The 140,945-nt window shown below is 39.3% G+C and overlaps 2 protein-coding genes across 5 annotated transcripts in view; both read right to left on the bottom strand.

Annotated features, from left to right (window-relative positions):
• Positions 1 to 52,671: 52,671 nt before the first annotated feature.
• slc8a2.L (solute carrier family 8 member A2 L homeolog) lies at positions 52,672 to 125,319 on the bottom strand. Of its 2 annotated transcripts, XM_041572952.1 has the most exons (9): positions 124,979 to 125,319; positions 123,734 to 123,794; positions 116,175 to 117,990; positions 72,427 to 72,530; positions 70,250 to 70,267; positions 69,232 to 69,356; positions 58,780 to 58,879; positions 55,867 to 56,142; positions 52,672 to 53,798 (listed from the first exon to the last, which is right to left on the bottom strand). In XM_041572952.1, the coding sequence occupies exons 3-9, from the start codon at positions 117,917 to 117,919 to the stop codon at positions 53,422 to 53,424; spliced, it is 2,745 nt and encodes a 914-aa protein (XP_041428886.1). In that variant the 5' UTR covers positions 117,920 to 117,990; positions 123,734 to 123,794; positions 124,979 to 125,319; the 3' UTR covers positions 52,672 to 53,421. The 2 variants fall into 2 exon arrangements, with proteins under 2 accessions (XP_041428886.1, XP_018085763.1); XM_018230274.2 differs by lacking the exon at positions 123,734 to 123,794 and having other exon boundaries at positions 124,979 to 125,318.
• Positions 125,320 to 133,369: 8,050 nt separating this feature from the next.
• kptn.L (kaptin (actin binding protein) L homeolog) overlaps positions 133,370 to 140,945 on the bottom strand; it is a 13,037-nt gene continuing 5,461 nt past the window's right edge. The window contains exons 7-13 of one of the 3 annotated variants that reach the window (XR_005963403.1): positions 140,391 to 140,500; positions 139,825 to 139,893; positions 139,658 to 139,736; positions 138,675 to 138,810; positions 137,876 to 138,043; positions 137,274 to 137,693; positions 133,370 to 135,400 (exon numbers count right to left, since the gene is read on the bottom strand). Coding sequence is in view for 1 of the 3 variants with exons in the window: in XM_041572951.1 (XP_041428885.1) it covers positions 137,550 to 137,693; positions 137,876 to 138,043; positions 138,675 to 138,810; positions 139,658 to 139,736; positions 139,825 to 139,893; positions 140,391 to 140,500 (706 nt within the window). In the remaining 2 variants the exon portion in view is untranslated. Of the gene's footprint in view, positions 135,401 to 136,988; positions 137,694 to 137,875; positions 138,044 to 138,618; positions 138,811 to 139,657; positions 139,737 to 139,824; positions 139,894 to 140,390; positions 140,501 to 140,945 lie in introns of those variants that run through there. The other 2 variants (XM_041572951.1, XR_005963404.1) reach the window with 2 other exon arrangements.

The following is a 140,945-nucleotide window of genomic DNA, read 5'->3' as shown; positions in this document are numbered from 1 at the left end:
CAGTCCTGTTCCCCATGGGCAACAGGTGACATATTTAAATTGAGTAATAACACGAAAATATGCACAAAGGCATTTTTACATGATTAAGTAATTTGAGTGTTTTACCTGCACCCACAATAGCAAGAGTTTGGCCTATGCACTCATATGTTCACTGGAAAAGTATTTCTGACCCCAATTCTGTAAACACACCATCACCACATTACTAAAATCCCCCAGACCAGGCAGTCTACTAGTCTAGTGAATCGTAGGTCCCTGCCACAATTGAGCAGCCAAAGTTTCAACCTGCCGCAAAAGTGCCACAAGATTGTGCCCAAAGCTAGAACTAATATGTCATACAGGTTCTTGAAAAATCAAAGATCATAAAATTCTCACATGATATTGAAAAAATGGGTTTTTCTTGCTTTAGCTCATTGCATGATATTTAATGATACCTCGGAAGTGTTATCCATGTTTAGATATCCATTAGCCTTCTTTGTGGATGATTTCATGGCCTCGATGCTTCTTCTGTTCTACATATACATATTTCTGCCTAGCATTGACCTCTTGCCAGGCATTGTGGTTGGTTCAGTTGAGCCATACTGTATACTTTTTACTAAAATGGCAGAGGAACAAATAGTTTTTTTGCCCACAAGGCAATTATAAGTACCTACTGGGAATAGGGTCAAGCCTTTGTTATCCTATATATATATATATACCACTAGCACCTTCCTGTCTTTGTATTTACTGGCCAAATGCCCCATTTTGTAAATGATAGTAATGCAGCCCTGGTGGTGTGCAGTGAGTGTTGCCTTTGCTCAAGCAGTGATTAGTTCTGCCTTTGGCCAAATAAATACAGTGTTTTGGTTACAGTGCTGATGTGGGGTGGCAGTTTTTTTTTTTTTTAATTTTTGAGTTTGTTTTATTAACAGTAACTCAAAAATCTCAAATATGGGTTTCTTTATGAAAATGAATCTTGAAAATTCAAATTGGAAAATAGCCTGACTTTTGGAAATACAACTTCCATTACGTTTTTTTGTGCTTAATCAATTGTGAAAATTCCAGTTTCAAAAGCTCAAACTAGCATTAGATATTTCTGCTGCAAAAAACTTGAATCACAGTAAAAACTCATACTTGAATTTTGATAAATCTGCCCCACAGTGTAGTTGTTTGTAGTAATGTAGTAATTTGCAAAATGCTTAAATACACTTCCATAATGCAAACTTCCATGAATACATAATACATGTTCCCTATATTCTTCCCTCATTTCCTACCTCTATCTCCATCTCTCTTTCCTATCTCCCTTAATTCACTTTTTCCCCTCTTCGTCCACTGATCTGTCAGCACCTCTCCCTCACTATCAGCTCTCCCTCCTGTCCTCCTATCTTCTGTCCCTGCTCTGTACAATCTCAGATAACTCACACATAATTGCTGGTATAAAGCAATTAGCTTGGATCCCCCTCCATTCATCACAAGGTTCTGGGCTGGTTCTTGAAAGATAAAAATACATTAACACTCAATTAATTCCTTACATGTTACTGACAGGGCTGAATAACTCTTTGCCTCCTGGAAAATGAGAAATAAATTAATTTCAACAAAAAACTCACACTTTCTGGTGTCACCAAACCGGTCACTTCTTTAACAGATAGAGTCAATATGCAAGCTGGTTTAGGTAACTGAAAAATAAAATGAAAAGATTGTTATCTTGTTGTCTTTTGTTATTTAATAATATTGGCATGTGTTTAAAAGTAACTTTATTGTTCAAAACATTTTCGCTATAGAGGTTTAATGACATTTTTATCAGAACAGCTCAGTGATTGGTTAGAAAACACATATATATATATATATTTGACTATATATATATATATATATATATATATATATATATATATATATATATACATATATATATCCCATCCCATTGTGAAAAACTCATCACTATATTAGCCATGGAAATTCAGAAGGTAAGCACTTTCACCAACCAATGTGACTGTTGAGTTAATGGGCAGACCCATCAGATCAATGAGAATTTGGCCATCCAGATGTGTAGCCAGCCTGCATTCATATCTTGTCCTATGTGTGGCCAGCATTTGGTGGTTTAACAGAAGAAGATACATTATTATGTGCATAGAATACTTCTTCTCAGTTTTTTTTTACATTTCTACACTTTGCTGCTGTGTTGCTGGTTTCAGGTGGGGCATTCTTCATGGGCAGCAATGAAACAACACTATTTAGTGGTTAAAATATAAAGCTCAGTTCTTTTGTTGTCTATTGCAAATGCAGATCTCATTCATATGTATATATTTTAAAAAATGCAGCACAAGAAAGCATTCTTTACAATATAAAGTGTATTCCATCAAGTATTGTTCCTAAATCTGCAAAATTATACAACAGATCATTCCTACCTATGCATAATATAATTTTAAGCAATCATACCGCACAGAGGCACTTACTGGATCTTTAATGACACTCTTTTGTACAACACTACTCCTTGCCTTGCTATCCAACAAACAACCATTGTAATAACACACCATAAAGTTAAACTGGCTGCATGGAACGGTGGGATTAGCTTGGATGCATTATATGCAACTGTTATTTATCATACATGCGACATACAGCAAATTATTTAAAAGAGGACTTCACTAATTTCAGTGTAAATTCAGCTTGGTCATACCCAATTTGAATAAAACACCTGCGTATTGCTCATTTGAACCTCTACACTGTCTTTTATTATATTCTAAATATTCACATTTTTTGTGCAGTGTCAACAGCAGACAAAATAAAATTCATACATCATTATTTTTTATTATCAATGCAACAATCAAACACTGACACAGGTACTGCTAACCCCCCAACCTTTTATAGAAAATATCTTGAAACATTAGCTATTGCTGAGGCTTTCATTAGCAATGCAAGGATCGTGAACTCTAAATGAAGAATGCTATCTCCTTCCTCTCGGCTTGGGTTTACAAACAAGCAGATTTATTAGCAGATGTCTGTGAAAGATCACAAATATGTTGTGGTTTGTTGCTTTTTTTCCTGCCTTACTTGTTTAAAATCAATCACAGTTTTTTTTACTGTGATTAATTCTTACAATTACTTATTTTACACGCACAGTTATGTGCAGGAATATTACTGGCTCAATTGTAGGTCGTAAAAGAAGAAGAGCCAGTTTGTCGTTTACTACTCGTAAATACATTTTCTATTGAAAAGCCTTCTAAGTATTTTTTTCAGAAAACATAGAAATATTAAGAGAGGCTGATCAAGGACCGAAACCATATATTTAATGCAACCAGATTATTTCATGATTCATAAATCTAGGCAAAGCGGTTAAAAATAGAATGAAATCAATTTTATCAATAGCATTTCTACATGGGAGTGCAATTTTTTACAGAAATTAAGTCTATGTTGCAATCCTTAGGTACCAAATATACCAAATATATATTTTTGTGATTAATTAACGTTATATATACACTGAGGAGTTAAAAAAGGAAAACAACAAATACAGGGCTTGTTATCTAGATGACGTTTATTTGGGTAGTAGTAAAATAGAAGTGGTTAAAAATCAGTCTCTGTGAAAACAAAATCTAGACTATAATGGAAGGTCAGGATTTATGGATAATAAAATTGGAATTTAATGGTGTGTTAGCTAAAGCAAATGGGTCTGCAATTCCTTATTGCAAAGCAAAAGAACCTTATTTCTGTACTGAAACATTCTATGTATAATTTGTATACATCTGCAAAAATCTACCCATGTGTGTTTTATATGAGAGTCAACTTCATCTGTTTTCTGTTCTATTAAAAATATAAACTGGAAATTATTTTTTCCCATTTTAAGATTTTAATGTAAAATGGACAGTTTTGATACAACTATACACTGGATTTACGGTAATTAAAATACAACTTTTCCACCAAATAAAGCAAAACGAATAATTTCAGCAGCAGGGAACCGGTGAGGCATCCCACAAAGGGTTAATGGATTTGTCTGTAGACAGATATCACTGGGAATCCAGAGGATTTGGTTTATTTTCTCCTCTCTGTGACTCTTTTCAGCTGATATTCTTTCAGAACAAACTGTTAAATATTTAACTGATTAGTTTATTTGCAAAGGCAATTAGTGTCAGGCTGCTTTGGAAAAATAAACTGTTATGAAGATGGATAGAGGGCAAAGAAGGGGAGGGAAAGCTTCATCCCCAAACATGGGATTTGTACAAATCCTACACATTAAATACAACAAAATAATCTTTTAATCCGTCACCTTGTGTTTTCATTTTGTTAGCCAGAAGAGAGCGGCATTTCTGTTAAAGGCAGTAATGGAGGAGTTAAGAGAAATTCTTTGCATACGGACATCTCTCTGTAATCAGTTTAAATGCAGATTTAGCCTCAGTCTGCAGGAGCCTGGTTTGTGAACATTGTACAGCTAATGCTGCTAATGAGGGAGCAGAGAAAGCATAATGCTTTGCTTGTATGTATATATATATATATATATATATATATATATATATATATATATATATATATATATATATATATATATATATATATATACAAACACACATTAAACATACAAATATAAATATATATATATATATGCACACAAACATGTGAAGGTATAATGATGACTTGGTGCAATAATACTACTGTATTAAGCTATACACTTCTGCTTTAATAAAGTAGCTGCTATGGAATGACCTGGTGTGTATATGATTTATTGCTGCTTATAAGACCTCCCAATAATGTGAACTTTGTCATTGCTATGATGGGTATGCGTGTTTACGTACTGCAAGTCTGCTTACAGTGTAATATGTTTGTGCCGCCTTAGAAATGCGTTAAATTACCTTTTATTTATATACTGTTCCCATAGTGTGCCACTATCCATCATACTTTAGGTGTAACAGTGAATAATTGGTTTGATATTTGTTTGAAGCCCAAATGGCAGTTAAGTGTGTAAATCAGTGCCTTTTGTTGTAAGGTCAGTCACAGTGAGCACAAAGTGACCTCCCAGGGTGTATCTCATCAGAGGAAGTTAGAGGAGAAGATCTGCTGTTTGTGTAAATAGAAGGACAAAAGGTAGAGAGATTACGCCTCTTTACTAACAGATCCTGTTCTGCAAGGGACCTTCCTGAAATTCTTTATTTCAGCACCAATTGCCGCTTACATGTTTTGGGAATTTCCTTTTTTTCATTCCTTGAAGAAGGGAACAAAACTTACATATTCCTCTTTACCTAATGATATATGTCTGTGACTAGTAATAGATTTGCCCAAGCATACAGGTTTTCCTGCTGAGTAGAACAGTGATTACAAGTAGCACTGTTTAGTTAAAACATACATACACTGAGTGCACTTCAGTCTTCTTGAAGTGTCTACAAATGAATTTCAGTTGACCCTCATATTAGCAACCAGTATGCCAACTCCCACACATATGATTACACAAAAATATACCAATAAATAAGACCTTATGGGAAATCGTTGCTGTAGTTACCGCCTGTATAATTCAGCATTTGTATGTTATTTGTACATTTGCTGTATACACCCAGTATATGATGTTGCTTTATAAATACATGTTAATAACAATAATAATAACTTGTTGCTTAATTTTATTCCACTGCAGCCAGATTAAAGGACAAATATGTGCTATTTCCCAACCAATCCTCCCTGAGCCCATTTCAATGGTTTCTTTTTGCTTGCTGGAAATTGGAATCATTAATTCAGTTTAAACCATAAATGTGATTTATGTGGCAGGGGAGAAACTGGGAGATTATCCTGCACCAAACCTGTATCTTGCTTGTTTAACCTTACAGTATCCTGGGGGCTGGATATTATTCAGTGCAGTATATACAGCACGGCAAAGCATTTCCACAAAATAATGACCAAAGGCAAATGAATCCCTCTCCTGCACCAGCCTATTGCTCTAAATTTAATGATACAGGTATGTGTATTCCCTGCTAGAAGCCATTTACATTGCATTTATACCTATCTTAAAGAATGCCAGTGTGGATTCCAGGTAATCAGTCTGGTTATGGTATATAACTTATAGGAGCTAATAATAAAAAGCATTTCTAAAAAAAACCCTTATTATATCCATAACTTGTATATCAGATAACTTAAACATGCAGAAGGGGCATTACAAGATGCATGGGGTGACAGTATGGATATTATGCTTAAGTATAGTGGTGTACAGTGCAATAGCTATGAATACTGCATATACAGACTGATTCCTATAAGCTTACCGTGGCCTGTTTATGAATGCTAATGGTGAAGAATACATAAATGCTAAGAATTGTTTTTCTAACTCTATCCCAAAATTGTATCAGCGTAGAAATGTACTCAGTTACCGCTGAGTTTTACACACAGGCAAATGAGGCAAATGAGTAGTATTTGTATATTTTCCTGTAGAACAACATATCTGCATGCATATACATGTGTAGAAGTGACTTATTATAATAAATAGTGAAACTACGACTGTTTTGGTTAATACTGTGAGTTCCTCAGGGAAGTTTTCAATCCCTAGTACACTGATCCACACAGTCTTAAAAAAAAGTAAAGGAGCGCCATATTTACCCACGCTGTCCACAAAACCGTCACCCCCCCCCCTTCCATAGCTTCACTGGCAGATTTGACTTCTTAACCCTTTGAGTCCCTCCCCAGTGCATGTAATGAGATGTTTTCCAGACATGTGGCATTCAGATCCCCCCTCACCCTACAGCAGATCCTTTTACACAGAAGAAGCTGCATTTTTTTGTAAGGAGTGAACTTTTTCTGACCCAGCTCGATACCCCCAGCCCATTTTTCACTGACACAGTCCTGTACTAAATGTCTTTCATGGAGGGGGGGGGGGAGAGAAAATGGTTTTGGGAGGGGTTGCTATAATCTCTGCTCTACCAGAGACCCTAAGAGACACACATCTGCCCCTTCTGAATTTCTTTACAATGCATTGTAATTGCCTGGCTGCAAAAACTATTTTATAGATAGATGCACTGCTCATCTTTACTCATCAGTGTACTTTGTGTCAAAGAGCTTGCATTCTCTACCACTCCCATCTCCCATATATATTATATACATATATAAAGTACCCCCTCTTGTAAAATATATGGATATAATAATATCCTCATATTTTGCAACTGGGGGTACTTAATTTATTATAATACACAAATTTCAGTGAGTCATGTGACAGAAATGACATCAGAACTCACCGTTTATAAGGATATAATTTACAAGATATTCATGGCTTTTGTGTATTATATATCTATTTCTACCTGTGTAATGTAAACAGGAAACTCACCCCATTATTATATCCCAAATTATATGTTTCACAGAATATCACAAAAGGATATGTAAGTGTAGTTGGTGGATTTAAGCATCAGTAAATGTGACTGGAGCATTTTGAAGCTAAATACTATTATGGTGGAACCTGTCAACAGAAACCTGCATGTAATGGAGGTCTTAGCGTGTCATTTTAAAGGATCGATAGGTTGCAATAGCTATGTGTATGTGTACAAAGTTCTTTCCCAATATGGGGACTGGTATTTCTATATGCAGGGTAGAATATTCTCTCATACACAGCTTTGTACATACATGTATAAAGTAATGCACACAGTCTGTGCACTTGCAATTCTACAGGAGAAAAAAATATGAACATATGCTCAGATTGTAATTATTTGCACAGATAACAATAACGCTTCAGGATGGACTAACCTTAGATAATGTTCCAAACTGACTGCCATGTTTAATGGCAATGGCCATTAATTCATGACACAGGTTTTTAAATATGGGCACCAAGACAGGCATGACTGATAAGCCATTGGCACCTTCACTCAATCACAGTGACTAATCTACTGCTTTTTAACGATCCTACCTCCTACCATTGTGTAGGGAGAAAGAAAGCATCTTGTGAGTGAAGCAGCCAATCAGAGGAGTCCATAAAACTATCCCAGCCTGGAATGAACTGTTGCAGAAGGTGATAATTAGGGTTTAACCGCAAATCATATAATTCTAGATACCCCAAAGGCTTGTGAAGTGCAGAGCTTGATTGATGTCCAGCCAGGCAGTGCTGACAGTGGGGAGATTTACAGCTTATGTGTGTTTAAGTACATGCGCTGGGAATTTTGGATACCCCACAAACTAAACATATGTTGGTTTACAAAAGTCAGTTATGTCACTGAGAGAAAGCTGGCAAACTGGCATGGGTAACAGGCACAAGGCTAAACCTAGCAGAATTGGAGAAAGGCTGCAAGTTTGTTTCTATACATCTCTTTGTACATCCGTGCATGTGTCATTATAATGGATTTATCAGCTGGCATCACACTGTGCTGATCTGTATTTATACCCAGATTTTGAACAATTCTGAAGTGCATTATCACCTCAAGCTGTGTCTATTTGTTTTTGTGTACTTAGTCCAACTGTGCTTAAAGGGAAAATATAACATTTTTACCAGTGCTTACCAATGATCTTCCTTTAGGTTAATGGTATAGGGGTAATTTTGGCTTTTTTTCCCCTCTGCATTTTTTTAAGCATTCTACTACAGTTTACCCAAATCCCCCACCCCTCCACTGCCCTTAATCACCATGGCAATTTATTCAGAACATTCTTCCTCCATGTAGTCACTTTTATGCATATGAGCAGAATCTGACCTAACACTCCATAAATAAGAATACTAATGTCATTGCTAATGGCTTTAGAAAGATGATGCTATTGCGTTTTTGATTCTGCTGTGACAACAGTATGACAGCTCCCACTGTAAACAGATAACTTTGTACACGGTCAGCTAACCCATCAACACCATCGAGACCAATTACAGTCAGGCCTGGAGTTGTGGAAAGGCGACCAAAGCCTGGACCTAGGGAGGCAGGATTTTAAGGGTAGCATGAAGCCCATCACACCCGCATTGGTTCAGAAGCTCTGGGGCTGATCATGAGATACTATAGTTTTTTAAATTTCTCATGCGCCAATCCCCAGTGCACCCTACCTGAGGATGAAAATCTGTGCATGTGCACATATGAAGTAGAGGGGATGGGGAAACAAACTGCAGCAGGCCTAGGGGTGCTCGCTATGTAAATCCAGCCCTGATTACAGTCACTTTGCCTCCAGGTTTTTACCTTACTATCAACATTACCAGGCTCACTTACAGTCACAAAGTGATACACAATGTACACAAATGGGTCAAAATGTGTTTATTAAGATACAATACATTAAAAGTTTTCACCAGCTTGAATAAATTTGAAATTCTCCTACTTTGGTGCATGAGGCACAAGGCACAGCACACACGTCCCTCCTGTTTGCTTACACTTACTGTACATTGCAGGTGCAAGTTGCAACCATTTACTGGTGCAATTAAGTTACATGGTTTTGAATGAATGTTGCATTATGGGCAAAAAACTTGAAGAATTGCACCATTACTTTTATTAAAAAAAAAAACACCCAAAATTGAAAACTCCATTCCATTATGTCCTATGTAAACTGTGTGAAAGTGCAGGCTATATTGAAATGTCTAGCTTGTAATCAAGCATAAGGTTACTTGCCCCCTCCAAGGTCATTTTTACAAGTTTTTGATTTTTTTCCTCATTCTATAAATCCAATAGGATTTAGGTATGAATTATTGGTGGAAAAGACCTAACTTGATAAGTCTGTCTTTTTTTCAAGCCTCCACTGTTAGGACAATGGCAAATGGCCATTTGTCAAGGTGAGAAGTGCTCTGTTTACTTTTAATATTATTGACTTGTTTTTAAAGCGCCACCATATTCCGCAGCACTTATTGCTAATCTATTCATGATCACTCAGCTTCTTTCACTCTCATTCAAACCACTGCCTGGTTGCTAGGGTAAATTGCTAATGATGTGCCCAAAATATGGAATTACATCCTTATTTCTCCCCAGATTAGTCGTCTTAATTCAAATTCACACACATCATTTACAACCGTACATGTCATGTTTAATAATGGCTCCCAACTAAAGTTTTTTGAGCCCCTAAATTTTAATTGGAGTTCCTCTAAAAGGAACAACTTGACACTAAAGGCAAGGGATACCTACTGTGACTTACCACCCTGCAGTTTCTCTAAAATACAGTCAAATGATCCTTTGGGGAGATGTTCAACAACTATAGGGCTTCACATTTAACAAATCTGTTCTTGACATTTGGACATTCTTGTTTGCCCCCTAGATAAACTACGTAGGGGATATTTCTTCCGTAGAATTCCTCTAAAAAAAGGGATTGACTTTCAAATATTAATACTAAAGAAAAAATAATGTATGATTGCCTAGATTTCTGGTGAAGAAATGTTTTTTTCCTAGTGAGCTCTTATTGTGTCCCTCTTGCAACCTTCTGAAGGTGGTAACTTCTGAATCCCTATGTTATAACCTCTGGATCATACATTCTTGCAAGCAGGGTCACTAATACTTCTTCTAAGTATGTGTGCACATGTTCAAAGTACAAAAGAACAAGCTTGCTCTTCATAAATATAATGCTAGATGAGACAGGAAAAAAACCCATCAAGTTCAACTTTTTTGTCTAAGTGAAACATGCCTGTTAATTGATCCCAAGGAAAGCTTAAAAATCACATTTGAAGCCTCTTCAATTTGTCTCAAAGAGGTTATATTTTTCCTGACTTTTCCTGATAGCAAAAGGTACAGTCACTGGATCTACTTTGTACTAAGAATTGACTTTATTAACATTATTCAGAATAATAATAGACAAATTTTAGTCTCATCCCTATGGCACATAATGACAGTTGCAAAAAAAGTCCTCTAGGTTAACCATACAAAGAATGATGTGGTTGAGCAATTCAACTGCTTTTGAGCGAATTCCCTGACATCACTCTGTGCAGGGCCCTTTGAGAGGCTATGTGGATAGATCGCTTGCACTCAGTCTGTATTGAAAATATGGTCTGCTGGTTCCTCAGATTAACTGATACAGACATCGCTTTTCTATCTCATTTACAGCATAAATACATGAGTGTTTTTGGTTCTACAAATGAGTGCTAAAAATGTGCAAATCACAAGAATAGTAGCCCACACCTGACAAGCTTAAGTGGCATCAAAATCATGGTTAAGTAGAAATATATGGAAATTACTTGTCATGTGGCAAAAGGCAGCAGAGGAAGAAGGTCCCTTCCCTGTAGAGCTTACAATCTAAGTGGGTAGGTAATTATCAGTAAGACTAACTGGCGAACTACCCAGCAAGTTATAACCCCTCATAAAAAGTCCCTTCTTAATACAAGTGTCCCAAAGAGTATAAGGGCACACTGGTAGGAGAGACTCACTTTCATAAATTCCCATTGGAATACATTTTTATACTATTTACTTTGACTATCTAGACCAATGTGCCATGAATTGACAACTTATTAAATATACTGCATCCATTGTGACTTGTTTCTCCACCAACCTTTCTTTTTTTCTTTTCTTTTTATTTGTATTTTGTTTTGAAAACAATAAAAACGATTATAAAAAAAAAAATATATACTGCATCCAGGCAAATACCGCTATGTACCTGACAGGACATCACCAGTTATCTTGCAAGTACTTCCATCTAGTGGACCTCCAACTGCCGGCCTACAGACAGACAAGCATATGGCCATTTCTGATAGCTAGTCAATGATTGCTGTGCCCATTAAAGCAACAGCTCATTTCTCTGATTGATCATACATTTTCTTGTTGATTTGCATCATATTCATGTTTGGGGGAAAAAAACACTAAACAAAATTGCCTAGTGCCACATTGATCAAAATCTCCAATGTAAAGAAAAACATGATACAAATGACAGTGGGCCTCTTCCTTAAATATGTATGTAATATGAAGCTATTAATTTAGGATTGGATGAGTTTCTGACAGGAGACAGAATGTTCTCTCAAGTTATACAGCGCTGCTCTCTGTCGCTTTAACACTACCCCCTTCTGTAGCGATGGTTTCACTGTTGGGCGCATCCCAAATGCATTTCTTTGGCTCAAGCTCAGGGGAATCACAGAACTGAAAGTGTTGCAGGCTGCTAAAGAGTTGAAGAATGGCCCCCCCAGTGGGGTTTGTGAATCTCTGACTGGGACGTGACCTGTGTTTACCTCCCTCCATGCGGGGGCAGTGTGTGGGAACTCCAAAAGAGCTTTTCAGGCCTCTCTGCAGGGCCAGTGGCAGAATGCACATATCAAGAGGAAAACACCAACATGAACAGGGGGCCAAAACATTTTTGTATGCCTTGAAAATCCCCCAGTCATCCTCCCTCCCTCCTCATCCTGTTGCACAGAAGGAAAAGCCAGCAGAGGGTCCGCTTGCCTACAGAAGGAGGGGCCAAGATCTTCTTTTGTTTGCTCTGCATCTGATCTTTGTGTCTAAAATCCTACTGTGTGGGGAGGGAGGGGGACAAGACAATACAAGTGGGAATGACAAAAAAAAACTAAAATGGGATCAAAGTGCAAAGCAACATGAGTGAGCAATCCTGTCAAAGACATTAAAAGGATGCAGGCAAATCTCAGCACATTGGGACACAGCATGTCCCTAGTGCCCTTATCAGAACCTCACTGAGAGTGCCTCACCTCTTCTCACCTTCTTCTAGTGCACTGGCTTAAAGAGAAAGTAGTCTTCAAATAAGCTACCCCTTCAGACAAAATACTATCACACATGTATATAATATTCTGTGGAAGTTTTCTAGTTCCACTTGCCTTTACAACTTCAAATGTTCAAACCAGTAGAAGGCTGTGTGCCTCCTATGCACCTTAATTCTAAGCCTAAATGCACAAACTTCTACAATCAGATGCAAAGTGTCTTGGGATCAATAGAGGTGCTCAGTGGGCTAATATGAATGGGACATATTTGGTGGGATCCGTCTTGCAACATGGATTGGGGCGGGCATAAGTATGTGTGATAGAGACTGTATACTACTGGTGAATTCATATTACATCCCGATGGGATCTCCTATCGGGAAACCCATTATGGAAAAAGATCAGAATTTCAGTAAGACCATCTCCCATTGAATCTATTTTAAGCAAATAATTCAGATTTCCATTTTCTCTGTGATAATAAAACAGTATGTTGTACTTGATCCTATCTAAATCCATATACATGCCAAAACAATGCTATCTGCTGTATTCTGGCACCTGCAGGAACACAATGTTACACTGATTCACCCCCTAGTATGGATTGCTTAGTAATTTGTTTATTTTGCTTTATTCAAGTAGCACTTTTACTTTGGTTTTTGCCCCAGATGAACTTACACTCTAAGGACCAGAGTTGGAATTGAGGAGATGCCATCCCTCCACTTTATTTCTGTGAAATAGCATCCCTTCGGTAGGGATGCAAGAGTTTTAAATTCCATAACTTGTTGTAATACCAGAGCTTTTTTGTTCCTTCCACTTCTGCATGCAAATATAATTGATAAGCTAAAAAGCACACAAAAGCACAGAATATAGAGGAGAAAAAGGATTGCTGGGGGAGAAGTAGAGAAGTGGTGGAGAAGTGTTATACAGATGAAGCAGGTGGAGACATCAGAGAGGGTTATAGAGAACAGAACAGAAGAAGAAAATAGGGGATAACAAAAAGAGAAAATGAAGGTAGAGAACTGTAGCAGATTGAGGAATGGTAAGAGAATGAAATATTTAAAATAATGTGGGTAATATAGAATATGCTGGGGTTGTGCTGTAACATGACACAAAATACACAGGCAAGGTACTGTGTTTGCAGGAGCTGAATAAAAAAATCATATGCACAATTTTCATTTTGGGATTCCCTACAGGCCATCAAACTGTTCATCAGAAGGAAATACCAACATGTAAACAGCAAAGTGTCTTTGGGTGAAACTAGAATGTGATGGTAGGTGAGGCTTATTATAATAGTGGGTGTGGATTATAATTGTGAGAGGGGCTTGTTTTTACCACACCATGTGGCGCACATAGCACCCCTTTTTTCACCCCAATTCAAGCACTGCTAATGTGCTTGTGTATACATTATCAACAATAATGGGTGTGTGGGAGAAAACTGGATTGCTCTGATGAAAACCATGTAAGCAGTGGAAAAACTCCATGACAGTGCACTGGCAGAACTGAATCTATTCATCTTGCTGTCCTACTGTACTAAAGTCATTTTCTCATACCTAGTGTGATACTGTTTATCTAAAGATATCAGTAACTGAGAATACCTCTAGGATACAATATTGTGTAGCAAACCTCTAGAATACAAGAAAAAATCTTCCTTTAAAACCAAAATACAGTGAAACCTCGATTTTAAATCCCTTGATTTTAAGTCTTCCCGCATTTTCCATTTTTTATTTGTGGTCCCACCAATTTATAATGCATTTCAACGGGTGCATTTCCCTGATTATATGTTATGTTTTTACCGGATTTTACATCAAAAATTTGTCCTGATGCTCCCAAAAACTGCTTTTTTTTTCCTCTATGAATGTTATTATTTATGAAATAAAGAGGTTTAAAATACTAACCAGATGTATATTTTGCCATAGTTCTGCATGTAAATGGTAAATTCCAATTAGTCTGCCCCTTATACAGTCCTGCACCAATCACTTATTGCTTTAGGTTGTGCATGTGACTGACAGAGAGGCCTTGCACATGCCCCCCATACTGTAACATTAACCCTGCAATGCTTAACCCTTGTTATTAACACAGTAAATATTGTATCTCAAAGTAAAACTGACCCCTGTCCTTATATTCTTTCAGTACTTGAAGAAAAAGCTACTTTAACAGATTTCCCTAATTTTACATTTTCACAGATTTTACATAATTTTTTCCTGGTCCCCTGAAAAAAGTAAAATGTGGGTTCTACTGTACTGCTGTAAGTATCAATTCAAATATGGCAAACATTTTACAATAAGTATTTTTTTCTGTACAATGGGGAATCAGTAACTGAGAATATCTCTAGGATACAATATTGTGTATCAAATCTCTAGAATACAAGAAAAAAAACTTCCTTTAAAACCAAAATACTATTTTTTCTGTACAATGGTGAATCAGACTCCAGGGGGTAACCAAGGGAATGCAGTGGTGTACAGAACAAATGTGCAACCGCTAAGAATACTGTACCATAGTGGCTCATGCACTTATACTAGGTGTATTTTATACTGTGTACCAAAACAGAGGAAATGTACCATTGGGAATAATGTAATAAAGCCTCTCAATAATTACTGCATTTATTTGTTTTAATTTGCTTTATTTTTATCAATAGCTATTTGCTCTTTTGCTGCTATCTTAGTTATCATGAAGTATATGGTAGTGTTGCTTTATTACAGAAAAGGGACTGGAACATTTCACTATTACTTTAGGAACACAAAAGCTTTAAGCTTGGACATTTTCATTAGCCCAAAATGCGGTGCCACTATGCTTGAAGCAGACCACCATTGACTCAGATATAAATTGCCAGACTACTATTGCCATGTGCCTGGCAATAGTAACCTTCCCAGCTACTGTGGCCTGGCAAGCTGACACAATTCAAATAAAAAATTTTTGCAGTTTACTATATTTAAAATAATTTTAAATAAAGTAGCCAGTTGAGTAACTATGGTGCGCTGGGCCCCCGTGCAAATAAATCTTCAGAAGGGCCCAGTGCACTCCGATCCCCATCCTCCCACATCCGCCCACTTCCCATCTGGACTCAGCCTACACAGACTCCACCCATCCCACCACCACCCAGACCCCTCCCATTCCCCTGCCCAGACACCGCCCAATATCTGCCCCTTTCAGACTATCTGCTTCCCTGCTGCAGGTAAGAGAGTTGGCTATAGAGGAAGCAAACCCCGCACTCCTGTCCCCCCTTTTCCCTGGGCTCCACTTCGACTGTGGGGTCTGCTTCCTCTATAGTTACGCCAATGAAAGTAGCCTCTAAACAGCACGAGCTCTCTAAAACAGAAGACATAGTTAAAAATTGGTGGTTATTTTAAACTAAAAATCCTTAAAGCAGAAAGGGCTAATAGCAAAAGGATTAGAAAATTAACAGAAAAGCAACTGCATTTATCCCTCTTACACTGGGAAGACTTAGAGAAGTTTAGCTCAGAATTAACGTAGTATATTACAGATGGACTAACTATTCAGTAAAGCTGGCCACAGATGCAAAGATAAGTCTAAAAGACGAAAGTACGATTTTTGGATCGATCCAACATCTTTCGTGCCATGTCGATCGGTTGTTGATAGGACAGGTTTCTGTCAGCTAACGATATCAATGGGTGACTGCCACTACTATTTGTCGGATATAACGTTCACACGATTGCTGTCTTTGAATTAATGGCCAGAACATCATCTGATTACTTTTTTTTTACTACTTTATTTAATTTGAATGGTTATTGGTAGGTTGGGAGATTGCAACGAATGAGCGTTTATCGGACATAAGAATATATCTGCACGTCTATGGCCAGCTTTAGTCTCTTATAATTAATTGTATGATTTTTAATTATTAGCTTACAATGGAAATATTTTTTTTATCTTCCCCAGGCCTTGTAATACGCATCTTTTGGCTTCCAAACTACTGCTTGGTTAATTAAGAATCTTCAGTTAATTAAGACTGGAAAGATCTAAAAATTGGGGGGGGGGGGTAATGAAGACAGCAATTTGTTTTAGCCTACTAATAATTTTTAGGTGAGCTTCCCCTTTCATATAACTGACACCTGCTCCCCAAAGAATTGTTTATTGTAGTGCAGTATCACAGTTTATCAAAACATAGTGCAATAAAGTGACATACTAAATTATATCTAGCAGTTTATCACAGTCTTTGTTGTGCTTCTAAGCTCTTTAGTGTACTTTGCATTTATCTTTATGTTTTCTATAGGAATACTACACTTGAGTATACCATAAACAGTGCAGTACCCCTGTACCTACAAAGTGTAGTTGCAGAGTTGCACATACGATACGAACCATTTATTTCTATAGATACCCTACAATGTGATATCTTCTAGTGCTGTGACTAGTGTGTAGCACACAGCGGCTTATTTTTCCGCGGCACCTGAGGCATTAGCAGCAGGGAAGCAGTTAATGCGGGGGGTTTAATCACAGTCTGTAAATGAATCCCAGGGCTGATATTAGTGTGCGGAGCGGGAGGGATGGGGTGTTACTCACTCTCTTGATTTCTCTTGGGATTCAGGACTGCTGGTAAAGCAACAAGGCCAACAGGCACATAAATCTTCATTTACTGGGGAGCCGCCACTGCACTGTCACCCTATATGCAATCTGTGCACATACTAACACACACACATATATATGCTCATACATTTATACATATACACCAATATATCATAGGGTGTGACCATTGTTATCTATGAAGTATACAACAACTGCAGCAATATTATTACTTACAAAATCATTTGAACAACACTCAAGTTCTAGAGGAGCAGAGTAAATGTGGTTGCTGAAAGATATAAATTCCGCCAACGTGGACAACGTAATGGCGAATCCACAGAACAATTTGTAGCAGCTTTGAGCTGGTTGTTACCTGTGATTTGGGAATCTAACAGATGAAATGCTAAGAGACCAAATAGTTGAAAAAACAAACTCACCTCGCATTAGAGAGAGACTGCTCCGAGAGCAGGATTTAACCCTTGCAAAGGCTATTACAGTTGTTAGCCAAATTGAAACAGCAGTAGCAGAGGCTAAAACTCTCAGTCAGGGAACTGCTGGGAATGTACAGACTGTGAATTCAACACTGTGGCCTAATGATGCACAGTCACAGGCAAAATACAGTGCTAAGGAAAGTGATTCACCTACACTGCAAAACCGTGCAGCAAATACAAATAAAAAATAAAGCTTTCGCGGTGATTCAACACAACACACTGCAATCTATACTACCAAAGGATGTTTTCTTGAAATACTTTGCAAAACATCCGCTTGTTGCACCTGCCCTGAAACTGGTCAGTTACTTAAAGGATCCAATCCCTGTGCTTGGTTGCTTGCCAGTATTTGTACAATTTGAATCAAATACTGCAAAATTTGACTTTTAGATTGGGAATAAAGGTACTACTATTCTTGGAAGGGATCTCTTTGCTGCATTAAACCAATTATTTGAAGGTCTCCTTACTACAGCACCAGTGCCTGCCACACAGCCAGTGTCTAAAATTTCGCCACAAAGCAACACTTCACTGGGTTGTGCAAAGAACTTTGTACACAAAGTTAAGTTGAGACCAGATGTAAAACCAGTATGCCAGAAATTGAGGTGATTGCTTTACTCTATAAGGGAGACTGTCTCACAGGAATTAAAGAAACTGATAGAGCAAGATGTGATTGAAAAATCAAAATCCTCTGAATGGGTTTCAGCAATTGTTGTAACAATGAAGAAAACTAGAGGTATTCGATTGTGTGTTGATCTCCGTGAACCTAATAAAGCAGTTGTTATGGATAATCATCCCTTGCCACACATAGAGGAAATATTTTCAGAACTCCGAGGAGCAAAATTCTTTTCTACTCTGGATCTTCATAGTGCTTATCTTCAAGTATTACTGCATGAGGAAAGCAGAGACCTCACTGCATTTATCACCCATGATGGTTTGTTTCAGTTTAAGTGTGTACCTTATGGACTGGCTTCAGCACCGAGTTGTTGTCAAAGACTGATGTCTTCTACTGTATACACCATGGCATACCTGGTGTAGAATGCTACTTGGATGATATAATTGTCTACGCTCAAACTATGGATCTTCATGAAAAGTACCTAGAAAAGGTTCTGAAATGCATTGATTCTGCAGGACTGAAACTGAACCTTTCCAAATGCCACTTCAGACAAACTCAGCTGTCATTTCTGGGTCATATAATTTCACAAAATGGATTACTGCCTGACCCTGACCATGTCAACGCTGTTACACAAGCACCTACTCCATCTGATTTCTAGACCTTACGAACTTTCTTAGGTCTTACTTCATGGTATTTTAAGTTTATTCCCAACTATGCTTCAGTTGTGGAGCCACTTAGAGCACTACTACATGGAACTTTAAATCTGGTGTGGTTGGAGTCTGCTCAACATAGCTTTGAAGTAGTGAAACAGCTAATTGTGAACAGTCCAGCGCTAGCTTTATTTGATCCTGCACTGCCCACTATGGTTACTACAGATGCTTCAGACTATGGCGTTGGTGCAGTTCTCACACAGATCCATGCTGATCATACAGAGAAAACTGTTGCATTTGCATCCAGAATACTTACAGAGACAGAGCGGAAGTATTCAACTGTTGAAAAAGAAACTCTATCATGTGTTTGGTCAACAGAAAAATGGAGAACCTACAGATGGGGTAGAGAATTTACCTTATGTACTGATCATCGCCCTTTAACTACACTGCTTACAACAAAGGGACTAGGAAGAGCTGGAATGCATATAGCTAAATGGTCACAAGGCTACTGAATTTCAATTACAAACTGCAATACAAACCAGGTTTGAAAAATGTTACTGCTGATTATTTGCTGATTTTAAGCAAGCTTGCCTCACATGTCCAATTCAAGTAAAACTACGGGACATTTTACAAAGCAAATGGCCAAATGCTGAGAAGAAAGTAGATGGCTATGTTGTCAGTGGAGCTCACTGTTTACTGGTACCAGAGACCTTGTGAGAAAAGCTCATACAATTTGCACATGAGAGTCATCAAGGAATTGTACGTACAAAACAAAGACTAGGAGAACTATACTGGTGGCCAAGTGGTGGCAATGGATGCCGATGTGGTAACTGCCATTCATTCTTGTGTTACTTGTCAGAATCATGACAAAACAGCTTTCACACATACACCACCAGTTCAGCCACTACCATTCCCTGATTCAGCATGGGAAAAACTTGCTATTGATATTGTCCTTTTACAGATGCTCCTATAGACTGTAGATTTGCTATAACCTTGATAGACTATTGCAGTAAATGGCCTGAAATTGCATTTGTCTCTCATATAACATCAGCTACAGTTATAAAATTTCTGTCTACAGTCTTCAGCAGAGAAGGTAATCCAAAGGAGTTAATATCAGACAACGGACGACAGTTTGTCTCATCTGAGTTTGAATTCTTTCTGAGTGAGAGGAATATTGTGCATAGGAAATCTTCAGTGTATTACCCACAAGCAAATGGAGAAATCAAGCGATTCAACAGAAGTCTGAAAGAAGCTCTACAGACAGCAAATCTTACTGGGAAATCTTGGAAAGTATTTACAACAGAGTTCCTACATACCCACAGAGCAACGCTCCAACAACTCAATCATCTCCAGCTGAATTATTACATGGCAGACAGATGCGTACTAAGTTACATGTTGCAGACATCAAACTTCCACAAAATACTGTGCCTACAAAATCATCTACTGCTGACATTGTGAAATGTCAACAAGCCAAATGCAAGGCTTATACTGACAGAAAACGTGGTGCCAGAGAAGTGCACTTTCAGCCTGGATCTTTAGTCAGAATTAAGAAACCAGGACTACTGAAACAAGGACAATCTAAATTTACTACAGCACTTGAAGTGAGATGCCAGCGAGGACCATACACATATGAACTGTCTGATGGATGCATATTGAATGCAAGTCATCTTGCTCCTGTTAGATATGACTTTGGAGAAGCTCCATTTGATGAAGGACATTTTCCTACTCCTGATGTCAACTGCAATAGGCCTGAAGAAAGTGAACCTATAAGGCGTACTGAGATAATCAGAAAACTACCTACATGGACCCAGGATTTTGTTATGTGAAGAATGTATAATATTGTTTTAAAATCAATACTGTTTAATTGTTGCTGTTTATTATAGTTGTCCAAATGCTTTCCTATAGGGGGAATATGTGGTGTTTATACTAATGGCCTGTAGATGTCATTGTGCTCAGACTTATACTATACATACTTCCTGGACAGCTTAAAAAGTGAAAGTGAAAGCTTACTGTTGTGTAATGGCTGCACGAGTCTCTGCTAATAAAGCATTGTTGTACTCTACTCATCCTCGGCTACCCAAAACATAACACATTTTGAAACTCTAACAGGTTGGGAAGAGACAGTCAGGTTTGCAAAACAGTCAGGTTTTGGAGATTCTAGTAACAATTACCTACAAAAGCAGCCCTATCAGTGAAAAATTATTAACATGACCTACAGCTAACTTTTTATGCACATTGATATTTTGAAGAGTAGTTTTAAGTGTCAGTATCGCTGACCCAGCTTCAGCTTAAATAATACATTTTCATTTGAGTTGTTTACTAGTACAATTATCCCATATTTATATAGCACTGACAAGATTACATGGCACTCTGCAGAGATTGTTATTTATTAACACCAGACCCTACCCAAGAGGAAATCATAACCAAAATCCCCTATCACATTCTACAATATAAGTGGCAAACAGAAACCCTTGTGCAGAGGTTGAGGGATATTTGTGGATAAAGTGATGGAAAGTTTTACGCTGGGGCCCATTGGCTTTAAGTTATGTGACCAGCCCACAACCACCCATTTCAGCCATACATTTTGTTTGTGCCTTATCTCCTGCAGTGTGGGTGACAAAACCTTCATACCGGCATCAATGTGAATTTTCAGAAGGGAAACATATGCACTGCATATGCATCACATTGTAACCTGAACTTCAGCTACTTGATGCATGGTTTACTAATGGCTAGTTACATTAATGCTTTCTTGCTGCTCTCCTTACTGCTGTGGCAAGAGGTGCATTTATGTTACTTTCTGTAGCTTGCTGTAGTAGAGAAGGAAATATACATTGTATGCGGTGCCGTGATCTGCCACAATTTTATTATTATTATTTTTATTAAGCAGGAGAACATTGATGTGGCACTGAGAAACATCTTTGTTTTTGTCCATGAAGCTACAGGGAGAAGATTTCTGAATGCAGCCGGGAAAAGAATGCTGTGCTATGTGGAATATTAGAGAGAATGTTTATATTAAAAATGTTAATAAAGTAGTGAGAAGAATGTTCCTTCTGCGACACACTATAGTGGGGAGGAGGGCCAATGTGCTGGGTTTTGTGCTGTAGGAGGGAGAATAGTCTATGGATTGTTTTTTGTACAATACATATATATATATATATATATATATATATATATATATATATATATATATATATATATATACACAGTCCTGCCAGACTGGTGCACTCGAAACAGTCCACAGCTGCCTGGGTGCTGGTCAAATCATTGTTACACAATAAACAAACAAACTTCACTCCAAGGACTTGTAAAGTGATCAATATTATTATATTAATTTTATATATATATATATATATATATATATTGCTATAATCTAGGCTACGGTGCTGAGAAGAAGTTTCATGTTGCACTATACAATAGGAAAACATGTTTTAGGAGAACATTCAGATAGGGGTTCATGCTTCCCCCTAACTATGGTATCAAACTCATATATACAAATTTAAAATAGGAGATCCCTTGTAAATACATGCTTGATTTACTTAACCTCAGCCTTATCTATTAGGAAAATATCCCATGTAATGCCAATGCCGATGTATTGCAGTCAGTTTGTGGAATCATGCAAAAATGCAGAATAAAGCTTCCCACACAATTCCTGCAGTTTGCAATAATAAGATTATTTTGTTCCTACAACACCTGGCAATATATCTCAGTATAAGAATATAGTGGGTAACTTTTGCTTAGGGGCATATCCTGACCTCCCATATTATTTCTGGTGTCCCACACACAACATTCATAACAGGGATCCCTAGTCCTTACCCTGCAGCAGTTGAGTCTGTCACTGCTGCTTCTCTCTCTCTAGCCACAAAATAGTAACTGTAAGATTGCATGTTTTACATTGTGCCTTTTAAACACACAGGGTGAAGCATTGGCTACAACAAACAAGTGTTCAAGAAATATGTAATATACAAGAATGTACAGTATGTACTTATTGGGGTACATTTTGGGGTCCTTAGGTCCATAGATGCTAAAAGCATGTATGTATATGTTTTATTGTTATACCACTACTATATGCAGTGCTGCACATTTTTACAATGCAGTAATAGTACACATGGGGGGAAACCATTGCACTAAATAAAAATAAATCTATACAGTTACAAAGATTAATGTGGTTGTGGTCAGAGATCAGGAGGATGGATGGATGTATAATTTCTGTCTTTTAAAGCAGCAAGAACTTGAATTAAAAATATAGTCTTTATTGGTTATATAAACAGATTTTTAATAGCATTCTTTCAGTAGAGTGAGTAGATCCAGAGAGTTAAGCTACTTACTGTATATTTCTCCCTTTCATGTATCAAGTCTTTTATACTGCTGATAGTACTAAGGTTTTATCATCAGAGGCAATCGCCATCATGTCCCCTCATTCAGACAAGTAAGTTAGTGAGTAACAGCAGGTGCACTTTGCTAAGGACACGTACTAACGTCAGGGCTGCCATGTGCCTGTAAGTGTTGCACCTTGCATCAGATATTTAATCCAGTGTGAGATGAAGAGCCCAGCAAGGCCTTGTACACAAGTGCTTACTGAATCCGGAATTCTGTGTCTCTCAGTGCTCTAGCACTTGTGTAAACAACCCTCGCACAACCCAGTGCCTCCTTTGAGGTTAACACAGAGTGTAACTATTTTAAGGCAGTGCAGCTTCTTAGACTGGATTACGACCTACAGCAAACCAATCCCGTTCAGGACTAACATGCTGATACAGCCAGCAAACAAACCTTTCTTCCTTGGATTACCACTTAAGTTTTGGGTTATCTTCCAAATCTTGGTAAACATATGTATAATAAAAATGTGCATCAGGGCCCAGTCTACAGAGCATTCTATAGTACAGGTATGGGATCCGTTATCCTGAATCCGTTGTCCGGAATCTGTTGTCCAGAATCTGTTGTCCAGAAAGCTCAGAATTACGGAATGCACGTCTCCCATAGACTCCATTTTATCCAAATAACCAGAGTTTTTAAAAATGATTTCCTTTTTCTCTGCAATAATAAAACAGTAGCTTGTACTTGATCTCAACTAAGATATAATTAATCCTTATTGGAAGCAAAACCAGTCTATTGGGTTTATTTAATGTTTATATTATTTTCTACTAGACTTAAGGCATGAAGATCCAAATTACAGAAAGATCTGTTATCCGGAAAACCCTAGGTCCCAAGCATTCTGGATAACAGGTTCCATACCTGTACCAGAGTACCCACCCTGATCTGCAGGTAGTAGCTAGCTCATAACTACAACAAACTACTTAAGACAGGACAGCATTTGATATTGCAGTAACTATTGGCCTAATTGAACCCCACTGCAGCCATAAGATTTGTTCACATAAAAAAAGTGAATGTACAGTAGTATGAAAGGTTAAGAAAAGAATAGTAAAGTAGAACTCATCTCTTAAAATAATGTATAATGTTGTAAAAAATTTAGCATTATTTAAGTGGTATGTAAGAATATTATAAAAGGGAAATGAGAAACCCAAGACTGGAGATCAGTAAATATCTAAATAAACTGCAAGCAGCAATTTTCAGAATCTATATTAAGTGTCATCACTCTAGTTAATTAAACATGTTCACATTGTTTTCAGACTCACACTCTTTATTTGCATAACGAAAGAAAATACATTTTCCAATAAAGATTTTTATTGGTTTTAAAGATATTTGTAAATGTAATTGCTGTTGACCCTTTCCATTCCCTGGGTCTGACTTTTACAACGATGTAACTGGTATCACTCCCCCTTTTTAACTAGCTTGCAACTTATTTCAAGAGTCAGAGCTAGTAGTACAGAGAATATCAACAGCCTGACACATATTGCTTTTAATAGCAATTACATTTTCAAATAACTTTAAAATCAGTCCATTTTTTAAAAAATAACGGAAAGTTGCTTAGAATGACATTTTCTTCACTCTGAAAAAAAAAGGTTTTGGGTGTAGGACCCCATTAAGATTATGCTTTGGCTGAAATATATAAATTCACATGCCACATCAATGACCTTCATTGTCTGTGAGTCCTACAGTGCTTAATGTTATACTAAATATGTATTAATAAAGTGCACATAATATTACAGAAACAGATGTATGTATCAAACATACAGATTGCAAATATATAGGATGTGCTCAATAGAGCTTACAATGTAATACTGCCACTAAATATTATGGTACAATATAAGCTTCAATATGCATGAAATAAAGAAAGAAATCTTTATCGATCGGTCTAACCCCCCCAACCCCCTGCTGTAGTATTGGGTTGCTGTTGTATTATCAGCAGTCGGACTAACCTACTTTTTTGTATAGGCAAAAAAAACTTTTTATTTTGATGATTGTGTCCTTTTAAATTTGTTATGGGATTCCCAATCTTTCATAGACATACATGGGTTTGCTTAGCAGTGGTTCACATGAGGCTGGTATAAAAGACTGCCAGAGATTCCCTTTCCCATCCTCGTTCATTCCCTTTGCTTTTCCTCTATTAGGAATAAATATATATTGTCACATAATGGTGTCCCAGGCAGTGTTCAGAAAGCAGCCATTAAATTCTTGGCTTCCCCCCTCCATTTCCTCACCTAACTAGGGCTGCTAAATACTACAGCCATTAAGGAATTAGCAAAAGAAACTGTCAGGGGCTGAAAGGCCTCTCTTAACGAGATCACTCAATTAACAGCTGTGGTGAACCCAGGCATGAAACCTCCTCAATTCCTCTGTCTCTCCTGAATACATAATTACCCGCTTCTCCCCACTATAATTTCAGCTTTTGGATTACAAGCGTTGGAGGACTCTAATCGTTTGTTGTTTTTTTTTTTAATGTCGCTGCCTGCCTATATTGTAATGCAGAACTGGGCAACTTAATGCTCAGAGTGATCCTATTCAGAATGGCAAATCTACTTTCCAACCCCCTCGTCAACTCTCACCTGCCCTCGGCAACATTAGCAGGACTCAAGCCAGACTTTTCCAGCCCCTATATATATTGTATCATTTTAATCTTCAGTGGCTCTAACGTCTTTCAATCAAAATGATCAACAAGAAATATTTAGAAATACAGTACTACTGTACTACTACCTTTAAGTTATTTTTTAGTATATTATAAAATGTCCAATTCTAAGTAACTTATCATTTGGCTTTCATTTTTTTCTTTTTAATAGTTTTTAAAGGATTTGCCTTCTTCTCCTGACTCTTTCCAGCTTTCAAAATGGGGGTTCTGACCCCATCTAAAAATTCAAATGCTCTGCAATGCTACAAATGTATTGTTATTGCTACTTATTATTTGTCATTCTATTCAGACCTCTCCTATTCATATTACAGTCTCTTCTTCAAATCAATGTATGGTGGATACGGTAATTTGGACCCTAGTAACAGATTGCTGAAATTGCAAAACAGAGAGCTGCTGAATAAGAAGCTCAACAACTCAAAAACCACAAATAATAAAAAATGAAAACCAATTGCAAATTGTACCAGACTATTACTCTCAAACTAAAAGTTAACTCAAAGGTGAACAACCCCTTTAAAACACAAAATCTCTCCAACTGTTTTCATGTACATTGAAAACAACGGACAAGATACTGGGAAATTTTGAGTAGTGTGAGAAAGGGTATTTATTTCAATTCTGTAACAACTCCCAACCACTTTGTTTCCTTTTATATAGAAGTAAGTTTCCTGGTATACTAGTCTCTACAATCAGAATGAATGAAACAGCAGACCTGTGATATGTTGTTTCTGCAATTTATAGCAGTCTTTGTGAAAGTGCAAAAGTCATATATAGTCTGCATTTAAATACTCTTTGGATACACACTCAGCTGATACTGTATACGAATAGTATAACCATCAATGCCTGTTCATAGTGCTAAAATATTTTTCCCGTGAATATATTATTAATACTCAAAATACCATATCTGCTGATTGGGGAGTTCCAGTTATGTTCCTGAGTTAAATTTCATATGCTACATACATGTATATACTTGCTTGGTGCAGTGATGAGGGTTGCAATTAGAAGTCGCACAAAAGCATATACTGTATTTTATAGAGATTATGGTGTGTATATTTTAGAACTCTAGATTTGCATAGTGACACCGACTTTATGGTCAAATTTTCTTTATTTCTTGTGGAACTTTCAAGTGCTTTAACAGCAATGGAGGTAGCTACCATTTGGAGTTCTAAATATGCTTGGAAATTTGAAGACTATATGAGTTACATGGGGTCAAATCTTGGACCAGTGTTTGAGAGCCAAAATTAACCATTTAAACTAAATACATTGCTCCCTTTCAAATCTAGAATAGTAGCCATTGACGCTGCCATTATATCTAAAGCAACAGAACCACCATATATGCACTGGGACATGTATAGGGGTGGGTTAATATTTTGCATTTCAAGACATATTATAATGAGCTGTTTTCTGCTTTATCAGAACAAATACAGTATTCACAAGTAGTCCAAGTGCTACATGAAAAATATGCATCCTTACACCAAACTGTTGGGCTCAGCTCTCCTATTCATTTCACATTCCCTCTGAGCTATGGGGTCTGCTAGAAACAAATAATAATTGAAATTTCTCCCTTGCCAACACAGGCGCAAGGCTGGACAACAGAGAAAACATTTTTCTTTCCCTCTGTTACTTTATGTTCTCTCCCTCCTCCCTCTCTTCTCTTCACTCCCTCCTCCTCTTCTGTGCATATTGCTCCATTTCCCTTCGGCTGGCACTTCAACCATTGATTACCCGCCTGCTCCATCTATCACCTTGGAAAGCCGGCAAATTACTCTGCTCCTAGCATTCATTTTTCAACTCTCCTGCTTTTCCTCTAATCACTTTTTTCTGCTTCTCAGACTGTTTATATCCACTGTCCTCCCTCTCTAACCTACCTGTCACCTGCCCCCCTCTTGCCATTGCTTGCCAAACTTCTCTACAACCAGCTTCAAGCAGAGAGAGTGGCACAGTTCTGTGATGTGCACAATAATCATTTCATCATTTTAAAAGAACCCTGCACTATTGGACTCTTTCTCCAAACTATATTCCACAATTTACATTCTTTCCAAAAGCATTTTTGTAAAGATGTCTGTCTATACCATCCTTGTCCGCAACCAAAGCTATACTGCATACAAATCCACTTAGTTCTCATGAAGTACTCCCAATTTGTTTCTACTTAATTCTGCAAGTAAATTCACCCACATTCACACCATCCACACTGGTGGCACAATCACAGAATTAAGTAGTAACACTAGTGAATATCTGATACTAGTGAATATGTACGAGATGGTTTAGTACAAAGTATTCCTATCAGGTCAACATTACACGGTTGGAAAAACATGCTGTCTACCCTGACTTTGGCCCAACTGCCAATTTCTTACAGACAACATTTGGAGCATGACGTATCCAGACAAAACCCTGGCTTGGTCTTTAACTATCTGGCAATTTTTACCTTGTATGTCCTCTTTTATGCTAATTCCAAAATGTATCTCAAAAGTAGGATGCTCCCTAGAACCAGTTTGCACAATTTCTACATTATTGACATGTTTCTACCATACAGAATACATTTTAGGATTTAAACACAAAGTAAAATATGATACCAGAAGATGCTTTGTCTGCAAATTTGTATTTACAAAAGCTTGGGACATACCAGCAAACCTTTGGCTTATTAAGCTAGATTGATCAAATACTTTTATGTTATGGTTACACAAGTTGACCAAATGGTACTGATATTCCAATGTTTGTGTGTAATGCAGTTCCATGTAGTTTCCAAAAAATATATTATTGTGGGACACCAATTAGGATTCCCCAATTTATAAGTTCAAGTGTTGAATGATCAAAGAAGTCAGCATATAAAGTTCAGTAGAAAGTTTACCTGTAAAATACCAGCAAGCTTTACTCTGGCTGAGGTGGTGTGCATTGTATATTAAAATAAAGTATACAAATTATTAACACCACCTCCATGTATTATAATTTGAACTTTCCTCAACAAGACATACATGTAATACAAGGGGCTACATTCTTGCTAATAAAATGTACTTTATACAGCTAAGAGCTTTCATTGTTATGATTTCTTTCTCTTTTTCTTTGCATATTGTACATCAGATTGAACCTTCTGTAACTGCTGAACTCTTGCTCGTTGCTCAGCAGACTCTCTCACTTCCCCCTTCCTCTCTCTCTCTCTCTATCATCCATCTCCCCTTCTCTCTCCCGCCTCCCCTCTTTTAATTTTCCAGGCTGTGCTCGGCTCTGGGACAGGAGCTAACATTTTTCTTCCCTTATTGTCAGGCGGATCGCTGTGCTCTCGGCTCCTAGAGATGGCAAAAGCCAATCAGCTCGTCTATGGATTAAAGATTGTTGTTTACTGCTGGGGGATCATTGATCAAGTAAATGACTTTATGTTAATGAAGAAACCCTGCACACTCATTATTCTTCCCTGGCCTCTGACAGGACCTGCTACAGATGCAATTTTCAGTCCCCTACTCTGCTGCTAAAGAAATTCCTCTCGCTGGAAGTACCTGCAAACCTTTTCTGTCCTTTAATGTGTCCTGTTTCTATGGCGTTACTGTTTTCTCTGCTAATTCTGATGCACCCCACTTATTTCCCTTGTTCTAATACCCTACAACATGTTAATGCCCTTTAACCTCCACACAATTATCTTTAAAGAAACCTGTTACACAGAACCAAAATCAGAAGAAAGGTATATGTCTGTACCTTTGGCTACCAAATGGGAGATGTGAAGATCAAGATTTTGGGGCAAAATTCATGTCAGTTCCTTTATGAGGTATGGTGAAATGTGCATATGTGCATACTCAGTGTCGCACAATGATACACAAGGCCACAAGGAAGCAATGTTATTAACTGTAGCGCATATTAGGTGTTCATTTCTCACAAGGCCAGATAAAAGACATAAATCTATGGCCAGTGTTACATCTCAGATGAATCTTTTTTTAAAAGGAGAGTGGGGTAAAAATGATATACCAATCCCTAAATGTACATTTTGTTAATATAGGTCATGCACATTACCATACACAATTTTCAAATACATGTTACATTAAAATCCCTTAGCTGGATTCATCCATGGTGTACACATTGGTTCAGTATAAACCTTTTCATACCTATATGGTATGGTTCTTGATGTACTATCCCAACGCATGGGGGGGTGTGCTATTAAGCGGGGGAGGCAGTGGGAAAAAGAGAGCCTGGACTAGGAGTAGGCAAAAAACTCTTCTAAAGGTACCTGCCCATTGTTGCACCCTAGCCAGGAGCCTCTTCTGCCTACCCTTAGTTCTGGTACTATGCAGTGCATGTGCTCCATCCCCCAGTGGACCTCTAGTGTACCTTTCAGTATGATTTGCTAGAATTTTCTTTAGTGTACTTCCCAGTAAATTGTCTGTTGCCTTTCATTGGTCCTACTGTTTTGCATTTCACTTGGACAAAGGAAAATCGGCGCGATCCAAGGGAAAAAAAAAGTATTGTAATCTGATTGTTTGGCCCCCAGGGCCAAACATTTGGATTTACCCGATATCGCCCAGCCATTAGTGGGCATTTTGGGTTAAAATTTGCTCTTTTGGTGACCTCACCAAACAAGCGGATCTAATAGTGTATGGCCAACTTTAGGGAGCTGCTATCTCGTTACCTTCCCATTGTTCTATTGTTAGGCTGCTGGGAAGGAAAGGGAGAGGGATGATTTCACTCCAACTTGCAGTACAGCAGTAAAGAGTGATTGAAGTTTATTAGAGCACAAGTCACATGACTTGGGGCAGCTGGGAAACTGACAATATGTCTAGCCCCATGTCAGATTTCAAACATAAATATAAAAAAATCTGTTTGCTCTTTTGAGAAATGTATTTCAGTGCAGAATTCTTATGGAGCAGCCCTATTATCTGAAAAAAAAAATGTTTCCAAGCCAGTATCTATTTATCTATGTCCCATTTAATAAACCAACCTACCTGAAAGGTCCTAATACCATATCTATTTGCACCCATCAATTGTTCTTTTGTGTCTCATTTTGAATATGTTTAATTGTAAAGCTTTTGTGCATGATTTATAATATTACTCTATTTTGAAATATTAGTATGTATTGCTGGATGATTCTACCCTGAAAGTTTAAAATGTTCTATCATATCTTACCTCTTCTACCAAGTCTACATACTAACCAATTAACTTCTCCCTTACAAATGTCATATTTAATTCCTACACCTGCCTCTTTACACCACATCTTGCTTATCATAACATATTTCAAATAAAAGTTTTGATCTTCTTATTATCTTCTAAAAACCCAATGGTCACCAAACTTTTCCTCCAACATAAATTCCTCATGCAGTTACATACTTTTTTTTATCTTGTATCCCATTTATTCCTGCTCCATTTACATTGTTAACACATGAGGGCAGGTTCAGTCTTTATTTAAAAGCCTCATACAATTACTCATTCAGAAGTGATTTAAAAGTTTATTTGTTTATTAGGACATGGTTTGTCTGTATGTTGATTATTATCTACCCCTATATACAGTTCTAGGGGTTATATTGATGCCTTATAAATGAATATACTAATACGGATTGTGAACTACCATGTAACATACCTTTTTTGATATGTCCACTATGCACGTGAGTACTATAGGGTATGTTCATATAGGTTTATCAAATTTATTAACCCACAAAACATTACATATTACATATGCATATTTTTATTCACACAGTGTTACTGCAGGAAAATTCTTTACAGAAGAATTGAATGATGGAATTCCAGAGGAAAAGGAGAGCGAGAGAGAGGTTTAAGGCTGGTTACAGCAGCAGAAGCAGAGGTTAGTAAGACAATGGCTCTGAAAGGAACAGAGGAGTTACAGTTTAAAAATCATTTTAATAGTATTCATTATACGCCAAATTAATTTATGGCCATCTTTCATTCAGCCAATTTTTAGCAAATAATTAAAAAATTTTAAAATTATTTCCTTTGTCTCTGTAATAATAAAACAGTACCTTGTACTTGATCCAAACTAAGCTGCATGAATCCATATTGGTGGCAAAACAATACTATTGAGTTTATTTAATGCATAAATGATTTTTAGTAGACCTAAGGTAATGAGATCCAAATTACAGTAAGACCCCTTATCCGAAAAGCCCAGGGACAAAAGAATTCAGGATAATAGATCCCATAAATGTATTTCATTCTACCTGCTTGTAGTCATAGGAGTCTGTATAACAGAAAATCAGGATTGATCAACGGGGCCCTTGTCGCATTTAAGATGGGGCGGGGGATTATACAAGGTAAAGAAATATTATAAATATATAATTTTCTAGCAGTATTCAACTCTGGATAGTGACGTGTGATGCTTCCCGGTTACTTGAAAGAGAAGTCCTGGTAGTGGCATTGTGCAACTGGTCTTGGGTAATAGGCCAAGCTGCCTGAGGGTAGGACTACACGGACGTTTTTGGCGCGATCCGACGTGCTGCGACAATATGCCGGAGTCAAATCGAATACAACAGAAATAAGGTAAGAAATAGAAATGTCAGATGAAGTCGCAGCATTGATCCAACTCGACACGACTGTCGGATGCAGACGCAGCATGCAGCATCTGCATCCGACAGTCTTGTCGCTTCGGATCAATGCTGCAAATTCATCCAACAATGCATTCACTTACCTTATTTCTGTCGCATGTGATTTGATGCCAGCGTTTTGTCACAGCGCATTGGATCGCGCCAAAAACGTCCATGTATTCCTACCCTTAGACTATATGCAGTGGTTCCCTTCCTGGCATGCAGCCAGAAAGTGGCTGATCATTACAGAAGTCAAAACTCACTGGGGATCATTTATCAACACTGGGCAAATTTGCCCATGGGCAGTAACCCATGACAACCAATCAAATTGCTGCTTTTATAGTTCTACTTGCAGCTGGCTTTAAAAGGCTAATCACTGATCGGTCACTATAGGTAACTGGCCATGGGAAAATTTGCCCAGTGTTGATAAATGATCCCCAAATTGTGTACCATACTGCTTGTGGTCAATATGCATGGCTGATAATTTAGCTAATATTCTTCTTATCATTTATCCTACTGGAAAGCTACTCCATGAATAAACCACTTTTTTATGAAATAGTATTGTTTCTAATTATCAGATTAAGGGAATTTGCTCTGGGGGTTTCAGTTTGGATAATGTTGCTTCTACCATTTAACCAAACATGATTTTAAACACAACTATAATCAGTAGCATAACTAGATATTACTGGTCTCCACAGCAAATTATTTTTCACGCCCCCAAAATGTCTAGACGTTCACCTATTTTACCAATGTTTATTGAAATTCTATGTGAATTAGGGCCTCATGGGGCCCCTATACCTCCTGGGACCCCTGCAGCCACAGGGTCTGCTTCCTCTGTAGTTACGCCCCTGACTATAATCACTGTTCTACCCAGCAGCAGAAACCCTGTTACCTCTGTTGCTCCAATACTAGCTTCTACGGCAAGAATCTAATTGAGTTCTTGGGGAGATAAATACCCTCTGGGGATAGAGAAGATAATTACCAAACTCCTTCTACTTGAGAGCTCAGCTGGGATTTGAACCCAGGTCTTTGGAGGTCAGAGGTTAATGCGGTAACCTTAGAACCTCTCCTGCAATTCATGTTTACAGAACATTCTGCAGCTATAGGTATTTCCCCTAAAAATCATGTAATTATCAGATACACAAACTGACATCTATGTACACAAATAACACAATAAAATGTACACAGTGCCCCCATTGTTTACCTACAGCTGATACTGGTTTTCATGTAGTTTCATGTAGTACCTGAAATCACTTCCACAAATGTAAAACTGGAGTCATATACACAATCAATAAGAGAGATAACTACCGCACTGATTGATGCTGTAAATACTAATAGACAAAGCTAACTACCTATGTCAATAAGTCTCTTTTATGAGAAGTTCATGATAGTCTTTGACTTACACATGTTAGTATGGTTAAAAGTTGGACTCTAAAGTGCCTGGTTTCAAATGCCGCCAATACAGGGCCCTTCAAAGAGTCTCCAGTTACACTCGCCTCCTCAATGAGGTTATTTAGCTGGAAGTCACTGCCCCCAGCCTCCTCCTAAATTAGAGCAACAAATGACCCTGTGCCCAGCTCCGCTTTCATTTCCCCTCTGTATAGCACACGGATTCCTTCACAAGGCTGTGACCCTATGTGAGACAATTAGCAGCATGTGAACCGGCTGTGTACTCTTTGCTGAACACACCAAAATAGTATTTGCAACAGTTTTTTCCAGACTTAGGGGAAACTCCAATCTTTGCTTTAACATGCTACATATTTTTGGTTTATGGGGGCACTTGTGCCATTTCATTTTATTTTTATGAAATGTTGTTTTCCCCACTCCTGCACCCATTGAATTAACAGCTTGGAAGTACAAATTATATTCATATTTTAAAAACATGACAGCATCTTTCTATTAATCCTTAATGACCCTATAGTTGATTTGTTTCATCAGCATCACCCCTCCTTTTTCTGACTCCAATACTCCATATAAATCTTTCAAAATGTACATGTTGAACATATAACCATTTTATCATCTTACAGCCCTAATATTTGGCATACAAAGCCCTACAGACTCATCCATAGAACCATATAGCTGTATACTCTTTTGAGTTTGGCTGTCAATGACCCCTCCATATTATATTACACAAACCACTATCCCTGCCCAACGATGCAAGTCACATCATATAAGAGTGCTTTGGGCAACTTAGATGACTGTGGGCTCCAGGCCGTTTAGTATGAACCAACATCAGGAAAAAATTTCTGCCTATATATTTGTAATATATCCAGGACAGCTGGTAAATATCTGTTATCTGCCACTGTCAAAAATATTTTTTTTAAAAAACCTGTAAGATTTTCTACATATTATATATTTAGATAATAAACTTTTAACATCCACAGAAATACACAGCATTTAAAAATCAATGTGTACGTCTCCTCTTGTGTCCAACTTTTCTTTTTTTGGTCTTTTAATTAAAGATTAGAAAAGAAAAAGGAAAGTTCACAATCACATGAAACAGCTTAAGACTGAGACACAGTTACTTGTGCTCTGGTGATCAAACATGGTTTGTGACAGACCCACTGGAGGGTAGAGTCAGCTAAGGTCCAGCTAAAATACTAAAGAGTACAAGGCCTGGGGACAGTAACTGTGGTTAGCAACAATATTGTATCAAATGCATTAAAAAACTCAATATATTGCCCCAATAGTGCATTTTATTTTCTCAATTTGCCATGGATGGCTGTAGCTTTACTGGATCCAACTTAACATTTTATAGGAGGCAGTTCAAGACATAAGAGGTAATTTAGGAAACAACAGGGGAAGAACTGCAGAATGCTAAGGGGAGCACAACATTTTTACTCAAAATGCAACATTACAATTCCAACACACTGACACAAATTGGACACAATTGCCCTGAAGATTTTCTAACCTTGGTTGGTATCATTTCTGGCATTCAATGTGGGGGTGAAGCTGTGGGAACGCTGGAGCTACTGCACGGTTTGGAGGTGGCGGTAAATCCAGGGTTCCCCTGCATCATCAGGCGCAACTACGAGAAATTTAGAACAAGAGGAAAGCAGTAGCATTGGTCACAACTATATTTAAGTGGAAGGAGCCTTTTATTAATAAATGTCTTGTAGTTTTAAGTTATCCCTGCATGTATATAAGACCCCTGTAACACTACCCCTATGATTTCATGTACATTGCTGTATATATATATATATATATATATATATATATATATATATATATATATATATATATATATATCTCCATTGTGGACAGCACTCCATAATCAAACAGACTGAGTAAAGCATTAGATCATTGAAAGGTTTATTGGTGGACCAACGTTTCAATTCCGCACAGGAATCTTCGTCAGGGTGACGAAGATTCCTGTGCGGAATTGAAACGTTGGTCCACCAATAAACCTTTCAATGATCTAATGCTTTACTCAGTCTGTTTGATTATGGAGTGCTGTCCACAATTGAGATGTTTGTAAAAGTTTTACGGCCTGGCACCCAGCATTTGGATTACCCTTTTGGTTGTGCGTTCCTACTTCAGTTGGATTATATATATATATATATATATATACTGTATATATATATATATATATATATATATATATATATATATATATATATATATATATATATATATATATATATATATATATATATATACAGCAATATATCAATATATATATATAAGTACTGCTGTATAAATAAGAACATACATACATTCACGCCTTTTAATTCCCAGAGATCCAGGTATAAATTCTCAATTCTCTTTAGCCACTTTACCTGCCTGCATGTTTTTGGAGGGTGGGAGAAAACCCAAACAGACATGAGGAAAACATATAAACTTAAATTCCCTTATACCTCAGAGTCAGAGAATAATGTTTTTTGGACACATCACTGTATGAATGGTTCAGTCGGTAACCAGATACTTTGGCATATCACAGCACAATTAGCAGAATGTATGTTTTTCTATTACAGTTCAATATCTAACTACCTGTGTGACAGTCTGACTTATTTTTATCCTTTCATGTTATGGTGCCAATATACTCCACAAAACTTTATGAAGGATATTGATCATTTCCATTAGTCCCATGCACCAATGAAGTGTACAATCTAATCACATTCACACACACTATGATCAATTTTATCAAATGCCAATTTACCTTCCTGTATGATAAATTGAGACATTGTATCAGTGCATCATGAATATGAAACAGAAAATATGGGAGCATGTTTATAAACATGAACAGTTAGGAAGCTAGATAACCCTTAAACCCTTTACAAGAGAACAAAGCTGTGGAGTTTTCCTTTAGGGAACTATCTGTTCACACTTTGATAAATATGTCCCACAGACTCAGACTATTCTAGCAGTGGAGACAGAAAGAAGAACAGCAAGATCAAAGCCATCTTCTTGGCTATTTTGTGCCAAATAAATGTCAGCCTTCAATGTGGGTCTAGGGCATTACATTTATACTGAACGAAACCCAAATGAAACTAAATGTTGACCACAACCCACTCACCACTTAATCACAGCTCCCCCTTTTCATTCTCTATTGATCATTAATCCCTCCAGTTCATCCTTTTCACTTGATCATCTTCCACTTTCCAGATTACCCTCTACTGATAACTAACCAAACATGCATGTGTACCCACTGATATATTAAAACCATATGCATAATACATTAGAGCTTAAATTCCAGGATGCCCTTCTTTCCAGTAAAGCTTGTTATATATATTACATAAACTATGAGACACAGTCCATCTAACAATCCTGGGCAACACCATTCAGCAATATTCATTGTTGCGCAAGCTTAGTCGTCATGATGTACCAACAGGTCCGTTTTTTTAGCTCTATCCACTTCTAATTATAATTTACCACTTCTAAATTAATAGTGAATTATTAAAATGATACTGACATGGTAAAATGCAAACATGCTCTAAATATTATTGGCAAACTATATTCCCTGCCAAAACTGTCATGCTGAAGGCAATGCTCAGTTTGCCATTTTATTCCTGTTATACAGACTAAAGCTAGACATACACTGGCTGATATCCATTAGTATTTAGTATGGATAATGTAGTCATGGTGTGGCTACAGTTTTGCAATTTTTTAAAGAAAAAGCATATTGACAAAGTGTAGTGTGATATGCAGACTATTGGGAAATTGTTGATGATTTTTTTGGCATAAACAAACATTTTAGGACAACAGAACGCCAAATTCATGTTAACGCCACTCTTGTGAATCCTTCCCACAAGTAAGTTTATCGAGACATGGAAACAGCAAAGATCAGTCTGTGTGCTCCATCACCTATCTGGACTGCTAGGTGCAGGTCCAGACTAAGAAACAAAATAGGCCCCAGCATCAAGTACACAGAGACCTAAATAGCCCCCTACAAGCCTAATAAATATTCACTATCTAGGGCAGGGGTGTCCAAACTGCGGCCCGAGGGCCACATTCGGCCCAGGATGGATGTAAATGTGCCCCAGCTTGAACTTCTGCCAATCCAGGAAACGTAATGTTACAATGTCACGCACAGAGAGCATATCTACGCGGTTGCTAATTGTGTGCATGTGTGGTTTAAATTTTGCATGGGGTGTGCGGTGTGAGGCTTCCTAGAGCAGGAAAAAAAATATATACAGTATATATAGCTGAGTCGTAATATTTCCCAACACTCCATTGGAAAGGCAGCTTCCCATAAGTAGGTGCTCATGTGTGTGCTTTATTCTGAGCAAATACTTATGGTGCAAGTCTACTACATAATACACTTAATAAGTTTTGATCTCTATGCTAAATCAAAACTGTTCCTGTGTATAGCTAGCATGAACGTTTGGCTTCTGGAACTCCATGTTAGAAGCCTCTGAAGTCAGAAATGCTGTGGCCTAAGAAGGATTGTAATTTGTTCTATACAGCAAGTTTCATGTATTGTACTCTAATAGCAACTGTTCTGCCAATTATACGGATGGCTGCCTGGTGATTTAGGTGCCCATACCCATGTACTATTTTGATATATTCAGTGCCAATGTTCATCATAGACTAACAGAAGCCATTAATGTGTTGTATGTTCAGCCATCTAAGAAACCCAGGGTTCCAGCTGTGAGATGTTGCAGCTTCCCATATTCCTGGTTACATCAAGCCCACAAGCACAAAGCATCAAGGGAGGACAGCCATGCCCCCCTAAACCACTAAATGGCACAAGATGATGGATCACTTTCTAGGGCCTTGGAGTCAAGAGGGGATGACCTCTCAGCACCAACCCCTCCAGAGGCCACAGCTCCCCCTCTGACAGCAGGCATGCCAGCCACACAGAGCTGTCTTGATGAGGTCCTGGGGACTTCAATTAAATAGAAGAAAATGAAAGATCCATCAGAGGAGGAGGAGGGGAAAGGACAGGACAGCTAGGACATGCTGATGTATAGGACAGGTCAGAATTGATTAGATGTAGTGGGGGGGGCTTATTTTAAATGTGGAATATATCCTCCTTATAGTTATATAAAACAGAACCCCAGGCCCAATCTGTCCCTTGAGGAATACTTAAGCAGATACAGGCAGGCACCAAGCTACAGAATATCTTTTGACCTATACTGTTAAGGTAGAAATTCCAGTGCCCTTATTAAAAAAAGAGACAGATTCCAGTTTTACATCACTTGGGCACTCTGTTTATTTTCTCACATTCTCCTATAGCAAATAGATTTTTTTTATATACTTGCTTGCAAATATGAATAAACTGGCTTATACTGTTCTATGCAAGCTGGATGGGCAATATACAGTATATATATATATATATATATATATATATATATATATATATATATATATATATTCCTTGATAAAGGCCCCAACTTGGGCCGAATGTTGGATACACGAGTGATGTTAAAATAAAGAATTGAATTGAAAATGTTTGGTGTGTGGGTCCATCTTGAAGATTTTATGCAGTAATTGACCGAGCACCCACGGGTGGACTAACAAGTAAGAGTACCTCCACAAGTATTATATATGTATATATATATATATATATATATATATATATATATATATATATATATATATATATATAGTGCTGGGAGGAATATTGAAGTGGGCATTGATAATATTAACTCCTTGCAGGGGTTGCAGTGAGGTGATGCACATATGGACAGAATATGTAGAAACAGCAGTGGGATGGGGGCTTTGTTCCAGTGCTAAGATCAGAGAGCTCCCTTTGAGCCCAGCTGCTAGAATGACAATGCTTTCCAGTAGAAATTCTGTGGAGATGTTTGTGGTCCCTCACAGCAAACAGCTGCCTGGGATGATGGAGCAGCAGGGGCAAAGGCTCCTATAGGGCTGGAAATGTCCTGACCTTGGCTTGACCCTCCTGCAAAATGGCAGCTAGCTCGATGCATGGAAACGCAATTCCAAAGGAGTGCAAATGGGATGGCTGGACACATGCATGGACGAAGCCAAGAAAATGAGTTTTATCTTAAAATTCTGGTCACTATGCATTCTCCTTTCTAATCCAGATAACTGAAAATCGTGTGCTGCATGGGAATAAAGAACTTTCAGTCACAGCTATATCCCAAACTGTGGTACCTCAGGCCTTGGCTCTGAGTGCAGTGATATCTCATTAAATCACTCAGCGGCCATCTGAGAAGTACTAAATTAAGCATGTTACTCCAAGACTTGGTAAGGTCTAAATACTGCATGGGTTAGATTGTGAACACTTTCACATATATAGAACACATGAAAAATCCAAATGGACAGGATGTTATAACAAGCGGAAATTTGCACACAAAAAAAAATATATATATATATTTTTATATATATTTTGGAAATAAAACATTTCCTTAGTTAAATCTCAAAATTTAGTCATATTAGTTACAAGCAGCAGGAGATACAGCTCATGGAGCAGACAGTGAAGATGATGCTCATTGTCTACTAATGGAAAATACCTGGATGAAATTTAGTATCCATATGGCACCATGCATTGCTGTTTAGGTCGGGAATCTATTATCTTGAAGGTTTGCTACCTGAGTTTTCCAGATAAGGGTTTATTCTGTAAAGTAGATCACCATACCTTGAGTACTAAAAACATTTAAGTATTAAATAAACCCAACACAATATCAAATACAAAGTGTTTTACTACTACAGAAAAATGAAAATCATTAAGAAATTTTTAATGATTTATTTTATTATTATGTCTAATGGAGCCTATGCCGGAGGGTGTTCTCATAATTTGTTGCATTCTTGATATTAGTTTACCAGAGATCCAGAGATCCCATACCCGTACAACAATATGTTTGGAAAACCAATCATGTTAAGGCATACGCATTATTTCCAGAATGCCACTCAATGGTATGACAGCCTATCAGGACACTATTAAGCCAAATGAATACAGTATGATGGGGTTGTAGTAACAATAGAAACATTTGCTCTGGTATAGTAAATCATAGCAATTATGTTCTTGCTATGTAAAAGCACTGGCTCACTATTTATAAAAGTGCATACAACACCAGTTACAGCAGGCTTTATGCCAGAATTTTACACCTCAATGAAATAGGCTAAGTAAATGAGGCTAATGATACACAGGACTGTTCATTGGCTGTTCTCATTGAAAATGCAGGCAGAGAGAAACCTATCCACTCTCATGCCACAAGTGCACTGATGGCATGGCATCAGCCTGAGAAAACACACCCGGAGCAGATTTCAGCGTGAAAATCCATATTGTCACGAGCAGTTTACTATTATTATGTCCTATTTATAAAGCCCCAACATATTCTGCAGCTCTGTACAATAAATGTATCATTCATTGACCATAGAGGTCAAAAGGCCCTTGCCCAAAAGATCTTACAATCTAAAAGGCAGATATGAGTTTATCAACTTTTTTCTGATGGAGAAAAGTCAATGAACACATAGGGCAGATGATTTGCAAAAGTATGCATTTTCTTGCTGTAATCTACTTCAGTCAAGGAAACATGCATAGAAACAGTTGTAGTGAGTAAAACTGCATGAGAGATCATCTGCATACTAATTGCTGGCTTTTTATTTTTTGCAGCTTCACAGCCCTCTCATAGGTTTAGAACTGTGAAAACAGTGGGTGCAAAATTTTGTATTTCTTTGATAACTTGTTACACAGCTTTGTAAATAGGCTTAATGATTCAATGCCACTGCTAACAGTGTATGATGCATTTCCTCAAACAATGAACGTACGGGACTTGCTCTGGCTAGGCAGTGAGCTATTCTGCTGTGTCTCACTCATTGGGGCAGAGTAAATTTACATGCCCCAAAGAGCAGTTAATTTCTGTTTTGTATCATTTTGATGAGCACTACTATATACTGTATATTTAATGGAGCAATTAGGCAGGCTGGGGGGTTCACAAAATCTTTGGGATGGTCATAGTTGACCAACAGGTCTCAAACAGGTGGTCATACATGCCCAGATTGGTCAAACAGTTCATCCAATACAATTTTACTGCCATGAAGCTCTAGAATTCCTGTTTGCATGAGCCACTGAGTGTAAATATACAGTATGTTTCTGTGAGAAAGTATATGCAACCCATAGAATCAAGTTATATGTAAAGGGGTTATTTCCAACGTATCAAAAAGGATATGTGCAAAAGAAAATCATACCTGTAGATACCTAATATCATAATGTACACAGAGAATTTTAGTAAGACAGCAAATAGGAGATTTTAAACTAATATTTTGACACTAAAACTGCAAAAAAGAGTGTTTGTGATCCCCCTACTACATTGTAAGCTCTAATTCATCCAAACTGTGCATTGAGACTCATACATACATACCTAACAGGAGCTAGCTTCCTCTGTTAGAGCAGGGCTGACCTTATAGCACTGAAAGGAAAGCCATGGTGATACTTTTGAAATATCCTATGACAGTACTTTCTGAGCAGCAAAGCCAGACCCTTTAATAGCTAATTCAGTAGATTTTGAATTGTGACCTTTCCGGACAGTTCATGGTTGATCCATATAGCTATTTTATTAGAATTTTACTTTAATTCCACTTCCTCCAGCATTTTTAAAAATAACAAAAATCCTGGAATCACCAAGTAAAATGTAAATCAAATCTATAAGTGCTTGACACTATGCAAATGCTTGTGTTTCTCAGCTGTATCGGTAAAAGGTCTGACCACCCCCTGATTTTGTAACGTTCCTCTGATAAGAGGACCCATAGTCACAGGTAGATTGAGTGCAGCAGAGCTCACACTTTGTGTGGGGTCTCAGGTCTGTTTGTCATTTGCCTTACTTATTAATTACTCTTTTGTTTGCTAATTTAAAAAAAGGTGAAAACTTAATATGGAATAAACTGGACTGCCCTTGATGATATTTGGTAAATTATGCTGATTCCAAGACATGTTAGAGGAGAGGTGAGTGGGGCTTCACTATTAGCCTTGTTGCTCCATAAAACATGACTCTATTCTTTTTAAACTTAAAAGTTGTTATTATTAACACCTTTATTAATTATGTATCTCTCACCCTTTGTAATTAGCAAGTAAACCCCTTAATGCCTCTAAGGCAACAGAAACACATACCGCAGCTGTTCTCTGAAAATATATACAGATTTTTTACACTAAACACTGATTTCAATGCACTCTGCTTCAAAGCAGGATCTGTATCAGTACTGTATCTTCCCCTATGTTTTCTACAAATATGAATTTGCTTGGAGAACAGAGCTGATGGTTTAGTCTTTAAAGGATAAGTTCATCTTTAAGTGAATGAAAAAAGGGTGAGAGTACTATTTTAAGCACTTTTAGAAGGTGCCAGGAGAAATAAAGAGGGCTGGTCTGATGTTCTTCTGGTTAGGAAAGATTTATATTTGATAAAGAGTTGTAATTTCTTATCTAACCAGAACATCAGACCAGCCTTGACTACTTGGTGGTCAGACTGGTTGGAAAATGACCAGCAGGTGGCGCTGCTGTAACAAAATTCATTCATGTTAACAGTACATGCATCCTTTAATATCTTGGAATTAAAAACAAATAAATAATGAATGTACAATGCAAAAGTGTTTAAATAGTACTCTCATCAATTTTACAATCACATATGTTAAAGGTTTACTTATCTTTTAAAACAGCAAGCATCCTATGTTGTTCTGTTTTTCCATGTCAAGCAAGCTTGATTTTATTTGTTTCATTTGAGCTTTTGTAGCATAGAACCCAGCAATGGTCCAGATTCAATTCAGAGAGAGAAAATTAACCTTTCTTTCTCCTTTAAAAGATCTTCAGTAGCATATAAGGGGCCAGAAGAGAAGAAAGCAATGCTCATCTTAGTCCATTGCTATAAGCAACAGTAAGATATTTTTAATGGTTTATACTTATGTACAAATCAAACAAAATATACAGCAAAACATGCAGATCTGACTAAGATTTGCACAGCTGCTGGTAAAACTGTGTCGAGTGGGGGCCTCTAAAAAGAAAGCAATGTACTACAACCCTCGCTGCAACCTTAGTGGTTTACCTCTAAAAATGGCTTGAAGTGCATTAGTGCACTTTAAAAGTTGGTGGGATTTTAAAATCATCCTCTGTGGCTCAGAATTGAGAAAGCTCAATAACATGGTACTATGTAGCATAAGGGGAGAAACAGCATAAAAGGATCTGTAGCTGGGGGTGAAACAGTGCCCTCTAGAGCACAGCATCATTCAACTCGTCTCTGAACTCGGATTCTCAACTTTAAAAGTGTGATTGACTAGCTGGAGGTGCAACAGTGCCCTCTAGGGACACTTGCAGAAATAATCCATGCACTTGGAAAACTCTGCAACATACATTTCAATTCTAAATATAGTTTCCTACTACAGGCAGAGTTTTAGTTGCAACACTTTCTGGACTCATAGACATGAGCAGTGATATCAGTGAAACTCACCTACATGTATGACTCCCATGAGTTTCAGTTCATCAATTCAAGATTTTTCTCCACATGAAATGTAACTGGTAGCTGATGACACCTAGCTGATCCATACTAGGAAAGATACAAACCTCTATCTGCAGCCTTTCCACTTTGCCTCAGAGGGAGAAAATCCTTCCCTGGATCAACTATGAACCAAGGCTTATAGCACATGTAGCTGTGTGTCTGCCAATGGAGATTTTTTTGGGAATACTGAAGGACTGCCTTTTCCATCAGCACAAAATGCACATAATTAGCCTCCCTCTGTCCTATATACAGTGTGTGCACATGTGACAGCACTGGAATCCATCTGTCCTTGAACACAAAGGTGGATGTTGTCCTGAAAACGTAACTGTGCTGTTATGGCTCAAAATGCACCTTGTGTGCACAGTCCTGTCAATGTACACACATATGGGGCAGAAGGGGGGCAAATATGTTCATCATGCACAATTAGAGAGTACATTTGAGCATCCCTGCATTTCCTCACTTGATTAAAATGCATCCACCTTTCTTGCTGTCTAATGTGTCTACCTGTAAAACTACTCCATCATGACAATTCCACAACTTCACAGTTCTTATTGGATGCACTTGTGTCTGCTGAAATTATCTACTTATATATTTATATATAGTTATCATAGATCCCTGTCTGCAGTGTAAACAATCCCAGCTTGGCAAGAGAATTTCCATAATCTTTTATATATAAATACTTATATATATATATATATATATATACGGTATATACTGCTTATATTTTACACTTATTTGTCTTTCAATTTCTCATTGAAAACCCTTCCTGAAATCCAAAACTGAAGAGCTGCTGAGCAAAAACCTAAATAAATAAAAAAGAACATTTTCATATCATATCATAGTTGACATTATACTGATACTAAATCTAAAGTTCAGCCACTGCTTTATAAAATGTATTTATTATTTTTTTGCTAAATGAAATGCTTTCAGGCTTAAAGTCCTTTGTGCATTAATGGCTGTGGTTGGGGTCTATATGCTGTCACCTTATACTAATGTGCAAGTTGGCCTGCCTGGGCAGCATTAGTAAAGAGTAAGATATTGCTACCATGCTGAAGTTTGCTGAACCTTATATATTGGGAATGAGAAGTAACTATTTATTTGAGTAATTCTTTCATGGAACAGCATGCAGGGTAAATTTTTGAATGAAAATAAAATATCAATAATCATAAAATAAAATGTTGCCCTCAATCCTGAACTGGTGCATCTTGCAGAGGGAGGGTGCAATTTGCAATCCCACTGTTTAAGGTTGTGTGTCTATGTGATTGAAAAAGTAAAACTACTAATCTACTGAGCCAAAGGCTGACTATAGCTGAAAAGAGGCATTTATTGAACACATGGAAAAGACTCCACACACATGAACTTTAGCTATGGTGTGATGGTGCCATCTGCTGACAGAAGTAGTGCAGCATTGCTAAGCTGTTAGGACAAATTAATTTTTTTTGCTACTATGCAAATCTTTTGATGGGTACTGTTTGCATAGATAGCCTGAAAATAATTGACTGAACCAGTACCATCTCCACAGACCCTAGGAGAAAGCTGTGACAGGCAGACACTTCTGAGTAAGATGTGAAAGTTAAGCAAGTGGCAATCCTATGTCAGTCTTACATCACTTCTAGTGCCCACAAGCTTAGAAACAGAAGCACAGTGACACTCTAAAAACTGACAGATATAATCTCATGCCCATATGGGTAAATAAGTGGCAAGATACAGAGTGAATGAGGTGACCTCCTATTTCAGAACTACTGATAACACTTTGGACTAATTCCTATATCCAATGTACCATAACCATGGCTTGCCTTTATATTTCCATGAGACTTTGCCTACCTGAACCATAATATTAGAGTATATTGATATTGGATAGTGACGAGCGAAAAATGTCACCATGTACAAATTAGCCACAAACAAAAGTATATGTCGTTTTATCCTTCCCCTCCCCTTCCACATGAACCAAAGGAATCTGAGTGGTCCCACTGCCTAAATAAGGACATACACATATATGTATGGTTTATACATTTTAATGTGGGTTACAAAGTACCCAGATTTTATCTGTTCAGATTTATTATTAGTAGTGCCTGTGATTGTAAGCTAGTAGTCAGGGTGTAACAATAGTGCGAGTCGGGCCCTCCGAATATTCTTGCGCCACTATTTAAAGAAAAAGAAAGCAGCGGGGAGGGGGATTTCAACACCGCAGGGTCTGCTTCCTCTATAGTTACTGCAGTGCTAGTAGTAATATATAAACTAAAGATGGTACTTTTTGCTTAAACAGCAATATACAGTAGTTACAAAGTGTAGTAGTAGATTCCATTAATTACCAGTCAACCTGAGGTAATGTGGAAAATTCCAGACATGCTTTTTAAGAAATTGGCAACATGGGGGCCTTTTTTTCTATTGAAAAAGCAGTTGTAGTGGATAGAAGGTCCTCTTACAATGTAGGGCATGTGTGTAGCAGCATACTGAGTGAAAAGCCCTAAAGCGCAACAAAATATTCAAAAATGTTTCCCAAATTTTTCAGGCCAGATTCGCTCATCACTAATAATGGATATTAAGCAAAAAGATAATCCTACTTTTCCTTGAGCCAGATATGCCAGGTAGCAAGCTAGATGCTTCTGTGTCGCTACCACTCCCACTATGCTGGATCAGAACTTTCCTCTTACCTGTCTGACGAGAGTGGGGCTGATGTCATGGACTTGAGGAAGTTGAGCCTGAGCCGGGGTTTTCCAAGTTACTAGTTCGTTACAGCCTGGGCACTTTGGGCTTGATGCTGTGACAGAATGTGTCTTCTTTTGGATGCAACTCCTGGCTTCTTCCAAGTACAAAAATTAAAGTTTTTTTTCCATTCATCAAGTGGTTGTTAACATATGCAAGTTTTTGCATTGTAACTTTTATGCTTCTGTATGGGGTTTTAGCCCTTTCATTAGTAAAGAGAAAATGTCATGTAGTAACTCTTGACTGGATAATTGCTTGGCATTCTGTGATTGGTTGTTTTAGCTTTAACTACTGGTACACTGGTACCTATTTAGTTGTATCAGTGTACCAGTAATGACGTATCCATTTAGGCACCAAGCACGTAAAGGCATGTCTCTTGTGATGTTTTTTTCTTTAAATAATACCATTTTTTTAACTGCATCAATCTACGATGTGATGGTTCAGTTTGTGCCAGTCTGCTGTATACTGAGAAAATTATGATTTACATTAAGCTGATGGTTTGGGCCTTGAGCACCTAAAACCCAAATTATCTGTGGTGAGTTTAACCCAGTTTACTTATTATGCTTACCAAAACTGAAAGCGCCAAGATGTTCCAGGAATTCCAGTACCAAGCAAAATAAACGAATGTGGTACTGCAGGTAGCGCACACCGAAGACTGCTGTATTAGTTTTTTTTAAGCAATAAAACCTGATCTAAGCCAGATATAGAGTGTGTATATGCACAAATGCCCTAATTTCCCTCATTAGGGCATATTTATCATGAAAGATAGAGCTCGCCACAGGCAACCACAGTGAAATTTTGCCACTCTCCATTTTTGTGGGATTTTTACTGGCATATTTATCAAAAGGTGAAAATGAGAGTTTGCCCATTGATATATACTGCTCTAATAATCAAATAGAAATGAACAGAAAAAGGCAGACTTTCACTCAGGCAGCCTGTTCTAGTCTGTTAAATACACCCATTGAGTACTGTCTCAAGCCAGAAGATCTAGATATTATCATTTTTACCAAGCTACTTGTTATTGTCTCTCTCCATTTCCTCACATGGGTTCATATAGTTATTTACAATGCTTCACCAATCACCATCCAGACCCACTCATTTACCTGTCTTTTTATACAAGGAAGACCTTGGAACCATTATGCCTATCCAAATGCAAAAGGAATATCTCACAGTTTGATTCCTGGTGATAACTCCAGAGACAACCCTAAACCCCCAACTGTAAGCTCTGTGGGACTTAACTCATTGTTCATGAAAATTCTATGGAACTCTTTTACCTACCCAACAGGCACATTCAAAGAGCATTTACTCCCAAGGAATAGGTGGTGCTCCTGGTACAAGTGCAAGGTGCAAAGTGCAACAGTGTTGCACCAGAGAGTGGGTACAGGTCATCCTGCGCCTTGCACCAGGGCCAATGCAACCCTGGGAGAAAACACAGTGGGCCCCAGGCCTGCTCTCCATTGGGAACTGTAGGCGCTCGATCAATTCCTACCCGCACCCTAATCACAGCTATAAAGAGAATGCAAAAGGGGTAGGGGGCCCCTTAGGTGGCAGTCCTGGTGGGACACTCATACTCGAGTCCAATACAGGCTTGTACACCATTACACTGCCTAGCTTGCTCATCCGAATGATATGCAACAACATCTGAATGCAGTGTCACGTGGCATGTATCTTCTACCATTCTTGGGAACAGGAAGTAGATTGGGGAGGAGGACAGGTGCAATTTTGCACCCGGGCCCATTCTGCTGTAATTGCATTGCTGTTGCTGCCAAAAACAGGTAGTTCTACATTGAGAGTGAGTTACCTCATATGCAGTGCTACCTAAAATTAATAGCTATACATAAGAATAATATATAATTGTTTTAACCAAGTAAGCTTGAATTTCCGATGCCAATGACATTAAAAATGTTCTTATAACAATTTGCATTAGCCTTGCATTAATTTACATTTGAAGCAATATATAAATATAAATATGAAGGATATCATTTAAAATTATTGGGATTTCAGATATAGCTTTTCAGACACAGGAGCTTTAAATCTACCTAAGACATAGATTCTTCATCCAACTTGTCATTAATATAAAATTATCCCAGCGTCTAGCCCAGGCAGGTTTGACATTTCTTACTTGTTCTTAGTGATTTAGTGTAGATGCTGACAATAAATATCTTTCTTGGATGAACAATAAGACACAAAGACACATTTGCAAAATAAAATTATATTCATAAAGTTATAGTTTTCTTCTTGCAATAATAGGACATGCTGTAAACTGTTCTCTATCAGCACAGGCAGACTCAGAGAGACACGAGGGAAGTAAAGAGAAAGGAGCAGAGAGATGAATCATAGAGAGAGAGAGAGAACAGCAGATTGAAAAAGAGAGAAAAGAAAGAATAGAGATAGAGGGATAGGGTAAAAGAGACACCAGCTGATGCAGGGGAATTGGAAACAAGGTGTAAACAGCAAGAGAGGAAAGTAGCATCAAGTGCCAGAGAACAGAGAAGTATGTGGCACAGAATAGGAAATTAGCAATGAGAAATACAAATCCAAGGACTACAAATACAGAATGCAACAAGGAATCCAGTCTTACATATAAAATAGCCACATTGAGACAGTACTGTTACCAGGGCTTTAAAACCACTTCTCACTGTGCCCCATCTGGTGCTATAGCTACAGGCTATTTATAATGTTTATTACGTAAACATAGCAACATGAAATAGCCATTGGTTCCCGATTTGCCATATTTGTACAATGGAGCAAGGTTGATGGAATCTTTTAATATGAGTGCATGTCGACATCCTGGGTTGGTGATATTCTTCTACTTTTGGTATATCCATTAGTTCATGTACAACAGCAGCCGGCAGCTATATTGCAGGTGGGCCCAGGGTTGCCATTTACCTTGTGCCTCCATGAATAAGTGAAAGGGCAAAGTTCTGATCACCGTGAAATACCAGGGAAAAAGCTGTAGTTGTATGGACATTTTAAGAAGAGTAGAAGTCATGCAGTCAGTCACTGCTTTCTGAATAAATAATGAACATTGTATATGTCCAGTTGGTCCAAGGTCCACTTCTGTTCCAAAAGACTTTTACATTACCCTAAAAGCATAAGGGCTCCATACACGTCTTAGTGTGACACCACTATGTGAACAAATATTTTATCCAATATTTGGCCCATCACAGGTAAAAAGTTGTTTAGCACTGATATGGTCATGATGTACCATGAAATAATATTCTCAGCTGACATGCTACATGTTCCAATCCAAGAGGCATCGCCGGGCTAGCAAGCCAGGTGAGTTTAGAAACAAAGCACTCATTTATCCAGACAGACCCGCTTTCCAGTTCCACAAGCCCCAACATGAGCAAATCTGGAAGACCTGATGATTACTACAGATGTTAATGCAAAATTACACTATCAATATCTTTAAAATCATATCGTAGCTTGATTATCAGAAAACAAGAAAGGGTTTGGAAGTATTTACTGATGTGTTACACGTGACCTCACTTTTTGCATTACTCTAGAATAAATCTAACACGCTTTACCATAGTAAGTGTTAAAAATATATGTCAGCTAACCTTTTAAACCTTTGTCAATATTCTGTAAGACCAGTTAATGAGCTCTAAGTTTCGGTTTTTTATTTTTTATAGCCTTCCACTGATGAAGATAAGCTCTACGTCATGCCTCTATTGTGAGCATGGCTACTCACGGTAATCAAAAAGTACTAACATGTATCATATAAAGGGCTATACTGCTGACTGTTTTCTAGGACATAATAATGTATAAATGATGTCTGGTATTTGTGCCGTGTCAGTTGAATACCAGCTCTGGCAGTGCAATCAGTTGCAGGAGGCTCTGTTAAAATACATTAAATTCAGTATACAATGGCTTAATCCTGATTGGCTAGTTTGAGGATAATGGACCAACTGAAAGGGCTTTAAAGAGTGATAAAAGAAATGAGATAATAAGCAAAAAGCACCAGTCTTATATCATTAACATCTGTAAGAAAGGGCAGTGAAAGCTTTAAATCTTACCTATGGCTTTCATGGGTTTTCTAGTGATGTGCCATGCACAGACATGGAGGAGATCTGCACCTCTGAATATAGAGTGGCATGCACAATATGTATGTTCTTTTGGAACAGTGACAAAAAGTAAGAGTTTATGGAACAGCTTGTATATATTGACATTTTCTGAAAAGAATGGCGCAGATATAAGGGAGATTTTGGGATTTTAGCATGTTCTTCCCTCTGCAGTGCCCCGGGAGGGAGCTAGTGGCCAAGAAGCTTGCCCTACACACCCTTCCAGGTGTGCAGGATGAAGCATCTTTCATGGGACCAGTAATTTTTACGGTCACCTGTACAGTAACAGCATCTTACTTCCAAGATGCCTTTCCCTTGCTGATGCTGAGCATAAGAATACTATTTTAAAATAGTTCGGAAACTATAGGTAGCTGCTCTGATAGCAAGGAAGCCTACATTTTATCTAATAATATCAAGAAACTACACACTTCAACTGAAATAATTTCAGATTGATTTTCAGTTGGTTGACTGTAGAAAACCTAGTTTGTACAAAATCCTCAGGAGCCCTTTAATTATTTCTGTTGTGGACTGTAACAGGCCAACACGTGGTGACGATTTAAAAAATAGCCAACAAGTAGAAATGGCTATATTGGTTTAATGCTCCTCCACTCATAGCCAAAGTCTTTGCTAAAATCATCTTCCCTCCTGCAGAAGAAGAAGATAATAGGAGGCCTTAACAAAAATCGAGAAACCGATCAATACACAGTGAAGCATCATCCAAACATCTCCAAACTTAATTATGTTATCTTAATGTCATACGATGCAATGCTCCCACTCTATGGTAGCATCATCAATGCAATCAAGAGACATTTCCATTTGGTGATAGTTTGAAATACTTCACCCCCTTTGGCATTCTGTCCCTGACCTGCTTTGAACATTTTCTGAATTGTACTTTTGGAAACACTAGGAGCTGACTATCATCCTGAGTGCATTTAGGAAGGAAACCTGTATGAATTATCTTGTGACTATGGGAATTTTCGGAATCATCAGTGTAAGTGGCATAGAGGAGGTACAGTAAATGGCTTTCTGAAGACAGAACAGTCATGCAACCCATTTAGATCCCACTAGTAGTAAATCTACTTTAGCATTCATACACCTAGGAAAACAGTTATACTTTTAGAGTTACACAATAGTCTAAGTGCTATTATTGTTTGTATTTATTAAAAGCTGAGTTAGGGTAAAAACATATTTTAGTTTTCTTGTAAGCCTTTCCCTTTCTGAATGTAACTTTTTTCTGCAATATTTTGAAGAATTTAACCAATTTCCCCAAGGTTCTGTGGTCTAAAATGTTGTCTGTTTGAGCCACAATAAACCATTAAAATCTATTAAAGGAGAAGGAAAGGTTAAAACTAAGTAAGCCTTATCAGAAAGGTCCATCTAAATATACCAGTAAACCCCCAAAGTAGTGCTGCTCTGAGTCCCCTGTCAAAAGAAACACAACATTTCTTACCTTCTATTGTGTACTCATGGGCTTCTGTATCAGACTTCCTGCCTTCATCTTAAACCTAATTGCCCTGGGCAAGAGCATGCTCAGTTTGCTCCTCCCCCCCCCCTTCTCTACTGTAATCTGAGCCCAGAGCAGGGAGAGACTCAGGCAGGAAGTGATGTCACACCACGTTAATACTGCAGCTCCTATCCTAAACAAACAGAGAGTTTCTAGAGCTTTTTACTCAGGTATGGTAAAACATTCTACAGAATAAATATAGTATTCTAGCTTGCACTATTGCAGCTAATCTATTGGCAATAAAATGCCTCTGTAGCTTTCCTTCTCCTTTAAAAAATGGCAGAATGCTTTCCTGCTTTCTATAAAAGCATCAATTAGAAAAAAAAGGCATATTGTTTTTGTTTTTTTTGTCAGTGCACTAAACGTGGTGTAAGCCAGCGTTTTGCTCTGAACTAATGTCAAGCAACATGGGTTATTTGCAATTGGAAATAAAAAGTTACTTTGCGAAAGCACATAAATAAACCTTTTACATGATGAGAAAAAAATAATAATACCTATAAGTCATAGAGGATTGTTAAGTATCCATAAAGTCCCTCCAACCAACTTGGCCACCCAATGGTGCAAGACTTTTTGCCTAAAATTGTATAATACTACAAGGAAAAGCCTTTCCTTGTTTTTTTTTGTCTGCCATATTTATCTCTCTGTAAATTAAATTGAACTGTTCTCTTGTACTTTAAGTGGAATAAAACAAGCTCCTTGAAAAATAGTGAACTCTATTTACCCCTCTTCTTACAACAAATTGTGCTATTTTGTAACCCCAGGAAAGAGATAGCAGAGGGAGACATTTAGGACAGAAGGGTTTAGAAAAATAAATAAATAAATAAATAAATACATTATACCGAGTCTGTGCCTTCAAACTTCACTGTAATGAAATATTTCACAATCCAGTTTGAGAGAGTCCATGGAATGAATGACTGAGGCCCAAGTTCATAAAAGAAACTGACTTTTGCATCCTCATTGCGTTTCAGAAGCCTTTAATATGGCAGTAGGCTTCCAGGCTGGAGAACAATATATACAGAAGCCAAAGACCAATAAACAGCATGGCTGTGAGGGTCTTGGAGAGACGGCTGCCACCCAACTCCCCCCCTATATGAGGTCTTCTGCGATACAGCAGGACGCTTATGCTGATGAATGCAAAGATAGTGAATAGGGTGACAGAGAAGGCCAATGAACCCGTCTCCACAATAAAGTCTTCGCCCTGGATAGCCCAGTAGATGGCCGCCACAGACCAAGCAACACCAATACCCAAGAAGACGTTAACTGCATTGCTACCTGTCACGTTGCCAATACAGGCATCAGCATACTGGTCCTGCATTGCTGCAACCTTACTGGCAAATGTATCTGATGAAGACAGAAATAAAAAAATAAAATAACATTAAAAAGTGTCAAAAATTGTCTGATTTTTAAAAGCGTTTAAATCTAGGTGAAACGTCTAGCCGCCTCATTTACTAAGACACATGCAATGTGCAAAAAACAGATGTAAAGAACCTTGTTTGTTTGCATATTGCCCTGTGGGTTGTGCCCTGTCCAGGCATTAAGTACAGATATGCCTTGTTTCCAATAACACTGTATTCTTGCACCTGGTTTGTATTCCGGCAAAGGTGCAGGGGCCCTACAGTTGCAATTTTGGGCCACTTAGTGATCTTGCACTTGTGCATGGTAGTGGTAAAGGGACCCGAAGTCTTTATCTAATACATTCATTAATATTTTTTCAATAGTTTTACAGTTGTTTAGAAATGTATTTTGCGTTCAAAAGAATTATCTGTTTAGCAGTTTATGTTCATTGCTTTACTGGCAGTGCCAGTGCCGAGAACAGTCAGGGATAAACAAACTGCTTTCCATTGTAATTACCATTACAAGTAACTTTAAAACAAGTGAAAATGATTTCATTAATGCATACTGGAAAATTACATTTTCTTTTATTAGGAAAACCGTTTTTAGTTGGGCAATTCCCTTTAAATACTAATGTTTCATTCCAGAACTGAAAAGTGTTCCAGAAATTGGTAAATAATTAGCCAGATGAATGCCAACACTTGCTTTTGCTTGTTGGAAAGCTATCTTTGTCTGTCACAAAACCCTCTGTCTATCATGGTACTACTATGAAGTTAAATGGACAGTTTCAATGCTCCTTGTGTGGTTTCACCCACATATACAAGATTACAAGGGCATACATATATGTTAGTATGCCCTTGTATATGTGGATGAAGCCACTCAAAAAGTAAGGGACAGATTTTCACAACATAGATCCACGGTCAATACTCGCAACAGTGTTTTGCCAGTCTCTAAACACTGCATAGAACAAGGACACACAGCGGAGGATTTCAAATTTAGGGTTATCCAACAGGTACCTCAGCCTCTGAGGGGAGGTGATAGGGTACTCCTATTAAAAAAGACAGAAGTCCAATGGATACATAGGTTAGAAAACCCTTAGCCCATTGGGCCTGAATATGGACTTTGACCTTCATTTATTTATTAATTAGCTTTACCCCTCTGGGATGTTTATAACATTTGCTTATTTATGCATCCTGCATAAATCAACTTTATTCCTTCAAAGATGTTCATAATCATGCCAATATTATCATGTATGTTTTTGCCATTCTTCTATCTATTGTGTATTGAAACAACAATGTCTTACATATCGAGCCCATTTCTAAAATGGTGGCCACTGTTGAAATGTCCATGGTGAGTGAAATTACGCTGGCGTGACGCGCTGTCACGCTGACGCCGTCGCGACGCGCTGTCACGCTGACGCCGTCGCCTGCGCACTATCGCTGCGTATTTACGCCGCACTGCTGCGCACAAAGGTGACATCATCCCAACCACATGGGATGTCACAGGGCTTAAGCGAGCTTCCGGGAATTGTAGTCCTAATACTACATGGAGACCAGCTTGAGAAAGGGAGCAGCAAGTACCCGAAACGTTGCATAGCATAGATCTCCATATGGATGAGTATATTTAAGCTTACCTTGTTTGATGCTTACAAAATAAACGCTATGTTTTAAACTTTTACATCATGGTGTGCGATCTCGTTGGACAATATATATATATATATATATATATATATATATATATATATATATATATATATTCATGTGTATGGGACCCTCTGAATGGTCTCCCCGATATCTGGCTGATTTTTGCCCAGAAATCAATTGGGCAGTTTGATTTTCCCTTTGGATCTAGGACAACATCAGCATGTTGACATGGTCCTCGATTCTACAGGCTACATAGCAGCATTTATGATCTGATTGTTGGTCCAAGGGCTAAATGATAGAATCAGTCTGACACTGCCCACCTCAAGATCTGCTAGTTTGGTGACCTCTCCAAACAGGCCGATCTTTTAATGTATGGCCAGCTTAACCCTTTTCTGTGTGCTGTGAGGTAGATTACCTGCTTGTATCACCCTTACCTGGGAGAGATGTGCCAAGAGCCACAAACACCACAGCTGTCACTGAGTCCTTCAAGCCAACAGTGCAACCAAAGTGTGAAGCCAGGTCTCCTATTACAGCTGTTAGTATACCCACAATAAAGATACACACAAAGAAGCAGGCCCAGCCATTCCAGTACTCTGTGGGGGGAACGAAGGCAAAGAGAACTTTCCAGAAGACTGTGAGAAAATGCATAACGTAGTCAAAGCATGATGGCAAGCGTTCCTCACGTCCATCATCTTCCTCTTCCTCGTCACCTGTGGGGACAGGTAGATATGCACAAATTGCTCAATTATATATTAAGATATAGTCCTTTTTCTCCTCCTCCCATAACAGGCACAGTTTGTCTTCTCACTCTCCCCTTCTCTATATAATAATCACAGCTATCTCTCACTATGTTCCTCTCTCTTTAACACACACACACACTACTAAATCTAATGATACTCCACCTCTATATGAGATAATCAGCTATCTCTCACTTTGCATTTCTCAGTACCAACATGTCTGGCTCTATTTAGGGTCAGACAAATAGACAGCAATATAATCATGACTATTATTGTTGTACCTCAATACATAATCCTGTGCCCTTACCCCGGTACAAATGTTTCTGTATTTCTCTCCCCAATTGAGTTCCTGAATACAACTGTCTCTGTTTTTCCAGGAGTTATATGTTTATGATAAATTGATAATAAAACTATTAGGGGCCCAATTACTTAGCTCGAGTGAAGGAATAGAGGAAAAAAAACTTTGAATTGCGAATGTTTTTTTTGGCTACTTACGACCATCGAATGGGCTACTTCGACTTTCGACTACGACTTCGAACTAAAAATCGTAGTACCGTCTCTTTAAAAAAAAACTTCGACCCCCTAGTTCGCCACCTAAAAGCTACAGAAGTCAATGTTAGCCTATGGGGAAGGTCCCCAAAGGCTTAGCCATCTTTTTTGGTCGAAGAAAAATCTTTCGATCGATGGATTAAAATCTTTCAAATCAAATGATTCGAAGGATTTAATCGTTCTATCGAACGATTTTTCGTTTGATCGTTCGAACGAATAGCGTTAAATCCTTCGACTTCGATAGGATTTAACTTCGACAGTCGAATATCGAGGTTTAATTAACCCTCGATATTCTACCTTAAGTAAATTTGACCCTTAATGTACATTTCTTTTGTCTTGTTTCATATACCGACACCTCTACATTAAAAACAGTTCTTAATAAACCCATGTAAATGCAATGTTTTCTTTTAGAAAGTGTTATGGACTCTAATGGCTTAAATGCAGCTGAGACATTAATTTGCCCTCTACTCATCAGCTTTTGCACCTCTTCTTCAGAAGGCCTCTGTTATCTTGCACCAATTTATCACTTATTACTTTTACAGTTTCTGTATCTTTCCCCCTGCAAATTACTCCTCAAAATGTACATGTTCCTCTTCATCCTTTCCCAACCTCTAACAAATATGCAGCCTCTGTATCTCTTACTCCTCTAAATACATTCTTTACAGGGCCACCATCATCAAGTTACAGAGGGTACTGAAGTCAGGAGCTCCATTTTACTTGCTGGCAGGGTCCACCTACCAGGGGGCACAGGTAACCAATGAGCTAATAATTGGGCCCACTGGAGGAAGACCCAGCTTCTTACAATCTCCACAAATTTCTATATTTTACTCCAAAAATATTGTTCTTTGCATCTTTCACCTCAAATACATCTTTCTCTTACATATTTCCCCTTTTTCTTTTTATGTAGCAATACATTAATCTCTGCTTATACACTCTGACACATGCCTAGGATTCTTTGCCTCCAAACATACCTCAGTAACTGGATAGCTCCTCCATTAAATAAATCACATTCTTTCACCAAAGCAATCCAAAAGCTTTTGAACAGTTTGCATTTACAAGTTATATCAACCTGTGTTCCTCATACCTGCCAGAATAGCACCATTTTTGCCATCACTGTCATTGCATCCATTTCTGCACTCTTTTCCTAGTACTTAACCTTTTAATCTCCATATCCCATATATCCTACCTCTCTTCCCCTTTACAGCATGTGTCCTGTCTCACTCTTACTGCATATCAGTTCTCTCCCTACAAATAACAGTGGATCCACATCTAACAATATCTGCTGTCCTATAACATACTGAATTGCAATGATGCAATCTTGTTGTCTGCAAATGATAGGACTAGTAAGAGGAACACATTGTAACTTTCTAGTGTGTTAGAGAGACTTTCCAATGGCTTTATATATATATATATATATATATATATATATATATATATATATATATATATATATATATATATATATATATATAAATTTTCCTGGTAGACAGCACCACATGTCAGGTAAGCCTCTTGATGGCTGCCCCTGTGCACGGAATAAATTAGTATGCAATTCGGACAAAGAAAACCAGCACCAAGGGACTTGAAGTGAGCAAAAAACTGTATTAAAGCATATGTATCACCCATACATATGCTTTAATACAGTTTTTTGCTCACTTCAAGTCCCTTGGTGCTGGTTTTCTTTGTCCGAATTATATATATATATATATATATATAGGAACAGAGAACAGAACGCACACTGAATCTTCTTTTCTCCAAAAGATTTATTAGGATACAAAAGCGTTACATGGAATTTACATCAATATATATATATATATATATATATATATATATATATATATATATATATTTCTCTCTTACGTCAACATCCAATGGTCTCATTCTCCCTCTCTGTCTTTCCCAGCAAATCTTTAAAAGTATTTATCTCCTTTAGGATCTGTGTTTTGGTTTTCATTGAGGTAGTTCTTAGGAAATGTCCACCAAGGAAAGGATGATAAAGATAATAATAACCATTATCTACTTACCCCTATTAATAACAGAGGATTTTCAATATCAACTCACCAGCACTAACTGTGATAGCTTCTGTAAACTGCTCTCTCCAGGAATGTGTACCAATCACTAGTGCCAAATTGGTCTTCTTAATTAGCTTGTCTACTGTGCTCTGAGAAATAGAGAAAATCAGTTATTAATAAAGAGGAGAATGCATATCTTCAACATGTGGTTACATTTCCTAACACGTGAAAACATGCATTGCTCTTCAGCAATGTTGCTAAAGACAGCTTCAGTCTTATCTCTATGTAATTCTAACAGAACTTTGCTTTTTGGTCACGAGTCTGGAGACCATACATGTTTCTGTTTTCCAGTTATTCACTGCCATAAACAAAACTATGGAGCAAAACTATACAGAGATGAAAGTAATGTAAAAAATAGTGTTCACCATTTGTCACCTTTGGAATTGGATTGCATTATCATAGTGAATGTGAATACACATAGCACAATAAATATATGGTTCAAATTCACTATGCGCCGAAGCACCTAACGCTAGCGTCAATTTGCTAGCGTTGGGCATTTTCGTTACTTTGCAAATTCAGTAACGGACGCTGGCGTAACTTCGATAGTGTAACTTCGCACCCTTACGCGTGGCGAATTTGCGCAACAGATGTAACTACGCAAATTCACTAACGCGCGCATTGTTCTGAACGCTACCTTTTACGCTAGACTTCCTTCGCCACCTCAGACCAGGCGAAGCGCAATAGAGTAGATAGGGATTTCTCCAAAAAAAGTCCCAAAAAACGCTGGCGTTTTTTCTATATTATGGGTGATAGGCTGAAAAAGATCGAAAAATTTTTTGGGGCTCCCCTCCTTCCCCCCTACATTTCCTAACTCATGGCAACTTAACTATACAGTGGGCACATGTGTAGGGCAAAATAAAAGTTTTATTTGATGTTTTGAAGGTTTCCCAGGCATTTGTAGTGCTGCTACATATTCCTCCATTGAAATTTGAATTTCGCGCCGTATGCAAATTAACCATCGCTAGCGTAACTTTGCTTCGCTTAGCAAATCAACGCTAGCGCAACTTCGCAACCTTACGCTACCCCTGAGCGCAACTTCGGATTTTAGTGAATTTGCGAAGCGCTGGCAAAACTACGCCTGGCAAAGTGCAGCGAAGTTACGCCTGGCGCAACTACGAATCTTAGTGAATGTCCCACAAAGGGTTTACCCCATAGCTGGCAATTCTGTGTGCCAGTTCTGCTTTTTCCTTAGCTTTAATAAACCATGAACATAAACTACAACAACTTTCTATATAGTCCATGGCACAAGGGTCTATAATGTATAAATGGGTGCAAAGCTAAGATTGCATTGATGCCATTCATAGAGATAAATGCTCCCGTATGTAAGCAAAACTGGCAATTTTCCAAATGTATGCCAATGTTGATACGTGTAGGAACATTGCAGACAGTTTGTGATGGTCACAGCTTAATGTGCATCAGCAATTAGATTGGTATTGTGAAAGACATCCTACATTTTGAGTCAAAACATGGCAATTTGGGCTCACAAATTGCTATTTGCATCATGTGTAGGATATGGTTTGGTGTAGGAGGCTAACAGACTTAGTATTATAATAATATTATAATATACACCTTGCCAAGCTAATCTCACTGAGGTACTTGGATAATGTGCAGTAGCTACACTTGGGGGCACATTTACTAAGGGTCGAAGCAAAATCCTTCAACTTCGAAGTCGAAGGATTTACCACATTTACTTCGATGGAACGATCAAAGGAAAAATCGTTCGATCGAAGGATTTTAATCCATCGATCTAATGATTTTCCTTCGATCAGAAATTGCTTAGAAAGCTTATGGGGAAGGTCCCCATAGGCTCACATTGGTGCTTGGTAGGTTTTAGGTGGCGAAGTAGGTAGTCTAAGTTTTTTTAAAGAGACAGTACTTATACTATCGAATGGTCGAATAGTCAAACGTTTTTTTTAGTTCAAAACGTTCGATTCGAAGTCGTAGTCGAAGTAGCCAATTCGATGGTCGAAGTAGCCAAAAAAAAAACTTTGAAATTCAAAGTTTTTTTCATTCTAATCCTTCACTTAGGCTGAGTGAATGTGCCCCTTAATAATATAATTTTGTTAGACTTCACTTCAGTATGGCTGTAAGCTAACTACAAGTATTCTTTTTCCCTTTCTCACTCAAACCCTATTCAAACTTGACATTTCTTAACCTTACAGAATCTTTACTCATGCCTCCTTGCCTCAAGCTGTGACATGCCGTCCTTCCAACCACAGGTAGAAGGCATAACAGAGAGACCCTTAATTCTCAATATTCATATATTCAGTGAGGTTACCTGGTACGATTAGCATTGTGGATCCTAGAATGGACTTTGCAACAATAAGAAACACTATGGGACAGATTCATCAAAGGCAGGAGCAAAATGTTTTATTTTTCCTTCTATATATTTATTTATTTTTATTTTTTTAAATGTTGAATGACAAATTGAATTGTAGGTATTTACCTTGGAGAACAATGTAATTCACCTTCTCAAAGTGCTATAGCTAAAGCGTTTTAGGCACAAATAGATCATTACACATAATATTTAATAAATGCATCCCTATATATAATCATATACAACACTTTACTTGTTTATTTTTACTCCAGTTTTACTTTAATTCACCTGAATACACCTCTGACCCTGGCAAATGGATTCATTCAGATTCATTCAGATTCATTCACTATAACAGAGAACATCAATATGCCAGGTTTTTGAAAGCATTGTTAGGAAAACATTGCACGGAGCCAGAACATGAGCTGTGTTTTCTGCCTGCGTATTCCGTTCAATGTGTTTAACAGTGGGATTATCACATTTGTGCCTCATAGTAAATAGGAAGCATCTCCAGTTACACTTTTGGCATAAGCCACAATTGGTAGTAAGATGTAGCCTGTCAAAGGACGGATATTATTACAACAATTAGTGGTGCACTGAGCTGATTTATATAGTAGGACAGCATTCATTTACAAGAGCCTTTTTCCTGGGACAAGGTGAATCTGTGTACTCTCATTCACATAGTGTTTTACAGCCTAATACTTGCTTTTCTAAGTAAAACAGAAAAACTAAAGTCCTATTAACAAGTATACTGTCTGAAAAGAATATTGAACAGTCATGGTAGAACTTCCAATCTACCCCTTTATAAAATACAGATATTAAATCCACATACTGCATGCCTATGTAGCAGTTCATCTAAATGTATGGCTAATTGTGTATGCTATATGTGGATTTATGTTTGTCTGCTTTTAAGTTTGAGGTATCAACCCTGCTCAATGTTCCAACCTCACTACACAGGCTGCCCATGATTTGTTTTATCAGCAACAGAGTGACTTGAACTCACCCTGGCTGCTTACAGCACAAAAGCTTAATGCACTGCACTTAAAACATTGCGTCTCTTCATATTTGCATTCATACATAAGAACTGAGATGTAATGGAAATAGCACACTAAATGGCAGCTCTCACTGATGCATGATATTAGATTTGACTTCATATTTTACTACTGAAAGTAAAATGCATGGCTGATAAAACCCTAACTATGAACAGGATATATTAGAGATATTCCTTATACCAGAATCAATTTGTCAGGACCAGAATTGACTGCTCACTTGCCTGATCATAAAGCCAATACAACACAGTCTTCCATCCTTCAGAAACCTATGCTTTAGTCTGTGAGGGGAACTAAAACCTAGGATTACTTCTGACATTTTTGTTAACATAAAAAGCATGTTGCCAACACTGATTATCATGACAAACATAACATAGTTATATAGTTATATAGTTAAGTTAAACATACTTGACAAAGTTTAGAATAGGGTTCCCGTCCATCTCTGTTTTCCGGGAACAGGCCCTATTTAGGGAGCTCTGTCCCTGAATTCATTCATTCTGCTACTGAAGCATATCTGGGGCACAAGCAGCAAACAAGAAAAAGGGTTGTTTCCCTTAAAATTAACTTTAGTATGATGTAGTGATATTCTGAGACTATTTGCATCTGGTCTTAATTTTTATTATTTGTGTTTTTTTTTTAATTATTTCACATTTTGTTCAGCAGCTCTCCAGTTTGGAATTTAAGCAGTTATCTGGTTGCTAGGATCCAATTTACCCTAGCAACCCAGCATTTGTGTGAATGAGAATGGAAGATGAATAGGAGAGGACCGAATAGCAAGATAAGTAATAAAAGGGACAACAACAATAGCATTAGAGAATAGTTTTTTGGCTGCTGGGGTCAGTGAACTTCTATAAAAGCTGGAAAAGGGCAAACAAAACAGCCTATTCTATAACATTCTAAACTCAAATGTGAACTACCCCCCTTAGAATGAGGTTTTTGAACCAAAAAAGTTGGTCTCTCTCTTTAACATCCACTCGACAGCACACCAGTGACAACTTCTCTTTTGGTTTTGTGACCATTAGAGTTCCCTTTTATTTGTACTTGTACTTGTGCTTTAAACTCATGTTAAATGCAGTTGGCATCCATTAGTGCTCTCATTATAAACTCTAATGGGCACAAAGCTTCATGAGGAATGAGCCAGAGTGAAGAGCATTAACCTTGAAGTTGGCATGGCATTTATTATGTTATGTATTCTGAGGACATGGAATGTGAAGTTGTGACTGCTTTTATACTGTGAGATTTCTGGGGACTTTAAATATGACGTTAGCATTAGCACTTCATGTATACTGATTATATATTTGATTTGTAAGGGCCAAACAGAAACCTGTTGCTTGATTGTATTACTGTCTGATGTGGGGTAATATACCTAAAACAACATTATATTCCAGCCCCTTGGGGGAATATGAATTTCATTTACAAGATAAAATGGAAAAAAAATGTGACCAGGACCTTAAATGGGTGTGGCTAAAGGGCAAGTGTGGGAAAAGTGAATGTGGCCTAAGGAGTTTTTTTGGCAAAGTGTGCCATGTCTCTTTGCTTGTCCCTGGATTTCACTTTAAAAATCTGATAAGAAGATTGGTTTAGAAGATATAAGGGGTAATTCTTTAGACCCCAGGGATTGCTTCTCTGTCTCAAGGGCCAGGCATATAAAAAAATCCAGCTGTCTGTACAGAGTGCAGTATCAGGTGCAAAGCAGAGTCCTTACCATTTGCCATAAAGACACGTGCCCAAAGAAGGCTGCACCTCCTGGTGCTCCCTATATAGCCCATCTAAAGGATGCACAAGTTAGTGGGTAGTGGGAGCACAGAGGCCTGTGGCTACATTGCATACATTACAGAACACGATGTGGAATGTGCAAAAAAAAAGAAATGGCAAGAAAATGCAAAAAAAAAGTTATGTTCCACAATCCCTGCTTCAGGCAAGAATCATATTAATTACATTTTTAAAGTAGGTACACTAGTCATGCTCTCTATGCCTTCTACCTGCACAGCTCCTACCTGTCCCTTCCAGAGACAAAAGGGCAAACTCTTTGCTTGGCTCTTGACAGGTTAACCTTAGCTAATTCACTGCCTGAGCCATAATATCTATTTATGTTTGTTCACTTTACTACTTTGTAGAAAGCTTTAAGTTGCAAATATCCTGAAGGAAATTAAATGGATTACATTAGTATCGATACATTAGTATGGCTACAATAAAATTGGCATGGATACACTAATCTGAGCAGCACCATGTAAAGAGAGTTGGGCTGTGCAGACTGTATGCTAGCACACTAATAGAAGGGTTTTGCAGTGTCACACATTTAGCATAACAGTCATTCTCTCTGACCTGTGCTCTCACACTAGGGGCCTTATTCCTCGGAGTATAAAAAATCTTTGCATTTTTTCCTCACTAAATTCAGATTTTATAGTAAAAATACTGGAATTTTTTGGACCCCCTGGGAGTATAATATTAAGGCCCTGCTCATCATCAGCCTAATCGGTGTAGCAGGGATCTGGATTATTTCTGCATCCCATTCTGTATCCACAGAAAAGTAAAAAATCAAATCGAGAATGGGAGTTGAATTGTTTTTTTAGTGTATACTTGTTTTAACACATCAATAGCTGCTCAGTGTCTTTTTGATTATATACTTTCAGTATTGTCTTTGCAATGGAAATATTGTATCACTATTTATATATATTTGATTGATTGTTACTGTTTGATACTTCATATATGAAATTATTACTTTGTATTAATATTCCTTATTATCACCTTATAATTATTACTTAATTATAGACTTTGATTTGCATTTACTCATGTAAATTGATATCCAAATAGATGTATCGTGACATTCTAATTGTACTTATCCTGGGAAAGAGTTAAATGTCCTAATAGCTTGGGTATATTATTCTTACTATCTGTGGCTTTTGAGGAAGTGACTATTTTCTTTAAGCACTTTTTTTATGGATTTTAAAGGGGAATCCATAAAGGGTTGCTTTTAATGTGAATTAGAATGAGTCAGACATGCTCTTCACTACATAGCCTGACAGGAGATCTGATGCCTCATTGGATTTTTGTATGAACGATCCCCGTAGCAGCATTGATATTGGAGAAAGTAGATTTACACACTTTGTAAATATACTACATGTATTTTGGTGCACTACACTACAGAAGAGTAGGGATGTAGCGAACGTCGGAAAAAAAGTTCGCGAACTTGCGCAAAAATGCGAGCGGTTCGCGAACGGTTCGCGAACCCCATAGACTTCAATGGGAAGGCGAACTTTAACATCTAGAAAAGACATTTCTGGCCAGAAAAATGATTTTAAAGTTGTTTAAAGGGTGCAACGACCTGGACAGTGGCATGCCAGAGGGGGATCAAGGGCAAAAATGTATCTGAAAAATCTGCCTGTGTGTGCTTGGAAGAGATAGTGTAGGGGGAGAGCTGTTAGTGATTTCAGGGACAGATGATAGTAAGTTTGCTGGCTAGTAATCTGCTTGATACTGCTCTGTATTGGAGGGACAGAAGTCTGCAGGGATTTGAGGGACATTTTAGCTTAGGTAGCTTTGCTGGCTAGTAATCTACTGTTCTCTTTAAACAACTGCCATACGTTGACCTTGTAGGCATTGTTTGGTGTTTTTTCTGGAGACGGTAATATTATGGATATTTAGACAGAATGTGAACAAGGTCACACAGCTCGATGGCGGGTTGAAGAAAACAGTGTGCAAATAATGCCTACAGGGCAAATAATGCCTAAAAGGTCAACTTATACACTACTACAGCGGTAGTAAAATAAAAAAAAGTAAAATAAAAAAAAATGAATATTAAAAAAAAAAAATTAAAGTTGGTGCTGCTGAACTACTAGGAGCAGCAGATTAGCACACCAGTCCCACTCCCCAACACTGCTAGACTAATAGCACTGGGCTCTTATAGTAGTAGTAGTAGTAGTAGTAGTAAAACAACAAAAAAATAAATAAAAGCAGTCCTTACAAGGACTACTGTTATTGCAGCAGTCAGCAGATGAGATCAGAAGCAGGACAGCTGCCCACTGCAGCTACATACAGAGCACTGCAGTAGAAGGTAGATTACTAGCCAGCAAAGCTACCTAAGCTAAAATGTCCCTCAAACCCCTGCAGACTTCTGTCCCTCCAATAACAGAGCAGTATCAAAACGATTACTAGCCAGCAAACTTTCAACTGTCCCTGAAATCACTAACAGGCAGCAGCTCTCTCCCTACACTATCTCTTCAGCACACACAGGCAGAGTGAAAAAACGCTGCAGGGCTTCGGTTTTTATAGGGAAGGGGAGTGGTCCAGGGGAGAGCTTCCTGATTGGCTGCCATGTACCTGCTGGTCTGGGGTGAGAGGGCAAAAAAAAGCGCCAACAATGGCGAACCCAAAATGGCGAACGTCGCGCGACGTTCGCGAACTTCCGGCGAGCGCGAACACCCGATGTTCGCGCGAACAAGTTCGCCGGCGAACAGTTCGCGACATCTCTACAGAAGAGGTATTAAACAAAAAAGAAATGTGCATACACATCATTAGCACTGGATTTTTTCATATATGAACAGCTAATTCATACATTTGCTATAGTCATAAGTTTAATTATTTTGTCCCTTTTAATGGCCGACCGTTTCTTGAATTCAGCCTTACCTGGTGTTTTAAGCTGCTAGGTACCTAATATAGCACTATTACAACGATACAACGCATCAGGCAACTATTTCAGAATCTCTTTTTGAACAAAAGCTGCAGCCCTAAGCATGGGCCCACAAATGCCTATATGATATGTTGTGCTGGTTGCCAGGCATCTACTTATGTACACGCAGGGCACAAACCAACTAACCTCCTGCTGCAGCTTTGGGATGCTTGGCTACCCTGACAGTTACTAAATGGGTGTTAATCCACTACTAAAGCACAGATTGGCTAATTCTAGCTAAGAATTAAAAGATTCCCATGGGTGTTCTCACCCCTATAAAAATACATTAAGTCTCAATGACTACTTGAAGCAGCCTTTCTCAAAGCATTGGAAGTGACCATTCTTTCCCCCAGAGAATGTTGGTATTGGGGCAGGCAGGTTGTCGAATACCTGACAAATTGAATTTGTTCTGTGGAAATGTATATATGTAATAGCAGTATTTGTCATGTGCAACCCTATTGCACAGCCCTGTGAGCACTGTAGGCTCTTTACAAACCTGTTATAGTAATAACAATTGATATGCATGGGACACTAGTTTTGCCTTGCCTGGAGATTTCCACACTAACACTCTTTGCTTGGAGCAAAATCCACTCATGCACTCTACACTAGTTACCCCATGCTCCATACTCCAGCTAGTCCTTCATTTACAAAGATCTTTTATTTAACTAGGGTCTCCGATTCTTGGCTCTCTGTTTTTTAATTTAAGAGCTAGGGAGCCAAAGTCAAAGAGCTTGTCTAACCAGCTGAGAGAGTGCTAGGGCAGTATATGACCAGGAGAGCAATCTCGCACAATTCTGTGCTCAGGAAACCATATATTTGGATTGCTCTTTCATTACCTTCTCTTTAGGAGGAATCCAACAGGGAGTAAAACTTGACTGCTGTAATATTTACAACCCCTGGAGTAAGTACAGTATACCTTAAGCATGCTTTTAAACAAAAACTGTTAAAATGTCAGAACAGGAATGCACTTATTGAATAATAATCTCATAAAGGACATACTCTTGTTCAGAAAACTAACACACTAAAAGCCTATAATTCTAAAGCACATGTTTATTCTCTGAGACAGCATTGTAGGAACATTCCTGTATGCAGGACAATTGTACCTTCTGCACCATGGCATTTTACTGCTTGGCTTAGTGCTTTTCTAGATGTGTGGGGAAATGTCTGCGTTTGTCCAAGGACTGATCTTCCTTCCATTCCTCTTCCTGACACCCACTCAGCACTGTAGCTGCCTACCATTTCTGTAGGATTATTGTGCATTTTCATTTCAATGAACATTACATGTTGCTATAACTGCTCCACTAATCTGAGGATATAAAACAAGAAAGCAAAATGAAGCAGGAACCTAAGGTCTTATCCCTCCCCCATCTACGGTTAGGGGCACTGGGCCTGCTCTCCATGTACATGTGTGGTAAATCATTTCAGCGGCTGCTGAAGCTCTGTAGATCCTCTGCTGGGAGTTTACAGTATATTAGGATTATGCTAAATTTCTTTCCTTTTTATGGGCTTACTACTGTAAAGAGCAGATAAACCCTTCCTATAAGCCTTCTAAAGCATTTTAAGGATGAGGGTTAGAAATAATAATTATGGAAAAGAAGAATCTGCTTGCACATGAATAAACTCAGGAATGCTATGCAACACAGAATAAGAGAAACATATTACAGCAAGGTTCATTGGATGCTAGATAATGGGTAATAATGTGAGGGTTTAAATCTTTGATGATGTAATAATAAATAAAACAGTCATTCTCATTTGATATATAAAGTAAATAATGGCTGATATGGAATTTTCCTGCTGACAGTAGTTTAATACAGCATGATTAGAATTTGTCAAGCAAAATGATACCTAGAGACTCTTGTTTCATTGGAATATAGGACCTGGTTAATTTAGAGGTAAATAAAAGTTTGAGGTTAGCCTGGAAGTCATAATAAGCTAATTTTACAAGCCCCATCACAACACAATGTTGTGTGATAATGTGGAATCCTCTGGATCAAAAATAACATAATAGTTACTTTTTAGAAAATCTTAAATCTAGAGATGAGTCTGTAAAACCATGTTTCAGTCTCCCTTGGTCAAATTCCTAACTATGTTCATTAGAACCGAGAACCGACACTTATGGCAAATCAATAGTATTCAAATTTCCAGGTGTACTTCTTATAAAATCCAACTTTTCTGTGACACCCAGGGATGTACAGTATAGAATTGGGTCATCAGTATAAGAGAAAGATGTGTTTCTGGTTTCTCATCAGTGTAGCTTGTGTTAGCTGTAACACAAATGAGGGGATTATATCGAGATTTTAAAACGCATTATTGTAAGATGTACATTTGGTAAAGGAAATCAATATGTTTTTTAAGCATCGATTGAACTTTGATGGTACAAGGGTTTGCTGACAACACAGCTGGAATTACCTTGAATTCGTATGACTCCTCAATATTAACCTCCAACTTGGAATGCTCTCCTAATATTGGTTTTCCCATCTCTGCAATCCTCTTTGCCTCTTCCTCCTCAGCTGTCAGCTTCTTGTCATCTTCATCTGTCAACAGAGGGAAGCAGGCAGTTTCTAAATATTATCTGGGTACCAGCTGGATTTCCTAAGTACTCCCACAGTGGTATCAAATGCACAAATTACTCAGTTGTTTAACTAAGCTTGCAACACTTGACTTGCTCCAACCCTACTACTTTGCCATCATAGCAACTATATCACAAATGAACTTGCTATGCCACTGAATGTATTTATTTACCTTGTGTAATTGCTGTAATTGCAGACGAGTTGCCAGGGAAAACTGGAAGCTGTAGCTCAGTAACAGGTTATTAAAAGTGATATGGACCCTGGTACCAATATGGACAGCCCTGCTTATTAATTTAAAAAATGGGCACCATCAATGTGTAATGTATTCTTCTGATTTTTGTGGATAAGGCCTACACCAGCCATTTAACTAAATAAATACATTTTGTGTAATATACGTCAAATGAAAAGGCTATTCATTTTCCCAGCACCCACAGAAGTCAATATACTCAACTTAAAATTGGATTAGTGTACAGGTTGATATATATTGCTACAAAGATGTACACTTTTACATAGGTGCCCAATATCATTTTACTTCGTGAGCATCCATGGACCAAGTAAGCAAGTATGGATTTCAGAATGGTAGGCCCCAGTTGCCTTCCAAGGGCATGTTTATGAGCCATTGGCAGATCTGGATGTGGGAGAGCTCCATCTTGCAACCATTCACATTAATGCTATTTGTATCAGAAATGTGATCACTGTAAGAATATTCACCTGTGGACCAACCACCCAGACAACCTCCAAAATAGCTGGTGTATAGCACTTTAGTATATATTTTACCAAGAACAACACTTGCTATTTCACTGAATAGAAACCAGCTTATTCAATAACCAAAAAAAAAGCAAAAGATGATTCCTTACCCTGATTGAGTAACAGAGCTGCAGAAATAGAAAAGAAAGAAGAGTCAGCAGATATTTCAATGAAAAATGTAGGCATCATACATATCTCAGTTAACCTAATGTCCCTTCATATGTTTGCACTCTGACCCAGTGGCACACAAGGCTAGGGTTATTTAGCAAATGGCAAGCAGGGAAGTAATTCATTTTTTTGTTATTTACTGTATACCTCCAGGGGAATTTAGCTCCTTGCACCCCACACCTCTCATTTACACAGTGGATCAATATGTGAGAGATGGAGCTGGGAGATTAATGGCACCTCTGAACAGCAAGGCAGAGAATATTTTCACTTGAAACCTTTCTGCGAATCTCCATTTCTGATGGTTACATGTATTGTACTACTTTTTTTTTTTTTACCAAAAATACTATCACTATATATATAATATTGATATAGGTAAAAAAAAAAAAGGTCATACCATAGGCATTTCTCATATACACTACAGCAGCACCTTTTTTTTTGTCTAATAAAACTGCAAGTGCACCTCCCTCAATTTCTCGGTGTGCAGCCCTTATTGTGCTTTAATTGCTCCATTGTTCCAGTAAATTTGTATTGATATGTATTGCACACTGTAACTAAGCAACTGTTTCTCATACTACAAAGTAATGGTGTTTTGCAGTGACTGACCATGAAAACATGTTGCTAGGAAACAGATGAAGCCTGTTGCCATGTGAAAGTGTAGTCATGTGAATGTTGCTAAGCAACAAAGTAACCATGAAAATGAATGCATCCAAACCAATGGAGATGTTTTGAAGAAATGTATTAACCATTGCCTATGTTGCCATGGATTTCCACACTAGTGTGCTTTCTATATTTAACTAAGTATATTATAAACTGGTCTGCAGTAAGGCTAGCAAACCATGGCATGTATGACAAGGAGTGGGTTAAGCATTATTTGCAGACAGAGGGCAATCATTTCCTTAAAAGGGCAATTTGCTCTTTTCCATTTATCTTCCTACATCAGTGCTGCCCAACTGTTCCCATATATTGGGCAAATTATTTTCTATACCATATGTTTAAAATAATAATGGTCCAAAGAGGCCAGTGTATGCTTTGAGAAGACCATAATAAAGAACCATCCTGTGATTCTCCAATTGGACAGCCCTTTCTTACCCAATTGCCTGGTGCCAGTCATTCATCATAGCAAACAAATGGCAGTATAAAGTTATGTATTCCCTTTGACTAAACAATGTATTCAGGCTGTTTTTCAACAGTTTTCAATAACCAACTCTGACACAAAGCTGCATGTAGAGAGACAGATTGCTGAGAGGGGATAGTAAAGAATAACTATCAAGATTTAATTGGTTATGTTTAGACAGTTATGCATATAAGGATATTTAATGTTCATAATAGTTCTCCTTTAAAGAATCAACACATATATAAAGTAATTAATCAAATTACATCAGACTGAAAATTATCTTAAGGTAAGCTTAATGAAAAGACCTTTTTTCTAGTTGTTGGAAGCTAATTGCAGAATATTAAAGGGATTCTGTCATGATTTTTATGGTGTAGTTTTAATTTCTAAATTATACTGTTTACACTGCAAATATTTCACTCTACAATATAAAATTTAATTCCAGAAAAAGCAAGTGTAATTTTTTTAGTTGTAATGCTGGTGTGTAGGCAGCCATCTCAGGTCATTTTGCCTGGTCATGTGCTTTCAGAAAGAGCCAGCACTTTAGGATGGAACTGCTTTCTGGAAGGCTGTTGCTTCTCCTACTCAATGTAACTGAATGTGTCCTAGTGAGACCTGGATTTTACTATTGAGTGCTGTTCTTAGATCTACCAGGCAGCTGTTATCTTCTGTAATGGAGCTGCTATCTGGTTACCTTCCCATTGTTCTGTTGTTAGGCTTCTGTGGGGAGGGGGGGTGATATCACTTCAACTTGCAGTACAGCAGTAAAGAGTGACTAAAGTTTATTATCCTAAAGTGCAGGCACAAGTCACATGACTGGGGACACCTGGGAAATCGGCAATATGTCTAGCCCCATGTCATATTTCAAAATTAAATGTAAAAAAATCTGTTTGCTCCTTTGAGAATCGGATTTCAGTGCAGAATTCTGCTGGAGCAGCACTATTAACTGATGCGTTTTCCATTAACAGTATCCCTTTAATGGATCTGGTAAACATTTTTAAGTGGTACCTGAAATCCCACGTTTCATCCACCGTGGCTCCTCCAGAACAATAAAGAAATTTTCTTGTTTTTCATACTCCTCGTCATCAACAATCTTTACCTGCAGGGTTTTTCTGAAAATGGAGCAGATGTAAACCGTAAATACTTTTGGTTCAAGCTACTAAAAAGAGGGAGATATATAAAGCCATATTCTGACATTTCTTTTTGACCTGTCGGAAGGAAAGATAACAGCTTATACCACCATTTTCAACCCAAACTTGTATCTCTCAAGACAGGGGTGTGGGGTAATATATAATCTCTATATGCCAAAGCTATAAAAATAAATATTATGCCAGTTTCCCTCCTGCTCTTTTAATCAACAGGCCTTGGGTATGTTTTTTAAGAACCAGTAATTAATGTAATAAGGCAGACAGGTACTGCTTTCATTAGCAATAACTTTTTTTTAGGGGTTTGTAATTAGTGTATATTGGAAGGTTGCTTAGAAATACATTTTCTCTACCACAAATGTCAGGAATTCAACAAAAAAATGCATTTCATCTACAGATCAAACATTTTTGGAGATTTTCTCTGGAGCAAAGACATGATGATTATTCACAATGCATATCTGATGTGAGTGTTGTATAATCTTTCTGAGTGATGTATAATTTGTTGGCTCTTTATATGTAAAAGATAGCAATAATAACACCTAGGGCTGGGTTAAGCAGACACACTAGAAAACCTGGCCAGCCACCACACTCTCCACCAGGCCCGGATTTTCGGCAAGGCATAAAGGCCCAGGCCTAGGGCGGCATAAAGTATGGGGCGGCATGCTGCCCAGCCGCACAGACAATTAATTTGATTCTGGAGCACTAGCCACTATTCTTTGTGAGGGAGGGGGCAACATAGGATGCCAGAAAATTTTGCCCTGCTCCCCACGCATCCTACTTTGTGTGCTTGTCGCGACCGTGAATCTGCGTGTTGTAACAGGGGAGGCAAGAGAGAGTGACAAAGGAGAGGGGAGGGGAGAGTGGCACAAACTAGGGGTAGGCAGAAGAGATTTTAACGTGTACCTGCCCAGTGGCGCCCCATTGTTGCGTCCAAGTTATGTGCCACTTCTGCCTACCCCTAGTTTTGGCTCTGATAATAACTACTCATTAGTAATTACTAAATAGCTAAATTGAGTAAAATGGACTGAAGTTCACTACAAGGTTACCAGCTCATGTGAAAACCATAGACACATCTACAAAATACAGCTAAAAGGGCTGCTGTGATTCCATTTTGTTAAAAAAAACTGTCTGCAATCAGTGCTGCCCAGCAAACTGCATTTATTACAAATATCTTATGTTAACTGAAAGAGTTTAGAACTGTGACTGGCGGTGAGAAAAAAATCAGTGCTGAACTGGCTGTGAAGTGAAGAAAAGAGAGTGTAATGAAATCAAGGAAGGAAAGGAAAAGGCTGAATGTGAGAGTGAAGGTTGGATAGGAGAGTATAGGAGAATGACTGTGAGATAGCACGAGAAAGTAATTCAGAGAGAAGGGGTGTTTGATTAATGCAGGACAGCAGATGGTGCCCTAAGCTCCAGCCACTGATTAGTATTGCTGAAGGTGCCCATCGGGGAATTTTGGGGTTCCTCCAGATCTTTGCATTAATGAAAAAAGTATACCTTCATAATGAAAATTTAAAGGGATGGGTCACCTTTAAATTAATTTTTAAATGTTATAGGATGGGCAATTGTAAGCAACTTTTCAATTGGTCTTCATTATTTATTTTTAATCATTTTTTAATTATTTACCCCAAATGGGGGTCACTGAATATCAAACGCTCTGTAAGGCTACAATTGTATTGTTATTGGGATTTCATATTACTCGTCTTTCTATTCAGTCCTCTCCTACTCACATTACAGTTTTATATTCTAATCAGTGCATGGTTGCTAGGGTAGTTTAGATCCTAGCATCCAGATTGCTGAAATTGCAAACTGGAGAGTTGCTAAATAAAAAAGCTAAATAACTCAAAAATCACAAATAATAAAACATGAAATCCAATTGCAAATTGTCTCTGAATATTACTTTCTATGTCATACGAAAAGTTAACTCAAAGCTGAACAACCCTTTTAACCAAAAGATTATTTATATAATAGTCAGGGCCTTATTAAAGGATCTTTCCAAATTGGTAATTTGTAAACCAGTAAATATTTTTATGTTTAATTATTTTCAGTAGTTTTTATATTGTTTCATTTAAATCTTTTCCCTTGAGCCACCATTTTGTGAATGTCTCTGTGCTCAGAGATCAACTGACAGGAAATCTTGCAGCTCTGACTGTAGATGGGAAGATGGGAGTTGCAGTAAAAGACAGAGCTCTGTCTATTCATTGGCTGGTGTAACCTAGCATGTTTGTGTGCCTTTGGTTTGCGCGTGAGCACAGTAAATCGTATGAGCCAGTGGACAACCCTTTATACATAAAATTGTTTTTTTCTATTTAAGATAATCCAATGACACATACTACTACAAAATATATGTTTAAAATAATAGTTTATTTAGATCAAGCAGTGGTTTATATACAGGCTATTTTATGCAATATATTTTTATAGAGACACTAAGGGGCGATCCTGGCCCCTCCGCCGCCTGAGGCAGCAGCAGTTGGTGCTTCCCCCCCTCCCCCGTGTGCTTACCTTTTTGCGCCTGAGGGGGTCCAGAGGGGTCCACGAGGGGCCAGTACGCTAGCACAGCCTAACTGCTCTCTCTGCTCTAGAAGAGCCGAATTAGCGGTTTGAAACCGGAAATTTGGCTCTTAAAGTACCAGAAGCGGCATTTTTGCCACCCCTGGTACATAGTGAGGCACTGCCGTCTGAGGCTACAGTCTTAACTCGCCTCTTTGGAGAAGCACCCCTGGAGACACTTAAAAGGCACCTCGATAGGAGCCCAAATACAGTTGTGTCCACCAACCAGATTTTGGGCTCTATCAGCCCACACCTCTGGGTGGGATCAGTAATGCTATGACAGGTGCCCTTTAAAGAGGCACTATCAACAATATACCTTTCTCAAGGCCCTCAGAGGACCGAAACATCTCGTTAGCTACATATGCACATGTGAATATATTGTTTTTTCACTGAAATCCTGGTGTTGCTGGTCATTTCTGCACTACATGTTATTTTACCGGGCACCCAGGTATAGAACTAGTAAGCAGTGTGCCACCCCACTGACTGTATATATATTAGGGATGTACCGAATCCAGGATTCGGTTCGGGATTCGGCCAGGATTCGGCCTTTTTCAGCAGGATTCGGACGAATCTTTCTGACCGGTCGAACCGAAACCGAATATTAATTTGCATATGCAAATTAGGAGAGGGGAGGGAAATCATGTGACTTTTTGTCACAAAACAATGAAGTAAAAAATGTTTTCCCCTTCCCACCCCTAATTTGCATATACAAATTAGGGTTCAGATTCGGTTCGGTATTCGGCCAAATCCTTCACAAAGGATTCAGGGGTTTGTCAGGGGTTATATATATATATATACAGGGCCGCCATCAGGGGGGGACAGGGGGGACAAGCGTACCGGGCCCGGGCATGAAGGGGGGCCCGGCAGCGCTGCATTTTTTTGAAGATCCGGGCCCCCCTTACGAGCGCCCGAGCCGTACGTCTTGCCTCTTCAGTGCCGAATGCGGAAGTGCCGAAAAGCCGAAGCCGATGCGACGAAAAGACCCGAAGTCACGGAAAAAGCCGAAGTCCCGAAGTCACGAAGAGCCGAAAAGACCCGAAGTCACGAAAACAGCCGAAGCCGAAGTCCTGAAGCAGCGCAAAGACCCGAAGTCACGAAAACAGCCGAAGCCGAAGTCCTGAAGCGGTGAAAAGACCCGAAGTCACGAAAGGAGGCGAAGTTGAAGTACTGAAGCCATGAGTTCAATTCTACTGAACACCAGTTTGTGTTTTGTTTTTTTTTAATCCCCTGGCCACCAATGTATTATTTTAATATTCTATAGGCCCCTGCCACCAATCTTTTTTTTAAAACTTTTGTTTTTGGGGCCCCAATTTTTTTTTTAACTCGTAAGGGGCCCCTTGCCACCATTGTTTTTTTTGGGGTTTTTTTTAAAAAAAGAAATTAATTTTCTTTTTGGTGGCCCCAAATTTTTTTAACTTGTAAGGGGGCCCCTGCCACCAGTTTTTTTTTTTTTTTTCAAAAAAAAATTATTTTTTTTTAAATTTTTTTTGGGGCCCCAATTTGTTTTTAACTTGTAAGGGGGCCCCTGCCACCATTTTTTTTTTTTCAAAAAAATTTTTTTTTCAAAAAAATTTTTTTTTTGGGGCCCCAATTTGTTTTTAACTTATAAGGGGGCCCCTGCCGCCAATGTTTTTTTTTTTTTCAAAAAAAAAATTAATTTTTTTTCAAATTTTTTTTTGGGGCCCCAATTTGTTTTTAACTTATAAGGGGGCCCCTGCCGCCAATGTTTTGTTTTTTTTTTCAAAAAAAAATTAATTTTTTTTCAAATTTTTTTTTGGGGCCCCAATTTGTTTTTAACTTAGAAGGGGGCCCCTGCCACCAATGTTTGTTTATTTTTTAGTTTTTTTTACATTTCTTTTGTTGGGGCCCCAAGTTTTTTTTAACAGGGGGCCCCTGCCACCAATGTTTTTTAAAAAAAAAAAATTTTAATTTTTTTTTTTTGGGGCCCCAATTTTTTTATAAGGGGGCCCTGACCATCAATAGCTTTTTACAACTTGTGTGGGGGGGGGGTTACTTTTTTAGCGCTGATGTCTGCGTGGTCTTTTAACTGCGATGTGGGCGGGATATGGGGCGGAGCTTGGTCGTCAGTGTGGGCGGGGCCCAGGGGGCCCCAAAAATTTTGTTGTACGGGGCCCCGTGATTTCTAATGGCGGCCCTGTATATATATATATATATATATATATATATATATATGCAAACTAAACATAGGGTAAAAAAATAAATACCTGCAGTGAAGTCCACAGTAATGGCGTGGCCGTCAGTCTCTGTTCTCCACAATGGAGTGCAGAGACCTATAACAATTCATTTATGCAGGAAGACATTGTGCAAAGTACAAAAAAGGGACGTGGGATGGGTAGGAGAAGGGGACGGGACAAGTGGAGCAGTCCTAGGGACGCCTGGTTAGTAGATCTGGGCCTGTATATAGGCTTTTGAAATTCAATACTTTTTCCTGACTTTTCCAACATAGCTCTGCCCCCTTGACTTCTGAACCTCTCAAATGACCAGAGGCTTAGACTATAACATTATGGGCATGGTCATCTGTCATTTCATGATAAAACACCAGAATTTGCTAATGATTTCAGCAGCCTATATCTCTGGATATACTTGACATGAAGGTAACCCCTTATAATGTATTTTTTTATCTTATGCTCAGTTTGCATTGACGAGATTGGTGAATAGGTCTCTTTAAGCAGTAAAATGAAAGCACAACACCTCTGTTTACACTTTTGGGTGGCCTGTGCCTTCATATACTCTTTCACTATTCTCACCAAATTTGTCTAGGTGGAGTAACATATAGCAACCAACAGGATGTTTGTGTTTAAACAGGTGACCAGTAAATTCTGCTTGTGGAATGGTTGCTATAGTTGATTAGAACTATATACAATTTAAATGACATACTCCTGTGGCACCCTAAAAATATGGAACACAGAAGAGTGACAGAGTAGATGGGAGTACAGTTCTGACAAAAGATGGTGGGAAGTGATTGCTAGTTATGGGAGAACTGTGAGAGACGAACTATAAGGGGCCTATTTATTAAAGCTCAAATTTTTATGGTCGAGTTTTTAAAGGGGAAAACTCACATTTTTAGAGGAAAAAAGCCTCCATCTCAAAGCTGGTTTTTGTCCAAAAATCCCGCAGCGACAGTTCGATAAAGTTGAGATTTAGAAGTGTCAATTTGAAAAAGTTGTACGATTCAAAATGACTCATGATTTTGTCACAAACTTTTTTCGCACAGTTGTTTTCAAGAAGTATTATTGATAATGAATTAAATTTGTGGATGGTTAGGTTAGGTCAACTTTGTTTATTATAAAAAAAATTAGATAAATGTGAGTTTTAGCAAATACCCCCCTAAAAGTGCATAAGGAAACTGGCACAGATCATTTGAAATTAGGCAAAATCTGAGGGGGGGGGGGGTCTTGATGGTGTTTAGTGCAACTTAAGAGTATGCTGGTGAAATAATGATAGCTGCAGCTGAACTGAATCCAGAGGCACACAGGTAGTGAGACTGGCATTAAGGAAGGAGTAGACTAAGAAAGAATTTCTTTATATGTGAGCAGGAGAGAACATAGAAACTGGCTGAGAGGTACCCTGTAATAGAATGCAGATGTGGGATGAAGCCAGGGAGAATTTAGCAAGAGGCCAAGGGTAGGCTGATTTCAAAATGGACAGCAAACTGATGAGACTGTGAAAAAGGAAAAAAATGGAAAGAGAAAGAAGGTGAAAGAGAACACAGGTGAAGTGATGCAGACAGTACTTATGACAGTGTGGTTCATGTATTTGTTTTGCCTTTAAATAGAAGAGGCTCTAATCTCTTGCAGCATGCAGCTACTAAGAAAACAACTGGATCATCCACACAGAGAATTGTTGATTCTGTCAGACTACTGTATTCTATTATAACACTTGTCTGGCAGTTTTTCATTGAACATGACAGGACTGTTGTTTAATGACAGGAGATAGAAGCTTATTTAATGTAATTAGAAGGGCATTAGCTAGTCTGTGTGCACGCAGATAAAGTCAACATAGCCTCTTGAAGAATCAAGAAGAATACTCCATGCAACATTAAATATGCTTTCTGGCACAAACAAAAGCTTTGCATTTTGATAAAAGTGTCACCATGAGATTCTTTCATACAAGGTTCTTCCCATTGTGCATAATTCCAATGTAGAATTCAATTTTTTGGCTATATTTGTCCTTTAGTTTCCTTAATTAATTAATTCAATTAGATTTAATTACATTTCTTATGGGGGATCATTTGTAGATCATACTGGAAAACCTTGTGCTGAACATGATAAACTATGAGTGTTCCTTGGATATTAGTTCAGATTGGCTAAAAACTGCACTAATGTGTGGCCTAATTGTTGAGATCACGACTTGGATGTAGGCCCATGAGTTGCATGCCAACATATGATCCCACACATGCTCCAAATTGTTTACTGGATGATCCGCTTTATTGTTTTGCCTAATCAGCTTTTCAATGATTACACAAGAGACTGATGTGCGAAATCATTGGTTTGGTGGGGCTCAGTCATGCCCATATATAGCTTGGTTGGAAATCTTTGTGTGTTTGGCAAATAATATACAAACACCAAAACCCCATACTACCAAACTATTTAATGATAAGCAGATCCTCTGGAAAAAAAGTTACCATAAAAATGCGATTCAAATCAGCCACTGTTGTACTTCATCAATACATGCAGACAACATCTATTAATGAAGTATAACTTGTAATATTGTACAATAAATGTCTATAAAACTATTTTTTTTCTAAAGCTCATGTGTATTTCAATAAGGGTAAGTAAGGATAAATGACAGTGAGAAGGAGAGTGTGTGAGGAGAGAGAGATGCTGAAGAGAGATTGCAAATACTAGAGACAAGGGATTGTGTACCAGGAATAAGTGCCCCACAGCACCAACAGTCAGGCGAGCAAAGGGAATGCTTGTGCTTCTGCAGAGAAGTAGAATTTGCCAATGAATAATTTAAGCCCCAGCTAAACTATGTGCTATCCCATGAGACCACTAAAATAATCCATAAAAGCATTTTGCTGTCTTCATTGTGGGGGCAACAGCTGGGAAATACTATAGAGATGGAGACATGTTTCTCCCATTTATGCACACTGATCATGGCCCAGCAAACCTCAGCTCCCTGGAGCAAGACTCTCTGTTCACATTCACATTAAGACTCAATTAAGGGATCCAACAATGTCGAAAGAACTGCATTAAATAGGGCGAGAGAACCAAACAAGGACAGAACAAACCATGGCCCTCAAATTGCTAAAATTCTGGTTGAAAAAGAACACCATTCCATCAAACCCTTTGTAAACCCTTTGTTACACTAAGCCAAACTCTAAGACAACCTTTGCTTCTTGCAAATCCAGAACATTTAATACAAATCTGAAGTTGTCTTCACTTTACCCCAGAATGGTTGAAAACTGTTGCTTACACAAAGTTTTTTTTACCAGGTCAGTATTACTATTAGTTACCTTACATATTTTCACTTGTACAAAGCCATCTACTACCAAGTCCTGACTGGCAATCTGGATATTCTAGCAAATGACAGAGGAGCCCCTGTAAGATTTTTATTGGGACTAAGAGTGGCAATTTGTGCCTTGAAATGCTGGGGAGCATGGGTATGTTCATAAGCTTTTCTCTGAACTAGTATCTTTATAGGTATTTGCATGTGCAACTGCTTCAGGGAGAGATATAAACAACATCAGTTCTTACAATACAACAACCATGAACCATTTATACCTTTGGGCAGACGCTAAGGAATCTATATGAAGTCTTACATGGAACAGTTGAAATATATTTATAGATCAGTGTTGTCTAACCTTTTTGCATGTAGTAGGACCATTTGGGGAAAGCTTATATACAAAAAATGAAGTTTATGGAGGGGGGAGGCCATTAATCCATTTGCAATTCCCCCAGTTGAACAGCATTGATATACTGTAGGCGAGGGGCTTGAGACTGGGCAGTGGTGATTGGGTAGTAAGAAATAGTCTTAGTTTAAATTTTGTTCCATGGGCCTGTAGTTGTGTCACCTTTGTATAACCAACCAAACCCTCTTCTTTGTTTCTGCTTCACTGTATAACGGTAATCATACAGGCTTTCCCAGTACACCTCCTGTGCTCCTCAAGTAGGGTTGCCACTGTAATGGAATCTACCTCAGGTCGTCAAGATGGCGTCCAAGATGGCGTCCAAGATGGCGACCACCTGTCTCACCACATGGCTCCTGCTGGGCACAGGTCTATGACCTCACCTTCTTCCCACTCCAGGATTGGTCGTCGGCGACGGAACGGACGCCGGCGTCAGAATCGGGCGCCGGCGTCGAGACGTCAGCGTGAGGACACTGGCGTCTGCGTCTGACGCAAGCGCGTCAAAATTTGGCGCCAAACCAGAGACTATTTAAACCTACTTCCCCTTCCAGTCCTTGCCCAACTATAGGTTCCTGTTACTGAGTTTCCTGGGTGTTATTATCTACTTGATTCTTGTGTACCGATTCCTGCCTGTTCTTCGATTTTGCTTGTCTTCTGCCTGGTCTGACCTTTTGCCTGTATTTTGACGATTCTTTGGATAAACCCTTTTGTACCTCGAACCTGGTCTGGTCTCCTCTTTGGTCTACACTATTACTGTGCCTTCGGGCCCGTTACAGTATAGTTGGGCCATGGACCCTTCGGAGGAGACTCCAGCTCCACCTGATGTCGGTGGCGCTATCCGCGGTTTGGCTTCCCGCATGCAGTCATACGAAGCCCAGCAGTCACACTTCGGTCAGGCTCTGGAAGCTATCCTAGACAAGTTGTCGGCATTGTCTCCTGTGGCCCCGGTCCCTGTGGCCGTTCCTGCAAGCCCACTTCAGCCTTCGGAACCTCGCATTCCTGCGCCTCCCCTCTACAGCGGTGATCCTGATGCGTGCAGAGGTTTCATCAACCAGTGCAAGATCCAGTTTGCCCTGCTGCCAGGTCAGTTTGCATCCGAACAAGCTAAAGTGGGGTACATGATTACTCGCCTGCAGGGGAAGGCTTTGGAGTGGGCATCACCTCTGTGGGAGAAGAGGGACCCTTTGATTGACAACGCCAGTGCCTTCATCCGTGAACTTCGGGTTGTCTTTGATGCCCCTGGCCGAGCTACGGCATCCTCTGCTCGCCTGTTCCAGATTCAGCAAGGCACTCGCTCTGTTCCAGAGTACGCTATTGAGTTCCGCACCCTAGTGGCGGAGACCACCTGGAACAATGATGGGTACCATGCAGCCTTCTACAACGGCCTAGCCATGCGGATCAAGAATGACTTGGTCTCCCGGGAAATTCCTTCTCGGTGGGAGGATCTGGTGGCGCTGGCTATAAAGGTTGACACCCGACAGAGGGAATTTCAACTCGAGCTCGACAGAGAGCGTTCGAAGAAGTTTCCCCGGTTCCAACCTACCCTGGGCTCCTCGCTTCCAGAGACCCCTACTCTTCAATCCGGCTTCTGCTTTCCCCTCTCCTACTCCTGCGGCTTCTGCTCCCTCTGTTCCATCTACTGAGGAACCCATGCAGATTGGACGGGCTCGTCTTTCCGAACAGGAGAAGCTACGGAGAAGGGCTGCCGGCCTATGCCTGTATTGTGGGGGCAAATCGCACTTCGCCCATGAGTGTCCTGTGAAGCCAGGAAACGCCAGCACCTAGGTAGGTTTGGGGAGACCTATCTGGGTGGTGTTTGTCATTCTCCCCAACCCTCTACTCAACGCTTCCTTCTTCCAGCACAGATCCAATTCGGTTCCCAGAAGATCCCAGTGCAAGCTTTCCTGGACTCTGGTGCTGCCGGAAATTTCATGGACAGAGTTTTTGCTGCTCGTCATGCGGTTCCCCTACAACCCTTGGCCTCTCCTCTGCGGGTGTTGGCTATTGATGACCGCCCTCTGTCTTCGGCTATTATCTCTCAAACCACCGCTGAACTTTCTCTTAGAGTGGGCACCATGCATCTGGAGAGATTGGCCTTCCTACTCATCGATTGCCCTTCAACGCCACTCGTTTTGGGACTTCCCTGGTTGTGCACCCATAATCCAGTCATTGACTGGTCCTCCTCTCAAGTCTCCCGCTGGAGCCCCTATTGCCAACGGAACTGTTTGCCTGCTGTACCCCTTATCAAGGTTTCTTCTGTTTCTTCCAAGTTGTCCCTTCCATCCGTCTATCAAGATTTTGCTGATGTCTTCAATAAGGGCTCTGCAGAGACCCTTCCTCCTCATCGACCCTATGACTGTCCGGTCGAACTTCTTCCTGGTTCCATGCCTCCCCGGGGTCGCACCTATCCTCTTTCCCCCTCTGAGACGGCTGCCATGAAGACCTACATTCAGGAAAATCTCCAAAGAGGCTTCATCCGCCCTTCTTCCTCCCCTGCTGGTGCTGGATTTTTCTTTGTCGAAAAGAAGGACGGAGGTCTGCGACCATGCATCGACTATAGGGGGTTAAACAAAATCACCATTAAAAACCGTTACCCTCTCCCCCTAATCTCCGAACTCTTCGATCAGTTAAGAGGGGCCAAGATCTTCACTAAGCTGGATCTTCGGGGTGCCTATAACCTCATTAGAGTTCGTGAAGGGGACGAATGGAAGACCGCCTTCAATACCCGAGACGGGCATTATGAATATCTAGTCATGCCGTTTGGACTATGTAATGCCCCCGCGGTCTTCCAAGAGTTCGTAAATGATATATTCAGAGACCTGTTGGGGCAAAGTGTTGTCGTCTATCTGGATGACATTCTTGTCTTTTCCAAAAATCTCCTCGAGCATCGCTCCCAAGTGAAGGAAGTTCTTCTTCGCCTAAGAAAGAATAATCTCTTCGCTAAATTGGAAAAGTGTTCGTTTGAAGTGTCTTCCATCCCTTTTCTTGGGTACATCATCTCCCAGCAGGGTTTCAAGATGGATCCAGCCAAGGTTTCAGCAATTCTTGATTGGCCCCTCCCCACAAGTGTCAAGGCTATCCAAAGATTTATTGGCTTTGCCAACTATTACAGACAATTTATTAAAGGTTTCTCTTCCAAGATCTCTCCTATCCTGGCTCTTATCCGCAAAGGGGGTAAACCACAGCACTGGCCTCCGCTAGCCTTGGAAGCCTTTGAAGCCTTGAAAACTGCCTTTTCTTCTGCACCTATTCTCAGACACCCCGAACTTCTTCTTCCCTTCTTCCTCGAAGTCGACGCCTCAGATGTGGGAGTTGGAGCTGTCTTGTCACAGAGATCATCCTTGGATGGGAAGTTACATCCCTGTGCATTCTTTTCTAAGAAATTTTCCTCCTCCGAGCAGAACTACGATGTGGGGAATCGTGAGTTATTGGCAGTGAAACTCGCCCTGGAGGAGTGGAGACATTTACTGGAGGGATCCTCCATTCCCGTGACCATCTTTACTGACCATAAGAACCTTGAATTTATCCAGTCCCTCAAACGTTTGAATCCTCGACAAGCCAGATGGTCACTGTTCTTCTCCCGTTTTAACTTCGTCATCACCTTTCGTCCTGGCTCTAGAAATAGAAAGGCTGATGCTTTGTCAAGAAGTTTTGTTCCTGAAGTTCCCTGCTCCGAAGATCCTGAACCCATTGTGCCTTCCTCCAAGATCGTCGCTGCCCTATTTCCCTCCTTGGCTTCGCAAATCCTTTCCGCTCAAGCTTCTGCTCCTGACAATATTCCTCTAGGGGTTTCCTTTGTTCCTCCTGATTGTCGCCAGTCTATCCTATCCCAGGCTCACAGTTCCAAACAAGCCGGCCATCCCGGAGTGGAGAAGACTACCGAACTCCTTTCTCGCCTGGTGTGGTGGCCATCCATGAGAAAGGATGTTAAAGACTTTGTTTCTTCTTGTACCATCTGTGCCATTTCCAAGTCTGGACATTCTCCTCCCAAAGGACTCCTTCTTCCATTACACATTCCATCTCGTCCTTGGACTCATCTTGCCATGGATTTTATTGTGGATCTGCCTGTCTCCTCCGGTCACACTGTCATCTGGGTTGTCGTTGACAGGTTCAGCAAAATGGCTCATTTCATTCCCCTCCGCAAACTTCCCTTGGCTCCTGAACTTTCCAAGCTTTTCATTCAACATATTTTTTTTCGTCTCCATGGGTTTCCTGCCGAGATCGTCTCTGACCGTGGCTCACAATTCGTATCTAGATTCTGGAGATCCTTGTGCAAAGCTCTCAACATTTCTTTGCAATTTTCTTCTGCCTATCACCCACAGTCCAATGGAGCTGCTGAGAGAGTTAACCAGGCTTTGGAACAGTTTCTTCGCTGCCATGTTTCCCTGTGCCAAGACGACTGGTCGGATCTCCTTCCCTGGGCTGAGTTCGCCCATAATAATGCTTTGCATTCTTCCTCGCATCAGTCCCCTTTCTTCTGTGTCTACGGTCAGAATCCTTTGGCGTTCCCTCAGGATCTTCTCCTCACTAATGTTCCTGCCGCCAACGATCAGGCTGCCCACATGATGGCTATTTGGGCTGCTGTTGCCTCTAATCTGGAGAAGAGCTCCCTGGTCCAGAAGAGGTTTGCCGACAAGAAGAGGGTTTCCGCTCCACCCTATGCTCCTGGTGACAAAGTTTGGCTTTCCACCCGTAACATCCGCCTGAAGATTCCTACCCCAAAGCTTGGTCCCAGATTCATCGGTCCCTTTCCTGTCATTGAAATCATCAATCCGGTGGCGGTTCGTCTTCAACTCCCTCCAGAGATGCGGATCCCGAATGCCTTCCATGTCTCTCTCCTTAAACCTGCTGTGTCCTTTTCTTCTTCTTCTTCTTCTTCTTCTTCTTCCCCAGCTCCAGTCCTGGTTGACGATCACCAGGAATTCGAGGTGAAGAGGATCTTGGACTCTCGTTTTTCCAGGGGCACTCTTCAATATCTTATCGAGTGGAAGGGGTTCGGTCCCGAGGAGTGCTCCTGGGTCAGGAGCTCAGATGTCCATGCGCCCATCTTGGTTCGTAGATTCCATAAATTATTCCCTCTCTCCCCTAGACTCGGTGGTCCTGAGGCCCCCCCTAAGGAGGGGGGTACTGTAATGGAATCTACCTCAGGTCGTCAAGATGGCGTCCAAGATGGCGTCCAAGATGGCGACCACCTGTCTCACCACATGGCTCCTGCTGGGCACAGGTCTATGACCTCACCTTCTTCCCACTCCAGGATTGGTCGTCGGCGACGGAACGGACGCCGGCGTCAGAATCGGGCGCCGGCGTCGAGACGTCAGCGTGAGGACGCTGGCGTCTGCGTCTGACGCAAGCGCGTCAAAATTTGGCGCCAAACCAGAGACTATTTAAACCTACTTCCCCTTCCAGTCCTTGCCCAACTATAGGTTCCTGTTACTGAGTTCCTGGGTGTTATTATCTACTTGATTCTTGTGTACCGATTCCTGCCTGTTCTTCGATTTTGCTTGTCTTCTGCCTGGTCTGACCTTTTGCCTGTATTTTGACGATTCTTTGGATAAACCCTTTTGTACCTCGAACCTGGTCTGGTCTCCTCTTTGGTCTACACTATTACTGTGCCTTCGGGCCCGTTACAGCCACCTGGCCGGTAAAAAGTATGCTTGATCCCAATGTTATTAATAGGGGATATGCATAAAAATATAGGAAGGCCTGGATTTTTTTCAAGAAAAGGTGGCAACCCTACCCTCAAGATGTTGCTGAACTTATGCCACCTGCACAATGGGATGCTTGAATTTATTGAATTGGAAAATCAACAGGGCCTAATACCCAGCCTTGTACTATACGGTTTCATTCATGTGTATTTCAGGACAAAGTATTAGCGTGTAACCAGTTTAGCATAATAATTTTTAATCGTAACAAAACTGTATCGGAGAAAAGCTATTTTCCCATCACTACTATGATATATGCTTACTGGGTCATACTTAATATAATTTCAGTATTGCGTTAAACATATGAGCAACACTGTATGTGTTGATAACTTCACTCAGTGATAGTGTCCCAACTCCCAAGCTATTCTAGCGGTGCTACTTACACAATCTTTCAGGTCAGATTATATCCTCTAGTCTGAATATAATTCTCATTGCAATCATTAATCCTGTGTTAGTAATGGTGTTCACAGGTCATTTATCTGTCTCTTTCTGTCTGTGGCCTGAGAACTAACATTTGCATGGAAAAGCAGATGGTCAGAGCTGATATTCAGTTGGTTTCTTGCAACCGCAGACTCCGCAGTCATAAAGGGAACTGTGAAACCTGTTTTTACTTTACTGCCCTTCCGAAGCTTTTTTGCAAGAACATCCATTCCATGGATAGTTATGCCTACGAACACTGGCCTGTGTGCAGCATTATGCTGTTGCAAGCAGTAGAGAATAGCCTTCTCCAGCAACAATACAATTTGACCTCTGCCAAATTTGATTTGATGTGCAAATAACTTGATTTTTCTCCCTGAAAATGCAGTGTTCTGTGTGCGTGGGCGTTTGTGCAATAAAAAATCTAGTCTTTGCCCCCTGTACCCCTGTCTCTGTCGATCCAGCACCCAACTCTTTGAAATATATAATAGTAGTCCTTTTGGACAGTAAACAGACAGGAATATATATATATATATATATATATATATATATATATATATATATATATATATATATATATATATATATATATATATATACCACTATATTTAGACTAACTGTCTTATTTTACTAAATAGCAAATCCTACAGTTAAAGTTGAGGAGCACAAGTAAACAACCTTAATGGGAAAATATACCCCTCCTTTTTGATATAAGATAATTTGGGTTTAATGTAGAAAATGCACATAATCTGAATATTCATATATAAATGTAAATGTTTTATGTTTACATAGACATACCTGATTCACAGATTAAAAGGGAATCATTATAGTCTGTGTGTTAGTTCCAAATTCATCACTTCACAATAGAACCAGTTGAGGCATGGGTTGTATTGTACAGGAGCTAAGGGGGAAGTGCCCCCCAACATGAACACAGCACTATTATACAACCATGGTGGCACAAAGTTAAGCACAGCTACTTTACAGTGCCGCAGTTCTGGTTGATTCCAGCAAGGCCACGATCTACAAGGAGTCTTTTTGTTTCCCCTGTGCTTGCCTGAGTTTTCTCCTACACTGCAAAAAACAAATAGGTTCCTGATAAAACTGACCATAGTGTGTACGAATGTGATAGGGACCTTAGATTGTAAGCTCTACTGAGGCAGGGACTGATATGAATCATACATAATCTCTATAGAGCAGAAGATAGGTATATGTAAACAATTTTATAGCTAATTTACCCTTTTTGACTAATTTTATACATTGGTTTTTTAATAAGGCACATTGCATAAATGGAAATCTGAAAGCACTTAAAAGCCCTATATCATAGGCCAGTGATTCCCAACCAATGGCTCTTGAGCAGCTTGTTGCTCACCAACCCCCTTGGATGCTGCTCTCGGTGGGTGCTTATTTTTGAATTCCAGGCTTGGAGGTGTACTGCCAAACAGGCTGAAAGTCCACATAGGGCCAAATAGCCAATCACAGCACTTATTTGGCATCACCAGGGACTTTTTCATGCTTGTGTTGATCCCCAAGTCTTTGCAAACTTCAACCACCACTAAGTCAAGTACAATAAAATACCCTCAGAAGTAATAGCAACCAGTAAGAAAATTTACTTTGACTAGAGTTTATCTACCCATTCTGTCCTGTGTGTCTGGTCTCTCAACCCCCACTCTTTTTTCTACCACCCTTTCTCTTCTTACCTGAAATACAATGACTGAAAACTGAAAAATTGTTAATAAAAAAAGAGAAAGAGAAAAAAATGTTGGGACCCCTTTCATAGGCTATGATATCATCTGACTCCCAAATTTGGTGCCTGTCCAAAAGAATTAACACTTTTGCACGCTGCCACATCATGGAACGAAGATCATGAGAAAAATATATCATATCGCACAAGAATATGAACTTTGCACTCTGTGACTGTCAAGACCGCCGGGAGCGCGAGGAGTCGCGTCCGCTCCCGGCGGCGAAGAATCCAAGATGGCGGCGCCCAGTCAACCCACGTGGGTTCCGACGCCGGCGCCGTGACGTCAGCGCGGCGCGACGGTCGCAGGCGCGCTGACGCTGGCGCAAGGGCGCCAAATTCAAATATAAAAGGACGCCTGAGACGCCAAGATGGCGCCCGAAAATAGGATCTGTTCCTGTATTGATTCCTGGGTTCCCTGTTGCCTATTCCTGTTATCCCTGAGGATATTCCTGTTTGATCTCTTGTTGCTGACCCCCTGCCTGGACTTTGGACTTTGATTCTATTCTGCCTGCCTTGTGACCTGTTGCCTGAACTCGATTACCCTTTCTGCTTTATCCCTGGATACCACGATCCTGATCCCTCCTGAGGGGCTTCCTCCTAGATCCGGACTACTCCCCAGAGGGGGCTCCCGGCTCCCTGACATTATTTTCGGGCCATGGATCCTTCTGAGGAAGCCACACCTCATGTCGGACGAGCGCTCCGCGGACTGGCATCCCGCATGGAGGACTACGAAAACCAGCAGGTTCGCATTGGGCAAGCACTCGATATCCTGCTAGCTCAAGTGCCTTCTGAGCCTTCCACTGCTCCACCTACTGGAGATCCCCCCATGGCGGCAGCCCCTACGAACGCAAGCTACCCGACAGGTGAGCCTCGCATTCCACCTCCCCCTCGCTTCAGTGGGGACCCACAAGCCTGCAGGGGATTTGCCACACAATGCCAAATTCAATTTGAGTTCCAACCCACACAGTTTCCAAGTGAGCGTTCCAAGGTGGGGTATGTGATGTCTCGATTGGAAGGCAAGCCACTGGAGTGGGCAACGTCTCTTTGGGAGAAGAATTCCCCGGTGACTTACGATGTTAAAGACTTTCTCCAAGCTTTTCGCATAGTCTTTGATGCTCCAGGTCGGGTTACGAACGCCCCTGCCCGTCTCTTGCAGCTCCGGCAGGGAAGCCGCAGTGTCAATGAGTACGCTATAGACTTCCGAACTCTGATGGCGGAGACTTCCTGGTGTGATGACGCTTACAAGGCCGTATACTACCAAGGCCTATCCATCCGCATCAAAGATGATCTCGTCTCCAGAGAGACTCCTGACACCCTGGAAGGGCTGATCGCTCTATCCATTAAGGTTGACACCCGTCTCAGAGAACACCAGGTGGAGAGAGAGCGCAGCAGACGATTTTCTCCCATGTTGGCCCCTCGCTTTCAAAGGCCGATTCTGCAAGCACCCGCTGTCCCTGTGACTCATGTGTCCACGTCTCCTCTGGAGGAACCTATGCAAGTAGGAAAGGCTCGCCTCTCCGAGCAGGAAAGACTCCGAAGACGTATGGCAGGTCTCTGTTTGTACTGTGGTGGGCATTCCCATTTTGCCAACACCTGTCCTGCCAAAGCCAAGAGTTTTGTACCCCGAGGTATGTCTCAGGTTTCTCATGTAGGGGGCATCACTCGAGGGCCTCAGGAGAAGTATCAAAAAAATTCACGCAGACTCCTCCTTCCTTTGCAGATTCACCTGGCAAGTAAATCTATCTTCGAAAGGGCCTTCCTCGACTCCGGAGCGGATGGCAATTTCATGGATGCCGTTTTTGCCGAACGCATGAAGATTCCCCTGCTTCCATTGTCTTCACCCCTGCGAATTACCGCCATAGATGACAAACCCCTGGAGTTTGAATTCGTCACAAAGTTCACGGCGGAACTTTCTGTACAAGTTGGGGCGCTGCATCAAGAAAAACTTTCATTCTTCATCATTCCCTGTCCCTCTACTCCAGTAATATTGGGTCTTCCGTGGTTACGTCTGCATAACCCCTCCATAGACTGGTCCACTGGGCAGATCTCTCGTTGGAGTTTATTTTGCCTGCAACATTGCCTTCCGCCAAAACCCCTCGAGAAGGTGAATGTCTCCTCTGCGGAATTAAAAACTTTGCCCTCCACTTACAAGGGATTTTCCGATGTCTTTTGTAAAAAGTCGGCAGAGTTCCTTCCCCCACATCGCTCCTACGATTGTCCGGTTGAACTCCTGCCAGGAGCTATGCCCCCCAGAGGGCGCACCTACCCTCTCTCTCCTGCAGAGACTACCGCTATGAAGGAGTACATCCAAGAAAATCTCCAGCGGGGGTTTATCCGCCCTTCTACCTCTCCTGCAGGGGCTGGGTTCTTCTTTGTGGAGAAGAAGGACGGAGGCCTTCGGCCTTGTATAGACTATCGGGGTCTGAATAAGATCACCGTGAAGAACAGGTACCCCCTGCCCCTGATTGCCGAGCTCTTTGACCAGCTGAAAGGGGCAAAGATTTTCTCCAAGTTGGATCTCCGGGGGGCCTACAACCTCATTCGCATCCGGGAGGGTGACGAATGGAAGACGGCATTCAACACTCGGGATGGGCACTATGAATATCTTGTTATGCCCTTCGGCCTATGCAATGCCCCTGCCGTCTTCCAGGAGTTTGTTAATGATGTGTTCCGAGATCTCCTAGGAAGGTTCGTAGTCGTATACTTGGACGACATCCTGATCTTTTCCAAGGACCTTGAAAGTCATCGCTCCCAGGTGAAGGAGGTACTCTCTCGTCTGAGGAAGAACTCTCTCTTCGCCAAGTTGGAGAAGTGTGTCTTCGAGGTATCCAAGATCCCCTTCCTAGGATACATTATCTCTCCAGAGGGATTTGAGATGGACCCCGTGAAAGTGTCGGCCATCCAGGAGTGGCCTCTCCCACTGAGTACCAAGGCAATCCAGAGGTTCATCGGATTTGCTAATTATTATCGACAGTTCATCCGGGGGTTCTCTTCCCGCATTGCACCTATCCTGGCCCTCATCCGGAAAGGGGGTAAACCCAGCCTGTGGCCTCAATCCGCCATAGAAGCCTTTCAGTCCTTGAAAGAGGCCTTCACGTCCGCTCCTGTTCTCCGACATCCCAATCCTGCACTACCCTTCTGCATCGAAGTTGATGCTTCTGAAGTCGGAGCCGGAGCTATCCTGTCTCAGAGACACTCCACTGATGGGAAATTGCACCCCTGTGCGTTTTTCTCCAAGAAGTTCTCATCCGCAGAGCAGAACTATGATGTCGGAAATCGAGAACTCTTAGCAGTCAAGCTTGCCCTTGAAGAATGGCGTCACCTCCTGGAGGGCTCTGAAATTCCTGTCCAGATTTTCACAGATCACAAGAATCTGGAGTTTATACAGTCCCTCAAGAGGCTAAATCCCAGACAAGCCAGGTGGGCCCTTTTCTTTTCCCGTTTTAACTTTGTTTTGACTTATCGCCCAGGTTCCAAGAATCTGAAAGCCGATGCCTTGTCTCGTAGCTTCACTCCGGTGGACCGTGACCCTGAGAGGCAGGAACCAATCATTCCACCAGTCAAGATCATTGCCTCTCTGTATCCCCAATTTGCCGACCAGATTCTGGCTGGGCAGTCCTCGGCTCCTCAAGATACTCCGATTGGCATGGCCTTCGTCCCTCCAGAACTTCGCCTGGCCATCCTGCAACAAACCCACTGCTCCAGACAAGCTGGACATCCTGGTCCGGCCAAGACCCTTGAACTCTTGAGGCGCCTAGTCTGGTGGCCTGATATCCGCAAGGATGTAAAGGACTTTGTGGCTGCTTGTAATGTCTGTGCCACTTCTAAGCCTAGCCATTCCCGCCCCAGCGGGTTGTTACAGCCTTTGCCGGTTCCCTCTCGTCCGTGGACGCACCTCTCTATGGACTTTATTGTCGAACTTCCTCCCTCCGGTGGGAATACTGTGATCTGGGTTGTCATTGACCGCTTCAGCAAAATGGCCCATTTCATCCCTTTGAAGAAGTTACCCTCTGCGGTGGAATTATCCCAACTCTTTATTAAGTACATCTTCCGCTTGCATGGTTTCCCGGTGGAGATCGTCTCCGACAGAGGCACCCAGTTTACCGCCAAGTTCTGGCGTTCTCTATGTAAAGACTTGGGAATAACACTTAAATTTTCATCTGCCTACCACCCGCAGACGAATGGGGCAGCTGAACGTGTGAACCAAGCCTTAGAACAGTTCCTGAGGAACCACGTGTCTCTTTGCCAGGACGATTGGTCTGACCTCCTCCCGTGGGCGGAGTTTGCTCATAATAATGCATGTCATTCCTCCACAGGAAGGTCTCCATTTATGGTGGTGTATGGACAGCACCCTCAAGCCTTTCCTCAGGACTTCGTGTTGTCGGACGTCCCGGCTGCAGATGATCTGACAGCCCATATGCTTGCTATTTGGGCTGCAACCAAGTCTAATCTGGAGAAGTGTGCTCTAGTCCACAAGACTTTCGCGGATCGCCGTAGAAGGCCCTCTCCTCCCTACAAGGTGGGTGATACTGTCTGGCTCTCTTCCAGGAATATTCGCTTGAAGGTGCCATCTCCCAAGTTGGGTCCGAAGTTCCTGGGTCCATTCCCCATCTTGGAGATAATTAACCCTGTAGCCATCAGACTTCAACTCCCACCAGAGATGAGAATCCCCAACGTGTTCCACGTCTCTCTGGTGAAGCCCACCGTCTTCAACCGTTTCTCTGGTGTCCAATCTCCTCCTCCTGCTGTCTCTGTGGAGGGTCAACAAGAATTCGAGGTGGAGAGAATCCTTGATTCCAGAATCTCCAGAGGGTCCCTTCAGTACCTCATCCATTGGAAGGGCTTTGGCCCCGAAGAATGCTCTTGGGAGGGACATCGTGATGTGCATGCTCCTCGTTTGGTAAGAGACTTCCACTCCAAGTTTCCCCAGAAACCAAGTCCCGGTGGTCCTGAGGCCCCCCGTGAGGGGGGGGGTACTGTCAAGACCGCCGGGAGCGCGAGGAGTCGCGTCCGCTCCCGGCGGCGAAGAATCCAAGATGGCGGCGCCCAGTCAACCCACGTGGGTTCCGACGCCGGCGCCGTGACGTCAGCGCGGCGCGACGGTCGCAGGCGCGCTGACGCTGGCGCAAGGGCGCCAAATTCAAATATAAAAGGACGCCTGAGACGCCAAGATGGCGCCCGAAAATAGGATCTGTTCCTGTATTGATTCCTGGGTTCCCTGTTGCCTATTCCTGTTATCCCTGAGGATATTCCTGTTTGATCTCTTGTTGCTGACCCCCTGCCTGGACTTTGGACTTTGATTCTATTCTGCCTGCCTTGTGACCTGTTGCCTGAACTCGATTACCCTTTCTGCTTTATCCCTGGATACCACGATCCTGATCCCTCCTGAGGGGCTTCCTCCTAGATCCGGACTACTCCCCAGAGGGGGCTCCCGGCTCCCTGACAGTGACCAATCGATAAAAGTGTTGTAGAGAAACTGGAGCATATTACAAGAACAAGTGTGCCAGTCTGTAACTGGACTTTATGCTCTAGCTTACAAAGGCTGTTATGAAGGGATGGGTTTTTGTAGACCCTACAGATGCACAGCTTGTCCCAACAAATCACCTCCAACATTCACTGTCTTGGAATGTGAAGAATTGTAGTGCAACAATGTCCTGAAGAGCCTCTTATAAAGGATGATCACTGTGTGAAGAGCATTCAGAGCTTTTTCTGTTCCTGACGTAAGACCAGAGTATTTATTTTTATACCACATGCTTTAGATACAGTACTAAAAATAAGAGCTGAGTTTTATGAAGGCGTCATTGGGAATGATGTGACTTCATCAATCTGTTTCGTATAAAGAAAAGTAATATTAGAAGCAGAATGATGAAAAGTCGTGAGGCACTAAAAATACACTGTAATTGGTTAACAGGGAAGACAGCTGGAACGGGTTATATATGAGAGAAATTAGTGCTGCTGTTCTTTGTCTGAATGAACATGGTGCCAGCCTCCCTGGGCACACTTGGCTTCTTATATACTGAAACAGGTGATTCCTTTGTACGAATATCCAGCATGTGGCCCTCTGCCTGTTGTGGAGCTACAGCTCCAACAAGCCCATAGCTTTGTTTTAATAATCTTTTTTTTCTGGCCAATATAAAGGATATAAAATGTGGAACATGTCCTAACACCACAATCTGAAGAACTTTTGCTGAAAAACAGCACATATGTAGGTATTACTGTGTATTTTTGTTTTGACATTTTTAAGACACAAATGTGAATTCTGTTCTGCTGTGTGCTAATGTAAGGAGCTTTCTAGTTACTTCTACTGTTTCTTTACTAAAATGACAATGGCAGATAAAGACCAACAAGATCTTTTTTCCGACCCAGTTACTGAAGAATTTTATACTTGACTGTCACGGGTGAGTTATTCTGAAGGCAAGCCTGAATAGATACAATGTTGTTCAAGAAATGACACTGTCATATGCCATCTGTCCCTATACCACTTTATATGCACTACTCATGCAACACAACACTCACTCAGGAATTACCTTTGCCCTTAATTTGGTTTTGGCAATGTGAAGTCAATTTCTGCATATAAATAGCAGCATAGAGAAGACTCCTGTGTCAGTTGTGTTGCTGGGAATTGTGTACATTAAACATAGCAAATCACACAGGTCTCTCTGAAATCTACAAAAGGCACCCATCTCCGGCTGATCAAAGTGATATTAATATCCACAGTGGGAACAGAGGTTGTGTGACCCTGGAATGTCATGAATGTAGGAAACAACATTAGAAGGAACTATGGTAAGCTGATCAATTGTTTCTTCAATAAAGCCTGAAGATGTCCAGCCACAGGAAGCATACTGTATAGAAAGTCCCTCATTAAAAATAAAAACACAGATCTTTGGTTCCTTACTGGACTGACATTCTGCAATTGCAATTAGCATTTATAGTGGTTCTAATGGCATATACATCTCTTAGTGATTCTGGACTATAACAGCAAGTACTGATCCTTTGAATGGAAGTGTTCACATCAGATGTTTAATACACCTGGAAGGACAACGATTCTGAAGATGAAACTCTGAATCTTCAAGCTTTTCTAATTATTTGCTGTTTTCATGGAACAAGATGCAGCCACAATCAGGCTTCAAACAACTGGCAACTAGAAATTTGTCTGAATACCCAAAGGTAAGTATTTCCTTCGCCTGGCTGCCATGATGCTTTCCCTGGGCAGAACAATTAAAGTTTGAATGAAAGGAGCAGGTAAACTATTAGCAAGATAAAAAAAAATTCCTAAAGGCCCCAAAAGTCAATGTATAACTTGCATATTTTTATGCTAGGGGTAAAAAGTAATGTGTAATTGTGGCAAATTATTAAGTTGTTTTGAGCAAAATAAACAGCCACCATGTAAGGTTGGGCTCAGCTAAACCACATACAATAATAATTATGCAGCAAAATTTTAATTACTATATTCACCTGTAATTAGGGAGATTGAATTCTTTGTGGTATTTAAAAGGTATTGACAATATACATATAATAGTTGTTTTACTGAGAATAATAAAAGTAATACCAGGGTGCATTGAAAAACAGAAGAATCTGTACAGACTTTGGACCTTAAGTTCCATCATGCAAATCCTTTCCCTCTATGGACTGCAAGGTCTAAGGTGACACACACACAGCAATATGCACAAGGTGGTATATATAGTATGCTAGTATATCATATAGTGCTATGATTTGACACATTAAGATGTTTTCTTCTTGTTTCTCTAAGCATTATTTTATACACAGCCTGCTTTCCTTGCAAGACCACAATCAGAAATAACGGGGCTCCATACAACTTAATTAGCACCCCCCATTCCCCCCACCTCTGATGGCAGCCCAAATGCCTTCCCTTTATTCCCCTTGATTTGTATTGTTTTTGAAGTAGGCAATACTAAAACGAGCACACGCGTTATCTGAGCTGTAGAATAAACAGCCACTGGGCAATGTTATTCAGGGTAGAAAGGAGATTTTTCAATGAGCAACATGACTGATTCTGAATACATATAGTACTTGCTTTAATGCATTTGTTCTTTAAAAATAGTATGAAACATGATGAATGCAGTGAATTCAGTCATCCTCCATCTCTTATATAAGATAAAGGCTTGTTTATCCAGAGGCATGCTTTGGTTGATGCGGTGCTGGAATAATGATGGTTGTGTAAACAAGCAGTAAGCATTGGTGAAGAGACACAATCCATCTGTGTGGGTAACACTTCCAGCCATTGTCTGGTTTTGGCCTGGTTCACTGCAAGGATTTGTTCATTCATATGTTATCATTGTTTATTACTGTTAATTTTTTGCTTTATTCATTTGTGCATGTACACTTGCACCAACAATACAAGCTAGTAAAGCATATAAACTGCAATAGCTTTGTGATTTAGCCAATAAAAACCATGTAGACCATAATTCTGGATAACATTTAGTATCCCTGTATACTTTTTTCTTCAAATGCCTTTAAAATGTTTTAGGCCTTAGAAGTGGAAAGAGCAACTGCTAGGTATTTGGTAAAAGAATGGGAGGACAGGCAAGGGAATAGGGTGTCACAAAACACAGGACACTATTACTACACATGACACTATTACTACACATGACACATGAGAAAATGACCCTTTGGAGGCTTTGTTAGTTATTGTGGATAGGCTATTTGTCCTTGGAGACTGTTTAGCATCGGGAAAAAACTACAGAATAGTAATAAAATCTAATTTTTGCTGCAGGTACAGCACCGATGTTAAAACAGGATACATTTCTTAATAGGAATGACAAACATTTATATAAATCCATCAGTCGTCCCTGTTTTCCATAAAAACAGATAATTCAAATATGCAGAATAAAAGAAAAAACAACTTTCCTTTGAGAGATGCAGTCTGATGACATACAAATCCACATGAAAAGAATTTCCAAATAACAAGCATTAAGTCAGGAGGAAGGAAGATACAAATACCGGTAATTAGTTATCAGGTACTCAATTCATAAGGCTAGGGGAAATGTGTCCATACAAAACTTGTTTTCTTGCATAATGAAAGGAAATGTCATTGTAAGCACCTTTTCAATATACATTTTTAAAATGTAATTTTTAATGGTTTTAATGTTATTTGTAAATGTAATTGCAGCTGAAAACTGTAGCCCTCATTGACTATGCAGGAAATTAAAAAAAAAGGCTGCAATCTGGCATTTTTTTCTTTGCAATTTTAATGTCTGCATCCTGCATTGTGTAACTTGGTGAGGAGAGGCAAGTGGGCATCCCTGTATCAGGAGATGTAGCCCCCATCTGGGCCCTGTCCTTTGGACAAAGACCAGCAAACCCAGGGGTTCAAGTGTTCTGCAAGTGACCACTAAGGAACAGTCCTGCACTTGAGCCCCAGAAGGAAGTAAATGTGTTTATCTATTTTCTGTTCTCTAGTATTGACTCTTGCAACAATGCAGATGACAGTTTGCCTTTGGATGTATTTTCTGGCTTCTACTACATTGTCTTGAGCCAAAACCAGCAATGCAGATGATATATACGGCTCTCAGACCTCTAACAGTAGCTGGAAGTGGCAATAACGGGTCCTAAACAGCCTTTTGGTCACTGTGCCCCTAGTAAACAAAAGCAGAGCAATAGGAAAGAGGGTGTTATATCAATAACAATGCCATATTAATATTTGCTGTTTTTTACAGTCTTACAATCTTAATCTTATCTTACAAAGTGGTAACACTAGGGACACATTTGGCCCCATATTTTCATTTAATATGAAATAACCTCAGCACTAAAGTGTTCAGGACAAAATGAATTTAGCCTTGTGGTACCTTGGCTTTATATGCTTATAAGGTCCCTAATAAACAAGAAGACATAGTTCAATTAAATGAATACAGGCTGAAATAATAGAATTTGGTTGAAAGTGTGGATATATTATGGAAGAAATATTTCTGTGTTTTGAATAATTTTTTGTCTTAAAACACATATATTCCTGACTAAGATATTAAAGCTCTGTGCTGCAGCTATTGGGATACGCAAAGTAAGAAAAAAAGAAACAGAAATCTATCCTTCTTCAAGAGCTGTGACTGTGTAATTCATTAAAATATTCCCCTTCTGCCTGGAATGGGTTCAACTAATGAGAGACCCTAAACATAGACAGAAGTTCAGCCCTAGGGTACCATTATCCCAATTAGGATACTGACACAGAGCTTAGTGAGACTCAGAGGCTGCTAATTGGTCAGAATAAGAGCAGGATTCCCGCAGCACAGTCGGATTCGCTCTGTTTGCAAACTGCAAAGCTCATAAACAGGCCTTAGCCTCCAGCACACACAGTAGCTAAGCTGTGAGGTAAGCGGGTTGAAGTAAGAGCACTCCTGTGGCACTAATAATATGGACCGACCCTATTACTGTGATTTACATCCATATCTATCTCAATTTATTATTGTGGGATTGTACATAGAACTCCTCACACTGCAGTTTTTGGTTCCTCTGAGATGGGGTTCTGTCTTTATCTTCTCCCTTTTAGCCTCCTTTTTGTATTCCTCTCCCCTCCACTATTCAACAACACTGTTTTTGTCTTCTCACCTCTTATACTAATTTATTCCCTAACCTCCCTATTAGATTTCCCATTTACTTCATTCATACATAATTTCATTATCTCCCCAGTATTTTTTCACTCCCCTTCTCTTTTTAACCCCATTAATCATCGCTGTTCATGGAACTTTCTTCCATACTCAGTATCAGAGCAGCCCTAAGCTGGTTATAGGAGAACTGCTGAAGACATAAAAAAGCAATATTTAAAATTGCCTAATAACTTAGTTAGATTGCTAACTGGATTCTGCTAATGGCATATGGCTACACTGTGAATGGAAAATTTGCATCAGATTAGGGTAAGAGAGGAAGTCATGAGAATTTTAGGTTAAATAGCAGGGTAGCTTAGCAGGCCTACGGAAGCTGGGAAAATCCCCCAATATCATGGTGGGCCAGACTGACTTTGTAAGAAAAATCATGCTTTATTAACTAAATTGTGACAAATAGTTTATGTCAACAATACTTAAGCAGCACATCAGTACCTTAATAAGATGGTTTACTCTTGGGATTGCATTCTCATTGCTCAGATGAAAATACAGTTTTCTACTCAACGCTACTAACTTCTCTCTAACCAAAGAAGCACTACCACTGGCCTAGGAGTACATCACTAACACTTTAATGGTGGGTCACATTGCATATTATATGCTACATGAACACTAAAATTTGCTAAATCCATACCATTACAAGTCTATTGTTGCACAAATAAATAATCCTTATACTGGAAAAGCCACAAATCAACTCCCTGGAAATACATAGAAAAAAATAACACATCAACTGAAACTGGTGTACTATGTCTGTCCGTCTTTTTAAATTATCCATTACACCATAAAGTGGTATGCAGAGCACTTGAACAGGCTGGTCAGCTTGCACCTCCTTCTTATTAAGAGGGATTGGCCACTGTTTAATGGCTGCTGTTTTCTTTACATGGGGTTTTACTACACTTCTGCCAATGGTGTAACCTAAATACTTAGCCTCCTCCAAACCAATGGCACATTTCTTGGGGTTGGCAGTAAGGCCTGCATTACGGAGGGCATCCAACACAGCCTGAACTCTGTGCAGATGAGAGTCCCAATCCGTACTGTGTATCACCACATCATCTAAATATGCAGCTGCATACTGTTGGTGAGGTCTTAATATTATATGCATAGCCCTTTGAAATGTGGCTGGGGCATTTTGTAGGCCAAAGGGCATTACTTTGTACTGGAAAGAAACCCAAGGAGTGACAAAAGCAGTTTTGTCCTTGGCCTGTTCAGATAATGGTATCTGCCCTTTTGTTAAATCCAATGTTGTCAGATATCGAGAAGTACCCAGCCTGCCTATGAGCTCATCTACCCTAGGCATTGGGTAAGTGTCAAACTTGGACACCGAATTAAGCTTGCGAAAGTCATTACAGAACCGCCAGTCACTACTGGACTCTTCAATAACCCCTAACTCAAGCCTTTGTGCCACTTCATCAGCCACAGCTTTCCGTCTAGCTTTGGGAATCCTATAGGGTTTGAGTTTAACACAAACCCCTGGTTCAGTGACAATATCATGTTCCACAACGGGAGTCTTTCCTGGGAGGTCAGAGAAGGTATCCCTATTCCTCATAAGAAATTCTTTTACCTCCTGCTTTTGGGAGGTGGACAACGTTTCTGCAATGGTAACCTCAGGGACCAGAGGGGTCTCGCGAGTTACATTAGAAACAGCATAGCCTGGTACTACAACCAATGACATCCTGTGTTTCCAGGGTTTAAGTAAATTAACGTGATAAAGTTGTTCAGGCTTCCTCTTGCTAGGTTGGTGTACCTTGTAATTTACCCCCCCCCCCCCAACTCTCTCAATGACCTCAAAGAGTCCCTGCCATTTTGCAAGGAACTTACTCTCCACTGTGGGGACCAAAACTAGTACTCTGTCTCCAGGTGAAAAAACATGTATTTTAGCATTACAGTTGTATGTCTTTTGTTGGGCAGCCTGGGCTTGGGCCAAGTTTTCTCTTACAATGGGCATAATTGAAGCAATTCTATCTTGCATCTGTGATATGTGTTCAATTACACTCCTGTGGAGTGTCACTTCCCCTTACCAGGTGTCCTTGGCTATGTCTAAGAGCCCCCTAGGATGTCTTCCCATAGAGTAACTCAAATGGGGAATAACCTGTGGCGGATTGGGGGACTTCCCTAATTGCAAACATAAGATAGGGTAAAAGGCAGTCCCAGCCTTTCCCATCTTTGTCCACTACCTTTTTCAATATACTTCTTAGGGTCTTGTTGAACCGTTCTACCAGACCATCTGTCTGAGGGTGGTATACAGAGGTTCGCAATTGTGAAATTTGAAACAGTTTACAGAGTTCCTTAGTTACTCTGGACATAAAAGGGGTACCCTGATCAGTGAGGATTTCTTTAGGGATCCCAACCCTACTGAACACCCAAAGCAACCCTTTGGCAATGGTTTTAGCAGAAGTGTTGCGCAAAGGAATAGCTTCTGGGTAGCGAGTGTCTTAATCCATGATCACTAAAATATATTGATGTCACCGGGCAGACTTTAACAAAGGGCCCACTAAATCTCAAAGGGTATTTCAATAATAGGTAATGGGATTAGGGGACTAAGAAAGTGTGGCCTTGGAGCAGAAATCTGGCAAACAGGACAGGACCCGCAGTAATCCTTTACCTGTTGATACACTCCAGGCCGAAAAAACCTCTGCAAAACTCTTTCTGTAGTTTTTCCAACACCCAAATGTCTCCCCATTACATGACCATGGGCAAGGACCATCACCATTTTTCTGTATGGTTTGGGTACCACTAATTGTTCAATCACCTCATTTGGTTTTTTTGATACTTGGTACTTGGTAGATCCCCTTTTAAAGCCACGTGAGGATAGGATAACCTGAGCCCTGGTTCAATGGGTTCCCCATCAATTACAGTACTTTCACATTTTCTCTAGCTTTTATAAGAATAGGGTCTTTTAACTGTTCTGTACCAAAATTCTCTATGTGTACCTCCAAGTCAGAGAAATCCACAACATTGTCATTTTTAACTAAATCACTGGTTTCCACATTAGGTTTTGGACCATCTTCAGGGTCCTCCAAGTCTCCTGCTAAAACAGAGAAAGGGAAAGATGCGGTTTCCTGAGGACGATACTCTGAACCTGTTACCTCTGAATTTTCTGTCCTTCCCCTACTGTATCAGAGCAGGGAGAAACTGATTGATCCCAGAGATCCCAAACTGGGGAAAATCCCTCCCAATTATAGCATCGTGCAGAAGGTGTGGTACTACCCCTGCAGAGTGAGTTACCAAGGCCCGTTCTAAACTTTAGGGTTGCCACGGTATACTCCCGTGTGTCACCATGAATACAAACCACACCAACCCTTTTTGACTGGAACTTAACAGGGCCTACTGAGTCTACTTTTACCAAAGTGACTAGACTACCGGAGTCTAGCAATGCAAGCATCTGTTCCCCATTCACACTCACTTTACACATTTGTTTTTCTTGAACTGGCACCGCAATGCCGGCAACAGTAGCAAACAGGGACTGGCCTCTCTTCCTGGAAGAGAAATCACATCGCATAGGATCATCAAGCAAAGGGCAATTTGCCGCAATATGACCAAAGTCATGGTAGCGGAAACATTTAACAGTCTCGGAATTAAACCTAAGAGTCTCAGACTTTCCAGTCTTAGATTGCCAGCCTTTCCAAAAGTCTCTCCCTTTAAGGGTGATTTACTTTTACCACCACCCGTGTCTCCATGAACAGTCTTACCAGTTGCCAGAGTGTACCTCCCTTTCAGGTGTGGAGCCCGGAACAATGAGGAAGAGGGGCCAAAGTTCTCAGCGGCAAAGTACCTTTCTACTAACTCCACAAGGTCATCTGCTGTTTTAAGGTCTCCAGGGGTCACCCATTTGCGCAGGGCAACAGGAAGGGGCCTCAGGTCTGGTCAGGGACTCCGGCTGCAACCATTTTCTCACCAGGTGGATCAGGTCAAACATCTTTGAGCGTGGAGGATTGTCCTGGTGATAAGCCACAGGGTAACACCAAGGCGGGCCAGAATCTCTTTTTTCAGTTCCTCATAATCCTTGGCAGTCAAGATCAAAATATGCTTTTTGCAATTCACCGGTTAGCAGGGGTGCTAAAAGACACGCATACTGCTCTTTAAACCAAACCTCTGTTTCGGCGGTCCACTCAAATGTAGAGAGATATGCCTCCAGATCATCCTCTGATGTCATCTTTTGGAGGAAGCGGCTTACATTGATTTTGGGTACGTTGCTATGGACTACTGCAGGTGGCTCCTGGGGTCTCTGTGCCAACTGTTGGACCAATCCTGTCAGTACCTGCCGGTCTTCCTCTGCATCTTCTGCCAGCTTTTTAAACATGGTCATCATCTGCTGTTGTTGTGCCTGTTGCTGGTCCATTGTCTGTTGCTGCAACTGTAGGACCAGCACCTTATGGCGGGCTTCCGCTTGCTGCTGGGCGGCATTATGGCGGGCTTCCGCTTGCTGCTCCGCCTGTTGCTGGGTGGCATTAGACAGCATTAACTGTTTCACAATCTCCTCCATGCTGCACAGTTCTTGGGATAACTACCCCTTTAAAGGAGAAGGAAAGCTACGGAGGCATTTTATTGCCAATAGATTAGCTGCAATAGTGCAAGCTAGAATGCTATATTTATTCTGCAGAATGTTTTACCATACCTGAGTAAAAAGCTCTAGAAACTCTCTGTTTGTTTAGACTAGGAGCTGCAGTATTAATATGGTGTGACATCACTTCCTGCCTGAGTCTCTCCCTGCTCTGGGCTCAGATTACAGTAGAGAAGGGAGGGGTGGGGGGAGAGGAGCAAACTGAGCATGCTCTTGCCCAGGGCAATGAGGTTTAAGATGAAGGCAGGAAGTCTGATACAGAAGCCCATGTGTACACAATAGAAGGAAAGAAATGCAGTATTTCTTTTGACAGGGGACTCAGAGCAACATTACTTGGGGGGTTTACTGGTATATTTAGATGGACCTTTCTGATAAGGCTTACTTAGTTTTAACCTTTCCTTCTCCTTTAATTCACAGTCTCTGCAATATTATACTGCCTTTTGTTGCTTTATTTTGTGCCAGAGCACCCTCCACCATATGTAAGGACTTAGGTAGCTGGGATCAGCTTTCTGGGGGTAAAGTAGCCCACGGCACAATGACAACTCATAAGAGGGTTGTTTCTTTCTGGCAGTTAATTTTCACTTGCAGCAAAACAACCTAAGCAATTAAAAAATAAACTCCTTGCCACTTAATGGGCTTCTAACTAATACAGGTCAGTTCTCCTAACTAACCAGGAGTAGGCCTACTGCCTGTCTCCCCAAAACATATAAAAAAGGAAGTACAAACAAAGTTCCAACCTTGTAGGGATTCAAAAATCTCTCTGGGCTCACACAGACAGCTTCCCTGTGTCTTTTTTCCTCAGACTGCAGCTCTCCACTCTGGCTTGCGCTGCCTTTTAATTAACCACATGAGATGCCTCAGGACAACTCAAAACACCCGGGCTGGACTAGCAGTATTGTATAATATGGTATATTTCATACCATATTATACAATATTTATTTAATAGATATTAACTTTTGCAAGTTTACATTTATTAAAATACATGTGCTGCTTTTAATAAGCAGATTTTATGTATCCACCATTTTCCTTTCACTTCAGGGCTGAGATGCTTGTCAACTTTAACTAAGTTGCTGTGAAATGCAAACTTAGGATATGTCACAGTAGTAAGTGTAACTACTCACTAATTTAGCACTGAGAGTAGCTTTAAGCCCAAGTTATTAAAGGGATACTGTCATGGGGAAAAAAAAAATTAAAAATGAATCAGTTAATAGTGCTGCTCCAGCAGAATTCTGCACTGAAATCCATTTCTCAAAAGAGCAAACACATTTTTTTATATTCAATTTTGAAATCTGACATGGGGCTAGACATTTTGTCAATTTCCCAGCTGCCCCATATCATATGACTTGTGCTCTGATAAACTTCAATCACTCTTTACTGCTGTACTGCAAGTTGGAGTGATATCACCCCCTCCCTTTTCCCCCCCAGCAGCCAAACAAAAGAACAATGGGAAGGTAACCAGGCAGCTCCCTAACACAAGATAACAGCTGCCTGGTAGATCTAAGAACAACACTCAATAGTAAAATCCCATGTCCCACTGAGACACATTCAGTTACATTGAGAAGAAAAAACAGCAGCCTGCCAGAAAGCATTTCTCTCCTAAAGTGCAGGCACAAGTCACATGACCAGGGGCAGCTGGGAAATTGACAAAATGTCTAGCCCCATGTCAGATTTCAAAATTGAATATATAAAAATCTGTTTGCTCTTTTGAGAAATGGATTCAGTGCAGAATTCTGCTGGAACAGCACTATTAACTGATTCATTTTGAAAAAAAAATGTTTTTCCCTTGACAGTATCCCTTTAAGGAAAGGAATGGAATGTATCCTTAGCTGATATACTAGCTATGACAGGTGTACAATGTGCAGCTTCTTATATGTATTGTTTTTATGTCTTCTCCATCCTTGTTTTATTTTTCCTGGCCTGGGGTGGAAACCTTAGTCTGAAATCTGCTATCTATCCAAGTGTGACACTTCTATCTATCAACCCTGGCACTTGTATAAAGAAACGCCTCATTCTCACTGGAAGTCTCGCTATGTGGTTCTGCTCTGATTAAGAATAAATTATTTATTAGCTGTAGGGGGGGAAGGGGGGGGATTTCTCATACATTAATCTTTTGTGTCTGGGGAAACCTGCAGCACAAGGAAACATGGATATTGCATCTGCCTTTCCCCATCACATCTTTCCAGTGCTTGTGTGTGTTTTACATATATACCTACACATGTAATAGCAATGTATTAGACACTCTACACTGTACCACAATGTTCTTCCTCCAAGCTATAATGCCACCCTTCAAAATGTATACACAGAAGTTTAAAAGGAGGGAATGGGAAAATTTGGTAAGAAGATAAGAATGGAATATATTTATTATTTGAAGTAAATTATCATTTATGCAGAGTAAAGAATAAAAAAAAGGGGAAGGGGGGGGAAATAAAGAGAATGAGTAGATGAGTATAAATTAGTACAGACCTATTTCTAACCTCATACTCATACTCAGTTTGACACTTATCACTCTCCATCCCACATATTTTTCTCTTTTTCATTCAGGAAATATGCAAATGGAAATGATTCCTGTGTTATATTTGCGACCAAAAAATAATCCATGTTGGGTTATAAAATGCTACCTGTTCACAGAAAAAAGTAATTACTATAAGTGCCTTGTATATAATCTTTTTCTGTGTTTACTGCACAACTTCTTATCTCTTAAGGGATGTCATTTTTTTCCAGAATTCAATAACTTTCCTACTTTCAGCGTCAGGCCCGTATTAGCGGCGAGGCCACAAAGGCCGAGGCCTACAGCGGCAAGACTTTAGGGTTGGCAATCTAAGAAGCACTGGAAACGTGAACTCCTGTATGCGTAATCCCCAGTGCCACAGGGAATGCACGGGCGATAGGACCCAGCAGCCTAGTGGTGTTCAAGCCAGATATCTGGGCCTGTTCGGCATGGGTGATCTAACAAGTCCAAGTCCAAGTGCCCTGTAGGCTAATACACTTAAATGACATGCCAAGACAGCATACAGGGCAACATAATGTAAGTACCGGAAGATGGCGCCCGTGAACTCAGATACCCTAAATCTGCACCGAAGGGTAAGTAAAGAGTTAGAGGCATTTACCAGCTAGGCTGGAGGGGGGAGCAGGGAGGAAAGGTCTATGTAGGGTTGGGGGGTAGGGTTGTTTTTAATTAAGGGTTGAATTTTCCTTTAAGAAAACTAGATATGTTTGAGGAAAAAAAGACATCCATATAGAAGGCAAAGGAATGTAGCTGTCAGATGACTGGAATTGGTTGATATGAAAAGAAATCTGGAAATAAAGCAGCTTTGCAGAAGTGACAGGAGTGATGGTAAAGATCGAGAAGCAAAGACATCTAGAAACAAACAAAGAAGCTTAATCAAAAGGAGAGAGAAAAGGAAAATCTAATAGAAGTAAAAAAAAAAAAGAATATGAGTGGGTTACTGTGAGTAAACTACATTTACATGTAAGGCAAATGATAGATATGTGAAGAAAGGAAATTATTTAGATTAAATGCATACAAACATAAAACATCTTGACAGCAGCAACATGATAGTGGAAATGGTTCCCAGGAAATGTATCCAGACAGAAGGAAAAAACATGCAAGAAACAGAAGTGAGAATAAGGCTGAAATGAAAAGACATAGGCAAAGAGAAGGTGGCATCAGAAGAGTGGAAATAAAGGCAAAGAGGAAACAGTTGAGAGGGGAAGGTATTTAAATAGCAGGTATGAAAATGGATAAGATAATACATAGGAAACAGCTGAGAGGGAAAAATATCTAGTTAGAAGGCAAAGTGAGGAAAGTGACAGTAGAAAGGAAATGCTTGAGTGTAAAAGACATCTAGATTTAAGGCAAAGAGACAGGGCAGAGGAAATACTGTAGCTGAGAGTGAAAGACATATACATTACAGGAAAAAAAGAAAACTGAAAGACAGTAAAAAGAGAAATGATTGAGACACGACAGGAGCTTAAGAACAAATGGTACAGAAACCAAATCTGGACCCCAGGCCATGACCCATACCAGGGGAGGGCAAATGGAAATATAAATATAAAAACTGCAGGTTAAGAAGAAATCTAGAGGACAAACAGATGGCAACAACAGCAGAAAGAAAATCAAGGCCTTCCCTACTGTCATAGGATCAAAACCTAGGAACAAAGATGTGTCTGTTTGGGGAAGCAAAATAACATGCAAAAAGTATTTATCACACCTGGAATCCCCAACCTTTTATACCCGTGAGCCACATTCAAATGTAAAAAGAGTTTGGGAGCAACAAAAGCATGAAATAAGTCCCTGATGGTGGCTGTGATTGGCTGTTGATATCCCCTATGTTGATTGGCAGCATATAGAAAGCTCTGTTTGGCAGCACACCTTGTTTTTATGTAGCCTCCAAGCCAGGAAATGAAAAATAAGCATCTGCTTTGCATTTTTGTTAAATTCCTACTTGTTTTGGTTTAAAAACTCAATAAAAACATTTACACGAGAAAAAAAAAAATAAGCATCTGCTTTGAGGCCACTGGGGGAAACATCTAAGAGGTTGGTGAGCAACATGTTGCTCATGAGCCACTGGTTGGGAATCACTGATCTAAGCTATCCTGTTCACAGGGCCTAGGCACTGGTTGTCTTATTAATGTGTCTGTAGTGCTTGGTGCAAGATCTCTTGCAAATAAGGGATGTTTAAAAAATATGCTCATTTTATTGGAAAAGGACATATCACAGGCAGACTTATACCCTATCCTATGCAAAATGCTGTGCCTAAATGTAAGCAAGATATTGAACCAGATCACAGCAGGCTTAATTATTCTGGATTTCCGGGAAACAACTGCATTGTAGGAATAATGTGTCAGATTGAATATCTGTTCTTCACTTTGCCCCTGATAGTAAATGTATAATAATAGTTTGGTCTCATTGCTGTAATGAGGCAGCATAGCTGAAGTATTCTTCTCTCCAAAAAACTGGCAATAAATGTTATGAGAGACAGTGATATAATCAGAAATATATCCATCCACTCATTGGGGATCAAGGTAAGACAACACCAGGTTTGTAGAAGTTGATCTGCTGGTGCTTAATGCCTTTCCTCCAAACTGTAGTACTACGTGCAAAAAAAATGTTGTCCCTCTTTTTACTTCCAAAATGTTGGGAGTATGTCATAGCCAACATATGCAACATAGCCAGAGGTGATATCCCTCCAACTTATCAAAATAATAGACTAAAACATGAAAGCGAGGTCTAAAGAAAACAAGTTAGAATGGCAAGAATTTTGAATCTTTAAAGATCACCAAGATCTTTATGCAAATTGGTACTTCTATAAAAGGAGAAAACTGCTTTACCCAAGGTTTTGATAAAATGTAAATAGGCTTGTCGTTTGTGAACAAAAGATTCACTTCATGAAGGGAACGAAACAATCGGGTAAATCTGTCTGTTTAAACATTGCCTCTCTGAACAAAATGTGAATGAGTAAAAATAGGAGCCAAGTGATTGTTCTTCACAATGTTCTGGCACAGCAGTTGATTGCGGTACAGAAATAAAATATTAAAAGCATTCAAGGGTTGGATGGATCCAGCTACTACTTTCCAGATAAGCAAATCCAAACAAAGACTTTTATTTATTACTCTGTCGATCAACGTGCTGCAAAACACACGGTAGAACCAGAAACATGAAAACTAGCCACAGGCACATCCAAGCGCAGGCGGGTAACTGTTAATAAGCTTTTTCGTATAAATAATCCTGTTTTGTATTCTCGAACACTGGCTTGGATCCAACGAGCATATCTTGAATCCCTGCCAAAAAGCAAGGCACAACTTCTTTTGTTTACCAGAAAGGAAAGAGCATAGATACCCAAATACCAACAAATTGATTCCTCCATTCTAGCAAAACTGACAATTTTACTACATAACTTCACATTAGACAATGGTTTTAAATACTTCTTCAGATGCCAGTATCCTTTTAAAAATATCCTTGTCCTCAGATATACTCTGAGACACCAGTACAGAATACCACATAAACTGCCTTCATCAGGTGGACTTTGAACTAATTGCACATTTTTGAGTAAGCAGGAATAAAAACTCCATCTAATGCTATGGGCCAGTAGACTGACATGGTTAAAGTAGCATAGTTGAGACAGAGGCACTCAGGTAGAAAGAAGAGATTGTTAATGCCAAAATCTTTCCCAAATACCATTATTGCAAGGGTTTGTTTGTGCAATACATCACCTGTTCTCTGCCCGAGCATGCATATAGAAATGTCTTCTTTATTCATAGATTTCAGAGTTTCCAAGGAAGGTCAGGGGATGGCATATTCCATAGCATATTACACTTGTGTTTCCTAGTGTTTCTAGTTGATTTTTTTTATTATTGTATTTTGACATGTTTCCACTATGCCCTCCTGAGCACATAGCTGGATGTAGTGGTATTTCTAATAAATTTAATATAATTATAGCAGGAAACTTTCCATTGATTGCAGAAGAAATCAATATCAAGCTGTCTCCTTCCAACATGGCGTGTTAATCATCATTAAAAATCATGCAAGCAACAACTGAACCTACCATTGTAGTACCAACTGAGTTCTGCATCAAGACAGGAGACTGGGACCTGGTACAATTTACAGTATGTAGGAATATATAAGGTGGTTTCAAGCCCAATCTGTTCACAGGTGTATTAAAGGGAAACTATACACCTATACATTGCAGGTATCTATTTATTTTGCAGTTACAGTTCACATTATTTCTTTTCAAGTGATCCCTGAGGTATCACACATGGTGTGAAAGGGCAATATTTACATATATATATATATATATATATATATATATATATATATATATATATATATATATATATATATATATATATATATATATATATATATATTTACTTAAGTTTGTTTAATAGGAGGTTATTTTATAAATGAAACTATCTGTTGGTTAAGTATTCATTTTGACGGTCTACCATTTCTTTAACAGGTAGAGACTGCATAGTCGTTTATTGAGACCCTTGTTGGAACACAAGGCCTCCGTTGGCACAAATTAAGGGACCTGCTTGCTCAGTCAGGGGGCAAGGTTAGAACCTTCCCTCAAATGGGAGTGTGCAGCAGGTTACTAGGCATAGCAAAAAGCCACCTCTGGCTTTACGCTTTTTAAGCAGAAATTAGTCTCTTTTACTGCAGTGAGCCCAGTTGTGTTCTTTTCACTAGTGATACAGACCTCATTGACCAGCTCCAACACACATGGGAGGGGGGTAGAGAGGCAGCATAAGTCCCTGGGCGTACAGTATGTATAGAGGGAGCAAACCCTCTACGGTATACATACACCAGGAGATATAGAGAGCCTAGTCAGACACTAAATAATAATCAATTGAATTATATGTCTATGAAAAATGTCAAATTCCCAATGTTTTGGAGGGCCCTCTGTGGGATTGAGCAACTTTTAGTTACATTATACCACTGTGCTTCAAATAAATTGGAATAAATGGTCCAGCAGCCAAATCAGCCTTTAATATAGTTCTCCAGGGATCAAGAGCATGTTAATAGAATAGTTAATGGTGATGCCAGCCTCTATATGTAACTACTCTCTATGTAGTATGGAGTCCAGATCACAAAAGCTCAATACATGTTCCAAGTTGCACTCCTTTGCTTCCCCAAATAACACAATGGTAAGTCTTTAATGACTTTGATTTGTCCTAGATCAGTGATCTCCAACCAGTAGCTTGTGAGCAACATGTTGCTCTCCAACCTCTTGGATGTTGCTCTCAGGGTCAAATTCCAACCTTGAAAGCAAGTTAAAATTACATAAAAACTAAGTATAGTGCCAAGTAGATATTCTTGTAGGCTGCCAGTCCACATAGAGGCCACCAATCATAACCCTTATTTGGCACCCAAGGGACTTTTTCATGCATGTGTTGCTCCCCCAACTATTTTTACATTTTGAATGTTGCTCATAGTTTAAAAAGGTTGGGGACCCCTGTCCTAGATGCTCACTGCAGTCGGAGACCCTCTGGCAGCTAAAATTGTCAACGTAGGTTTTACCAGCAGCAAGGCTTGTATGTGAACAGCTGGGGGCACTGCCAATATAAAATAGATATTTATATGCCTCACAGCTTGGAAGTGACACTGCATTGTTTAAGGCACACAATAAAATAGAAGAGCTGTGCAGAATACACAATCAATTTACTAATACCACTAATATTAAAGGCAACTATAGCTAAGGAAGGCAGAGAATATAGGAGGGGAAGAAAGAAGACAGATAGGTATATACACTTCAAATAAGCTTATGGAATCCAAGATCTTTAATTAGTTCATTAGGTAAGAGTATATTTAGTGAACATGTATCTTCCCTCATGTTGAAGAATCAGCCTGTCCCAGACATCCAAATGTATAAATGTAAATGGACAGGCCAGCGGGATCTACAAACTCTTATTTAAAATTACATTTCAGTGTACTCATCTTACCTATATACAAATGGCTAATGTCACATGCACGGTTTTCTCTCTACTACTCAAGTGTGCTTTTTTAGGCTGAACTGGAAGTAGTTGAAAGTAATCACAAACTTTATTAGTCTCATTCAAGCTTAAGAGACACTACTTACATTTTATCGGATACCAGTGCTGAATGTAGGAGCAGGCAAGAAAGACACAACCAGGGTGTCTGGGGTGCAACCATTGTTTGAAAGGGAAGATGGGAAGGGCACAATTGCAGTAATTTTTATTGTAAATGATTGCAGTTTATTTACCAGATGCAATAAACTTTCAATAATACGTGTCCTCTCAATACTCCATTTTAGTCTATGGGGAAAAAAATGGAACTAAATTTGGAGAAAATGATTTTCTTTTTTGAATTGAATCTCGTCTATGAGTTTTCACATGATAAACCATCATCTCGCTGAATTTAATCTGGCTCATTGTGAGAACCTCTAATTTCTAGATTACCGTAGTTGCTTCATATAATTGTTGTCAAGTATGTACTGACTGAAACGATATCAAACTTTTCATTCATTAGTTATTAACAACTGGTTTATTTTGTGCCCTTATTTTACTTCTCTGAAGATTCTAAATGAAAAGCAGTCAGCAAGAGCAAAGAAAAGGGTACATGAGTTCTTCATACAAGAAAATGGAAACATATTTTCTGTATATATAAGAAAAGAATCACATGATTTCCATACACATGAAGATGGAAGATATATGAGAGGGTATAAGAGTGACACACCACTTCTCTTAAATTATGAGAGATTTATGATTCTCTTTATATGTTTTAAAAGGTACAATTTGCCTGTATGTTCTGTATATATGTTCTATGTATATATAAAAAGATTATTCTTCATCATTTGTATAGCACTGAAATATTCTGCACAATTTTACTGAGGTTATATATGATTTACATCAGTGCCTGCCACAGTGGACAATACAGATTAAGTCTCTATCACAATCACACACAATATGGTCAGTTTTATGAGGAACCAATAACCTCACCTGTATGTTTTTGGAGTGTGTGAGGAAACCCACCAGACATGGGGAGACATGCAAATTCCTTGCAGATGGTGCCCTGGCTGAAACTGAACCTAGGGCCCCAGTGCTGTAGGACAGCAGTAAAAGGAGGTACACATTCTTTCTATACAACAGTATACAACTAGAGGCGTGTGATATCTGTATATAAGAAGGTGAGTGCTACACTGATATGTCTATGTGTGCATAAGGAGGAAGGAGACCTATATTCTATTTGTAAATCTAGCTGAAAATGATTTATTTCTGAACTAGACAGATCACTAGCACAAGCCAAACGTGTTCCCTTTCTTTTACTGATATTTTACAGCTCCTCCCACTCACACACAAACACTCAGCCAACGCTTACAATCAAATTATTAGACCTGCTAAAAGTCTCTCTCTGGAATCAGCAGAAGTGGTGGGTGGAGGGGGCGAAGATCTGCTGCAATGATCGCCACGTGTCTGCAGAGAGCTCATAATATCCTCAGAGCTCATCATACAGTTTCCAGATTTCCTGTTACTAGTTCACCTGGTATAGGCAAAGGTTCTGCTCAGACAGTGCTCGTGTGATTGCCCAAAAACAAAGAGGCTTATTATTAACAGAATTCATTCATTAAGGAATATGCTTTTTAAAATAAAAGGGTTTCTTTTCATAATGCTGGTAAAGTAATGTTGAATGGTATAGAAACAGCATATCCAATGCACGAAAGACCAAACTAATTGGGTAAAATTAAAAAAGGAAACATTATTTCAAAGTTTGTTCACTTACACTCCAGACAACAAGCAATTTTATTGAAAAATACTCTATCATCTGTTGATTGGATGCAAATATTTAGTTACAACATCTACACTTATTGCTTAATAAGGTGCATTGTAATAACATTTTTAGTTTGGTTTCCTTGTGTATTTGCCTTCTAAATGTTTTTTTACGTATGCACTCATTTTGACACCAAGCCGTACATTAACAGTTCAAAGCTACATGAAGTACTGAGTGCCAGCAGTAATCGACTTCTCTATCTTCCTTTATGATTACTTAGGACTTTCAACATTAATTTACTTGTCCTGCTGAAGGCAGGCTGCAATGATCCAGAAGTGGCTTATACAATGTGCCTAGCTTTGCAACTGTCCAGACACCCCCAGGCATTTATGAAAGGCTGTTCATCCCTGTGTAGGAAGCACACCCATGCAATGTCACCTCTCATTTCTTTTGCATTGTGTGAGCACAAAATAATCTTTCTGTGTAAGTTGAGAGATGGGTGACCAAGAATAGGTACTAAATTAGGGCTTTCACACAAAATGTTGTGTGCATGGTTGTGCACACTGTCATCAAAATTACTATGCAAAATTGCATGGCATAGAGGGAACATCTATACAGAAGTACAAGGAGCATATTTTGACTCAAGTACTTTTTTTACACCCCTAAGATAAATGAGAGCAGCTTTGACTTTTATAAACAGTAGTTCAAAAGACAGAAAGAAATACAATTATAACAAAAGCTCTTGATGCATGTTTAAGGACTGACTCTTTAACACAAATAGAGAGTACACGTGTCTTTTCTGATATTCCCTTTCTTTTTCCTATAACATTAGTGTATAAGCACAATCTATATAATTGTATTTGCGGTAAATTCATTTCCACCAAAACAAATTCTGTCTCTCTTTTTCACCAACTATTGAACAAAGTAACATAATCATATGTGAATAGAGTAAGTATTTTTTCTGAGCTGGAGGATGGTGACTGCCAGCACAATGAAGTGAATTACTGTCAGAGGAATTACAGAAGGGGCTTATATAATAATGATGATGATGCTGTAGCATGAACACATTTGACTGATGGTATTGCCTGGAATATATATATAGTTGGACAGTACTGCACTAAGCAATGCCTCCTTTCCCAACTCATCTGTGCATATAACAGCCTACCCAGTCAAACTGTCTCCTAGCCTACTTATATGTACATCTCTTAATAAATGTGTCTTGCTCTTGCTTGTCTCTAATCTGTCAATGTGTCCGCCATGATTATGATGTATCTCAGTGTGTTGTTAAAAACATGCACATTATAGATTACGTATGACTTTCTATAGAAATGGTATTTGTGGTTAAATTGTCATATACATTAAATATCTGATCTTAACCTTTCTTGATAAGATTATCAAATGAATTATCAAGTAAATTACAAAAAATAATAAATTAGATGACCCACTAAGATACATGTAAGGAGGCAGGCTTAATTCATTTTTGTCCTGTCATAGACACATACTTAGCGTTTGGAAATTCAGGCCAATATAATGGTTTAAATGTGACTGATCATAGAGGTTACATGTTGTACTAAAAATTACAGGGACACACTGATTGTGCTGGATAGGATCAGGCTTAAAAAAGACTATATAAATAAGGCTATGTGTTTGCCCAATACCTTAAGTAACATAGTACATTTAACTGAATCCTAAAATAAAGAATTTTGGGGCATAATTACTATTTGTAGCTATAAATTGGACTATATATAACATTAGGATCTGTTATACATATAACCACACCATTTCACCATGAACATGAATTATGTATTGTATATTCTAGATGCTAGGATATTACCCTGTATCCTAGATTGCTAGGGTATTACATTGTAACTATTTTGGTTGATTAGTATATAATGCACATACAGAATAATTAGAGATTTGTGGTACTTACACAGTTTCATCATTCTGGAACTCAAGCTCCCCATAGGCATCTTCAAAGTCCACTCCTCCACCCTTAGCTGTTCCCTCCAGTGTCCGGTATGGGATGACCACTGTTCCTCTAGCCCCAGAGTTCCTCACTACTTTCACCTCCAGGATCCCAACACTTTCACTCACATGAACCAGCTTCTCCTCAAAAGTGAATATTCCAGCATGGTCATCATCCAGGATAGTCACAGTTGCGATTAGAGGGGACACCAGGCGAGCTTTTGGGCGCCCTTCACTATCTGGTTCAAACATCCCCTCAGCATCACCCACCCGCAGGTTCATCAGCCTGACAAAGAAATGTTCATCTTCCTCAAAGATGTCATCATCAATGATCCCTATCTTAAGCTCTTTTTGTGTCTCTCCTGGTTTGAAGATAAGGGTGCCCTCACTGTATTCATAGTCTGAGCCTGCATTAGCAGATCCATCCTCAGTCTTGTAATCCACATAGAAGGTACTTGCTCCATCTCCTCCTTGGCAAGCAACATTTAGAGTTACAAATCCACAGTTTTCCAGACACTGGTAATTGCTGGGCTGGAAAAAGATCTTGCTAGTGTTTTCTTCACTGGAATCAGACGTCACCTCCTGCAAGGTGGCTGGCTTTCTGCTGTGGTCTGCAGCATGTTTCTTCAGTACGTTGCCAGCTCCAATCATCATGCGTGTGGCCTGGATACGATAGAAGGCCCTGCTTTTCTGCTGATGGAGAAGAGCATAGTAATTAGCCATTTCCACCAACTGGTCTAATTCTCTCTCTGGGTATTTCTGCTTTAGCTCTTTCAGAATACGTATCACCTCTTTGCGGCTTTCATCTAGCTCCTTGGCTTCAGCTGCTGCAGCAGCACTGTCTTGCATGCTAGCTTCCTTTGTTTCTGGTGCCACTACTGCTGAAGCCCCCAACTTCCCATCCATTTCTATGCTCTTTGGGAACTCGCCTTCTGTCTCAATGATGATGCCTCTGCGTTTGTCTGCACGGTACCTCTTGTACACATACTTATAAAAGAGAAGGCGCTTGTCAGCAATCCATGCAAGGACCACACAGGCAGGGAAGAAGAGGAGCGTAACCAGTGCCTCCCAGACCTGAACACGTTTTGGAGAAGTGACTGCAAGAATTATGTATAGCCAGATGTAGGCAAAGATGCTCCAGGTAGCTGTGACAAAAAACACACGTGGATGCTTGATCTTCCGTGACTCACCATTGGGAATCACGTAAACACAAATAGCAATTATGACAAACATATTAAAAGCAGCTGAGCCTACAATGGTTGAAGGGCCCAGTTCACCTGCATGAAATCCATGACCACACACCTCAATAACTGAAAGCAGTATTTCAGGAGCTGAGGAACCCAAGGCCATCAAAGTCAGGTTGGACACTGTCTCATTCCATATACGTACAGTGGCTACACTGGTCTCCCCATTGGGTTTAGTAAGTGTGATCTCTTTCTCTTGTGATGTGATGACTTCAATGGATGCCATAAAGCGATCAGCAATTATGGAGACTCCCAAGAAGAGGTAGAGCATGGCTACAAAGTAAACAACAGCCCGGGCAACCTTGTCCCCCATAGATGGGTTGTGCGGTTCCCACACCGGGAGCATGATACCTGGCTGGCACTTCCCATCATTGGATGCTTCACAAGTTCCATTTACTAGTTCTTTTGAGGAGGTTGAGGTTAGCATTATAAGCAACAATACACTAATTCTTAATATGACTGCCATCGTGGTTGGGTCTCTGGAGGTGGTATTGTATTGATAGCTGAAAGGTTTATGTCAATGAGGGGTTTTAAGACCTATGGAGGGGAAAAAAGTGCTTAGAGTTTACTTAGTATACTGTAACATACTTCCATACAAAGAATAGCACAAACTTGTCACATGGCATTAACATCCTGTTGCCTACAGATACAAAACCTACCTGTGATGCAGATTACTGCACATACACTCTACCTAATTATGTTTTATTGCTGTGATTTCCTTAACGTGTCCTCTTTAGATGACAACAGAAAGAAACCAGTACAAAGACTTCTCCGCAGGAGTTTGCTCTTTACTTCACAGAACTAATCCTGGATTTTTTAACTGGTAACTGCTGAATAGTGAGCAATGTTGTTATTTAGTTTCCATGTACTGTTTATATTTTTCTCACACTGAGCAAAGCTTTGTCTGCTGTGCTCCCAGGAGACAGACCTAATGTCTGCCTATTTATAAACCTCTAACGCTCAGGAGATCCCAAGATTCTGTTCTTTCCATCAGTCCCATCCTGCAATGTGGAGGAATCTGATAACAGGTGCAATACTTGGCAATATTCATACCGTTAAACATTAATCACTCTTGGGATCACTTAGGTTGTTCAATGGGAATATATTTAGTAGAGGCACAGGGTGAAGTAGAAAGTACCATCTCCTTAACAGTTTTGTACCTAGTTTTGAAATAAATGATACAAAGAGGGTTACAAACCTGTTGAGTAGCAGTTGGCTATGTGAATGTTAAAGGAACACTTCAGTATAAAATACAAACTGGGTAAATATAGAAAGTAAATAAACATGTTTTTAATATAGTTAGTTAGGCAAAAATGTAATCCATAAAGGCTGGAGTGACTGGATGTCTAACATAATAGCCAAAACACTACTTCCTGCTTTGCAGCTCTCTTGGTTTCCATGGATTGGTTACCAGACAGTAACCAATCAGTGACTTGGGGGGGGCACATGGGTCATAATTGTTGCTTTTGAATCTGAGCTGAATGCTAAGGATCAATTGCAAACTCACTTAACAATTATGTCCCAAGTGCCCCCCCCCCTTAAAGTTACTGACTAACTCAGAGTTAAAGAGCTGAAAAGCAGGAACTTGGGTTCTGTTCTGTTATATTAGACATCCGCTCACTCCAGCCTTTATAAATTGCATTTTTGGCTAACTAACGATATTAGAAAATATTTTTATTTTGTACAGCCTATCTATTTACCCAGTTTTTATTTTTATACTGAACTGTTCCTTTAAGAGAAAGGCCATTTAGGCTTGTCTCTTCAATCTGAGTTGCACAACATTGCAAAAAAATTATGACGATTATCCCTTCACTAAAATATGAATATCCAACTATACTCTAGTGACTAGATACAAAAGGAAATAATGATAAAGGTTCCGCTAGAATCAGCATAAGCACCCGGTGCTTACTGTAGCCCAAAGAAACATGAGCATGCGGTCTGAATATGTTTATTTGCTCTTTAACGCATTTTTTCTTGTTTACATAATTGGATTGATTTTCATGTGGTGATTAACATTGTTTGCAGTTCAAAAGTATTTTCTGATATTTTTTCACTTGCACATGAGGCTATTTTCTACAGCCAACAAAATGTTATATGAGCCATTGCCCTTACATGTGAGCGAGTTGCATTTGTGTTGTTTAACATACAAGTCTATCGCTCTTCAGACAAAGAATACAGCAGTCTTGGGAATAGTGGGAGAGAAGTAAAAATAGAAGAACATTTCACATTAGGATTCTTTTGAGATTTTTGACTTTAAGGATCTCAGCATAAGGGCTGAGATGTAAGGGGCAAAAGATGAACATGAAAGACTCTTTTGGATACATCAAAGATATTATCTGGGGACTCCACTAAGGCTTTTTTTTTCTTAAGAAAAGGAGAACGTATAATAAGGAATTAAGGAGGGCTCAAGGGGCTTAGAGGAAAGTATTTTTGTGGATGCCAGGTGGAAAGGTTAAACTCTAGAGAAGGTTCAGATAATGATATTAATACCTTGCAATCAGTATTCTGCCATTAATTGGGTTAAAATGGAAATTGAAGGGTCCCTAATATTTATGTGTTTCTGTATCTTTCTGCAAACGTACCAATCCGTTGGAAATATTTCTTTAGTAAAAGATGGAGGGGAAATAATATTAAAATCTCAAATTTATTTTAATCATCATTTGCTAAAGGTAACATTTTATTTCAATCCCATTTACTACCCTGAGAAGTACTGTATAAATAATTGTCTTGCTTTATTATGCCTTTCTTCAGTTTATAGCAATCAATCTAATTCAATTACTGATGCACCAAATGCACTATTTTGGATTCGGCCGAACCCCTGAATCCTTCAAGAAAGATTCGGCAGAATACCGAATCCGATCCTAATTTGCATATGCATTAGATGGGAAGGGGAAAACGTTTTTTTACTTCCTTGTTTTGTGACAAAAATCCAAATCCTGCTGAAAAACGCAGAATCCTGGCTGAATCCCAAACCGAATCCTGGATTCGGTGCATTCCTAAATTCAATCAAGTATAGTTCTTAACAATAATTTAGCACTGATTGACAGTATCTAGGAAGCTTTCATCTATTGTATAGGCAAACATTGGCTGACAATGCTGGTTGCAAAAAGGAAAGGTTGGGGGAGCACTCCATGGCTTAATAAAAATGTACTATAATACAATGGAAGTGCTACTGATCTGGCTAAATTAACTACAAACACAGAAAAAGAAGAAATATTGAATGCACATTCCCTGGTCCCCTGTCATGTAAGTAATCTATGCAGATGCATGTATTTACAAAGACAGGGTTTTTTTAGTTACTAAATTATGATCATAAGATTGATAAGCCACCATACCACATCAAGGTAAAACCCATATGGCGGTCCCTAACTATTTACCTCTGGTCATAATTTAAAATGCTAAAGCCTCCCGACATAAGAGCATTACCTGAGATAAAGGTCTCCCGACCTGGGCATTGGTTTCAATCATAGTGCTTAGTCCTCCCCCACCATTAGCTTTCAAAAGGGAAGAGATAACCTAGACCCCAGCATTGGTTCAATGAGATTAATCCTCCCCCGCTTGCGGCCTTTGGAAATGGGTGTTGGTCTGGGCAGTTTCTCTCTCTTAAAAGCCACAAGCGGGGGAGGATTAATAGTAGAATTACATGTAAAACTATCATGCTACAATCAATGTATTGGCAAATGCTTTCAAGCTATGCAAGATCCAATAGCATGATGCTATGTGCCCTTTTTGGCTTGGTTAAGACAATTTTCTCTAGTATTTCACCTCTTTCCCCTACTTTTTAATTCCGAGGCAGAATAAGAGTATATTTTAGATTTTTCTCCCATTGAATAAATTAGTATATTTGCCATTTAACATCATTGCTCAGGTAACATTGCATATAAGCATTTAACTGCTTTTATTTGAAGCTTTTCTTGATGACCTAAGTGCAGCATGGTACCATTGGTTCTACAAACTGCAGGTTCTTAAAGAAGGTTTCAGGCAGCCTGCACAATACATGGTTATTTTTGGAGAAATCGTTGTCTTGGTGACTGCATAAGGTACATCTTTAAAAGTAGATATAGCTAAAATCATCTAGAATTTTCCTTTCCTAAGCTTGCCACTCTATGTCACAAAGCTAAGAATAAAATAAAGAGTGCTTGCTCACATGAAAATTATGCACCCATTCCAAAAAAGAGATCTTGTGAAAGTGCCATAAAATACAGAGGGCAGTCAAGCCAAGATGGGTAGCTTTTAGTTGGGATTATCGTAAATGGTGCCTGATACACAATTTAAAAAATTAAATCAAAAGTCAAAATAACTTAATCAAATGTCTCTTAAAGCTGACAGTTTTCACAGGAAAGGGGAAATGAGGATTTCAAACTCGGCCCTTAAACATAGTACATTTGTCCCATTAGCACGAAAGAGCTTTTAGTAATCAAGCCATCTTTGATAATTACTAAAATATTAACTAAATGCTATTGCTAGTGTCTGTGAAGGTTTTCCCCTACTACTCAGCTAAACAGAAGACACCAGTTGGGTGTGGTTGCAGAATTATTCATCAAGCCCAGTACTGTAGACTTAACAGTGCTAGATACTACTGCTAGTGTCTCCTAATGACACATTTATGAGAGTATAAAAACTATATTTTTCTATATTTGGAAAACACTGAAAACTTTAATTTTAGTATGGTGGGTCATGAAAAGATTGCTAGGGATATTAGCATTGTGGGGCTAACATTAAATTTGTAATATACTCCTGTTCAACTTGAGTACAATAAATAGGGCTTGATGTGGAACGTTCTTTATGTCTATTGTTTTAACAAAAATATATATAGATAAACACTGCTATTGAAACTACTCCATGTTTGGTCTTTATGAATTAGACAATTAAATTGCCTGCAAATAACCCCTCTCTCTTTGCCCTATGCTGGCTTGGGCGAATCACTGTTTAGCTCAAGAAATTACAAAAAGTATACACCCCAAGCAGCAATCTCCAACCAAAGCGATAAAGCTCTTTCCTAAACAATTACTATGGTCTCTAAACTGAGGTCCAATGTCAGGGGCAGAGAACTTGACTTCTAGCTATGCCATTTCTTGAAGCTAAGGGGCACCCATGCATTATATAGAACAACAAAAAAAAACTATTTTTAGATGTGTATAGATCAAATGGTGAACTCTAACTTTTACCCACTAATAAATATACTTCTAAAAATCCCTTAGGAATGGGATTTATTATATTTACTGTAAATCTGCCCCTAAGTGTGCTACCAAACATTATATCCGTTTCCTTCAGGATGTTTTAGCCAAAATCTTCTTTCAGGAAATTTATGAGCTACAATATATTTAGGCATTTTGGAGCTGTCCACCAATTCAGCATGTTTAGGCCATGCCTCAGTACTCTTCTAATATATAATCTTAGGTTTCATCCACTTTCTTTCCATCTTCATCATCTTAGATTGGGTGCTGATGTCAATGGAAGTCTGAAATAGCATTTAGAAATCTGTAATTTCAGGGTGTGAAAACCTGCAAGCAATACTGGAAGTTTACTATGCGCGCTAAACCATCTCACTGCGCTGTGAATCAGATTTGCTCTAACACAGATAGTAATGTGTATTTTACACCTACAGGAAAATATATTAGTAGAGTTACAAAGGACAATAGAAAGATTTATGAGGGGTAAAATATAGGAGAGGTGTTATAGTGGATATGGATATAGAGAGCATGTTCTAAAGGGAATTTAATGTGAATAAGCTAGGCGTTCCTGTCTTATAATATACAACAATATATTGTATAAACATATATATCAAATGAGCAGGAACTGCTCCAACTAAACTACAATTTAAAAGCCATAAAGGTGTTGTTCCCCTCTTGCAGTAGACTAAAAAGAGATGATGGGGTCATTTTTTAACTTCCTCAGGATCAATTAAAATGACATTTTTTGATGGTCGAACTTAATCTATGTTAGTCTATTCAAAGCCACAACTACCATGCAACTATGACGATAGATGTCATTTCTTGATTGAGCATGGCCCACTTTATTGCAAGTATTTCTTTAAGTATTATATTGAGCAGTAGGCAGTCAATAGGAAAAATATTTTAGAAGAGTAGAGGAGGTTATAGGGAGAAAAAGGCTTATTGAGGGAGATTAAATGAAATAGCTAAATACATTTTACAAAGCTTTTTCATGGAGCAGAGATGCAAAGGGAGTTTCAATTTATTATAATACAGTGATATATGTTTTTTAGAATCCAGATAATTATTTAACATATTATACAACATACTATAATGATGCCTCTTACGTTGCTTGTTTGGTGCACATAGAAACTTGGAGCTTCCACAAAATTATCCCAAGTGGATTACCTAGGTTAATGGAGAGGAAAGGGTTCTTAGATCTAGTTGGCCTTTAATAATTACAGTTCAATTATGATGAATTTCAGACATAGCTTAAATCTCACTTTTCTGCAAAAACTCCTCTTTGTGTATTGATCTGTCTTATCCCTGCTGAGAACAGTTAGCTAAATAATCGAACCTTTACCTCGTTTGGGGGTAAAGGTTAGATTATTAATATAAGTGAGTCAAAATTAGAGTTAACAATACCCATTATTCTTTTCCATGTGCTCCATCATTAGTTCTGCAAGCTACTGTTTGCATTTGAGAACTAGAATTGGGTTTAATTAGGGATAAGTGCAAAAATAGAAATTTATTTTAAGCCTATGTTCTTTATAGAGGCAGCTAAAGTTAAATATTTTTTTGAGCCTGGAATTCCATAGAAGAAATGGCTGCACAAGAGACACTTTAATTGAAGATTAATCATTGACATGTCAAAGAAAACCATTCCCAGTGCTAATTCTAGCTTCTGAATGCAGTACATTAGTTTGAAGTAAGCATGCACACTAAAGAGGAGCAAAAATTGGTATACTACGCAAAGAAGGTACGTGGGAAGGTGGGAGAGGGCAGGAAAAACAGTAAATAATAAACAAGCAAACAGCGAGAAATAGAAAGAGCAATAGAAAGAAAGAAGAATGGAAGTAAAATTACTGGGAGAGAAATGCTTCAGTGTGTCTGTTATGATAGAGGAGAAGGAGACTGAAAAGGCTGGTGTGAAGATGAGAAAGGGAAAGAGTGCCATTGAGACTATACAAGAGCTAGACAGAAGAGGGAATGTGGAGAGGGATGTGTTATTCTGCGTGCCTGAGCAACAGAGTGGAGTCTGTATGTGAAAGAGATAGAAAAGGAGCAATTATACAAATTACAATTCAGCGGAGGGGTGAGTTATAAAGTGAATAAAAAGCCAGATGTAAAAGTCTGAATGAAACACAGCTGAAGGGAGATCTGGGAGGGAATCAGAGGGAGAAACGGTATCTATTGTAATCATCTTGAATGAAGGAACTGGGAGAGCAACACCAAACAGCACCAAGGGGGAGTGATGGAAGGAGAGAAAGAGAGAGAGTGGGATAGTTGACAGTGGAGGAGAGTCTGGCACAGGATAGATGCCATGTACCAGTGGCTGGCTGGGATTATAGGTAGACAGATACATCTCTCACCTGCTCCCTCTCTTGTCTCCCAGTACTCCGGCTGCTTCCCACGTCACATGCTCCAATGCATATCTGGCCGTCTCCTGGTTCTTTCAGGGGGTCCTTTGGCTGCCTGTTATCAATGTCTGCAGAAAGCCCTGTGCTCCCACCCCCTCTCTCTTCTCCACAGCTGTTGCGCCTCCAGCCTCTCTCCACCTCCTCTCCCTCACTCCCTCCCTCTCTCTATCCTTTGCCTGTCTGCCTCTGAATGCTGTGTACACCCTGCCTTTCTCCTCCTCCTTCTCTCCTTTATCAATTGCCCACCTACATTGTGAGCCTTTTTTCCCCCTTCTCAACCTGCCATTACTGTAAAGTCAGCACCGGACAGCTCCATGCACAGTACATTGGGGAAGGATTCCCCCTCCTGGCTAAGACAACCAGAGAAAGCTTTGGATGGCAGCCTTATGCTGCATTGCAATGATGCACTGGGGAAACATGGACCTACAAAGCTAGTGTGATATACTGTGTGATAGGTGTTAATATAAGGAACTATAGGTAGCAGTAATATGGGTTTTAAAAAAAATCTGAGATGAGGAAGAAAAAAACAAAATGAGGTATAGGACAATAAGAGGTGTTTAAGGGAATCTACAAGAGTGAAATAAATAGTTACAAGCAGGTGAGCATAGATAAATAGTTGTGACAACAGCAATAGAATAAGTAATCAATAAGATAAATTATAAGGAGAAACGGATGGAAGCAGAAGGTAGCGTAATAAGGAATAATACGAAAAGTTTCCTAGAAGGGCAATTAACCTAACAATCATTTAAGCTGACACTTACTGTCAGTGTGTCTTTGCTTTCTTACAACCCTAGCAAACTGACTGTTATGACTAAGCTATGGATGATCCTTAGAGGAGAACTAAACCCTAAAAATTAATATGGTTAATATGCCATATTTTACATACTGAACTTATTGCACCAGCCTAAAGTTTCCTCTTGTCAATAGCAGCAATGATTCAGGGCTTTACAGGGGGTCGCCATATTGGAAAGTGTCTGTGACACTCACATGCTCAGTGGGCTCTGAGCAGCTGTTGAGAAGCTAAGCTTAGGGGTCATCGCAAATTATCAATCAGAAAATGAGATTTGTCTGTAATATAAGCTGATTCTACAGGGCTGATTATTAAATTCTGATGCTAGTTGCAGCTTATATTGTGACATTTCTATTCTATGTGTACTGTATATTGTGAGTGGATCCCTGAGCTCAGTAAGTGACAGCAGCACAGAGCATGTGCGGTGAATCAGCGTAAAAGAAGATGGGGAGCTACTGGGGCATCTTTGGAGTAACAGATACTGCTAAAGGGATGTGGTTGCCTTGGGCTGGTACAGAAGCACAAAACATCATGTACAATATTTCTACCTACTTCTTTAGTTAGGCTTTAGTTCTCCTTTAAGCAGTGAATGGGGACCCCAGCCTGAAATAAACCACAGTATGATGCATTGTACAGCCATTTTATATATGCTGCTCCAGCCTCGTCCTAAGGTAAGGGGTCAGAAAGCGAAACAAAGAATATGGAGCAATTTGAGGATCTGTACTTTTGCAGTCCATTATCCTGTATCCAGTGCAATATATTATTCATGAGTCCTTGAACCTTGTAGCAGAATGAATCCAACAGCAGTTCAGTCATATATGGGGGTAGTTCAGGTTCTCCACCCTCTCCCATACATTATGTAGGATAACAAACTGGAGTGAGAGACTTTACTCAGTAACTTAACCTCATGAAACGTTACACTATCTTGTGTTCCATGGACAGGATAGTACTTATACTGTAAACCACAACACTCTAGATACACAACGTGTAATAAATGCCCATTTCCAATTAAATACCCAATCTGACCTTTTGTCTTTATCTATCCCATTACTATCCATTGCTGCTGAACAGCAAGTATATATATTTTTATGCCTTGCACTAAATAGGGCAAAATCTGGAAGTAAATTCATATTCTACTTATTCTACTTTCTGTTTTGTATGAGCAAGGTATAAAATGGCCTGTTCACAGAAAAGCCCCCTGCATAAGCTTACCCCTCCCTTTCCACATCTGCAGTGTTTGTAAGGCCTTGGGATAAAAATCAGCTCATTATACAGAAGGCTTCTTAATAAACTCTTGATTTGTTTTGGCTGTGCTGATAAGAGCAGGAAGTAGAACTTTACTTACTTTTCCTATTTTGTACAAGAAATATTGTAACTGAAACCACATATATTAATTAAAACAACAAGCAACAGATACATTCAGCACAAGCCCTATTTATTGAACTAATGGTGATAAAGGGGTATAATGTAAATCACTGAGCTAACGCAATGCTCTTGCACTATTCTGGTCCAAATCAATGCAACCATCTTGGACACTGGATTTTTGTGAACTGTTTTTGGGAGCATTTACTATATCTGTATTGTAGCTTAAAGTCTAAAGGAAATTAAATCTTTTTTGCAGCTGAATCATTCAGGGTGATTCGGCTGCATAGTCCCCTCCAGTCGTCAGTACCACTAATATCATATATAGTGAATCAAGACCTGGCCAATATTGCTAAACCTGTGAATCATAAGAAGATTGTCTTCCTTATGATCCCTGCAATTTGCCTTTATCTGTAATGTTTTTAAAAACATGATGATTGTCATGATTTAAGCCCTGTGTCTTCAATGTACTGCAGTTTTGACTAAACCGGATTCTCAGTACAGCAACACTTGAATTCAAATGCAGAATTTATTATATTCACAATTCACTTTTTGTAGTTGATTGATGCTCTTTTTTTCCCCATGAATGTGATTTCCTGATATTTTTATTATTGTACCAAATTTTGAAGAGAATCTTTTGCTGTACTGTATAGGCACTGAACAATCTATTCTGTTAAATGAAATTTTTGTTGTATTCTTTGTTTTTTTTTTTTTTTTAACAAAATGGAACTCCATAAAAGGAATCTTTGGCTTGTATTACCTGTTCAATCTCATTGTGATTCTATGTGGCTGGCAGCAGGGGGTTCAACAATTCAATTAGTTTTAAAAATGATAGTATACAGAAAGCTTTCGTTTTCATTCGAAGGTGATCTAAATCCAGGCAGCAAGTTAATGCAAACGTACTCCTCTGAGCACCTTAGTAATTGACATACGTTTTCTAGTTTTAGTGGTTTTTGAGATGTTAAGCAGTTATATTAGTATGGCAAACATCAGGTTTTTAGCTAAGAAGCTCTATTTCAGAGCTGATTTGCAAGAGACCCTAGAATCATGTTCATAGGATGACTCATCTTGGTCAGAAGAAAACATAAGGCCAACCCCAACAGTATCACTCCAGTCAAAGAAAACACTAATGTACTCCGACAGCAGAAGGGTACATATTTGTGCCAAAATCCACCCCATGTGCACACTAACAGGAAAATGTCTGATCAGTGTTTATTGACCCTGCTGCAGTTTAGAGCAAATGTGGGGGTTCCTCCTGTGAGAGAAAACACTTGTCCTGGTATTAGAAGTCTAAAACTGCTAAATTGGAACTTTCATTAAGTTTCCATTAATTTTCTATTTTGGGTTAGTTCAAAAAATGCACAATACTTGCTTTATTGCTTAGTCTGACTAGTAAACTATGATGTTGTTTCTTCTGATGACAGCCTGCCTATTATACATCTGCCATACAAAAGTATGCTAGTGGGGATTTATAGCATGGATTTGAATAATTAAGGATAATTAGAGGTATTTTGAAGCCAATGAAAGTAAAAGTACATATTAAGTCACATAATATGTATACATTAGGAAATAATTATTCATTTTGAGCTGTCAACAGTAGCCAACAACAGGCATTCACCCTGGCACAAATGGAAACTTCTCTTTTGCAAATACAGTTGTGTGAGTGGAAAGGAGCTTCTCTAACAAGGTTGGGCGATGTACTGTATATACTATTGAAGAGTTTAGAAATGGCATAACTGCAATGTAATTTTGCCTTCTCATGGACTCCATTGCATTTTGGCAACATTTTGCATAGCTTCACTCATAATTAACTTGAACAGGAATAATGTTTCAGATTAGATGCTGGTCACCACCAAACACAATCACACAGTGTAACAGCTACATTCATTTTAAACAGATGTTTCACACTTAAGCTCAAACTGTAAAGCAGAGTGTGACATATTTTGGGATAACTTGTACAGTAAGGTTTTAACTATGCTTGGGAAAGTGAATATTAATATGATTTAAAAATACCTTTTGCTATCAATCTACAGCAGTTGTTGATGACAATAATGAATTCCCATCCAGCAGCAGCAGGCCTTTTTCTACCCATTTTAGACACCAGAGGGGCTTGTATCATGAGATGGTGTATAAAGTGCAAGGATAGAAATAGTCAATACATTTTTGAAAAAAACAATAAAATCCTACAGAATGTCTATATTTGAGCTGAGCAAACAAAAACACTGATTCTCATCTGGGTGTAAAAATAATGGTAAAGCATCTCTGGGATTGCCTTACTGGTGCGGGGGGTGGGACAGAGTGAAGAAGGGAGAGCAGCCATGCTGCAGGACCAATGCTACAGTGAATTTATTCGCCAGGCATGGATTCCCTGTGAATTTCCACACTTCGCCACCTGCAAATTCTTTCGCGAAACTCCTGCAACAAAAAAAAAGTTAAAAATTGTCGCATGTAAAAAAAAAATTTGATGTCCATTGACTAATGCATTTGGACAAAAAAGTTGCATGTGTCCAAATTGTGTACAAATTGTTGTGCACATAAAAATGGTCACATGTCAAAATTATATTGATGCCCATTGACTTCAATTTGTTTTGACCAGATTCTGTCATCACTAGTATCTACTAGCATAGTCTTCTCATCTAGCTGCAAAATAATTCTAAGGGTCATCTGCGACTGGGACTGACTGGGTTTGGGAGTCAGACTGCAGGACCAAAGCTACAGACCAAAACACTTTCTAATACTCGCTAGTTATCTCATCTGGCTGCAAAAATATTCTAAAGCTGGCCATAGACGCAACTATCCGATCGTACGAATCGAGGATTAATACGATTTTCGGACCGTGTGTGGAGAGTCCCGACATTTTTCGTCCGGCGGAGATCGGTCGTTTGGTCGATCAGACAGGTTAGAAAATTTCTGTTGGTTGTGGGTAATATCTCTGCGTGTATTGCCGATCGTACGATTTTCAGTGGGAGACTGTCATCAGCTTTGTCTATCGTAAGATTGCTGTCAGTGGCAGAACATCGGCTGATCTGTTCTTTAACTACTTTATTTGGTCGGAATGGTAAGACTTTGATCTGAATGGTTAGCGACAGGTCGGGAGATGGGAAAGTCCAATCGTACATTGATTCGTACGATCGAATCTTTGCGTCTATGGCCAGCTTTAGGGACAGGACCATCTGTGACTAGGTGTGTGGGGGTGGAAACTCGCTGGAACTGATCACTTAGTGATTTTAATAGCAAGTATGGGGTAAATATAGTTTTCATGGCCAGTTCTGCAGTGACCTTACCAGTGGCAATGGTTGGGGCCCACATTGCTAATGCAGAGAGTGTATCTGCATTCTCTTGCACTCTTGCAAAGAGCTGAATTTCCGGTTTTAATAAACAGAAATTCAGTTAATAAACTTGCCAGGACTGGCTTTTTGCCGCCCCTGGTAACTTGTTCAGCTGCCCTGAAATGCAGGTGTCACAACATGTAGTGGAATGCTTTGGGCCGCAATATGTAATGGCCGGGGGCCACTATGACTGTCTTCTGAGGCAACTAGTGCTTCTAATGCTGCCACTCCAAACATGGAAAACTGTGTATTTTTGTAGAATGGGCATGGCATGTAGGGGTGTGGCCACAATATGGTTTTTTTTTTTACATTGGAGGCCCCATTTTGTCTTAATCCAGCTCAATCCTGCCCATTGGCTCCACAGGCTACTTTGTATGAGGTCAATATTTTCATACAATCTGAGGCATGAACATAGAGTATACTGAAATTTAAGCAGATTATGTTTTTCATAATTCTCTTGCTGGGTAAAACAAGGATTTTCCACTGTCCAAGAAATTCAGGATTCGACCTATAAATTCACTTGAGTTTTCATCACACAAGGAAACTACGATTTGTCCTTTCCTTGCATGGCTCTTTTAGCCATGCAAGACTCTTACCTTAGCTTGGATATGAAAATGAGGGGTTGGATTTGGTTCAGGATTCGGTCAAATCCTAAAATAGTGGATGTGATGCAGCTCTGTACTATCTCCAACTAAGGGGCAGATTCACTAACCAGCGAAAAGTCGCCAGCAGAGTTTCATCGTGGATGCCGAACGCTGGCGACTTTTTGCTAGTGTTACTTTGGCAATGTGAGCAATTCAAAGTTCCTTTTCTGCCTAGCGCAAATTCACTAGAGGTCTTGCTCTCAGGTTAATTTGCATTCGGCGGAAAATTTAAAGTTGAATGGACGTCTTAATGTTATAAGTTGCAGTAAATACATTACATTTCCACTGTTAATTGCACCTCGCTTGGTCTGAGCTGGAGAAGGCAAGTCTAGTGAAAGAGGTAACGTTCAGTAAAATCTGCATTTTAGTGAATTTGCGGAGTAAATTTTGCCTTTTGTTAGAATATGAATGAGCGCCTATATCTTTCACTAGCGAATTGGCACCTACACCCGTTAATAAATTGCCTATGTCCCTGCGGGCAGTAACACTGGCAAATTGTTGCCAGCATTTGCCACTTCGTCGTTTAGTAAATCTGCCCCTAAGGCTTCTTTGTCTGTGCTTTTGCTCATAAAATCAGTGCAAATAAGCAATTAAACAGACACAGAACACTTTTTACTATAATTTTACACAACAAAAAAGGTCAGAATAATCATACGTATTGGTCATATTCTTTGAGGAGAAAACTCAGAAAGCTGTTGAATTGAACAGCAGACACTGCCACTATAACACCATAGTACTCTGTGCAAAAACATATATTGAAAAAGCTCTGTACTGGTTATTTGAATGTATAAGTGTAAATTTGCCGGGGAAAAAAAAAAAGTTGTTAGCCACTCCCTTTTATACCATTTTTCACACCAGAAATTCTTTGCCGCTTGAATTTGTGCAGTTGATTTCAGGGGTTTAACGTAGGCCTAAAATCGTGTAAATATAGCGGTGTAAGTTGTGGCGTTACCCTGGTGTAAAATAAGTTGTACACCTTTATAAACAGGTTGATTAGCTTTTTGCAATGAATTATTTATGTAATCGCAATGCATGGCATTAATTCACATGTAAGTACAAGAGAGCTTTATATATAAATGCTTTTTCTTGAACACCAACCTTTACACTGGAGCAACATTAAGGGGCAGATTTACAAAGCTCGAGTGAAGGATTCGAATTAAAAAAACTTCGAATTTCGAAGTGTTTTTTGGGCTTCTTCGACCATCGAATGGGCTACTTCGACCTTCGACTAATACTTCGACTTCGAATCGAACGATTCGAACTAAAAATCGTTCGACTATTCGACCATTCGATAATCGAAGTACTGTCTCTTTAAGAAAAACTTCGACCCCCTACTTCGGCAACTAAAAGCTACCGAAGTCAATGTTAGCCTATGGGGAAGGTCCCCATAGGCTTGCCTGCGTTTTTTTAAACGAAGGATATTCCTTCGATCGTTGTATTAAAATCCTTCGAATCGTTGGATTCGAAGGATTTAATCGTTCAATCGTAGGATTAGCGCTAAATCGTTCGACTTCGATATTCGAAGTCGAACGATTTTAGTTCCTAGTCGAATATCGAGGGTTAATTAACCCTCGATATTCGACCCTTAGTAAATCTGCCCCTAAGTATGGCTGTCATCAAATTGCTTTTCTATTCATATGTCTTCTCCTCTGCTAAACTGCTGAATGAAATGCCACTAATTAGAAATGGAAATCACACAATATGTGCTTCCCTATAGAGAGCCATACACAGATCTCAGCAGGACTAGAATGTCTTGGGGAGAAACTCTGCCAAACAACAAGAACACAGTGTCAGTTTTTTGATCAGTAAAATGTGATTAAAAGACGATTATTAGGCAGATGCGCTTTCCGACACACACAAATAAGCAAGTTTGCACTTCACCTATATCTGAATATAATTGAACTAAAGGTTTTTTTTAAATATGAAGCTAGTATCCCACGATATAATAAAACCTAAAATGTTCGAGTAGTTGGTTATTCCACCTGAATAGGCAAAATATCTGCTGTTACAATTATATTGTTACAATTGTGACACTAATTAAAAAGACTATTTTCAGGAGCACAATGTCACCCCCTACTGGTGCCTTTAAACCTTTACAAACACATCATCTGCAGACTTCGTATAAGGGTTTTCTAGTGACATTTTGCAATTGCAATGTGCCAAAAAGGTTGCTGGAACGAATCTCCATGCATGACAAACTTTAAGGCTATGGTCCATCTATGGCACAAAATACATGGTCTTTAATAATAAATAAAATAATAATTCAAACATGACAAACAAAATCCCATCTATAAACCCCCCATAAAGCAAACCATTTATGACAATGGGTAAGGTTTACAAAGAGAAGCTAGTTTTTGCAAAATGCTTGCACCTAGCAGTTACTCCAAAATGTTGCATAGGTTTTTGGTGGCTACAATTATTTTGGGATTCTCTGGGTAAAAAAAAAAGTTCATCCTACACGCAAATTTGTGAAGCGTTCCATATTTTTAACATACTAATTTAGAGAAGCCTACACTCACTCTGCTAGACTACCAAATGCAATTCCACATACAGTGCTACATCTCTCACCAACTTTATTCTGATCTTGCCCACTCCCATACCTTGTGTCTTATTCCCTTCCCTTTAGATTGTAAGCTCTTTTGCACAGGGCCTTCCTCATCTTTTGTCCCAGTATTGGTTGTGATGTACTGTATGTAACTCCATGTTCTGTGTATGTAATTCATGTGATTTTGTTGTATAAACACATTTACTTTACAGCACTGCAAAATATGTTGGCACTATATAAATACATGTTAATAATAATAATAATAAATTGTTGTAAAAAAAAAAAAAAAAACACATTGAAGACTCTGCATTGACACATTGAATTAATTTTCCCCATTAAAAAAAACAGACATTATGAACTTTACTCATGTAACCAAAACGTTTTGAAAGGGGTTGTTTACCTTTAAATAAACTTTAAGTATGTTGTAGACAGTGATATCCTGTGAAAATTTGCAAGTGGTCTTAATTTCTTTAATTGTTTAGCAGCTCTACATCTTGAAATATCAGTTGCGAGGTTCTAATTTAACCCAAGCAACCAGGTAGTAGTTTGAATGTGATACTGGAAAATGAAGAAGAGAGGCTCTAATGAAAGCAGCAATAACAGTAGCCTCACAAAGAAATCATTTTATGTTGAGGGGTCAGTAACCCCATTTGAAAGCTGGAAAGAGACCGAGGCAGAATAAAAAACAAATGAAGACCAATTGGAAAGTTACTAAAAATTCTATAAAATACGAAAAAGTTTTCTTAAAGGTGAACTACTCACTTCAGAAAAAACAAATCTGCTATCCTGACTACTGTGTTTAGCGAGAAAGCAAATGGAAAAAAAGTTTTCTATTTGAACACAAAATTGGCATTAATTTATAGCTAAAAAAAAGTAATAACTACAGTATCGTAGTATAGTATTATACCTCCCTCAGTAACAATTAACAATGTATCCTTTTACAAGAAATTTTGTGCGGACTTGCTTCAATGATCCTACAGAAAAAAATGCTTTGCAACTTTATTCATCTGCTTGACTAGTTCTCTCATTTTATTGAAATACAAATCCTACAATGGCATTGTCTGATATTTTTATTCAAAGAACTGACACTACAGGGCATATTTATAAAGGGTCGAATTTCGAATTTGAAAAGCTTCGAAATTCGAATTTCAAAAGACCTGCCGAAATTAAGTCGAAGTTTTTTTCTGGCAGAATAGGTCCATTTTCTATCGTATAGGTCCGTATACGGCCGAATTTGAATCGTACGAATCCAAGTAATAGCGCATTCGATCTAATACGAATCAAAGTTTTTCCCAAAAAAAACTTTCAAAGTCCACCAAATAGGTTCCAGGAGGTCCCTCGTAGGCTAAAACAGCAACTTTTAAAGAGACCGTAAACGATAAATTTCGATATTCGAATTTTCTGAAATTCAAATCGAATTTGGACCATGCCCTAGTCGTACACAAAAAATAGCTTGAAATTCGAATTTTTTTAATTTGAAAATTCACCTCGACCTTAGATAAATCTACCCCATAGATTTGTTTTTTTTAGCCAGTGTTACTCTACTTTGTGTTTGGGATAACCTATGTCCTTTCCGAACCAATGTCTCACAAAATTCCATTTTGGGAGGGCCTTCAACAAGTTATTTTGTAGTATTTTACCTGTTGAATATATTTTAACAAGATGCTAGGTCCTTAATAATAAAAAGCAACCAACAGGATGATGCTATCACCACCATGTGGGTATGTTTTTTTTCTGAGGACTGGGCTGTGATAGATTTGCAACACAGACATTGATTTGCTCTCATGCTTTTTATCCCCCAGACATGCCTTCCCATGGTTCTTTTGTGTCACCATACTTTACATGTCAGTGTTACGCTGAGTTCTTGCTAAGGCTGGCCCATACTTACAGAGAAGTAAGGTGCAGGACATAATCAACCTTTTGGGCTGCTTTTCATCAGTGGATACTGCACCAGGGCACAAGACATTGCTTCAACTACTTTGCTCCTTCTGGTACCAGGAACCACATTCAACCAGTGCCAGCACACCATTCAGGCAATGTTACCAATATTAAGTAATTACCCGGTGACAGCCACACACCATAAATTAAGAATAAAGCATCAACTGGCTGGCACAGACTATAAAGCTAGTGTAGCTGAGCCCAAAGGATATACATGCACATATTTAAATACTAAATCTCATTTCCCTAAAAAAAACCATGTCCTGACTGGATTCTTTTTTTTCCCTACACATTTTTGTTTTATGTATACTTTTCATGTGTTAATACCCACTTTCAAGGGTCTTTAAAAAGAAGAAGCTTATTGATGCTTATGAGTCAAGGAAGGGATTTAAAAAGATTGCCAAATAATTCCACATCCATTGTTCTGCACAGAGGAATGGGAAAAAACATTCTCCCAATCAATGTCAGACTGGTAGTTAAAAGAAATGTCTACTTGATGTTGTTTCCACCGAAAAAATACTAGGTATTAATGGCAAGCGTGTACTTACTTTTACCACAGATGGAAATAGCATAACTGTTAAAATTACACTCACTGAAAAATACGAACTAGATTGAGAGAGAGAGAGAGAGGTGAAATTTCCCACTGGGAGTCTGTGACCGAGCTATATTTCAACTTTTGATAAATATATCCCTCAGCCTAATGTTTATTGCTAGCCCTAGTCAATGGAATGAAATGGCTGGGGTGGTAGATTGATAAAGCTATACGGGTAAGGGGATCCATTGTCTGGAAACCCATTATCCAGAAAGTTCCAGATTACAGGAAGGCTATCTGCCATAAACTGCATGTTAATCAAATAATTCACATTTTAAAAAACATATTTCCTTTTTCTCTGTAATAATAAAACAATGCCTTGTACTTGATCCCAGCTAAGATATTATTAATCTTTATTGGAGGCCAAACAATAGTATATTTGGTATAGTTAATGTTTAAATTATAATTTTTTTTTTTTATAAATCTTTATTATTTTCAAAAAAAATATATTTTTTTGTAAACATAAGGTATGGAGATCAAAATTACGGAAATTCCCTTATCCAGAAAACCCCAGGTCCCGAGCATTCTGGATAACATGTCCCATACCTGTTCTGGGCTCCCATTTCATCTACACAGCCTTAAGGTATAGATGCGCGTTTTTAGACTGAAATCACGTTCTGATTTGTACCAAATGAAATCTTGATGAATGTAAACTTGAAAAGACACTGTGGGAATTTGGCCATGGTTTTCTTAAAAAGAGAAACAAATTACTGTAAAAGAGCCTGTGGTATGTAAAGTCTTAAAACTATACCTACCCCCTCAAACAGTGTAGATCTCTATCAGATATCTCTGTGAAGGTTCTCATATGTAAAATCATGCTTCTATTTTTATAGTAATATAATTTTAGTAGTATGTGCCATTGGTTAATCCTAAATGGAAACCTGCCATTTTAAAAACTAAGGGCCGCCCCCTGGAATCCTACTGCACACAAACAAACAATGGGCACACATATATGTTCAGTCACATGATCCAATTAATGGCCAATGTCTTTTGCATCCACACTTCTTCCGGTTACAGTTAGAATTGCTGTATTTCTAGTCAGGTGAACCATCACTAAATGGGGCTCAAGGTAAGAGATATTCCAGTAAGTATGATATAATCTGTTACTTGGTATTCATTTTGGTGGTAAAATTTTCCTTTAACTGATTACTGTCCCCTTCCATTTGTTTTAGGAGTTGTACTTTTAACAATAGATGAATTTTATTACAAAGACTATTTATTCTGCACAGCAGAAAAACATATTGCCAAGTTCTTCCAACTTTTTTTTTTTTTTTTTAGCACAAATGCAGGTGACAGACAGACAACAGGGTGTTGTGTATATTCTTAGTCTGGAATGCTGCAGTCCTCAGTGGCTGGTGCCTCATTCATCTTGGTATCCTCAGTCTGCAACTTTTCCATAACTGTTAGGCACTGGACGTTTTCCCGGAGACGCTGAACGAGGCACTTACCTGCATGAGTGAGGCTGTGCTGCAGGGAAAAAAAAAAAAAAAAAAAAAAAAACAAATGCAATTGGCAAACTAAAAAACTCAAATGCACAAACACAACACCCCACAGACCAGAGCTTTGGACAGTTGAAGAATAAAACATTATAGGGAGAAATGATAGCAATTTTAGGTTCATAGGTATACTGTACATATTTATAATCTTACCTGCAATATATGTAGCCCTTTAAGACACACAATGGCCAGCTCACAGAGGCCATCAGAAGTTAAGTCAACATATGCTATGCAGTGTAAGGGGCTAGGGAAACTCCTTTGCCACAGCAGCGTGAATTGCCGTTGATGGCCCACCTCAATATACTTGTAACACAGCAGCTCCTGAGAATGGACAATAAGAGCTTGTAAGATGGCAGTGATAGATGACATTTGAGTAAACCCTGTATAGCAAGTTCAGTTTATGTTAAATTTTAATTCAATATTCAACATTAAAATCTGGTTAGATTCTCAGACTTGTCCCCCAAAATCTGGTTCCACTAGATATAATTATGTAATCAATGTATGACTTACTAGTTCTATTCTCCAGCCCATATAGAATAATTTGGGAGCAGGATTTATTTAGAATGGTAAAAGTATACAAACAGTGTGTGCCGCGTTATAATGAATGGAACTCTTTTCATAAAAAAAAAAAAAAAAAAAATGCAGATGATTAACATTCTGATCTTCCCAAATACAGATTTTTTTTTCCTTGATGCTGCATTATTGATCACTATCTGCTGATGTCAATACAGAGAAGTGGAAATAAGTTTGCTACTGTTCCGACCCCAGATCTGATCACGTCTTGCTACGAGTAGTGGCCTGAGATCTCTTTGGCAATTTCACAGTGCCATACAAACTGAATATACATACACTTACTAAATTTCGTTCCTATTTACCATGCTTTTACTGATACCTGCCTTTGTAAGTTTTCATTATTCAGCTGGTCTTCCACTTTATTGATATGGGTGATTACCTGTCCATAGGTGCCCAACAGGATTTCTGGCTCTCCATCAAAATCCACATCAGCCAACTCTGCACAAAGGACACTGTCAAACTGGTCACTTTCTGGTAGGAGCAGCTGCTCATTAAGACCATTAATTAAGACATTCCTAAAATAAATTATTGTTATTGGTTTCTGTTGCATTTCATTCACAAATTTACAACAGTACTGTGTAAGTTACTAAAAGTCATATATATGTGATTTTATCATGTATTCAGAGCTGATGTAAGGATTTGTACAAAAGGATTATTAAAGTACTCTATACTGTTTAAAGATGAGCATATTCTGGCACAGTCATTAACAACTCTAAAAGAGTTTCAGTGAGCAGCATATCCACAATTTAGCAGTGAATTGTGTAAGGTACGATCCTATTTTTGGCAATGATATGAAGTTAACGGTTGCATGATCTGGTGAAATTTTGTGTGTTTGGGATATCAGTGGCATCCAGACTTAACTAGTTTTCTCTAGTCTGTTTAGCCCTGATTTTCCAGGTCATACAATCTTTACACTGTAGTGGAAGAAGTACACGCCATACAACTTGTGAACCCTTTCACTGTGCCCAATATATATGTATCACAACCTCTTACACAAAATCCTGTTGGGGAAGCAACAACAAAATATCATGGTCAAAAAGGTCCACCTGTACAAGTGCAGGGGCTGCTAAGAGCAAAGGATGTCCTGTAATTATTGCAAGCTCAAAGTAAGCAGTTTTTACTGAATTCCCCTAGAAAGGTAGCAATCTTCTAGGTTATAAAGTCAGCATATATATTCCCATTTAATTAACAACTACCATCCTAGATAACAAATATCCTAGAGGTTTGTGTCACTTTAAAAATAAAAGCACAATGGCTTACTAAATGACTCCCTTTGTTCTGTGCCATTCTGCCACTGAAGGGGCAGTATCCTATAAATTACACATTTTGTTAAAAAGTATAATAATTCCGAATATTACTAACCTATAGACCACAGAAAGTTCAATGGTGCTAGTTACTAAAACACCGTATTCCTTTTTAAGGTTCTGTCCTCTGCCAAATCCTAGAAGCAATAAAAAGCATAGTTAAGCTAAAAAAATAAAAAATAAAGAGAGCATACAGAACACCACATCTATTTCAGTGAAGGGTACCTGGCATGCAGAAAACCAGCACCTTGGACAGAGGTCCATCCTGCTGCACAAACCAGCTCTGAAGAATCTCTACAGTCAAAGGAACAAAGCCAGAGTCAGGTCATACAGAAAGTACTGTAACATGCTCACTTTTCTGAGACATATACCACAGTATCATAGCATTACTCAAATTATTACCTAATAACACAATATATTTCTATCTTTACAGGGATGCTATCCATGCATACCATTTTACAATACTGTGACTAGGCAGTGCTTTAAAGGTCCAGATTAAAAACACAATAAGTAGAGCCTTCCAATACTAGTTTACTATACTAGGTTCACATACTAGTGTTCAGTTTACACCCTCCATAAAGTGGACTATCATTCTACAAAATGGTGCTTAATTCAGTTTCCTTGCTCTCAGTTTACCAAGAGAGTTCAGTGAAATAAGTTCTACTGAACTCTCATGGTAAACTGAGAGCAAGGAAGCTGCAACCCCTCTCCCATATGCATTGTCTTTCTCTGCCACAATCATGCTTTACTTAGAATACATAGGACTGATAACAGTATTGTTTGCACATTACCTCTGTTCCTTTGCTCTACATGTGAAACACAGATGTACCCACTTTGACATCCATATGCTGTAATCCGCCTGTGTGTACCTGGAATGTTGTAAACACTTAACCAAGTAACACTGCAAAATTAGAGAGAATTTAATTCAGATGTAACAGATGCAATGGGAAACCTGCAATTTTAGCATGCAAACAGTCATAAAACGCTTAAAAAGTGATCCCTCCTCCTACAGTTAACAGTGAAAGTGCCTCTTGAAATATTCCTCAGTATTAAACCAGTAAATATATGGTGTTTGGCTGCACTAAAATCTCTACATACAAGTAACAAACAAAGCAAAATGTCACAAGATGGGCATGCTATCATTAATAGAGGGCTACTTGCTGACAAGGAAAGAAAAGCAAAACAGACTAACAGCAAATGCTGTGATCCTCTGAAGGAACTAAAAACATCTTACAAAGGGGATGTAAATATGCAAAGAGGGCAACTACTCTGATGAGAAAGGTGGTATGAACCAAGAAATTAAATCTTTTCCCCAGACCTGAGAGACAGGTTTATTTTATGCTTGT

This window comes from Xenopus laevis, chromosome 8L (assembly GCF_017654675.1).
Source record: "Xenopus laevis strain J_2021 chromosome 8L, Xenopus_laevis_v10.1, whole genome shotgun sequence".
Taxonomy (NCBI): Eukaryota; Metazoa; Chordata; class Amphibia; order Anura; family Pipidae; genus Xenopus; species Xenopus laevis.
Note: the sequence above shows the minus strand (reverse complement) of the source record. Positions and strands in the feature narration are given on the sequence as shown.

Excerpts from the sequence above, each read along its gene's own strand:
- slc8a2.L (XM_041572952.1), bottom strand. The coding sequence starts at position 117,919 with ATGGCAGTCATATTAAGAATTAGTGTATTGTTGCTTATAATGCTAACC. Across the intron at positions 72,531-116,174 it reads TTCCAGAATGATGAAACTGT|AAAAACCCTGCAGGTAAAGA; the intron begins GTAAGTACCACA and ends CTCCATTTTCAG. Across the intron at positions 53,799-55,866 it reads TCTTGGCACATCTCTCCCAG|ATACATTTGCCAGTAAGGTT; the intron begins GTAAGGGTGATA and ends TGTCTTCATCAG.